This window comes from Herpailurus yagouaroundi, unplaced genomic scaffold (genome assembly GCF_014898765.1).
Source record: "Herpailurus yagouaroundi ecotype Mexico unplaced genomic scaffold, PumYag 142, whole genome shotgun sequence".
NCBI lineage: Eukaryota > Metazoa > Chordata > Mammalia > Carnivora > Felidae > Herpailurus > Herpailurus yagouaroundi.
Window position 1 is genome coordinate 4847943 of NW_024412397.1, and position 143420 is coordinate 4991362.

At 45.7% G+C, this 143420-nt stretch overlaps 2 protein-coding genes and 1 long non-coding RNA gene across 5 annotated transcripts; 1 reads left to right on the forward strand and 2 right to left on the reverse strand.

The window, feature by feature from the left end:
* Nucleotides 1-58665: 58665 nt before the first annotated feature.
* On the reverse strand, nt 58666-68496 carry TIMM21 (translocase of inner mitochondrial membrane 21). Its single transcript, XM_040478570.1, has 7 exons — nt 68382-68496; nt 67357-67845; nt 61427-61489; nt 61234-61331; nt 59388-59461; nt 59197-59302; nt 58666-59091 (listed from the first exon to the last, which is right to left on the reverse strand). Exons 2-7 carry the CDS (start codon nt 67652-67654, stop codon nt 58996-58998), a joined length of 735 nt encoding a protein of 244 aa, XP_040334504.1. The 5' UTR covers nt 67655-67845; nt 68382-68496; the 3' UTR covers nt 58666-58995.
* LOC121032801 (uncharacterized) lies at nt 64846-67350 on the reverse strand. Its single transcript, XR_005791485.1, has 2 exons — nt 66016-67350; nt 64846-65341 (listed from the first exon to the last, which is right to left on the reverse strand). It is a non-coding gene; the product is annotated as an uncharacterized LOC121032801 (long non-coding RNA).
* An 8-nt stretch (nt 68497-68504) lies between the features above and the next one.
* Nucleotides 68505-117834, forward strand: FBXO15 (F-box protein 15). 3 transcript variants are annotated; one of them, XM_040478567.1, is made up of 10 exons: nt 68505-68688; nt 76189-76260; nt 79010-79114; nt 82401-82643; nt 83198-83407; nt 87734-87860; nt 89260-89342; nt 90281-90423; nt 114779-114903; nt 117451-117834. In XM_040478567.1, exons 1-10 carry the CDS (start codon nt 68582-68584, stop codon nt 117715-117717), a joined length of 1482 nt encoding a protein of 493 aa, XP_040334501.1. In that variant the 5' UTR covers nt 68505-68581; the 3' UTR covers nt 117718-117834. The 3 variants fall into 3 exon arrangements, with proteins under 3 accessions (XP_040334501.1, XP_040334503.1, XP_040334502.1); XM_040478569.1 differs by having other exon boundaries at nt 117513-117672; XM_040478568.1 differs by lacking the exons at nt 68505-68688; nt 76189-76260 and adding exons at nt 77843-78343; nt 78708-78733.
* The last annotated feature ends 25586 nt before the right edge of the window (nt 117835-143420 follow it).

A 143420-nucleotide genomic window follows, 5' to 3' on the forward strand; every position in this document is an offset into this window, starting at 1 on the left:
ACAGATTCTGAAACGGGCTCCAGGCTCTGAGCTGTCAGCACAGAGCCCCATGCGGGGCTCGAACCCATGGACCGCAAGATCGTAACCTGAGCTGAAGTCGGCCGCTTAACCGACTGAGCCACCCAGGCGCCCCGATTCGTGATCTTTTAAAGCAGAAAAATACTGCACCAGCAATTGGTGATACTATCTTGGGGGTGGGGGGAGGGTAGGAATGCGACAATGAAACGACCACTGGATCCAGAATGACATGAAAAAACGGCATTGTGACAACAATCTGGTGGCCGCCCATGCAGGGAGAGCTGCCTGAAGCTTGGCTGGCCTGGACGTCATCTGTGGAGCTCCTTGGGCTCTGTCTGTCCTCACAAACCTCGGTGAGCGAGAGCAAGACTGGCAGAAAGGAGAAGCAAGTAAAACAGACCTTGCTGTGGTGAAGAACACAGCTGCCGTGCGTGCCCTACAAATCGGAGAGCTGCTGGACTGGACGGAGCGGAACACAGAACAGAGTTCCACATGCCTGTGTTGACAAAGCTGATCATCACAGGCGGCTTGGGCAACAGGTGGTTTTACCAGGCTCTGCTGTCCCTTCTAAGTTGAAAACATGACCTGACTGGCAGTACCCATGCCAATGACTCAGCACCTTGCCAGGAGCAGAGTTTGGCCAAAAGTTGACGCGAGGCTAGTGCGCAGAATCAAGCTGGGCTTACCGGGGTGCTTTTTCCCCGGTGCACGTGTAGTGGGGTGCCAAGGGGCTCCATCCCTAAGGTCACTAGTGGTTGACTAAGATTTTCAGTCCTTAACTGGGGAGGAAGGGGCATTTGCCATGATGCGGTGTTCTCTGTTTTTGCCTAAAGCTCTTTATTGAGTTCGTGAGTGAGGAAACACTAAAAATTACACCTCCTCACCACCTAGTTCTCACCTTCCCGTTAACATCACTTCTTATGCCAGCAAAGGAGTAGACTTCTTTAGCTTAACAAAAATACACCTCATCCAAACTTCCTTTTCACCGCAGTATTAGGACTGTGTTGATTTTCAGGCACGGAAGTTGAGTTAGGACATCTTAGAGGAAAGGTAGGACGGCATAAGGTTCTCAGGGATGAGACTGAACCTGGAAACCAGCAGGGTCTGAGCCACTTCCAGAGACGAGTGTCTCCCTGTTTCTCTGTCATGTTCTCTTTCTTGTAGCGGTACTTTCCCAGTGAGTTCGCTCTTTCCCCCTTCCTCTTCTTCTAGCTGGCCAGTGTTCTCTGCATCTTGTGGTGCAAGTGCTGGGAGGAGCTAGCTTTCTGAGTCGGCTAAGTTTTGCCAAAGCCTTCTGCACCCCATGGATGCGTCCCCTTGGGTCTGGGGATCTCTGTGGTCCAGTCCATGGCCCCAGTGCTTCTCCGTGGGGGTGGTACTTTCGGGGTAGTTGTAAATGTGTGGGGACCTTTGTCTTCTGTCATAACTGTACCCAAGCATTTACATGTTGAAATAAATATTATTCATTACGAAGGGCTTTCATTTTATTTTTTTCTTTATGTTAGACTTAGGTCATTATGATCATTCTTTCTGAAAATATGTGTAAGTTGTATCACCTAGGAGTCGTCAGATAAAGATAGCATTACAAAATACTGGTTTTAAGTGGGTTGGTGGGGGCTCTGATAGGTCAAGAACCTGTAAATGCCATGTCTCATAATATGAATATGAGTTACTTTCTTCCAAAGAATGATTGCATCTTTTCTCATATTTCTGATGTGACCCCTAACTTTTTACAGACCTACAGAATTTGGGGGAGGGCGTCAATAACTACCACTCTCTGAGCAGCACCCCATCATCGAACCTTACCCTCTCCACTGCCCTGGCAGCTGAGCTCCGTCACCCACAGAGGAGGCAGAAACCCGGCCACACTCAAGAAGACCGCTCAGCAGTGCAGGTCTGCGCAGTGGGTCCACAAGTCTGAGTCTCTGAGTCCACGAGTCTGTGCTCTGGGGTCTTGGCCCTGCTCTCTGAACTGTTTCCGCCATCTGGTGCCAGCATCTTATGCTTCCTCACAACTGCCAATCCAGCCCAGCTGAGAGGAGCTCATACGTTTATCCTGTACAGACAATTGAAGGTCCATGTGCTACTTTCTAGACTAGTGGCATCGGATATGACCTCAAGATAATGGTGGCCTGTAGAATTTCCTGGATCAGTCTGGATAAAGCAGACATTTTATTTATTTATTTATTTATTTATTTATTTATTTATTTAGAGCGAGTGGGGGAGGGGCAGAGAGAGGGAGAGAGAGAGAGAGAGAGAGACAGAGAGAGAGAGAGAGAGAGAGAGTCCTAAACAGGTTCTGCGCTGTCAGCACAGGGCTGGACGTGGCTCTCGAACTCAGGAACCGAAATGTGAGATCATGACCTGAGCCATGATCAAGAGTCGGATGCTTAACCGACTGACCCACCCAAGCTCCCCCAGGCAGACATGTTACCTTAAGTTGAGGGGAGGTTGATAGTCTGTACTTTATTTGGAGCTACATATGTATGCTTCAGTTATACTGAATTCATACGTGGAAGACGATGTCGAGGGTTGAATTACGTCTCCCCCCAAGAGACATGAAGGAATACAAACCCCTGGCACCTGAGGATGGGATTATTTGGAAATAGGGCGGCTGCATATGTAATGAGTTACGATGAGGTCAAGTGGAGAAGGGTGGATTCAGCATGTCGTCATGAGCAGATGGCTGTGTGAAGACAGGGACACACGTGGAGAATGCCTCGTGCTGATGAGGGATGAGGTACAAGTGACCCAGCCAGAAGCCAAGGACGGCAAGGACTGCCAGCAGCCACCACAAGCTGGAAGAGGCAGGAGGGATCCACCCCTGCACGTCTCACACCTTGAGTTTGGACCTTTGGCCTCCAGAACTATGCGAGAATACGTTTCTGTCGTTTTAAGCCGCCTGGTCTATGGTGTTGCTCTGACAGCCCCAGGAAATAATCCGGGAAGAAACCGGGAAGTGTCCTATTCAAGGCAGCGGGTCAGGGAGCTCCAAGCAGCCCGCATATTCCTGTATGATAACCAGTCAGGGGTCTCTCTGTACCCCTGGATCTTGGCCTCATAGCATAGCCAGATATTGATGCAAACAAAAGATTAAGGTAAAGGTGTCAGTGAAATAAAAATAAAAGGACAGCGATTTTGAGGAGTGTTTTGTTTTGTTTGGAAAGCTGTAAGATGAACTGAGACGTGTTTAAAATTTTCGAGGCTAACATGATGCTTTCTGGGGATCTGAACCACCGTGGAGAGAGTGGTTTGTCAGAAATCAGTGCTGGCTACACACAGTGGATGCCTTGGAGAGACTTGATGGCTTCCTTCCACAGCTTTGAAAAAGAGGACTTTGCTTGTCCTGTGATCAGTGTGTCCCAGCCTGTTGTTATAGGAGCACCAACTACCTCCGAGGGCCAAGCTCTTTTGGCCAAACTGTGTCATAATTCCTGAGGGGTGCGCTTAGTCAGAAATGTCTCTCTGGATTTTTGTCACTCACTAGATGGCACCCGGGCCTGTACCCTTTCTCTCTCATTCTCATCACCACATCATCCACCAGGTTTCTGTCTCCCTGGGTCTGGAATTTTTCTCCTCGTATATTAAGGGCTGATTTGACCACCAGCCACATGCAGGATGAGAAATCCCATCAGGACTCAGGGTCTTCAACAAGTAAGTGGCATTAAAAATGGAGGAGGAATTATTGGTTAAACTACTCTTAAGAACTAGACGCATCAAGGGGCGCCTGGGTGGCTCAGTTGGTTGAGTGTCCGACTTCGGCTCAGGTCGTGATCTCGCGGTCTGTGAGTTTGAGCCCCGCGTCGGGCTCTGTGCTCACAGCTTGGAGCCTGGAGCCCGCTTCCGATTCTGTGTCTCCCTCTCTGCCCCTCCTCTGCTCACACTCTATCTCTCTCTTAAACATTAAAAAAAGATGGGGCTTGTCAGGAAACTGAAGCCAACCTGGCTGGGCTCCCGTGGGCCAAATCTAGCCCACCCTGAGCAGGCAGACAACTAAGTACAGTAAGTAATGACCTAGAAACCATTAGAAAAAATAGGAATCCTTGCATCCGTAATGCTAAGTAAAGGATAAATAAATGGTAGAGAGAGGTAGAGAAAGATCCATTTCTTGAGTGCTGGGGACGAAAGATCTGCAGTCCTCATAAGCGAACACTGGCTCTGACAAGAATCACTATGGATGCCGAGCGTAAGCGGGGTATTTCACGAGGATCGACGTATGTGTTGGTCATCGTGTTTGTCTGCTTAGACTGCTTTCTCATTGCAAGGGAAGCGACGGTAACTTTGCAGTGGGGAAAGCGGGCAATGCCTTGATGGGGTGCTCAAAATTAGCATTAGCAGTGAGGGGCTGACAAACTGCCTGCGTCCACGCAGGGTGCCCTGAGAGGGACGCGGCCTCGCTCACGTGGTTCACTGGCCAGGCCCGCGTCAAACCCTCACTGGGGATTGTTCCATGGAAGGGGAGAGGAGATTACTCTTCAGAAATGTGATGTCACAGGAGATGAAGAAAACCTGTGGGAGTATTCTGCACTGAAGGTGACTACAGAGATGAGACAAATGGACGGAGGGTCAGACCCTGTACTGGAGGAACACGTGCTACAAGGACTATCAGGGGCAGCTGGCAGGACTGGAATACAGACGGTCCCCTCGCTGGGGACGATGACGGGAAGCGGCTGGGATGCTCCCCCGATGGCTATGGCGTGTCCTGGGAGCCCCGGCCAGTGCAGTGTGGGCTGGACCCAGTTCACCACGTCTGCTGCACACGGTTCTGGGAGCTGCCCCTCGGGAACCAGGGCGCTCCTGCCCTGCTGCTTCCGACCCCTCCTCCTGTCACCCAAGTACAGGCCAGGCCTTCTCTCCTCCTCCTAGGTTTCCCGAAAGTGCCAGAAGGTGCAAACAGCTCATTCTAACTTTGTAGGTGGGCTACCAATTCATAATCTAAAACCTATTTATTTTGCGGTATGTTTGACATTATTTTAGCAAATAGTTAAGGAATAGCTTCTTCTTTTTTTTTTTTTTTAAGAGTGAGCCTCTTCTTTTGGTGTCTTGGGTTCTCCGTATATTTATTTCTGCAATGACATTTCTGATAAAGAAGGATACATAATTGGAACACACTAGTAAACACATGGTATTTTGAAATCATTGTCCCATAATGGGACTATGGTCACACACCACACCTCACCTTGATGAGCCGTCCCTGGGAGGTTATCTTCTTCAGGTTCTAGAGAAGAACCCAGCGCTGCAGGGGGCATTCACCTGTTGGGAGGGCTCAGTGGTACCTAAGTTCATGTAGGTCACTCAGGCAGAGCGGACCCTGTCACGGCCCCACCCGTGTCCTTCCAGCCTGCCCAGGAAGTAGCTGTGGGGCAGCTCTCATGGGAGCCAGTGCCTTCCTGTGTCTGTCTGCCTGGGGCACTCTCTGGCTCTGCCTGGGACTGTGGCTGGCCTGCTCGTGGGCAGGCGTGATGTGTCAGGGAGGTAATGTCCCAGGGTCAACTTTCAGGGGACACCCCATCTGAGACACACAGACTTTTCTGATAACAACTCAACCTCACTAGCCTAGGTCCCATCAAATCTGTATTGCACACAGTTTATATTTCCCTTTCTTACTTAGAAATCATTTTCTGTAGGGGTGCCTGGGTGGCTCAGTCACCTGACTCTTGACATCAACTCTGGGCACGATCTCACGGTTTGTGAGTTCGAGCCCTGCGTGGGGCTCTGCGCTGACATCGCGGAGCCTGCTTGGGAATCTCTCTCTCCCTCTCTCTCTGCCCCCCGCCCCCAATAAATAAACATTAAAAAAAAAAAGAAACCATTTTTGTATAAATCTTTCAATAAAATCTTAAATTAAAAAAGATATCAAAAGGGCATGTTAACATACAAAAAATTTCTCAGAAGCAAGAACGTTCATATCAGCACTTTGTATAATACTAATATATAATACTAATGGTACACAATATTATTACATGATAATAAACTACCCGTAAATATTCTTCCAACAGGCATTTTAGGAATTACTCGTCAGCTCTTGGTTTGCTAGGTGTCTTTGTTGAGGACTGTTGATCTAATGTGTTACTGCTTCACGTAGATTGCCTGGTTGATGGAACACGTCCGCAGAATACGTACATCATCTTTATAGCTACAGGAACTCCTGTTTCCAGACAGTGTGATGATTGGTCATTGCATCTTACTCATTCACGCGTTCATTTTTTGAGCAAATATTTATCGAGTGCTACCAGGTGCTGGAACAGTGAGTAGAGATACAGGGCTGCAAGCACGTAGCACATGGACGGCAGTCGTCAGGAGGAAACAATGGGGTGGGGCATGCGCTGTGACCTTCTCAGAGAGCCTGGAGTGACAGGCAGACAAAACATAAAGAAAGTGTACTTGAGGGGTAGTATTAGCAATAGAACATGCTTTCTTTCCAAATGAGCATCAGAGCTGTGCAGTCTGGCTTTCCCTCAAACAAAATTTTCGTTTGCAGTACGTCCTGTTGCAATTTCGATCGTTATTTCAGGCTGTGTTGCAACCCAGGCTGGATTGGCACAGTGGGAGCAGACCCTCAGGGGCCGTTTGGGAAGGCAGTGCCCTATTGCTGCCTCCAGTTCCCCGGGCCACCACTGAGAGCGCATCCCTTGTTCTTGGCCGCCGCCACCGGTTGAAACGGAAGGAGCCCTGAGTTAGGGCGTGGCAGAAGCGGGTCTTAAGTTTGGGTGTTGCCTTTGGCTGACTGTGACCTTGAGCAACAAGTCATGCCGCTTCTTTGAGCCCAGATTTCTTCAAGTGTGAAAGAATGGGCCAGTGGTGAGCAGCATTTTGTCACGCAGAAGCCAGCTCAAGAAGAGCATGGTTGACAATTCTATTTTAAACAAGGAGAGCAGTGGTAACTTCCAAAATCAGGAGTTGCAGTCTTGGGTCTGCCTGGTATCTGTGATTTCTTTCTCCTGAAATTAGATCGTGTGTTTCACGCGGGTGGCCTCGAAGACCTCTCGCGGCTTTACGGGCTTAGCGATCACTATCATGGAGTGGCTAGGGTTCAGTTTGACATCTTTTGAGGTGCTTGGTATGTCTGGAAAATGATACGTACAGGGTTGCCAAAGAGGTGTTTTAAATCTGTGACCCGCGTTTACCTTCGTATAGTTCTGAATACGCCTGTGAACTTGGAGATGTCTCGGGTGTGAGGGTGGGTGGGCCATTGTCCTGGCCCCCATTCCGACAACACAGAGTAAGTGATCGGTGTCTCCATTCTGTAGTAAAGGGACCCACTGTGCCCACAACATTGCGTTGGCAATGACGAACTCCTTATCGGACAGAAGTGTGTGCCTGTTTGATTTTTCCAAGTCTGCGATGCAGGTCGCTGCTGGTCCTTGGCAGGTTTTACACTTGGATCGATTCCTCACCTGTCCCCTGCCCTGCCCATGACCTGTTTCACAAGAGCACCCGTATCGCGTGCGCTTTCCTGGTTCTGGACGCACCAGCTCTGGTTGAGCTCGGTTGGCTCGGCACCAGGCAAGAGAGCAGGGGAGGGGCAGGGGCACCGGGCAGGAGAGCAGGGCAGGGGCAGGACCTGTGGTCTTTGCTCTGCCTTGGGGCGGCATTGGAGTGGCTCTGACTCTTCTGGCAAGGCCGATAGTGATTCCGGTTCCGGTTAGGCCTGAAACTCCCCCGCCTTTCCCTGTGTCCTTCCGTTCTTCCCTCTGTCAGCTTGTGTGCTCTGTCTTGCCTCCCTCACCCCTGCATGGCGTTTTGGTTCTTTAATCAACAGCTTAGCAAATTCACCAGCACTGATTTTGTTCTCAGATATTTTGCCTGGTTTCTGCTCTCCTGACTGGAACTTGACTGATGCTGGAGAGAGGAGGGAGATGGTGGGGGTCGGGGGGGGGGGTGGGGGCGGGCCGGGGGTGGGTGGGATTACAGCCTTATTCTACAGCTGAAGAAACAAAGGCAGGGATCGCATAGTTGATTAAGGTGCAAGGAAAGTCAAATCCAGGCTTCAGACCCCAATGTCAGAGATATCCTGTAGACCAGACCACCTCAAGCCCAATAGAATTGCAAGTTGGACGGGAACCATTCAATGTTCACATTGTCCCATAATATTAGAACTACCGGTGTATTGGTGTAGACACATAGAGTGATTTTTTTTTTAAGTCAAGTTGAAAGGAATGCAGAAAGTAAATTGTTTTAGATATATATATATATATATTTTTTTTCAACGTTTATTTATTTTTGGGACAGAGAGAGACATAGCATGAATGGGGGAGGGGCAGAGAGAGAGGGAGACACAGAATCGGAAACAGGCTCCAGGCTCTGAGCCATCAGCCCAGAGCCCGACGCGGGGCTCGAACTCACGGACCGCGAGATCGTGACCTGGCTGAAGTCGGATGCTTAACCGACTGTGCCACCCAGGCGCCCCTTAGATATATTTTTGACACATATCCCTCATTATCAATGAAAGCTAGCTTTGAAAGCATATTTCTGAAAAGGTCGCAGGGGATGATGAAATGCACACAAGCTGTGAGATATTATCACTTCCTGACGTAGAAGTGTAACTTTTGAACATTTCATCTCGTCCCATCCTTCATTCTGGGGCAAGGTCATGGTTGCCCCCACCCCTACCCTGGCAGCTTCCTGTTCAGGGCTGGGCTGTCCCACAGTGGGTGGCCAGTGGTTTCTAAAATGATCATTTCTTCACTGACCAGGACTTTCAGTAATACCACTAGTGAGAACCATGATGCTCCTTTTAAGTTTTTCAATCCTTTCTGCTCACTGTTTGGTTAAGATACTAGAGATCAATGTAATGGCCAAAAGTATTTGTAGGTTAAGTATTAACAATCATATCACTTTATACAAGAGAAAAGAGCTTTGCTAAATTAAAGTTCCAGAGCGAGAGATGGAGAGTAGATCCAGAAGAAAGGAAGATGTTTCCTTGTTGATGTGTGTGTATGTGTTGTGTGCAGGATGTGTGTGTCTATGTGCGTGGGTGCCTGTATGCATGTATTTTAAATACAGTCTGTGGATGTAGCTAAAAGGCCTGTGTCTTGTTAAATTCTACTGGCAAGAAAGTTGACTTTGTGCTCTGTCTTTGTGGTATTTGCGGCCTTCTTTATTGGCAATGAAATAGTTTCTGTGTGGGTGGATAAGATTACAGAAGCATCCCATGTGTTCCAGAATTCAGGTCTTAGAAGTTCATTTCACTGTTACCTTTACAAACCTTTTATTTTATATGGCAGCATTTTAGATTTTGTTTTTGGCGACCTAGAAGCTTTGAAGTTGGGGTAATGCTACATTTTGACCACTTATGGGGAAATGTTGAAATTGGGTAAACTGTTAATAAATCTTAGTGTGAAAAGATTTGAATGTAAAGGAGAAAATGAGAATTCAGTGCAGCAGCAGGACTTGAGCAGAAGTGAGGAAGGAGGAGTTTTGTTTTGTTTTAACTGATTTTTGTTGTTTTTAAAAAAAAAATTTTTTTCTTAATGTTTTTATTTATTTTTGAGACAGAGAGACAGAGCATGAGCAGGGAAGGGGCAGAGAGAGAGGGAGACACAGAATCGGAGGCAGGCTCCAGGCTCTGAGCCATCAGCACAGAGCCCGATGCGGGGCTCGAACTCACAGACTGGGAGATCATGACCTGAGCCCAAGTGGGATGCTTAACCGACTGAGCCACCCAGGTGCCCCGATTTTTGTTGTTTTACCTTATGATTTTGAAAGAGGTTCAGGGCTAGATAGGGCTCTCTCTACCCGGCAAACATCTGTGGATCTTTTGGGGCCCAGCCCAGTAACCTCTCTAGAAAAAGTTTTCACCCATCACAGAGACACATGACAGGACCCTGTGAATTACCCAACATAGTAGGAGTGCCAACAGAGAAGAATGCAGAGAGTTAACCTCTTGAATCACTCTCTGGGGGCCAGAAAAGGGGGGGGAACAGGCCCCGGGGGAGTGTTGACAGCGACAAATGGAGGACCCTCTGATCCAGGCAGCCTGTGGTGGGGCCAGTCTGGCACCTGCCATCAGTCTGTCCTGCCTTGTTTCCATGTTGCCTTCAGAATCCCTGGTCTGAATTCACCCCTTCAGATGGCTCTGACCCACATCGACCCTGGAAGGAGGGAAGTTCTTGGAGTCCCCAGGGCTATAGATGTTGTGATGCTCATGCGGGGCGGTATCCTCGCGGTCCTGTGGGACGACCCCAGCATTTCACAGCTGCTCCATTCCAGGGCCTCTTATTCTGACTTCCATCCAGTTCAATGTCTTTCCATGGCATTTTCATGGAGGTTTGAGAGGGAGAATGGCGATAGAGAGATGTGGCCAGAGGCCAGAGGGGCCTCCACGTGGGCTCTGATTGGTGACAGAGCCCACTCAGGCACTGGCATCTGGTTCTGTCCTAGCCAACTGTCCTAACTGCTACTGTCCTAACCTACACCACTGTTGGGTGTCTGCTCTTGGCAACCATACTGCTTGCGCTCGGATGCTGGCTCTGTCCCCCACCACCTGGGCGAACTTCCGCAATTTGCACAAATTGTGTCTTACCTTCCTCCTTCATGTAATAAAGTAATGGCACCCACATTTTAAGATCACTGTGAGAAATCAGTGAGTTTATGAAAAGTGTTTGGGGCATTTCATGGTACTTAGTAAATGTTCGATAAATGCTAGCTATTCTCGGGGATTTGGTAGTAAGGTAATTTTTGTCTAGGCACATGTTCCGTGCTGGAATTTTAACATATTTATACTGGCAAAGCCTAAATAGTGAGCCATAGTTTCAGGAACATTCTTTGAAGGTATCCATGCTGTATCTGCAATTGGTCACGCCTCATGTTGTTGTTCAACAGCTTTATTGAGATATAGTTCACATACCAGCACATGCTCTATTTCGAGAGTGGAAAGTATTCTAAATTTGGAATTTTGACCAAATCTGAAATGATATGACCATTATTGGACACATAAACCTAAAAATAAGATTTCTTTTATAGATTATTTCCCACAGTTAGAGATATGTCTAGAATTAGAGATATGTCTAGAATTGCATTTTCAAAAGTAATGTGAATTGCACAGCAAGCATTAGCTCAAATTAAACATTATGTAATAATTCTATTATTTCGACTCAAGTCTCTTCTATGCAGATGTTTCATTCTGAGCCTAATACAATTCTATCACCTTACTGATGAGTGTTTACAAGGAACTAAGTAAAAATTATTGTGAAGTATCCAGCATTTTTATTATCAGATATGGGTGTTTGTTTTCTAAGCACTGACTTGAATTGAGCAGAGGCAGGAACAATTCCAGAGCAATTCCAGTGTCCCCTGGTCACTGAATCAAACAAATGGGCATCGTCTCTTTCAGGGTTTTAAATTCCTCCTGTTGGAAGGACGTGGTCTTCTCTTTTGATGACGTGTCGTGGGCTTGGAAATAATATTTCCGTATTACGCAAATAGTATAGTTTTTCTAGTAGAATGTTACTTTTCCTTCTTCGTACTGATTTGTTTTTGGGTGACAACACTCAAGATCTCCTAACATCTACTCTTTGGAAAAGAGAAGGTGAATGTCTCAACCTGACCCCTGCTGATATGCCTTGGGGGAAAATCTGCACGAAACACGACTGTCTACTACATTCTCTCCCACCACCCCCCATCACTGCTGCCCTATATGCAGTCGAATTTTCTAGAAGGGATTCCTGGGTTGCTAAGGCATAGTCAATGAAAGACAAAATTCCTACCAATTTCATGGCTCTGAGACAAAGTGAGTTGCTCATTCCAGGTCACACAAGTGTGTCGGCTTTTCATCTCACAGAAGTTCAAAAATGCTCTTAAAACCTGACGACCGTGACCAATGACTTCTCAAGTTTTGACTAAAAAAAATAATATATCAGCTTGTCAAAGTCTACCTCTTTGCACCTCATGTGGAGTTTCTTATGCTTGAATGATATTATTCACATTAAAAAAAAACTGGAAAAGATTTTAAATCTCATTTAAAACCCTCTTTTCTTAGACTTCGTTTTCAAAGACTACTTTTCCTTGTCCTGCTATTTTTACTGGAAGTCTCTAATTATTCAAAATGATTGAGGCATGGTATTTTTTTTTAATGTTTATTTACTTTTGAGAGAGAGAGAGAGAGAGAGAGAAAACATGAGTGGGGGAGGGGCAGAGAGAGGGAGAGGAGACACAGAATCTGAAGCAGGGTCCAGGCTCTGAGCTGTCAGCACAGAGCCCAACATGGGGCTTGAACCCTTGAACTGCAAGATCATGACCTGAGTCGAAGTCGGATGCTCAACCGACTGAGCCACCCAGGTGCCCCGAGGCATGGTATTTTTGATAAACTATTGGCTAATTTAATTAGAACTGAGACTTTCCCAAATGGTCAAACACATTTCCAATGTTATTTGAAATTGAAACAACTATTATTATAAACTCAATTATTGTGGAAAACTGGAAGTAAACAGTACTTCCCATAATTGGATTTCTGAAATGACAATAAATCAGAGTAACCCCTGCTTAACATCAGGGAGTTAATAGAACTATCCAGAGCTATCTTGGATGTCCTAGAGGGTGGTGAGTGCTATACTATGTCTCCTTATTGCTGTGGGGAAACTAGGTGTTTATTATCTCAATTATTCTAAACTGGGGTTCTGACAGGCTAAGTCATTCGCTCAGGGACAGTGTAAGAAGTCTCCCGAGGAAAGCCCAGGTTTTTCTGATCACCCGGTCCTTGGCACTTGTCACAACACCTGAAATACACTAGGCATGTTTTCAGTAGCTGTTGAGGGAAGGGTGTTTCTGCGGACCTGCTCTCAAGGTAGAGTAGTCTTGATTATGTCGTATAGAAGACTGAGTTATGTATTTTGTGGTCCCAGGATGTTGTTTAAAAAAAACCCCAAACCTCCCCAATCAGCTTACTTGTCATTTGGGTGCTGAATAAACACTGAGTTTCTCATACTTTTAGTGCTGAAGTGAAATTGGGAGAATATGATCCTATTCTGGTTGTAATGTGTTGGGCAAGATTCCAAGCTGTTTTAGGCAGCCTTGGTGATAAGATTCCCGCTCCCAGCTCCCCGTGTGATGGATGTTTGTGCATTGCTTAGTAAGAACGACTTCGCCTCCTCTTTGCACCCCCCACCCCCCACCCACTAACTTGCCACTTGCCTAGGGGAGGGCTCCCCCTGCCGCCTTCAATTCTGACTCCAACCACATGGCTCTGGTGGGACCACTGCCCTTCTACTAAGACCACTGTTGGTGGTCTGGGGGTGGCTGTCTCCTAGGACTTTCTGCAGTCCAGCTGAGGAGGAACCATTGCCTGAGCACAGAGGCCGTGGGCCGAGAGGCCAGAGCATTGCAGCTGTTTCTGGGAAAGGGAGGGAGGCAGTTGCATTGAGAGCAAACAAAACCAAGTTGCAGAGAGATTCCCGGAGGTGTCAAGGCCGGGCTCTGGATATCCTTGAGGCTGACCTGCATCTGTGGTCTTCCTAACATTTGGCTCTTTCGACCTTATTTTGGATTCCAGGGGCTGTTAAGTTTATTTTATGACAAAACTTGCCTGCGCTGGTTTCTGACGTCAGACACTTGATAAAAGGCCTGACCCACGTGAGATTAATTTCTCAGGCACAATGTCGGTTTATTCCTGATTAGCATCCAGACACTGGAGAAAATGAGTTAGAAGGTGAGTAGGTATCCATGAGAACGAATCTGGCTGCTTGGCGGCTGGGGGCGGGGTGGGGTACAGCGGGGCTTCTGGTGACCTCGTTCTCACGCCTGCACTCCGAGGGTGACACAGCCTCGCCTTCCTGTTCTCTGTCCTCTAGAATCTGTGCAGCTCACCAGCCCCCCCCCCCCCACCCGACACATTTCTTAGTGTAACAACAGCCTTCTTCGTTTAGATGTATTTAAAAAACAACTTTGTTAAATTTCAGCTTTCTTGAGGCAAAATTGACATATAAAATTATAAGATATTTGGAGTGTCCATCATGGGGATTTGATATGCATACACATTGTGAAAGGGGTCCCCATCTAGCCAACATCACCTCACATGTTTATAGTTTGTTTTTTTGGTGAGAACACTAAAGTGTTCTTAGCAAATTTCAATTATGCATTACAGTGTTATTCGCCATAGTCACCTTGTTTTACGTCAGACCCTCAGACCTTATTCATCTTATAGCTGAAAGTTTGTGCCTTTTTACCAAGCCCTCTCTCCCTATTTCTCCAGCCCTCAGCCCCTGGCAACCACTCTTCTGCTGTCTGTTCCTTTCAATTTTTAAAGATTCCGCGTCTAAGTGATATTATGCAGTATTTGTCTTTCTCTGTCTGGCATAATGCCCTCAATGTCCATCCATGTTATTGCCAATGCAATGCATGAAAAGATGCTCGACATCACTTATCAGGGAAATGCAAATCAAAACCACAAGGAGATATCACCTCATACCTGTCAGGATGGCTAAAATCAAAAACACAAGAAACAACAAGTGTTAGCAAAGATGTGGAGAAAAAGGAACCCTTGTGCACTATTGGTGGGAATGTAAATTGGTGGGAAATCAATATGGAGTTTCCTCAAAAAAATAAACATAGGAAAACCATGTGATCCAGCAACCCCATTTCTGGAGCATTCCCAAAGGAAATGAAAACAGAATATGGAAGGGATACCTGTACCCCGTGTTCATTGCCGCACTACTCACAGTAACCAAGATACGGAAACAACCTAACATCCGTTAACGGATGAATGGATGAGAAAGATGTGCAGCCGTGAGAAAGAAGGAAATTCTGCCATTTGGAAAAACACTTATTTTTATACTCATCAACTATGCAAGATGCGTTGATTATTTTCTTAAGACAGCAGTTTAAACTTCTCTTTCTTGAAGAGTTCACTTTTAGAAATATTCTCAGAATGCACTTGATATTTTCCCTGATATGTAGATTCATGCTAACGTTCTTCTCAGACTGATAGTTGATTAAACCAAAGCTTAGAGGGACCTGGGGCATATAGCCGGCTTAGTCAGTTGAGCATGTGACTCCTTATCCCAGGGTTGTGAGTTCAAGCCCCACATTGGGCATAGAGCCTACTTAAAAACAAACAAGTGTAAATATATATATATATGTATATATATATATATATATAATATATATATATATAATTATATAATATATTATATATATTTATTATATATTATATATGTATATATATAATTGTAAATAAATATTTTTATATTTTATATCATATCTCATATCTCAGTGTCTCAAAGCTTCGAGGGACCTAAAACCCCAACTTATTTGGGTATACTCTATTTTTTAATAAAAACTCAATGTAAGGACTCTTTCCCCTCAGCAGTGCATGGACTCCATAAAGCGAAGGCGCTCCAATAAGGAATACGTCTGTTGTCTGAATTTTGGTGACTGAATCATGCATTACTCTCATGACTCTTGTTACGAGAGAAACTCTTTTTGGGAGCCTCCCACCGTTATAGGTGATTTATCTGTTCAATTATAAAAAACTGTAATTTTCCCCTGACACATTAATTTGCTTTCACTAGTGCCTTCTATATTGGGGTATGTTTGCGTTTTAAAACAATTTGGGTACTTTTCTCTCAGAACTTGGGGGACAATGCAGATGACTCTTGAGCATCCTGTGATAGAGTGACAGAAGTTTGTGCACTAATATTGAGTTAAAGTAAATGCTATAAACCGAGTTCTTGAAGCAAAACTTTCACTGGGGTGCTCTCCCTGTTTTGTGGGTATAGCGTACCCCATATTTGTCCAGCCACACCAGCAGTGGTGATCAGCTTTTCTCTGGGCTCTGCCTCCTGCAGCCTCCAGCCCCTCTTTTTGAGCAAGGTGTCCCCATTGCTGCCACTCAGATCCTGCCACACAGTTTATATAGCCCACGTGGGGCTCTCCTGTGCCTTAGGCTTTCCCCAGCATTGACAGGTTAGAAAAGCATCTGTTGTGACTTTGCTCAACGTGTGGGGCATGGTGTTAGATGCTTTCTGTACAACACCACTCGCAACAACCCCATTTGAGAGTGTTGGCAGGAATGCACAGAGGCCAGGTGTAGAGCTCCCTGTGTGGCAGGGCCTGGGTTGGAACCTAGCCGGTGGTCACACCAGGGCCCCCTGGTTTTGCTTCCTGGGCCATGACTAACCTACGGATTCCTTCTACCACTGCAAAAGCCCCCGACCTCTGTTTTGCTGCTGGGACCACAACGGTGTGGCTCTTGCTGGGACTTGGCCAGAGAAGTTGAGACGTCCTCCAGTCCCACGGCTTTGAGTGTGCATGGAGCCTGTGGGTCACCAGCCACAGTGTCCCCAGATGTCACATACTCTGGGCCCAGGTCCTGCTCTTGTGCCATCATGATTGGGGTGACGTTGTATCCGCTCCCTGGGGCTGCTGGAACAAAGAATCTCAGACTGGGCGCCTCAGACAACAAGAATCTCTTCTCTCGTGGTCCTGGAGGCCAGAAACTTGAGAGAAAGATGTCGGCAGGACTGGTTCCTTCCAAGCACCGTGAGGGAGAATGTGTCCGGCCTCTCCCCAGCCTCCGGAGTTTGCTGACGGTCTCTGGAGTTCCTTGGTTCCAGCATCACCCCAATCTCTGCCTTCAGGTTCTCGTGGCTTTCTCCGTGTGTGTGTGTGTCCACACGGGCCCACCCCACTTCAACAACCCTATTTCCAAATACGGTCGCATCCTGGGTGCCCCCCACATGAATTTGGGGGACATACAATTCAACCCCTAACACGTTCCCTGGCCCTGGAACTCTGCCCAAGGTCAGATGCATGCTCAGAATCACTGCTTCTGTCCACGGTGACCTGTCGCCTTTGAACGGATTTCCTGCCTTTGCTCTTCCCTCTCTTAGGATGGACTTCTGTGTTCTGGAGTCTTCTTATCTCCCCCAGCAGCCAGACCCCCATCCCTGTTCAGGGCTTTGTTCCAGCTGGGCTGTCAGCTGGACTGATATGGACAGGGGCCCACGGGAAGGGATGGGGAAGCTCTGGAAAGGCCTTCTCTCTCCGTCTGTTCAAACCTTGACTTCATTTCTGATAGACTGGAGCCGCAGGGTCAGTGGATCTTCCACGAACAGAGTAAATGATTTTCAGCAAATGAGGAAGTCTCATGACCACAGAAGATTTCATAGAATCGAGTGTCAAATATAAATATGGTTTTGAAGTGTTTTTGTCGGAACAGCACGACATTTAAGGTGCCACCACCTTGGGGCTGGTCTTTTGGGGTCGCTGACCCGACGTCATGGAGTTTTGGAAGCCAGAGCTGGGAGGGCACTTGGAGACTGTCTGGCCTGTGTCAGTCACTGGAGGACTAGAAGGGGGCTGGCAGATCTCTCTGTCACCCCAGGTCAGGACGCCAGCTTCGCTCCTGCCTTCTGCTCGTCACGAGACTTCGGGGCAAGCTGGCCGGCATGTACCCCAGTAGAGGCATCCAGCCCCAGCTCAGACCTGGAATCTTCCCTGTGAGGCAAGATGTAGGGGAGAAACAGGCTGTGGCCACGTGGAGTTGGGCCGTGCATTTAAAATCAGACTGACCAATGCCCAGTAGCACCCACCTTTGGGTTCTCAGATGACAGCACGGCTATCAAACCCTTTGCTGAATTCACTTCTATGCCCAGTCCCCGGGGAAGAGGAAGGAAAGGATGGTACCTAACACTTAATAATTAATAAGCAGTTACTTACGTAATCGCATCGAATTCCCACAACCAGCCCGTGAACCAGGTTTTATGACTGTGTGAATTTCTCAGGGCCACCATTACAAAATGTCCCAGATAAGCCGTTAAAACAGCAGAGATTCATTCTGTCACAGCTCCTGAGGCCACGATCCCCCAACCAAGGTGTCAGCAGGGCCCAGCTCCCTCTGAAGGCTCTGCGGGGAGGATCCTTCCTTGCTTCTTCCAACTCCTGGGGTTGCCAGAGCCCCTGTGCGCTTCTCGGCTTGCAGACACATGCCTCCAACCTGCGTCCCTTCTTCTCCGTGCCTCCTTTCCTCACAGGGACACGAGTCAGACATGACGCAGTCTGCCTATGTTAATTTACATATGAATTACGTCCGCAAAGACCCTGTGTCCAAATAAGACCATAGTTGCATATCTTTGGGGGGACAGAACTAACCCTCAACAATTAGCATCGTTTCACAAGCGAGTAAGCCGAAGTTTCGAGCGGCAAAGTCCGTGTTCAGGTTCTAGTTTGTAAGACGGCAGAGCCGGGACTCGAAACCCACGTTGGCCTAGGTAGAGCAAGTAGCCTCCGGTGTGGCACGGCAGGTGGCTGGCACCAGCCCACCTGCACACCACTGCCGTCTACCTCTGTCCACGCAGCACCCTCGGGATAGCATCCACGGCGCCCTGTTGCCCGCACACCCTCCCTGGGAGAGCCAAGCCCAAGTGCGTCCTATGAATCCTGGTTGGTGAGAGCAGCTGGCCCCGTGGGGCCCCGGCCAAGATAGGGAAAGCGAGTTCACAGAGGGGAGAGGGAGCCTCAGGACCCGGAGCTCGTAGAGCAGAGAATAAACCCTTGTCCGGAGCATCGCTGTTCTGTCACTCACCCAGGTCTCCAGGGAACGCTCGGGCTGGTTTTAAGTTCTCGGAACAGAAGGAGAAATTGTGTGAGGGATACAAGAACAAAAGGAGACTGGAAGTGAAGAGCCTTTTGCGTTCGCGCCATTTAGCAAATCGGGGGCAGGAGCGCGAAGAAGTGCGACCCCGGCGGCTCATTTAGCAAGTGTCTCAGCAAATGTCTGAGTGGTTGTCCTGACCTGCGCAGAAAGGAGGGGTGGCCCGTATGACGGGATGGGTTCCCTTCGTTCTAAGTGACAAGCAGTGGAGATGATCTGATGAGCTTCCCATTGCCCTTCTCTGTTCCTCGTGCCAGTAATCTGAGCAATGCACAGACCCCCAAATTTCAACTTTTCTTTCCCCACAGATTTTATAAACAGTACTTTTGATTTTCTCCCCATGGATTTCGGCTAACTCAAGCCGTCTTTAACACCGGGCACTTGAGAAAATGAGATCTGTGCATTTGAATTTTGTGGACGAAGATAGAAGTGATACTTTGTTCTCCTGCCCCCTCCCCAGACCCCAGGGGAGACAACGCAAGCATCATGCTTCCCGTGGGGAGACTGTGGCTGGTGGCCGACACGCTTGCAGCCTGGCACCCTCTTAGCCAAATGGGCACCGTGTCTGTGGGCCCCCACCTTGCTCCTGTCCTACAGGGCAGCACCTGCTTCTCTCGTATCTTCTTCCCAACACTGGGGGCTTGTGCCCTTAGCCTAAGTACCAATGGCGCAGAATGTGACCGTGTGAAGTAAGATTGTTATACCAAAGCATGTTTTTCTCGTCTAGTTACGCTGACTGTTGCGAAGTCTTTTATTATTTGCACGCGGCACGTAACTGGTTTGACTTTCACTTCTCTTACCTGGGAGCAGATAATAATCACAATTGTTAGTGTCTGTTGGGTTATTCTCACGTGCCAGGCACTGAATACTGTGTCTGCTGCATCATCATTGTCCTTCCATTAAGATTCTGAGGAAGGGACTGCAAATACCCCTAGTTTACAGACAGGCAACAGAGCCAGCCAGAGGTTGAGGAACTTCTTCCAAGTGTTACAGTTGAGAACTCCAGGCTTCATGCTTCCAACTGCCATGAAACTGCTTAGGTAGAAAACTTCTCTGTGTCTGAGGCGACACCTGTTTCCTCCTCCTCGCCGTCCAAGCCAAAATAATCACCACTGAACTTTGAGAAAGTTTCTCTAACTCCCTGGGTCATCTCATGGTCTCCAGGCCGGCAGGACACCCTCGGTCTTCCTTCTCTTTTGTGCCTTCTGATCAACCCCCTGTCCAGGCAGTAAAACCCTTCGCTCACGGACTCTGGAAGGAGCAGTGTAGAGAAAGGATGGCCCTCCGCCCTCCCTCGCTCATCATTCGGATCGTAGAGAGGCCCGGCGTCTGTTCGTCACTGGCTCTGAAATCAGTGGTGTGTGTGACTTTGTGTTTGATTTGCAGAATGTGCCGACAGACACTTGGAAAGTGAGAGCTCAGGGTCATTTTGTGAGTTCTGTGCACCCTTCGCCCCAAGGACAGACCAGAAATCCCCCTCCCTGACCTAAGGCTCTTCTGCTTCTCCTCTGTGCATCCCAATTGAAATATCTGGAGGCTGTGAGCCTCTGCTTGGGGCCTGACTGCACCAAAATGTAGATGGAATAGATGCTATTCAACATTAGAGAGACAAATACCCCAGGAGCAGAGCTCCCACCCTCCAAAGAAGAAGGATGCTGTTTTTAACCTCGGGATGTCAACTCCAAACATCTCCATCTTTACCTCTACTTCCGTGAACTCGGTTTCATTCTCCGGCAGCTTTTTGCGTCTCCTGTTGAGTTATCAGTAAAGTCTGAGCCTCCGTGGACCGGTTCAGAGGTGGGGAAACTACACCAGGCTTTCTTCAGCCAAATTTCTCTCCGTCGACAGAACAGGGTAGAGGCGTAAACACGCTTCCAAAGACGGTTTTTCCCAACACGGAGGCGACAGATGGCGTGTTTTATGTGCCCCGAGTGTGTCCGAAGCGTGACTCCCGATTGGCGTGCCGCTCACTGGTCATCGTGTGTGGCCGGCAGCCCCAGCCCCGGTCTCCAGCGTTTGCATACACAGCTGACGGTAGCCCCATTCGATGCTGGACGCGAAGTATTTTCAGGCCTTTGACCGCGTCCTGTCGGCTTATTTCCCGGCCCCCTGCCTTCGGGGGTTTCCAGACCGAGCGCCTCTGTGACAGCTTGCCCCTTGTCATCCAAGGCGGCAAGCCTGCTGACATTTTCGAATCTGCTTCCCGCTCATTTGAAGCCACCTCTGTTGGTTTTACTCCCCAAACGTGTCTCCTCTCAGCGGCGGATCTTTGCTCTGTGGCCCTCGCTCAGCCCCCCGCTGCCCCTGCAGTCTCCTTGACCACCGTGTCCCAACCAGACTCCTGCCCCAGGCCCGCCTGAAGAAGAGCATCCCTTGCCCCTCGGCGCCAGGCCCTGTGCCAACTGGGGTGCGTCACGGGGACACGCGGAAGACACGTGGGCACCGCTTTTAAGGGACTTGGAGTGTCAGCTCCTCCTGTGCACGGTGGCCAGAGAGCTCGCCCTGTGACAGGCCCTCACTGGCCCCCTGCCTGTCCCCTGCCCCCCATGAGTCTGGGGACTCAGGTCCCCTCAGAACACCTGTAATTCCGTCTGCAGGCCCCAGTGGGCCTGTGCGGTCTGGGTCTGGGGCACCTCCCGGGGGCCCGCTGTCGACCTCTTTCCCACGCCTTCCCCGCCTGACGGGGTCTGTCGGCAGACATCCATCTGCCTCTCGGGCACCCGCCCAGGTGTGGCGTCCCACCAGGGGGGGTGACTCCGCTGTGGCTCTGTGGCCTCCGCCCCCGGGACCGCAGCCTGCTCTCTGAGGCCTCTGAGCACGCGGTGGGGCTGCGCTCCGAGGGGGCGGGGAGGCATCCCTCTGGGCCCGTGTCCCTGCCGTCGTCATCGAGCACTGAAGCCGCACCGCTGATCTGTGTGAACGTGCCACCCCGGCCCTGGCCCTGAGACCCTGGGGCCTCACACGCAGGACCGGAGCTGGCTCACCCAGCCGAAGTGTTCCCCAAGCCGGCCTTCCTTCTGGGGCGTCCTCACCCGCGGTCCCCTCCCCTCCCCGACACTCTCTTCTGCATACAGTCCACAGGTGCCTCCTGCTCTGGCCCTGGGCCCTTCCTGCCCACGTGCGGAGCCACGACCTGCTACCTCCGGAGTGCCCGCTCGTTCAGGGAACGGACCTCGAGGTGCCCCCGGGCGCCGTCTGGCCCCGCTTGGCTCAGTCAGCCTTTGCCGCTCACACCGCCCGCTTTCACCCTGCCGGGCCTGGCTTCTCTCCGCTCCCTCTGCTGCGAATCCACGCTGCCCCTGCTCGGGAGTCAGAGCTTCAGGGCACCCCCATCAGGCACGCCTCCTCGGCCTCCCACCCTGATGGGTGACCGCGAGAGTCAGCTGGGTGTCCGATACTTACTTTCAGGTTGATGCCTACATCCTCTTGACTTAGGCCTCTGATTTCAGATCCTGGGAGCTCCTGGGGATCGAGCAGCTGAGCCAAGGCCTCGGGGCTCAGAAGTCCCTTGAGTGCTTGCTCTCTGATCTGAGCTGGCTCAGAGCCCAGGGCCCAGGTAAGAGGACAAAGGGCAGTGTTCAGACCTTTGGGTTGGCGGGAGCTGCCAGGCTCCTGCTCTGCCCTTGTTTAGTGACCCCTGCGGCTCCCTGTTGTGCAAAACAGAGGAGAAGACACACTTGCTTCACGGAGCAGGAGCCCCGGTGCCGAGACCAGGCTTGCACTGGCTCCTCAAAGCCAGAGGATGGGGAGTGTCCCCGGATCAGGCTACACAGCGTGGCGTAGGGAGAAAACAGATTTTCACCCTTTAAAAAAAATTTTTTTTTAACGTTTATTTATTTTTGAGACAGAAGGAGACAGAGCATGAACGGGGGGAGGGTCAGAGAGAGGGAGACACAGAATCTGAAACAGGCTCCAGGCCCTGAGCGGTCCGCACAGAGCCCGACGTGGGGCTCGAACTCACGAACCGCGAGATCATGACCTGAGCCGAAGTCGGCTGCTTAACCGACGGAGCCACCCAGGCGCCCCGTCTTCACCCTTTTTTAAAACTAAAAAATATCTTTTAAAGGGTTTAAAACAGTTAACTTCCTTATGGGGATACAACGTCACGGTGGTGTTTGGTAGGTAAACTTTAGATTTCTAATGGAGTCAGATTTGGGGGGTTTCCCCTGTTTCTTTGTTTTCTCTAATGAATCCAACGGTAAAGAAAATCTTCTCTTTAGGAGGCTGTGGGAATGATTTTTAGGAGAGTGTAGGAATGGCTTCCTAAATCTCAAGCAATAAACACTTGTAGGGTATAAAGATTGCCTCAATTTCCCTATTAAATGCCGTAAATCCTGCTCACTATCCTTCATGCTCCAGGCTTCAGCCGAAGCCCCTCCCTCGCTGAAATGCTGACTAGGGTCTTGCCAGCACTACCTTGTCCCGTGCATAGATCTGCTCGGACACTCACCGTCCAGGATTGTAATACATTATTTATGCTTCTAATTTGTCTATTCTTGAAGACAAGGATTGAGCCTTTCTCAATTTGGTGGCCTCACTCTCCAGCACAGAATCATAGAGAATAGAATGCAGATTGCAACATTTAAATATTGTTCGGTACATGGAAGCTGTGTAAATCACTTTTTCCATCACATTTCCTTGGACTTGCTAGGTGGTCTTGAAATTTAAATAAATACTATACAAATGAATATGAAAGAAGTGAATATCTTATATATGCGTATGCATATGCATATATATATGAGTGGGAGCAGGGTAGAGGGGCAGAGACAATCTCAAGCAGGCTCCCCACTCAGTGCAGAGCCCAATGAGGGGCTCAATCTCATGACCCTGGGACCATGACCCAAGCCAAAATCAAGAGTCAGATGCTCAACTGACTGAGCCACCCAGACGCACCAACGAATGAATGTCTTTAAAAGCCTATTCTAAAGAAACTGTCTTAAAACATGCCTTTATAAAGTAAATAATGACCAATTTATTAAATTTCGGGAGTCTGAAGTTCATTGTGGTGAGTGTCCATGGCCCTCTAGTGGTCCCAGAGGGTTAAAGCATTAGTTCTAAGACTCGGGGAACACTGAACCTTTCTCAAGATGGCCATCTGCTTATCAGAGACACAAGTCCTCTGTTGAGCAGAGCAAAACCACTTGGGGACAGAACAGAACAAAGGCAAAAGACAAATACTTCAAGTAGCAATGGTGTAATCAGCTCAAACTGTAACTTGGCCTTTTATATAGAATCCTTAATCTTCTTACTCTTCCTCTATTTACAAAAGAAACCAGGACCCTGAAGCATTGGGTACTGGGGAAACAAAACTAAAAACATGAGCTCCCCCTTCTGATCAAATGAGGTTCTGAACATGTTTGGTGACATTTCCTGAACAGTCAGACACACTGTAGTAAGGAATAGAATGAGTCCTGTCTCCTTTACCATCATTACTCTCCTTGGGACCAATGGGGAATATAAACATAAGATTTATTGTCCTGTATGTCTCAGAATATTGTCAACAGTTTTGGCTCTCTTCTCCCATTTTCTTTCATACAGAATCATGTTATTATTTTAAGCAGCTTGGACACTTGGATCTGGGAAAGGTGTTTGTGTACATAGGTTCCCATATAGGGCAACCAGCAATGTGCTCTTTTCTCTCTGGGCCCTGCGAGGAGAGTGAGGCCCTCACCTCAGCCATATGCTCTATGTGGGGTGGGGTGGGGAGGACTGAAAATATGATAATCAAGATAACATTTTATGCAATATTTTTTAAAAATCGAAATTAATTAAAAATATCCATAATAAAATATCAACACTTTGAGGAAAGGCAATATCGGTAGACTGATTTTTCTTTTTGCTTCACTTTCCAATTGGCTCAACATGGCACTGCTTTCTCTTTGCCCCAAATGAGTTTTGTTAGAGAAGCATGATCTTGGAGTGGTTAAGGGCCCAGCCTCAGTAGCTGAAATGCCTGGGTTTCAAACCAGATGATCCTACTTACTAGGAGCCTGACACTGGACAAAGTTCAGCACATGAGACCTTGAAAGTGGAAGAATTTACTGGCGGGGTCAGAGGAGTTGGAAGAAGAAATAGAGATTCAAAGGGGGAGAGGGTCTTGACCCAACCTTGGGCAGAGATAGACACTGGGATCTAAGGAATGGGAACGGCCCCCATATGATAACCAGCAAAGAAACAGTGACCTTGGTCCTATAACTACAAGAATTGAATTTGCCTACATTCCAAATGAGCAGGGCCTCAGCAATTAGACAACAAAAATAAATAAAGGGCACCCAAATCGACAAGGAAGAAATCAAACTTTCACTACTTGCAGACAACATGATACTCTGTGTAGAAACCTGAAAGACTCCACCCAAGAATCGCTAGAACTGATACATGAATTTGTCGCAGACTTTGAGTCTGGAGTTCTCTCTTACTCAGCAAGAGAGCGGACACAGAATTGAATATGAGAGAGGCTAATGTCCGGGAGGAGACAAGTGTCCCAAGAAAGGGTCCTTGCTCTGTATTTATTAGGATCAGAAGGCTTATAAACATGATGGATATGCAGTAAGAGACAATAAAACAGCGATCATTAACTCATGTGTGTGAGAGAAAGGGGGTTTTGAAGGTATGCAGTGTTAGGGGTTAGGGTCAAGACAAATCTAAGTCACGGCACCAAGCAGACGGCTGTTTACTGCAGGCACCAGGTACCGTGTCTGTTTACCCTAACTTTTCTAGTGGCTAAGACAGATAGAGCATGCTACTTCAGGGTTAACAAGGCATTTTTCTTGCAGAATAGCTCTGGATGCTTTCGCCCTGCTGCAGGGGCTTTCCATTTCTACCTGTTCTCAGACGCTTTCCTCCTGTGGAAGTGGCTTTCCGCTCTGTGCTTTGTTCTGTGCTGGGAACGCTTTCGCCCCATGGCGGCTTTCTGCCCTAAGCCTTGTTAACCCACTGGTGCAAGCTGAGGGAATTCTTAAACTTATTCCCCACACCGATTCAGTAAAGTCACAGCATACAAAATCAACATACAGAAATCTGTTGAATTTCTCCACACCAATAATGAAGCAGCAGAAAGAGAAATCAAGGAATTGATCCCATTTACAACTGCACCCCAAACCATAAGATACTTGGGAATAAACCTAACCAGAGAGGTAAAAGATCTGTACTCTGAAAACTGTAGAAGACTTATGAAAGAAATTGAAGACAGTACCAAAAAATGGAAAAACATTCCATGTTCATGGATTGGAAAGAATAAATATTGTTAAAATGTCTGTCAAAAGCAATCTACACATTTAATGCAATCCCTAGCAAATGATCAGGGAAACACATTGCCCCTTAGAGTCTATAGACAAGATTGCAGCGTGGCTGACACCTTCGTTTTAACCTGGTGAGACCCATGTTGGGCTAATAATGTACACAGAGCTGTGTACTATCTAAGATAATAGTACTGCGTATTATCTAAGGTAATAGATTCGTGTTATTTTAAGCCACTAAACTTGTGGTGATTTGTTACGACAGCCATAGAAAACAAATGTGGTTACCACATGGCAGAAACTAGGGCAGTGCTCAGAAACTGTCACCTGTGGTTTGCCAACATCTGCAAGTGCTGGCAGTTAATACCAGGTAATGGCACTAATTGGGTGGGAGTGAGGGGATATGGGTGGGCACCACTCTCGTCTGCCAGTGTTGTCAATGAAAATGGGTACACACACTCACAAATGCACATACAAAACCAGGAGGGACATGTCAGCAGCAATTAGACATCATCTTCATTTTGGAATCCAAGTAGGTTTGATTTCAAAACTCACTAGAGAATAACAGTAAATGGACTTATTGTCCAGACTCCAGGACGTGTTATGGGGGCTGTTTCAGTAGCAGATGGAAAATGGGTCGTCATCTCATAGAGTCTTACATTTTGAATCAAATTTCCAATAGTCACTGATAAAGGACATGTGTAGTGATGCTAAACAATTTCATACTGATTTCTTCCTTTCTGTCTGGAGTTGGGGAGTTGTATCTATTGTAAAGAGTTAAATGAAACTGATAAAATAGAAATGAGAGCAAAAGTTCCAGCAGACGTGAGACAGGTGGTGCCAGACTGTCAACTTGGAACCACGGGCAGCCCAAGCAGGTGTTTCTTGAATCCAGAAAGGCGCTTTGAGTAGATAAGTATCTCGTTCTCTTTCTTTGCAGGACCTCCTCCTCCTTTTCTTTTTGATTGTTTTTCTCTTTTCATTCTACCATTTCCCTTGGTAGCCTCAGCTACTCCCATGAATTTAATATTTATTTGCCATTTTCAAATCTTTACCCAATCTACATATTATTCTCTTTTAAATATTTGTTTATTGAGAGAGAGAGAGAGAGAGAGAGAGAGAGGATGAGTGAGCATGGGCGAGGAAAGGACAGAGAGAGAGAGACAGAGAGAGAGACAGAGAGAGGGAATCCCAAGCAGGCTCTGTTCTGTCAGCAAAGAGCCCTACAAGGGGCTCCATCTCATGAATCGTGAGATCATGACCCAAGCTGAAACCAAGAGTTGGACTCTTAACCGACTGAGCCACCCAGGTGCCCCTATATATTATTCGTTATTCAATATCTCATGGTTATCTCAAAACCTGAACATCCAAAATAGAACTCATTATCCCCCTCTCAGAAATCCTGTTAGACTTATCTCTCATTCTCTCTGTCTCTCTCGGACAATCTCTGTCTCTTTTCTTTCTGTCCTGTGATGAAGGACTTCAGCTTATAAAAATACATGACTAGGGGCGCCTGGGTGGCGCAGTCGGTTAAGCGACCGACTTCAGCCAGGTCACGATCTCGCGGTCCGTGAGTTCGAGCCCCGCGTCGGGCTCTGGGCTGATGGCTCAGAGCCTGGAGCCTGTTTCCGATTCTGTGTCTCCCTCTCTCTCTGCCCCTCCCCCGTTCATGCTCTGTCTCTCTCTGTCCCAAAAATAAATAAACGTTGAAGAAAAAAAAAAAATACATGACTATATCAAAGGTCAAAATAAACACTTGAATGTGGTCTGGCCAAAGGAGAAATATTAAAAGCCAGTAGGTGAGATTGGCCCGGAAACAAATGTTAATTGGTCCTTTAAAATGGTAAGTGGGTCTCAGATTTAGTTCTAAGCTTCCTAGTGGCCAAAGAGAACCTGGAACCACATTCAGCTGTAAGATCCATTGGATGCAACAAACTCCATTTCCAACACGGTTTCCTGCTGCAACCTGAGTGAAATTTTACCCCACCGAGGGAAGCCTTCTAATAATGTGGCTAATGCTGTTCTTGACTTTCATTCACTAAACCACTCGATTTCCTAGACCCTTTTGTATCCAGAGTGACTGTCTGACAGTGGTTAATGTGTTATAGGCAGATGTAGGTTAATGACATATAGGCAGAAGGCCTGTTGAAGGCGTCGCTTTACAAGTAAGACCATGTTTTTTTTTGTTTTTAATTTTTTTTCAACGTTTATTTATTTTTGGGACAGAGAGAGACAGAGCATGAACGGGCGAGGGGCAGAGAGAGAGGGAGACACAGAATCGGAAACAGGCTCCAGGCTCTGAGCCATCAGCCCAGAGCCCGACGCGGGGCTCGAACTCACGGACCGCGAGATCGTGACCTGGCTGAAGTCGGACGCTTAACCGACTGCGCCACCCAGGCGCCCCAAGACCATGTTTTTTAAGGAGAAGGCACCGGCTGCATTCCCCCTGCTCGGGCTCATGTGGTGCCTCATGGTCAAGATGGCAGAGCAGGAAGATAGAAGCATCCTAGGTCCACAAAGGCACCTAGAAACACTGTGACTGTCCCTGATTGTTGACTTTAAACCTCCTTATTACACGTGAGAATAACCTTGCTTAAGCCACATTAAAAAAATTTTTTTTGCTGTTTATTATGTTTTGAGAGAGAGAGAGAGAAAGACAGAGCATGAGCAGGGGAGGGGCAGAGAGAGAGGGAGGCACAGAATCCAAAGCAGGCTCCAGGCTCCGAGCTGTCAGCACAGAGCCCGACGCGGGGCTCGAACCCACGGACCGTGAGATCATGGCCTGAGGTGAAGTCAGACGCCCGCCCAGGCGCCCCTTAAGCCACATTTTTAAGCGTTTCTGGTACTTGAAGCTGAATACAGTTTTAATTTATAAAATATCCCTGCGATAAATATTGTATAGTTTCAGGGCTACCATAACAAACTGCCACAAACTTGGTGGCTTTAAACAGCAGATAATTGCTCTCTCACCGCGCTGGAGGCACGAAGTCTGAGGCCGAGGTGCTGGCACAGCCATGCTTCCTCTAGGGGAGAATCCTTCCTCGCCCCATCCAGCTTCTGGTCATTCCCTGGCTCCTAGCTCCTTAACTCTGCTCCCTGTGTTCATCTTCACGTGGCTGTTTCTCTGTGTGTCACCGAGTCCTCTCCCCTTCTTACAAGGACACCAGTCATATTTCATTCAGGACCCGCCGTAATCCAGCATGACCTCATCTTAACTTAATCAATTATATGTGCAGAAACCTAATTTCCGACTAAGATCACATGCTGAGGCTCTGGGAGGACATGAATTTTTGGAGGACATTTTGGAGGATACCGCATCAAACTTTGTGTGGTTCTCACACTTTTTAAAAAAAATTTTTTAATGTTTGTTTTTAACAGAGAGAGAGCAGAGCATGAGCGGGGGAGGGGCAGAGAGAGAGAGGGAGACACAGAATCCGAAGCAGGCCCCAGGCTCTGAGCCGTCAGCACAGCGCCCGATGTGGGGCTCGAACTCACGCTGTGAGATCATGACCTGAGCCAAGGTCGGACGCTCAACCGACTGAGCCACCCAGGCGCCCCACCTCTCACTTTTTGATCGTTGCCTTCATGAGCAGGAGAAAAGACTGTTGATTCTGCATACTGCTCGATTGCCAATATTCAGTCCAAAAATAACTAGGGGAGGAAATTGGCGAAGTGTGGTTGCCTCAGTGACATCCACTGCCCCCTCGCCATGACTTAGTAACCATGCTGTTTGAATTCATACAGACCCAAACCCAGTTGTGAGCACTAATCACACAGGGTCTTGGTTCAGGAAGCAATAGAGTCTCCTCCCAGACCATTCAGTGCCTGCCTCACCTGAGCCACAGGGATTCAGGGGAGTGAGTGATCGGAACGGGGCTGTGGGAATGAAGCTTTGGTGGCCAGGGAAAGAGATGCTCTTTATCCCTCTGTATGTCAGTGGGGAGTCAGGTGTCCGTGGCACTGTTGACAGACGTCTTTCAGGCTGGAGAAGATCAGACGTGGGAGCGGACGTGGGATCCCCTTTGGGAGGCCAAGGGGAGAGACTGGAAAACACTGGGTCACTGTCGAAGTTGGACTCTTGGATTCCACCCCACCTACAGCCTGATCTACCCCTGGCTTTTCTGTTGTATGAGCCAAGAATTTCCCTTTATTAAGCCAGTTTGATTTGGACTTTAAGTTACTCACAGGATACTAAAAGTATCCTGGCAGACATACGGCCCAAACAAATTTGGGGGGTCCTTTAAGGTCCCAAAGCTGGGACCCTGTGGTCCATGACAGACTAGATTTCCCACTTTGAGGACCAGTGACCTCCCTAAACTAAATTTAATCATCATGCATTTCCTCTGCTAACAAGTCATCGATTTCCCAGAAGACAAAGTGTAACCCTTACCCTGGTGGGTAAGGACATTCACCGAGTGTCTTCCGTGCATGCCCTGCCCCGCTCGGCTTTACCCCTCCTTTCTAGAATCTGCCTCATGGAATGTCTCCCTGCCCTCAGAGCCTCTGGGGACTGTCAAGCGGGATGGCTGTGTCCCTGGAATAGAGCTTTCATTCTAGCTGCACGGGACTCTGTCTCTGCCTGTTCTGTTCCGAATCCGCTACCATGTGGATCCCTGCCTTACTGGACTGGGAGGTATTTCTCAGAAAAACAATATTCTTGAGAACGGTCTCCCTCTTTTTCTCTTATTTCCCATTCTTTGTATGTGCGTGTGTGTGTGTGTGTGTGTGTGTGTGTGTGTGTGTGTGTGTCTGCTCTCTGTGTCTCTGTGTCTGGTTTGGGTCCCACTTTAGTCTGACTTGAGGGAAGGGTCACGGCCTTCACTCCATTTTGTCCCCTAGAAAATAGCTTCCAGGTCACACACCAGCCAACAATCCCTCACTCCTGGGCAGGAGCTTCCCAGCTGAGACAGATATCTCTTCCCCCTGCAGGAAATGCAGATACTCCCAAGAGCCACCAAAAGGTCTCCTTAAGGAATTATTCCTTTATATTTGGAAGAACATTATTATTTCTTCTTGTTTTCTTAAATCTAAAAATACTTGATTTTAGATTGGAGGCTTTCAACTGTGGGAGGAGACAGAGAGTGTAGATCGTCTACCCAGAGATTCTCAGTCATCAGATGGCAAAAGAGAGGACAGTCGTGTCTCCTCTTGACAAATTCCTTGTTTGGTATTAAGGGGGTGCGCTGGGTGGTCAGCGGTGCTGAAGGGCCAGGACTTGGAGGAAGTAGCTACTTCTGGGTAGGGTCAAGAAGAGAGGCTGGCACAATGAACAGCCTCACCTTTTGGAGAGAAATCAAAGCTAAGGCGACCATTGAAGCTTTGCTGGGACAGCAAAAGGCCGGCGAGTACCTCTGATGGGACCAGCATACGCACACATTGAACTCTGCAGACAGAGGCCTCTCGTGCAGCTGGTGAGTCGCAGGAAAGAGCCTCGTGTACTCACGGGCGACCATCACCAGGAGCAGTCAAGAGGAACGAGTAAGGGCAAAACGGTGGGCACGGTGAAGACAGAAAGTATACAAGTGTGCTTGCATTTGCAGAGAAGGCTTCGCGGAAGATAGAAAACGCGGGATGGGGGTTGGGGGTGGAGAGCTGAAGCTGTTCCCGATAGCGAGTGTCCTGTGACCTTGGGCTTTTGTGCCATCTGCCTTGCTCTGTTCCCACCCCCATCCCCAAGCCCAGTTTGGGGGTCCTTGCCCACCACCTTCATATAACCTTTTACATTCTACCAAGGCAGCAGGAGATCCAAAGTTGCTGAAAATTTAAAAGCTTTTTAAACGCCATTCTCTGCTTTCTTCATTTTTATTGCATACACATTGGCATAAAATGCCATGCCTGACGCGGATATGTAATATTCACTTAATGAACAGCTGTTGCTTTTTCTTTTGCTATCCCATGTGTGGCTTTTTTTTTCTTTTTGTGAAGAGCTAAAGAGAATAAAGCCTTCAGTTGATTTCATTTGCCTGTTAAAAGCTAAATTAAGAGTTGTTTGCACACTTAAGAAATCTGTGATGGTCTCAGCTTGCTCAGTTCCATGGCCCCCAGTGCCCTGTGTTTCAGCCCCAGGCCGCCCCCAGTCCACAAAGCACGTTCGTGAGAGTTAGGAAAAAAGACCATTCTCCAATTAAAAAGGTGTAATTTGGAATACTACATTTTCTCATCAGGAATGATTAAAAACATGAAATCATTCCACACTAGTGATGTAAATCAAATTGTTGAACCTAATTAAAAGTTTAAAAAAATAATCAAAATAATTAGGAACTCAAAGTCACTAGGATATAATAATTAACCTGATGCATTTTCATCTGGTTTTTCTTTTCCAACATTTCATACAATTTGTACATTACAGCGGACGAGGAAGTAGCCGATGGTAAATTCCACCTCATGCCTGCTGGGATAACATGATGTGCGCTTTCCCCAACATTTCATTTGTTATCCCCAAATGCTTATTCAATCGCATTGCTTCATTTTCTTCTCTAATGGCTTTCAGTTTTCCATTTTCTGATCCTGAGTTCTGTTTCCTGACACCTGACAAGTATTTTATCTTAGTAATCGCGACAGTGTAAAAGTATGCAACATGCTTCTAAATTTTAACAGCACTTACTTATCACTTTGATGAAGTTTCCATAACAATAAATAGTTTCCATATTTAGTCCATCATTATCATAATATAGCTAACTTGTATGTGATCCTTGCATCTGGGTAATCATGGCAAACAGGGCTGCTATTGCAGAAGAACGTGGGTCACAAGGAAAGTGATAGAAGACTTCATTTGGCATTTCAGTGATGCCATTCCGAGAAATACTCATAGGAAGTGCAATGTGCAACGTGATATCTATCCATCCATCTCATACCAGTAGGACGTGCTTTTTAATCTTAAAATGTTCACCAGTGTATCAGCTAGAATGCAGTTCTCGTTTAGCAGTAACATTTTTTGATCATCAGATGTAGTTCTCTTTTGTAAATTGAAGCAAACATATATGTATTGTATATATTATAATATATTATTATATATATATAATATATAATATAGTGTTAGGATATATAACACTTTGTATAGCATATATAATATAATACAATATATTATATATATATAGTATTAGAATAATATACTTTATTTCCATCCTCAGAGAGCTGTCATAATGCATTAATTTTTGTTAGAACAAGACATTTTGCTGCTATCTGCCAGAAAATAGTTAGAAACATAAGACATATCCAATTTGGATTGACAAAATTATACTAAAGATGTAAGAAATTTCAGATAATGAAGAGGTCCAGGATGGTAGTGGCTGATGGCCCCTGGTGTGGCAGGTTGCAGAGTGCATGGCGGGACTCCTGTGCCCTGCAGCCCCGGCAGCCGCCCTGGGCTGTTCGCACCAAGTTCTCCTCCTCTGGGACCTTTGCACAGGCTGCACCTGTACCTCCCATCTCCAATGCTGTCTTCCCACTCACCCTGCATGGCCCCATTATTCTTTTGTCCTTGGCTTACCTAACAGTGCCCTTAAGGCTGACACTTCCCTGCCCTGACGGAAGCAATTTTTATAGTCCGGTGATGGCCACTTTCTGGAATGTCTTCCCCATCGGAATGTGCAGTTTCCTCCTGGACAGACATGGATTCCTTCTCATGTCTCTGTTGCCTGGGCTCTGCCTAAAATGCGGCACGAAGTCGGTACTCAATGTGGAATAAATGAAAGGTGGAGATTTTAGTCTGCCTCTTCACTAGGAAAGTCTTCACTTCCTTATCGATAATGGCTCTTATTATCAGTTATTTTCACCGTTTGTTTTGGACATTGGGGTTTAGCCTCTTAGGCTTCTCGGATTTTTGAGGTGTTTTCCATAGTTTTGATCGTTCCAATAGAAACTGTAGTTTTTTTAAAAAAGCCACATGAGCAAGATGAATTGAACAATGAGGTATTTTTACTATCCACTCTGTGGATATACTTTTTTTTTTTTTTAATTTAAAACCATACGCAGTGTATGAGACAGAGCACGGGATGTGGGGAGCCAGTACCTGGGGTGCCAGCTGAGACCTGGAGCCTCCCCTGTAAAATGGAGACATTGCTAACACCGTGTCGTGGGGTCACCGTGGTGACAACGACGCTCTAAATTACTGTGGAAATGCTAGTTTCTAGTCCCTTTGTCGCTCCTCCCACTACCATGGTGATAAGTTAAATAACATTGAAGGATTGCTTACTAATTGTTGCCATGTTACAAATCTGGTGATCTTGGAAGTAGAAGTGTGTGTTTCCCTCAGTTTCGTGTGATTTATGATTCACTCTTCATGGTAGTGTTTGTTTCAGATCTTAGAGATTTGTGTGAGTGTGTGTGTGTGTGTGTGTGTGTGTGTGTGTCTGTGTGAGAGAGAGAGAGAGGGAGAGAGAGAAAGAGGAAATTCTCGCAAGCGTGTGTGCTAAAAGTCTTCCTACCAGGAGGGATCAAGCAGGGAAGGCACTTTTTAAAACAAAGACTTGAAAATTGGAGAATGGCCTCTATTTTTATTTATTTATTTATTTATTTATTTATTTATTTATTTATTTTATCTATTTTGAAAGAGAGAGAGCAAGCAGGGGAGGGACAGAGGGAGAGAGAGAGAGAGAGAGAGAGAGAGAGAGAGAGAATCCCAAGCAGACAGCTGTCAGCACAGAGACTGATGCGGGGCTCGATCTCACAGAGTGGGAGACCATGACCTGAACCAACTGAGCCACCCAGCAACCCGAGAGTGACTTTTATTTTTAAAATGCAGAGAAGGCGGTCAGCGTGCTGGAGTTGTGGTACGGAGCGTGAGAAGACGGCATTCTGTGAAGGGAGAGAGACAGGCGTGGATGTAGCAGTTTGAGTGTGGCTGACTTGGGGACAGTGGACATTCTGAAAGTGGACATTCAGTGGGAAGAAGTTAGAGACTCTTACAAGCATGAGCTAAATGTTTGATATTGGACTTTGAGGGGCAATTTGGAACGATAGCATATTTCTGAGCAGAGTAATGACAGACTCAGAAGGAAAATAAGCACATTTTTATATATTTTGGAAACTACTGGAAAATGCTTAAACAATTTCCTAGATTCAAGTCCAACCATACGGAAAATTTTCAACTCCTTAGGCTCAATAAAAAAATGACTGTGGCTTAGTTGGTTAAACATGGATTTCGACTCAGGTCATGATCTCATGGTTTGTGAGTTTGAGTCCTGCATCGGGCTTTGTGCTGACAGCCAGGCACCTGCCTGGGATTCTCTCTCTCTCCCTCTCTCTGCTCCTCCCCCACTGGTACTCATTCTCTCTCGAAATAAATAATTAAACTTAAAAAAAAATGACTGTTTGAACCCAAGAATATATTTTTCAAGGAAATCTCTATGTACAGGAAAGACTCTGTTTTGTCAGATAGACATGAACTCAGGAAGGGGTCTAACCCTGGGAAATCATATATTACAGAGAAGTTACAGGATCCACCGGTGAATGTTTGACTTGCCAGTGGCTGAACTGGGAATGAGGGCTGTGCCAACTTAATTTTTACTCAATAAAAACCCATTAGGGACTCCTCATAAAGATAAGGGGACAAAGTGTAAATTTGGAAGAAGACCCTTGGACGGATAGCTGGAGTGGCAGTTAGGACATGTGGCTGTTACCCCGAGTCATCACCCAAGGGTTCTGTCCAAGGATTTAAAATTCTCACCAGAGGGGCATACAGACTGTGACAGCTGTAGTTTCTTCTGTCCTATTCCAGGATTTTAAGTGGGGTGGGTGGCAATGACCTGACGTGCACTTTAAAATTTCCCTCCTTGGGGCACCTGGGTGGCTCAGTGTGTTAAGCGTCCGACTTCAGCTCAGGTCACGATCTCGCAGTCTGTGAGTTCGAGCCCCGCGTCGAGCTCTGTGCTGACAGCTCAGACCTGGAACCTGCCTCAGATTCTGTGTCTCCCTCTCTCTCTGCCCCTCCCCCCACTCATGCTCTGTGTCTCTGTCTCTCAAAAAATGAATAAATGTTACAAAGAAAACTTTTAAAGAATAATAAGAAAATAAAGGCTCCCTTCTCCGTGTTGGGTAGAGACCAGATGCAGGGTGTGGATCAGAGAGGATGCATGGGAGGTGGGGGGAAGGAAAGTTACATGGGGTATTTGGAAGGGGACACCGGGTAACGTTTATTGAAAAGTTAGGAGGAGGTGCAAGCAAGAGAGGTCGTGATGCTTTTTACCAAGATGGAGAAGGCTGGAGAAGATGTTTTGAGCCGTGGCAGTTCGGTGCTTTGTTTGGACGTGTTCAGTTCAAGATGCCAATTAGCTATCTGGGGGAAGATGTCACAGAATCGGTTGCCAATTGCATCCCCAGTGCAGAAGACAAACAAGATTCGTGTACCAATGCTATTTTGTTTTATTTTATTTTTTGAGAGAGCGAGAGTGAGCATGCACAAGTGGGAAGGGGTGGGCGGGGGGGGGGGGCGGGAAAGGGAGGCGGAGAATCTCAAGCAGGCTCCATGCCATCACCCTGGGATCACGACCCGAAATCAAAAGTTGGACGCTTGAACAACTGAGCCACCCAAGCGCCCCAACATATATCAGTATTATGAAAAGCCGCGGGACCAGAGGCAAACAACTGAGGAGAGAGTGTGCAGAAGAGACGAGGTGGGGGTGTGGAGCAAAGCATGGGATTTTTCACCCTGAAGGTCGAAGAGAAGAGAATAAACCAGTAGGAGGGATGCAAAGCGATAGCAGAGGGGTTGAAGGGAAGCCCACGAGAACAGCGCTGTGGAGGACAAGAGAAATTGTCCCTGGCCACCGTCACTGCAGGCAGATCACATATAATGAAGGCAGATGGGGAATGACTGGATTAGCCACAGGGAGGGTGTTGGTGACCTTAACAAGAGCAGTTTGGGGACTGAGGAGGAAAAAAACTGAATGGAGTAGCTCAAGGGGAGAAGTTGCTGAGGAATCATTTTATTTCTGGTCCCAGATGATGGGCACACAACTGTCTTTATAACATTCTCTCGTGGGCCTGAAGAATTTCACAATGAAATCGTTTGAAGGTAACGTGTCGCTTTTTCAAAAGCTTTTTTCCCCCTTAATTTGCACACCATTCTAAGAGTTAAAAGTAATTTAAAAGTTACAGCAATTTGTGCTGTAAGCTTTTGCCAATGGGATGTCAAGGCGATTTGCAAAGGGCAAGAGGCGGGAGGGGTAGGTGGGCGGGGGGAGCACAGAGCAGGTGAAGATCCTCCAAGGTTATCATGAGAAATTAAGTGATGATGTTCCCTAATAGCCTTACTACAATAACAGCAGTTATTGTCAACTCTGGGGGCAGAAAAATAAGTCTGGGGTCTAGCCTTGAACCTATACATTACTTTTTTGAAACATAAATGTGCAGAGGTAGAACGGCTGGACTGAGGACAGCTATCTTATTAAGGATTTTGACATGTATAACCAGGTTTTCTTTCTTGAAGCTGTGTCAGTTGTGATTCTCATCTGCAGAAATCCTTAAAAAAAGAAAAATCAAAATAATCCCAGAGAAGTGGAAAAGGAGAAGCATGGGAATGGAAAGCAGACACGACAAAGAAGGTTGGCGTGGTCGTATTAATATGATAAAGTAAATGTCAAAGCAAAATGTACTCCTAGGGGTAAGGAAGGACGCCGCACAAGGTCAAAGGGGTCAACTCAACAGGAAGACGTTCCACTCATAAACGTGCACATTCTCAATAACAGAGCTTCAAAATCCGTGAGGGGAAAGAGAGTTGACGGGGTTTAAAGGAGGGGACGGTCCCGTAATATAATCTGAGGCGTCAAGACTTCTCTGTCAGGCAGTTGTTGGAACAGCTAGACAGCAGTCCTGCGAACATGTATGTAGAAAACCTGAACAACGCTGCCGTGGACTTGTTATTTATTTCACTGTTAGAGCTACAAGGACGCGTCCCAGCCTCCGTGCCTCCGCCTTTCGGAGATCCCGGGCACAAACCTATAGTTGCCGTCCCTGTGACTTCCTGCAGGTACTTTATGGCTCTGTGCCTCAGTTTCTTTTGTGCAAAGTGAGGATGGCACCCGCGTCCCTTGTGTTTTAGGTATTCTATGAGATCATGAATAAAAGGCAAGTTAGCATCATGCCTGGCATACGGGAAGTGTTCGTTGTATGCCAGTGATTAACTGTCAGCTCACGCCGTGGTCAGACAGAATCGTAGGGGATTTGTTTTGTTCTGTTCTGTCTCAGTACCATTATCTGGAAATCTGCCTGCGGCAGGAGCTGTCCTGGTTGAGGCGTCACCAGAGTCGTTCCGAAACTGTTCCTGTGCCCTCCTCTCAGCTCCCCTCCCCGAGCCCTGGTGAGCCTGCCAGCATTTAAATATTTCAAAGAGTTGGGGACACCTGGGCGGCTCAGTCGCTTAAGTGTCCGACTCTTGGTCTCAGCTCAGGTCACGATCTCACGGTTCATGGGTTCAAGCCCTGCGTTGGACTCTGGGCTGAGAGCATGGAACCTGCTTGGGATTCTCTCTCTCTCCCTCTCTCTCTCTCTCTCTCTCTCTCTCTCTGGCCCTGCTCCACCCTTCTCTGTCTCTCAAAATAAATAAATATTAAAAAAAAATATTACAGGGGCGCCTGGGTGGCGCAGTCGGTTAAGCGTCCGACTTCAGCCAGGTCACAATCTCGCGGTCCGTGAGTTCGAGCCCCGCGTCGGGCTCTGGGTGATAGCTCAGAGCCTGGAGCCTGTTTCCGATTCTGTGTCTCCCTCTCTCTCTGCCCCTCGCCCGTTCATGCTCTGTCTCTCTCTGTCCCAAAAATAAATAAACGTTGAAAAAAAAATTAAAAAAAAAATATTACAAAGAATCCCTAGATGCCCCACGCAAACCTCGAAACTTCCAAATTGCCTCCATTTAACGTGCCACATAGGAAGGCACTCATTTTATTTTTCCCACGTCACCCTGTTCTCATGGGCCTGAAAGTCACCCTAAGCAACCATGAAAGACCCTTTTAGAATGTTCTGATGCACGTGGTAGGAGGTGGAGCACCAGCCCCACGTGGGATGACATCGGCTAGCGGAAGGGTCACACCTGCATTCTCCCCTTTTTGTGCTATTAGGCCTTTAATGTTGCACTCCTGCCTAGTTATTAGTCACATCCGTGGTATAGAAACCATCTCTAAATTTAGTCCAGAGTCTTGGTTTTTAAAAGGAACTAAGTTGAAATGTTTGGTAAACAGAGGAGTCCTTCCGTGTTGCACACCATCCTTCTCTAATTGGCAACTTGTATTTCTTCAAAGAAGAACAGGCAATAAAGGAAGTAAATAAAATAAAGCAAATTGTCCCTTTCAAGTCTGCCAGCTGTCACACCTCGAGAAGAGCGTTTTCCTCTTGTTCTTCTAAGAATCAAGGCTCATTTATTTATAGGTATGTGTTAAAGAGTAATGAGGCAAGCTGAAAAAGATCTTCCAAAATACTCTTAGTGAAATAGAAGGCGTTATCGTTACCGAGGACTTGTAAAAATTTAAAGCCATTTCCATCTTCATTAAAACATATGAGCAGTGACACCCCCTAAACTGACTTTGCGGAAACCAAAGGGAAGAGCGTGGTTCTGCTACGTTTCGGTGAGACAGAAAATACCCTGTGGAGTGGCCTCATGGAGTTGGGGTGGCCCAAGGCATTCTCAAAATGGCAGCTTTAGAGGGATCGTCCTTGAGCCTTCTGGGGTAGAGGGACTTAGGAAACTGGGAAGGGCCATTTCTCCCACCAAAACTCCCTCCACGCTGGCTTCTGCTGTAGGTTCTAGTTTGTCTCCTGTACTTGGTTTTAGATGTTAGTTCCACAAACGCCAAGAGCAACGGGCTTCTTGAATGAACTGTCGATATAGTATGCTGACTGCAGAATGGCGTTAAGGATCAGCACAGAGCTCTGGAAAGGGAAGGAGGTTTACATAGCTCCAGAGAGACGTTTTGAAATGAAAATGGATAGCGTTTAGAAGAAATAAAGTAGAAACAGAAATTTCTTTAAGTGTAAAATATTTAATTAAGTTATTTAAACTCCCTTAACTTTGGGCACCTGGGTGGCTCAGTCGGTTAAACATCCGACTTGGGCTCAGGTCACGATCTCACCGTGCATGAGTTCGAGCCCGTCATCGGGCTCTGTGCTGACAGCTCGGAGCCTGGAGCCTGCTTGGGATTCTGTGTCTCCCTCTCTCTGCCCCTCCCTGGCTCATGCTCTGTCTCTCTCTCTCTCAAAAATAAATAAACATAAAAAATTAAATTATAAAGATGATAATATTGTTATTGGGCCAGAGGGACCTGAAGAAAGTAAGGGGGTAGGTTTTAGTGTGAGGGCTGCTGGCAATCTCTAGAAGAACAAAGGTGAGTGACGTAGGTGGTGATATTTTAGATGGACCCCTCTTCATTTATGTCCTGTCTTGTGGAGGCGAGAGATTCTTGATGGCTTGACAGAGCGTTCCTGCTTGGTGGCCCTGCGGAATGATAACATTAGGGTGCAGTCAGGCATTGCCGTGTGTGATAACACATCTTCCGGGCACACGGGGGAGATTTATGTAAAATTAAGAGGACTAACTGGTGGAATCGGACGGACTGAAACAGCAAGGCTAGTTCAAGTTCTTTATCTCAAGAACATAGAGACACTTGCTCCCCACGGGGACCGGTCTCTCTCTGCTGGGCTTCGTGCTCCAATTCCTGCCTTCTAATGTTTCCTTCTTTATTGCCCTCCACCATCTGCTCCCAGAGCAAAAGAGCATTTGTGTACAGACGAGAATGTTCCTCAAGTGAGGAGAGCAGACAGCAGGCTGTAAATATTTTATACTTTCCAGGATCATTTTCTTTCAGACTATCAAGAATTCATGCCAACGTTCGATGATGGGTTACCTGAAGAATGTTCTGCTTTAGTCAAACATTTGTCTCGATAATGGATAGGAAGAAAGCCTGAATAAACGCAGAGCTGAGAGTTCAAGATGCTGTGACATCCCTACCCAGTAACGGAACTTTAAATGCCCCTCGTGAGTGACTGTTTTTAATACTGTTTTGAGACAATCTCCAACTTACAGGGAAGTTGCAAGTAAGTGCCGCACAAAGAAGTCTTTTTTTTTTTTTTTTTTTTTTTTTTTTTTTTTTTTTTTTTACATTCTCTGAGAAAAAACTGCTGTCCAGATGTCACCTTATTTCCAGATTCTTCAGTGTCTATTTCCTACTACCAAGGACATTCTCCTACCTTTATGGGCTGAGTTGTGTCCTCTCACAATTCATGTATTGAAGTCCCAACCCCCAGAACCTCACAAGGTGACTTTCTTTGAAGAGAGCGTCCTCGGAGAGGTAATTTAGTTAAAATGAGGTCATGTGCGTGGGGCTTGATCCAACGTGACCGGTGTCCCTAAAAGAAAAGGCGAGCAGGACGCAGACACACACGGAAGGCCGCACACGTGAAGGCAGAGGGGACGAGGGCCATCAGCGTGTTAGGAGGGAGGCCTCAGAAGGAACCATCCCCACTGACACCTTGATCTTGGACTTCCAGCCTCAAGGACCGTGACAAAAATCAACGTCTGTTGTGTAAGCCACTCAGGGGTACTTGGTTCCGGCAGACCTGGCAGCGGCTCGCACCCGCAAGCCCAGTGGGGCCGCCAGGAGCAGAGGGCCAGCGTGGATTCCCAGCCACCGTGTGGCTCTCTGTTGTGATGGGGCACCAGTTTGGGTGTGCAGGCTGCACGCGGCCCTCTCCTCTCTTCTTGGTCTTTCTGGTGGGAACAGTTTCCCAGAGTTTGGGTTTCCCTGGCTCTCATGACCTTGATCCTCTTGAACATCACAGGCCGGGTAAGTAGTGGGATGTCCCTCAGTCTGGGCATGTCTGATGCCTCGCATCGGTGGCAGGAGCATCACAGGAGAGGCGCTATGTTCTCACGCCTCTTTCTGGGGCCTCAGGATTTGCTGTCCCCTGCGGCTGTGGTGAAGGTGGCATCGGCCTAGCTTCTCCCCCCCGAAAGTTACTCCTTCCCGCTGCACAGTTAATAATACTGAATTGTGTGTGTGTGTGTGTGGGGGGGGGGGGGGGTGCTTTGGATCATGTAAATGTTCCATTTCTCAGGAAACTGTCAAGTTCTTCATTTAGTTGTTTGTTATCAGTGTGGACCCAGAGCGCCCTGTTTACTCCGTGGATCAGACTCCACTGCTGTTCACTTCGATGCGCAATTCTTCCCGGATTTGGCCAGGGGGACGCCCTTCAAGCTGGCTCCTGTGTTCTTTTGACTTGTCCCCATCAGCCTGTGAGCACTTTCTCATGTTTTGGCATAAGACGTCTTAGCTTTGGGGCGCCCGGGTAGCTCAGTCGGTTAAGTGTCCAACACTTGATTTCAGCCCGGATCACGATCTCACAGTTTGTGAGACTGAGCCCCGAGTTGGGCTCTGAGTTGACAATGCGGAGCCTGCCTGGGATTCTCTCTCCCCCTCTCTCTGCCCTCCCCAACTCGTGTGAGCTCTCTCTCTCTCTCTCTCAAAATAAATAAACATTAATATATATATAAAAGATGTTTTAGGTTTATTGCAGGCCTTACCTGGCCCAGTCCTGGAATCACCCATGTCTCCAGAGAATATTATAGTGGGACCTGGGCACCTGCGGTGTGAGTTAGGGAATACATGTCTGTGCTTATATTTGTATTTATTTCTATATCCTTCCATGTGAATTACCAGCCATGGTTTGTGACCAGTCGCCCGCAGCCTCCTCCAGCAACCCCTCCGGACCCACCTGAGCCCCGACACCTCTCCCGACAGGCCGGTCCACATGGTGGCTTCCTTCCTCCCTGTCCGGGCTCTGACACCCACAGACACTCTTCTCACTGTACTTGGGGCCTGGCCGCCCGCACCGGGCCACAGCTCCACTTGCAGGCATCGTGTTTGCCCGTCACCCTGCCCTGGGCCCCCCATTGCCGTCCCTCACCTCCACTTAGGGGGACGCCTCCTGTGTTTGCTCGCAAGCAATGGCAGTTCTTCTCTACCTTAACCTCTGTTTCCTGGCCCCACGACACTTCTGTGTTCTGTTCGTTGGTGTTCCTCCTTTCCGTTGCCTTACGTGTCGGGCCTGTGGTCGTCCATCAGTGCATTTGAGCTTCCTGCCCCCTGTCCCCTTTCATTGCTCTCTCTGCTCTTTCAAGTGCTTCCTTGAAGGTCTCCAGTAACGTTCCCCTGCGTTCTTCTCTTCTTGACCCCCTAAAGCTCCTGCCACTGCTCCCCATTCACTTCCTGAAGAGCAGGCTGCCCCCCGTTTGGCTTCCAGCTTAGTTTCCTGGGGCTGCCAGCAAATGACCACAAACTGGGGGGCTGAGCACGTCGAGAGTATTCTCTCAACAGAAGTCCAAATCCAAGATGTTGGCAAGGCCGCACTCCCCCCAGACGTCCCAGGGATGGTCCTTCCTTGCCCCTTGCAGTTTCTGGTGGCCCCAGGCATGCCTTGGTTTGCCTCTTCATCCCTCCAGTCTCTGCCTTTGTCCTCACATGGCCTTCCTTCTTCCGTGTGCCGCGTTCTGTCTCTTATAAGGACGCTCTCCTTGGATTCAGGGCCCACCCGCCCTAATCCAGTATGAGAGCATCTCAATCCTTACCTTAATTATATCTGCACAGACCCTATTTCCAACAGAAGTCACATTCTGATGCTCCATTCCTGCGAACAGGAATTTTGGAGGACACTCTCTAACTCACTACGGGGTCGGTAGCGAGGCTTGTCTGTGCTTCCCAATATCCATCCCGGTCACGGTGTCTATCAGACCATTGTCCTCCACCGCAGTCCCACCCTCAGAAGGATGGCTGTGTTCATTCTATTCTCGTGGCTCGTCAGACACTTGGAGTGTGCATATGGCTGGCCTACAGTTCTAGTCTCCAGTCCTGAGTGGTGCAAAAGACCGGCAGGTTGGGCTGCCTGACCTAGATCCCAGCACGACTGACTCTTAAGTGCAGCATGTCTGGTGTGAACTCATTCTTACTCTGTCCCTCTGCCCACTCCTGCCATGTATGTGCACTTTCCAGTGTGTCAGAGGCATCTCACTCTTGTATTGTCCGGGCTAAAATTCTTAGGGTCGTCTGTGGTATAGCAACTCTGAGAATTTATGGCAATGAAAGAGAAGCCACGTGCCTATTATAGGCTGATTGAGGACAGAAACTACGGGGGAGAGTTTCCTTTGAAGGTATATTCCTTTTGGGTAAATTATGAAGTTAGCTCAGAGTAGGTAAATAGATTATTGTCAATTATTATATTGCACAAGGCTTCAGTTAGACAAGATTATAATTTTTCTACTTTCCAAGTCTTTAAAACCCAGGACTAATGGCTACCACTAACAGGGGGAAGGTCATCTATAGAGGGTAAATCATAAGAAAAGAAGATAGCTTTTAAATTTTTAATTTAATCTAATTTTATTATTTTATTTTTTATTTTAGAGAGAGATAGAGAAAGAGAGAGCGAGAGAGAGAGAGCACATGAGCTGGGGAGAGGGGCAGAGGGAGAAAGAGAGAGAATCCCAAGTAGATGCCACACTCAGCATGGGCCCCATGCGGGACTTGATCCCATGACCCTGGGATCATGACCTGAGCTGAAATCAAAAGTCGGGTGCATAACCAACTGAGCCACCCGGGCGCCCCAAGACAGCTTTTTAAAAAATGCTATTTGATCAAGTAGGAGGGGGGTGAGGGGCCCACTTTTTCTTTAAGAACAGTCACACAGCGTTGTGGTAGTGTTGACATTGCTCCCGTTTTCTCATTTCCACCGTATTCTTTTTATTCTGTTGCATTTTCACATTGCATACGTGGGTTACATGCATTACACTGTCCTTGGAAAACAAAGTGGAATTCCTATTCTCACACATCTCCACTGTATCGAAAAATGTGACGTTGGTTTTAAAACATCTAGTCGTCGTCAGTGTGAATCGTTATTTTTGAGGAAAGGCAAGCCCCTGGCTGTGGAAACTGCAGGTCGCGTTTGAGTTATGAGCTTCCCGTATTCCAGACCCCATGCTCAGCTGCACACGTGTGTGCGCCTCTGACCCTCTGTGTCCCTCATGCTTCTTGATCTCCGTGCCACCTGGAGGTACAGTGAGACTCAGAGAGATTAAGTGACATTACCCGTGGCACTCAGCCAAGTGAGGGGCAGGGCAATGGTGTCATCGCTGGTCTGGCTCGCTGTAATGCCATAGCCCTACCGACTGCACCATGATTCACCGAATGATGTCCCGATCACAGTTTCACTCTATCTTGATTTTTCCAGTACTGTCAAGATTTCTCTGAAGACTGCTTTCCCTGAAGAGGGGGAGTGGACGTTGATTGGTAATTGATTGCTACCGTGTCCCTGCAGCTATTTGTAGAAGGAAAGCCGCACGCGGGAGCTTCTTTCTCCTATCGGCTGGATGGCCCCGTGCTCCTGGCCTCGTCTTGCACCGAGTGGGGCGTGAGATCCGGACGCTGTGACCCCCGCTCCTTGTGCTCCTGGGTGGAGCTCTTGTCTTCTCACACGTGCAATCACAGGGCAGGAAAACCAGGTTTGCCAGGACTTCAATCATAATCATGCACAAGAGTCGTGGGAGAAGAGAATAATGACGAGAGAAAATGTTATATTCAGAGTGCGGTGGGTGAGGAAAGATTTCATAGCAGAAAGGAACCATTCCTCTGTTTCAGGCCGTAAGTTTTGGAACGTGGTTGAACCCTATGACAAGGCTTTAAAACAGACATACAAAACAGCTTTAGTACTTCTCCAAAGGTCTGCTCAATATAATCTCAAACAAGGACTTTGAATGGCGTATTAGAAATGCTGCAGAGCTAAGGACTTATTTCCTTTCTGCTATGTAAATTATTTTGGCCGAAAAACAGAATCTATTAAGCTAAAGCCTTTACGTACAGTAATTATTTAGTCTTCCTCCTCGTTCTGCAAATACACTCACAGCCGAAGGCTGGTCCCCCGTGAACTGTGACATACTGTTGGTTTCTATGGCTATCACTTCATAATGCCGCAATTTCCATAAAGAGCCACGGGTGTTTCTGAAATCCATTACAGGTAAGCAGACAACTCGCATGTGGGATTTCCCTCTGGCAATCATGTCACGAAGACTTCATGGTAAAATCTGTGAAAGACATTAAGGGGCACGAAGGCCTGAATTGTGCTTCTGGACTCAAGAATTGCGCTGCGGCGTTAACCTTGAGCAGATGGGTGACCGTGGCCCCGATCTGCTGCTGGATCCCTGTGGTTCCTTCTGACTCTGGGTCCCTACGTGGGATCAGCCAAGGTACCGGCACCGGGATTGTGGAGTGATACCATCTGTGGTTTGATGGTTTTCAGGGGAGAAAAGACGCCGCTCTATTAAAGTCGAGGTTTCTGGCGGCGACTTGTGAGTTACATGGTTCATTACTCGCCATCACTTTCTGACGCTTGGCTCCGAGTGGCTCCTCCAGCGCCTGGGGCACAGGAAGGCTCGGCTGGAGGAAAAGTGGTTCTGGAAATTCTCCTGGCCCGCAGCAGGCTGCTTCCCTTGGGCTGCCCCAGGAGCCCAAGGGAAGCCGCGTTCACGGTCGACCTCTTTGGCTCGCACCAGGGAGAGCGAAATAGTTGACCTCTGCGGCAGGTTACGTGTCCTTGAGAAACTGAGATACCTTCTGGTGCGGTGCTTCTGAAATCACTGCAGACGTCGTGTGAGCAGATGGGGGCGGCCCTCTGAGCAGCGTGGCCGCGGGGAGGGAGCCCCGCGCGTTTGCGTTCCGGAGAGGGAGCTGCCTCGGTGCGGCCTGTGCTGCACGTCTCACACATGGGCTACGTCCGGACGGTGTGTTGGCGCGGCCCCTGCCCAGGCCCCTGGCCCCAGGAGGAAGACACCAGTAGATGCTAGAAGAGGTGCCAGTCCACAACCTGCAGGGAAACTGAAAGATCCGTGAGCTTGCAAAGCACTGAGGGCCAATGGTGGGCGTTCCCTTGGCCAGTTGTTTCTGATTCATCCATATTAGGAAATCCATTCAAAGTTAGGACTCTTGGGGAGCCTGGGTGGCTTAGTTGGTTGAGCGTCTGACTTCGGCCCAGGTCGTGATCTCACAGTTTGTGAGTTTGAGCCCCACGTGGGGCTCTGTGCTGACAGCTCACAGCCTGGAGCCTGCTTCAGATTCCGTATCCATTCTCTCTCTGCCCCTCCCCTGCTTGTGCTCTGTCCCTGTCTCTCAAAAATAAATACATATTTAAAAAATTAAAAAAAAATTACAGATTCTTAGCCCTGTGGCAGATGAAATGGTGGCCCCTCAAAAAAGATGTCCGTGTTCTAATATCTGGACCTCATGATGGTGACTTTATTTGGGAAGACTCTTTTACAGATGTAATTAAGTATCTTGAGGTGGGCCCATCCTAGGTGATGAGAGAGGAGCTCTAAATCCACAGAAGGGAAGGGGACAGACACACGGAGCGAGGCCATGTGACAAGGGAGGCAGAGACCCGAGAGAGGCAGCTAGAAGCCAAGGACACCAGCCACCACGAGCGGCGGAAAGAGGCAAGGTACGGTTTTCCCTGTAGAGCCTGCCAGGCGTGTCACGGCCTTGGCCTTGGTCTCAGATTTCTGGCCTCCATTTCTGTTTTGGCAAGCCACGTTGTGGTCATTCGATTCAGCAGCTGTGGGAGACTCGTGCGGGCCCCACCCAGGACCAACGGGGGGAGACACCCTGTTGTGCTGAGATCCATCTATTCTGATGATGAGATAATTTTGAGAGGTACCATCGGGGTCCTTGGTCAGACTCAGAGATTCTCGTCACCTGTTATACACTGAATCACCTGGAGGGTTTAAAAGCAGGGATGCCCTAGGGGCGCCTGGGTGGCGCAGTCGGTTAAGCGGCCGACTTCAGCCAGGTCACGATCTCGCGGTCCGTGAGTTCGAGCCCCGCGTCGGGCTCTGGGCTGATGGCTCGGAGCCTGGAGCCTGTTTCTGATTCTGTGTCTCCCTCTCTCTCTCTGCCCCTCCCCCGTTCACGCTCTGTCTCTCTCTGTCCCCAAAATAAATAAAAACGTTGAAAAAAAATTTTTTAAAAGCAGGGATGCCCAGGCCACACCTCGGATGCTGATTCGGGGGGCCTGACGTGGACCTGAGCCCTGCCACCCCCCCCCCCCCCCCCCCCGCCATGACACAATGTGCAGGAAGGTGTGAGCCTCTCGCTGCGGGGACGCTAAAGGTATACAGATGTCATGAAGAGCTGTGGGTTCCTGTTGGGGCTCTCGCCCGATCCCTGCAGCCTGGGTCTTCCCCGCTCTGGCCAGGTTGCGTACCCACTTTTTGCTGCCCTCTCTCCCTCTGCCTGCCCCTCTCTGCTTAAATGGAAGTGTTATTTGTATACTTAACCCATAGAGGTAAGGATTCTTCACTTGCATGTGTCTGTGCAACCCCTCCATCCCAGAATGTTCTGAACCCCCGTTCCAGTCGTTTCTCCCAGCCCACAGAAGTAAAGACTGCCATGACTTCTGTCAACACACATCAGCTTTGTTCCCCTCGCGTAACTTGTCTTCTTTTCTCTGCCTCTTTTAAACGGTTCCCTTTACTTGGTTTCCATTGATTCGAACCCGACATACCCCACGTGGTTTTCTCGGTCTTTCTCTCTCCCTGAGCCTCTTGGATTTGTGGGCTCATGCTTTTCACTACATTCAGAATTGTTTTTGGACATTGTGTCTTCAGGTACTTTTATTCCTTCCCCTTTTCGTTCTCTCCTTTCCCTCTGGGTCTTTACTTTCCCCTCTTTTTTTTTTTTTAAAGTTTCTTTGTTTTTTGACAGACAGAGAGAGAGTGCAAGCAGGGGAGGGGCAGACAGAGGAGGGACAGAAGATCTGAAGGGGGCTCTGTGCTGACAGCAGAGAGCCTGATGCAGGGCTCGAACTCACGAACCGGGAGATCTTGACCTGAGCCGAAGCCAGTTGCTTAACTGAGCCACACGGGCGCCCCTTAATTTCCCATCTTTAAAGAACCTTCTCTATGCTGATGAGTACCAATGCTGTGTTTCTATCCCCAACCTTCCTTCCGAGGTCTGAATTTGCAGCTGAGTGTTGGACATCTGTGTATTGGTGGCATTTCAATTTCCCAAACTGAACTTACAATTTTACTCCCCAAACCTCTTATCGCTTCTGTGTCACAACTTTCGTATCCACCTTGAATTCTCCTCCTCGTCAAATATAAGATTAGACACTTTAAGGTTACACCTTCCAGGCTGTGTTCTATGACTGTCGCTTGAAGTGTAAACATGTATATATTATGGATGTGTGTCTGTCGGGGGAGGTTCCATCATCAAATAAATTTGTCAGTCTTCATTCTAACTTTCCCTTAGATGCTGACCAGTATAAGTTTCCACATAAATGCCCTTAGAAGTCCTGCAGTCAAGAAGTCATTGTAACCTTATGTTTAAAAATTAAAATATATTCAGCATTTTTCAAAATTACTTGACCATAAAACTCTTTTTAAAAATAAAGTAGAAAATCTAATGAAAATCCACAGAGCTAATTTTGAGAAATATTACCACAGGACCATCTTTGGCTAATCTCTGTGTATGTTTCCAATCCTTATAAATGCTACTTCCTAATATCTCCCCGGTCTCTTTCTGCCTTGGTTTCCCCATTTCTATCGCCTCTCATGACTCTTGTATTGTGTCTGAGCAAGGGCCTCCCTTCTTTTCATGTCTTCCCTCTTTATTCCAGTCTTTACTTTGCTGTCAGAATAATCTTCTTCAACACAAGTCTCTTTCTTAAAAACTTTCAATGGCTACCCTTTACTTGGAGAAGGACATCCAGTCTCCATAGCCAAGGAGCAGATACTTTGCCTCATCGGCAGCCTTCCTTCCTGCCTTTTTTCCGTGCTCCACCCCCAGGCCTTTACGGGCTGAGCGGGAGGCTTCTGAGGGAATGCAAGTAGGGCTGCAGGTTTCCAGGTAGGGGTGAGGTGGGCGGGACAATGGGGGTAGGGGTTGCACCTGGGAGAGCAGACTGGGGAGCACAAGGCTGAGGGGAGAAAGGACAGGACAGCCCGAGGCCAGAAGGAGGGTCAGGTGCAGAGAGAACAGGAAGATTAAGGCCGTGGAAGGAAAGGGTAGGAAGGAGGGAGGAGGTGGGCAGAGAGGTGGCCTTGGAAGGGATGAGACAAGGCAGTGACTGAAGATGAGCTGGGTGCTGCTGGACATTCCTTTGTGCAGACTGTGACCCTCTCTCGAGACCAGGAAAACATCCCTGCGCCCACCTTCAGCTGCTTCCCTCCATGGGCCTTGTGGTCCAGCCCACGGATGGTGCAAAGCCCTTGTCTGTTCTTTCCATCCCCTGGTCCCGCCTATGGGCACATGAAGCCTTCCTCAAGGCCACCCTCCCCTGAAATACTTGATGGCAAAGCTGTATTGCTTCTCTTTAAGAGAAGTAGACGAGTCCCTGGATCTCCTCACTGCAAACAAAATAAACATGTGAGGAGCTGGTCTGCAAGTGGGATGGGGTCATGGTGCTGGCCTTCAAGGATCGATGGGATGCTCTGGACCCCTCAGTTGACTTCACGAAGTGGCTCCGTTCTAGTTCTGTGCTTCTTCCAACCGGCCAGATGCGTCCTCACCTCTCCCGATCCGGTGAGACCCACTAGATTGATCTTGCCTGGTTTAAGTCAACAAGAAGGAACATAAACGTGTGTCAAGAGGGCATGTGGGTAGACACAAGTCTTTATCATAGTCTGTTTGGGAGAGACTAGGGAAAAGACGAGGAGGCAGAGGAAGGAGAGGAGGAGGTAGGAGATGAGAGAGAAGAGATGGAGAGTCAGGTAGTGATGGAGAGAAGGGGACACACGGGGGGAAAATGGGCGAACTGGGGCTTGATGGGCTTTAAACGGGAGCGATCACATCCTGCTATTTCCCTGGGGCGGGAGATCCGTTTGGAGTCAACCTGGATACCGAGGTATTTGGCTCCTGTTTAACTACTGTTCAGAGCTCCCCACACGCTGGGATCCCGAATCCCTCGTCGAGCCTCAAGAAGTCTGCAGGTGCCCTTTGCACAGGAGGCATGCCCGCGGCCACTGGAGAGGGGGCCTCAGGCTTGCGGCCACAGGAACCACATCAAGAACACTTCAAAGACGGATGCAATCAAGCCACACTCTGCACTGGCTCCCTAGGCCACATTCTCTAACCCTCCACACGGCCTCCAGGTGGGACAATTAATGAGAAGCTTCTGCACAAGTCCTTGGCCAACGCACTGGCATTCCTGGATTAAGTAAATCAGAAATAGAGTCAATATTAATACACAAATAATGATGCAATTGCATTTGATAAGGACAGAAATGAACATTTTTATAATGCTTCGAAATGAACAATGAGCCTATTACTGTCTGTATATTATTTGAAATGGAAATGACATACATTGTTTTTAGGTATCCAGTGCATTTCATGTGTCTATAGGCTAAATCTCAATTTATATCAATGACTGTGACCTGTAGCTTAATAAGCTTATCATTGTTATCTGCACTGTGGCTAACGGACTGGCGGTCCGTTACAACAGAAGCCGGCAGCTTCCAGGAAAAACAGTTGATTTTCATCATCTGTGCCAAAGACAAGAGTCCTGCTTGGTTCATGGAGAAATCAATATATTCTTTGAGAGTCTCCTCTATAGACAGAAAGCCCTGCGCCTCGCTCAGCATTTACTTGGTAGCATTTCCTCCTCTCCAAGACGAGACTGACAATTTCGCCTAAATACATGAACATTCCACGGCCACAGTCTCATGTCGCGGGAACAGTAAGTGAACACAAACAATGAGTTCTCATCCATGAGACCCCTCTTGGGACTAGAGCATCCTTATTGACAAAAATGATTTTGATCCTTCTCTTCACTCATCGTGCGGCCCCTCCCGCAACTCGATGCCACAACACACGCCAAATAACTGTGCAGTCGAGGCAGGGAGGGATGCCCAGGGCGAGGAAGGAAGTCTGGGTTCTCTAGTTGATGAATGTGGCCTTTTTGGCTTTTTTATTTTTTAATCCCTCAGATCTCAAAGTGTTAAATAAAATCAATACATGTTAAACACTGTATGAGTTATTTGCATTTCTTTTACCTGGTTTTTTTTTTTTTTTTTTTTTTTTAAATAAAAGCTCACCACAGATTCTGGGAATAAGGGGAGAGGAAAGTTTATCAAAGATCTTGGTATTATGATTACCAACCAGAGAAGTGCTGACTAATATTTTTCTAGGTTGGGTGGGGAATCCGGACACAGGATATTGATGGAAAAGGGGACACGGGGCCTCAGCAAAGACAGAACCTTCCCTAGCAGCTACACATAAATGAGAGCTGGTAGCATAAATGGTACATGGGGAAACCCCAGGTGGGGTCAGGAAGCCGCCCTGGACGGTCAGTGGACACCCACACACTATCCACCGCAACTGATGAAGGCAAGTGTTTGTTCGGAGCCGCACACGCGGGAGTTTCCAAGTAAATGGTCACAGCGTTTGCAGCCAAAGAAATGTTTTATCGTGAAAATACTCTTGCCTAAAAGAACGGCAAGATTCTGTCTCCAGTCAAATCAATAGATATGCATGCGGCCACCTACTGTGATTCTAGTAACTATTTAACCAGAATGCTACTTGCTTTTCTTTGCAGTTTTGTTCTGTCATGTTACGACGTGGTCTTGCCAGTTGGTTGCTCCATAAACCATTTTTTGCTGCCACATATGTGTGTGTGTGTGTGCACAACCCTGAAGAGCGGTGTGTTTTCCTTCCGCCGACCCTGCTCCTGGAGGTATGTCAACCTTCCAGAGGCATCTAGGTGAATGTTATTTCAGTTGTTATTTTGTTTCACTGATGCAGGGCTGCTTTGGGACACGAGGGGGCTACACCCGCAAATTCTGTTTCTTATCGTTGGCGTACCAGAAATTCCGCAGCTTTTTCAGTCACCTTCTAAGTGATGTGCTGCCTATGCATTAGAACTACATGTTTCTGAGGCTCGGATTTAAACATTTTTCGAGAACCTACTCTTTCCAAACAGTCCAAGAACTGGATATCCAAAAATGGAAACGGTGCCTTCTGTAACTGCAGTCTGAAGGGAAGACCAGAGGCACACCGGTGTTATGCCCAGAATTCGTGATCCCCAAAGACCACCAGGGAGCCGAGTCTGATGCAAAAGCAAAAGAGCCTTTTTTTTTTTAATTTTTTTTTTCAACGTTTATTTATTTTTGGGACAGAGAGAGACAGAGCATGAACGGGGGAGGGGCAGAGAGAGACGGAGACACAGAATCGGAAACAGGCTCCAGGCTCTGAGCCATCAGCCCAGAGCCCGACGCGGGGCTCGAACTCACGGACCGCGAGATCGTGACCTGGCTGAAGTCGGACCCTTAACCGACTGCGCCACCCAGGCGCCCCAAAAGAGCCTTTATTCAAGCTAGCTCGAGCTCAATCCCTTACCTGCACCGACGCAGCAGTGAAATGCCGGGGAGAGCGAGCGAGTTTCAAAAGCACAAAGGTTTTATAGGGATCATGGCCTTAGCCGATTGGCTGGAGAAGGGTCATGGCCTCAGCTGATTGGCTGGGGAAGGGTCGTAGCCTGAGCCGATTGGCTGGGGAAGGGTCGTGGCCTCAGCCGATTGGCTGGGGAAGGATAGAACAATGGCTGCCAAGGTGTGGTCCCAGATCAGCAATTATCAGCATCACCTGGATCTTGTTAAAGATGCAAATGTTGGGCCTGGTGGTCACAGACCCACTGTATCAGAAACTCTGGGGGTGGGGCTCAGCAATCTGTGTTTGAACAAGTCTTCCAGGAGATTCTGATGCACCTGAAGTTTCAAAACCACTGTGTCTGAGGATCTCTAACATGTTTGGCCTCAGTGTATACAGAACGTTTCTCACTGAACATTTCTCACCTATTAACCATTGGCTGTGAGCCTTGCTGTGCTATATGAATACCTAGCACCAAACACCATCCCCAGAGACTCTGATTAATTGGTTTGGGGAGGAGTAAAATGCTCCCAGGTCATTCTAAGCCTGGACAGGGTTGAGGGCTCCTGCCTCTGGCCCCTACCTGACAGAAGCCCTCCCTCTTCTACTCACACTTTCCACGCCTCTCACACTCCCCTTCCTCCCACCTCAGACTTCGGAAGAATGCATCAATCGGTAAGTTACTTAAGGGGAGGAGGCGTGTTCTGAGGTTTGAGCAGCAACTTCTTTCTGCGGCCATGTCGGGGACATCGTCACTAGTCAGCCGGCCTAGGTCTGCTCTTTCACCGGTAGCTGCAATATTGTTGAAACACCTTCCACACCGCCTCACAGAATCCCCACAAAAACCGTAGGTAGTAGCATTGCCCTAATTTGAGAGAGGAGCAAACAAAGCTGTAGCGAGGTGAAGACGCACGAAAGGCAACGTGAAGTAATAAACACCCAGGGTTCACTTCCCTGGCTGTGAGGTCACACAAAGCAGATGGCTTTAGCCGACACTTTTGGTTGCCCCCAGAATGGTGGGTCCCAAAAGCTATGTCCGCGTTCAGATCTCCAGTGCATATCATCTTATAAGGCAAAAGATGTGATTAAGTTAAGGATCTTGGGTTGCTCGGTTCAGCCTTGAACGTGTGGTGTTGAGGACTCAGCCGCCCTGGGTGTCTGTGGGAGGGAGCACGGCGGCCCGGGCTTCAGGCCCCTGCCGCCGAGGCTTTGTCATGATGTCTCACACTCGAGGGGCCCAGGGTTGACCGGTTTCATGGTGATCACCTCGAGCGGGAAGGAAAGCGTTATTTCCTTAGTGGTTCTCCCTCAGTCGGCCACCGCCTCCTGTTTTTTGACGTCTAGTCTCTGTCGCATCTGTGCTATGGCGAGCGCTGGGAGGTGAACCCAGTGGGAATCACAGGACGTGGCTTCCATACCCCTCGTGGGGAACAGCCCCTCACCCTTGCGCCACACAGGTGCACCCAGGAGGCGCTAAAAGATTGAATGCCTGAGTGAGAATTCCTGTTTCTGGTTCCTGGGACTAATGAGGCCCCATACCGCCCATCAGTTAAATGGGAGCCCCTGGTCAGCCCACGTGGCTGTGCGGCCCCAGTGAGATCATGCAGGTAAGGGGTACTTTCGGCCACACAAACATACGGCCTGCGAATGTGGGGGGTTTGGCTTTTTTGGCACTGCTAAGGAGCGGACATAAACTATGCATTGTGTCCCCAAGGTTTGTGTGGAACTTTATGGAATTCTGTAGATGGTGTCTGAAAACGCTACTGAGGAAAGGAGACATCTTACCCAGTTAAAGTGTAGCCTCCGTAACTGCTTTGGTAAGAGAGGAATGTGCACGTGGCCCAGTGTTAAGAAAATTCCAAGTAGCCGACAATGTTTACCAGCAAAATACACACAAGTCTTAACCCATCAGTGATGCGTTTGAACATGAGGATATAAAGAAGTGAGCCCGTGGAGGGGGGCCTGAACAGGGTGGCTGGACCCACGCTGGGGGCGGGGGAACCCGTGTAGGGAGCTGGGGAGACTCGGGCACAGCACGGGGGCCAGATTTCATCATGAGGGCTTTGCAAAGGAGACTCAGCCTGATCCACAGCTGAGGGTCCCTGAAGGGTGTGGGCAGGGTCAGAGCGCAATCAGATCTGGTTTTAGAAAGCCTCACTGCTTGAGCAGCGAGGAGGGGAGATGGGCAGAGACGGTGACTTAGGAGAAGATGCTGACAGCCCCTCGGAGCACCTACCATGGGCAGGGGGTAGGGATGGATTAAACACTAAGGAGGAAAAACAGACGTGTAGCCAAAATTGTAAATTAGATACAGCTTAGGATACGGAGAGAGTAAGTGAAGGAAACAAATACAAAGGTATTACGGGCTTGGGTGTATCTGTTAGCACAGGGAGTCTGGAGAGACCCCAGCATTCGGTGTAACAAGGGAAGTCAAATCTGAGACAAGGCTGAAGGACCCACTTCGGCCTGGAACACGAGCCTGGTGGGGGAAGTGCTCTCACGTTTCCATCCTGAAACGCCGGACACATCATTTCAGGTAGGGGTGAGTCCGAACCCTGAGGGCCCCAAGTCCTTGGCAGTTTTCGGAGTTGTCTGTAAGAAAGGGGATAATACCCAGTGCAGCACTGGGCTTTGGGGTCTGTGGCAGTGAGGGACCCTGCACTTAATTAAGCTTTGCTGACTTCCGCATACATTTGCCCATGTGTGGTGGCAGGTGGCCAGCCCTGTCCCCGTCCCCGGCCTGAGATCGTGTCTGCGACCAAGCCCACGCAGCTCCCCTCTTGCCCGAGGTACCATTTCCCCAGAAGTGGGCTGGTCTTCCCCTGCACTCCCTCACGGAGTCTGCCGCAGGGGTACGCATCTCCAAGCAGTATTTTATTCACTTTTGTGTGTTTCTGGGCTTCCTAAACATGGTGTCACAAGCACGTATTGCTTTGCAACTCACCTTCTTTGCACAAAGTATTTGTGAGATTTCAGCGTGCTGACGTATGTGGCTGGCATTGGTTCCTTTTCCTCATCGTCTCCGCTTTGCACGGCACCGCGACCCGTGCTCACGTGGGCACCGTGTCCTCCGCTCACACGGTGCCGAGTTGTCAGTCCGTCTGGGCTGCTCTAACAAAAGGCCACAGACGAACAGGTTTACTGCTCACCTTCCTGCAGGCTGGAGGTGCGAGATCAGGGGGCCTGTGGGGCCCAGGGAGGGGCAGACTTCTCTCTGTCCTCACGTGGTGGACGGTGGACAGGTCTAGGAAGCTGTCTGGGGTCTCTTATAAGAGGGATCTAATCCCATTCCTGGGGACCACACCCTCACGGCCTAATTGCCTCCAAAGGCCCACAGGCTGCCCAGCAAATGCTGTTGGATCCCGTCCCAGCAGCGAAGAGCTCCCTGGCTCCATTCACCTTCTTTCACCAATCTGGCAGATGGAAACCAGTAATCCACACTGCACGTTCTTCAGTGAGGCCGGAATATTCTCAGAATTTCATTAGCTTGATGTGTTCTCCTGTGTGCTGAGAACCTTCCTGGGCTTCTGCCCACTTTGGCACTCGCTTGCTGCTTTTCGCTTGCTCACTGGCTGGCTGGGAGATCTTAGTATGTTCTGAAAAGTAATGCTTTCTTTGCTATGTGTGCCGGAACGTTTTCTCATTAGTGGCTTACTTTTTTTCTGATTAAGTTCATCTTAAAATCACCCTTTTCCATCATGGTTTCTAATTTTGTGTCTTGCAAAATCCTGTCCAAAAATGTCACAAGGACCATCTAAGTTGCAAGGTGTTAACCTACCCAATCGGATGCCTGTGTGGTGTGAGGCAGAGATCCCACTCCGTCTTCCCACCTGGGTACCAGGCGCCCCAGAGCTGTTGGATGGATAAACACGGATCCTTCCTGGTGGAGAACCAGCTTCCACATGTGTGGTCCATCTGGGTCCGTGGCTGCACGGAAGCCACACGAAGTCACTCACTGCAGCTTTCCGGTGAGAGCTGCCATCTGGGCAGACAAGGCCTCCCTGATGGCCTGTGAGGCTCACACTCGTCAGGTGGCCCAGCGGCCTCATACTAGTGCATCCAGCTCTCGGCCTTGTCCGTCCCCGAGCTGGCGGATCGCATGTGTGTGCAGGGGACCATCTTACACACTTTCTGGGTCTGGTCTCACCTTGGCCACCACCCCCTGCTCAGTCCCCTCTCCTGTCCTCCGGTTGCTATTCTAGACCTTCACCCCCTACCCCACTCTGAGCATTTTGACAACTGCTGGCAGACTTGGGCTGACCAGCTGGGGACACTCCGCCTTTTCCCCCCACACAGACTTCCCTGCCTGGGCTGCCGTCCTGCCTCCCTCCTTTTCTGCTCTGAATCCAGCCCCAGGGACCTTGCTCTATCCTTGTCCCTTTTCTTCCCTGCACTTCACAGTTTCCTCGCTGGCTTCCTTTTCTAGGTCCCCAGATTTCTTTCATCTTTAACAGTGAAAGAAAAATAGGATGAAACAAGTTCAAAATTCCAAGCAGAAACAGAAATCCTTTTGGTAGTGTCTGTCAAGAATTCTAGGGAACCAGTGGTGTGGGGTGACGCACCCTCCCCTCTGCCCCCACATGCCCCCCTACACGGCCCCCTCACCCCATTGGCCTCAGCTGCTTCCTCCCTGCGGGGCTTTCGAGTTCCTTCTGTAGGCGGGACAGTGTCCTGAGCATCAGACCTAATGTTCCGTTGCTTCCAGACCTGCCACCTGGCTGCCTCAGGTGCTCATCAAGCTCGATGTGGAACTTCCTATCGTGCACCCCCTCCCCGAATTCTTCCCGTGCTCACTCCAGGCAGACCTGAGGGCTACTCTGGACAACGCCCTCTTCACCCACTTGCTGGCAAAGTCCTGTCCTCCTACCCCCTAAATATGTCTCCAGATCACCCGTATATATACTGCAGAAAAAACAGAACCGTCATCACCCAGAAAGGCATTCCACACACGCTTGCTCATTGGTCTCCATGATCCTCAGGCATTTAAGAGGTGTGCATGTTCTGAAGGGCGTGGGGACACTCCACGATGCCATCTGTGGTTGGGTGCCTGCACCTGCCTCTCCTTCGGTCGTCCTACCAGCCAGGACGGTGGGATCTGACGTGGCTGTGCCATCTGTACAGGCCCACGCACCTGGTGAGGGCCAGTCCCCCAGGTCTGCGGGCATGGGCTCCTCCCACTGCATACACCGTGTTCCAGCTCGCTGAGGAAGCACAGCATGTACTAGGTTACTACAAGCCATGCCGCGTGTGCAGCCTTTCCACAGCAATCCTGGAGAGGGTACCTTGTGCATCTGTGAGCTGAACTTCCTTCAGTCCTCAAATGCTTTCACGTGTTCAAGATTCCAAAGTATATGGAAGGAAGCTACTTCTGACATCTTTTTGTTACTTTTCACAGATTTTATATAGTTACTCAACATAAAAGCATAAAATACTGAACTCGTTTTCCTCATTTACATGGTACAAAGCATTTAATAACAAAAATCTCTTATCGTGAAAGATGATTTTCACTAGAGCAGAAACACTGTCCACGATCGATTCAGAGAGAACGTAAAATACGTTCCATTTCATGATTTTGCCGTCTACAGGAAAATCGCCACTTCAGTGTGTCTAAATGCAATTACTACCCTTACACTCACTTTTATGAGCCGTGTGTTCTTTCCTGTCTTACTCTGCAGACTCGGGAGGAGAGCGGGGAGACCAGCCTGCGGGTGTGCGGGGTTCCACATCCCCCCCCCCCAGAAGCCGCGCGTGCCTGAGTCCCGCGATCCCCTCAGGATCGATTGTCTTCGATGACAATAGTTCTTCCAGGGAAGGACTCAAGTTCAACAAATATGTATCGAAATTCATATTCGCCACTTTCTGGGTTCTGAAAAGCAAACATATTTCCAAGTGTTAGTTCTCTCCCCAGCGCCTACGTCCCGCTGCATCCGAGCCCTGAGTCCCCACACAGTCCCCGCCATGGTCCCCACACCTCTTTCACTTCGAGATGCACTGTTCCTTGCTTCCCAGGCTCGGAGCCCTGGATGTAGAACTTCACACGCATGTGTTTCAGCCCATCCTTGACGTACTCAATGAAACTGCCGGGAAAATGAAAGAGCATGGCCTGAATGGCCTGCATCTAGAACTCACCCGAGCTCTGCCCATACGAGCGACCCGCGGTACCTGACGTGCTGCCTTCGCCCGCGGCGGGTCGCCTCCCCGTAGCCCTTCACCGGCTCACCAAAGACACTGATCACCTGTGGGACACACCGGCTCTGTAAGGGCGCCTTCTTGTAAGCTTCCCAGGGAAACAGTTTTTGACAAATCAAGTCAGTTTTGAGAAAAAAAAAAATCATTAAACCTGCGACCCTTTCAAAATGACAACTCCAACGAGAACACGGGAAAAAATGAAATTATGCAAAACCCTCCCACAAAGAGAGGGAAACGGGACTTCACCGTGTGACCTGTAGTTGCAGAGCAGTGGAGGCCGAAGCCACATTGTTCTTTCTTCCCGCAGAAAATCCAAACACCACGAAGTGTTCAAATGGTTGGACGTTTTTAGTGAAATTTATCTAACGGGGTCTAATACTAAAAGCTACAAGGACAAAACATTTCTTGAGTCACTAAACACAGTGAAATAAAACAAGTACAGGTTTCGGCAGCTACATGGACGTTCGCTTCACCACTTTGCTTTTGACAAAGACCTACGTGAACAGCTGTTCTGAGAAAAATCCAAAGGATTCTGGTGTTTACGAAATGGTAGCTGCCTCCTCACTTGAGGAGAGCAGGGGAAACCCTAACAACGATCTGTTTACAACAAACCAGACCCAGAGGCATGAAAGTGATTCCGAAGGGAAAACTCACAATCACATGGAAACGTAGTTTTTACTGAATTTAAGGTGCAAATACTTTGGAGCCTTTCCAAAAAAAGAACTAGAACTGGAATGTTCTGTACTCCCTGCTGCTTTTCCACTTACTCAGCGCTGGGTCTCCCTGCCTCCTCCTCCACCGTTCTCACAGGCCCAGAGTCCAACTAGAAGAAATCCACAGGTTTAAGAGAAAGATGCCAGAGACCGTTAGCCTGAGGTCTTCTCCCTGACAGGACTGGAAAACCGGTGGAGTAAGCGGAGTGGGGGCCCCAGGGAAACCGGTCAGGGTGGCTTCACATGTGTCCCCTCACTGGGCAGTGCGTGGTCTATCTCGGGCATCACTCCCGGGTCTGTGCACAAAACCGCCCCGGTGGTTATGGTGCCATCTGCCATCTTCCTTCCCAGGACGAGGACTAAGATTTCAGTGAGCAGTATTTTTCAATGCTGAAGCTTTCCATCCAGGGGGGTAGGAAATCGGGCACTTCACAGGCTTTCTATCTGTGACTGGAAAGCACCACAGAAAGCCCTCTTTCTGGACAGGACCCGTAACAGAATCGAGGCAACTTTTCCACATGTCGGCCGCCTCCAGGAATGCTTTACAGGCTGTGCTTAAGTGCACAGGCTTTGGAGTCAGATAAACTTGGGCTCAGGCCCTGACCGGCCCACTTCCTGCTCAGCGATCTCAGTGGGGCTACCTGATCTCTGAAGTGTGGGTCTCCCCTTCTGCAAACAGCAGAATACTATCTAACACACATGGTTTTTGTGAGATCCAAGAAAGATGCGCTGAGCTTAGTGCCTGGTGTCTAATGTGCCCAAGGGTCAATAATTCTTAGGATCAGGAGGTCGTGAATCAGGCTTTTTAAAAGACTAGAAACGTCACGTGAGTTTAAAGGTCTAGGCACTTAATGTCTACGGCAACTAGTAAAGTGCCTCTCTTGCATAATTAGGATGAAATCCCCCTACAGGCCTTTGGGCGACGGAGGTCTTGAAGCATGTCAAGTATGGAACAGAGAGCTAAAAACAATCACCATCCAACCATTATGCCTTTGTTATCATACAACCACCACTAGCCTCAGAACCAAAGTGGGTTCCGCCCACTTCCACCCATCGAAGTTTTCTCAGCATCCTCAGAGCATGTGTAACTCGATCCGAGGACTCACCTCTGGATGTGATCTGCATTTTTCTAAGGCTTTCCCATAGATCTTATTAGGACTGGACGAAGAAAACAGTTCTCTGAAAATCGTGTAAAACAGGCCACCTGAAAATTGTAGAGAAAGGAGATCAGGCAAAGCAAGAGCAAGACAAAGGAGGAGTCATAACGATTTTGGGGGTGTTCTACTTGCTGTGTCTGACCTGTGATGCCGATTCCAATAAGAACCACCACCAGGTAGGTAAAATCTCTCCCAGCTTCCTTCACTGTAACGAGAAAGCACCGCCCAGTTACGCATGTGCCCTGTGAGCTCCTGCTCCAGCGCTTTCGGGGGGTGAGCCCACACGCGGGACCCCTGCCTGTGTTCTGGGGCGCAGGATCCTGGTTCTGGGGAGCCGAACCACCTGAGCAAAGTTTTCAAAAGAACCTCGGCAGAATTCTGGGCCCAGGAATCCGTACTTTTATTGCATTTGTTGCATTATAAAATTTGCCTCCTTACTTTCCCAAGTGATCCAGGCCCTCGGCTGGAACAGGTTAGGCAACCCTGGACACGTTGTGCTGTTCGCAGACCAAGGCAAGTGTCCGCTTTGTGGGCCTCGGTCCAAGGCCTCAAACTTGGTCCTGGCTCTTCACGGCCACGTTCCCGCCCGGTGGGCGGGCCACCTCCTCTCCTGGCCGCGCACGATAAACACAGAACGGGATTTGCCAACAGGAACTCGCCCGGCCACACAGATTTGTGAATCAAATGACTTAGAAAATGGGGAATCTGCATAGATACTGCACTTTGTGTTTTCAACGCTGATAAAGATGAGTGTGTGGACTAACCGGAAGCTCTGAGAGCGAAACGAATCCAAGGTGTCACCATGGGACGCACACACGTGCACGTATCTGCATGCGCTGATGGAAGGATCTACACGTTTGAGCTGTTTTACCATTACAGTCACAAATGCACCTTCTTCACTGGTGCTGAAAACGTGACTCACGGCCCGATGTTCTGTCTATAGGTTAATTTATTGGCTGCAGTAAGAACACAGATTTCTGGAATATAAATTTACAGACTTTTCAGAAAAACAAAATGTTAACAGTGGTTGTTGCTATTGTTTTCTCCAAGTTCCCCTTCTGTACACTGAGCTTCTATTACTTCCACAAAATAAAACTTATTTAAAAGCACTCTAGCAAAGAGTAATCCTCAACTCCTCCAGTACAGGTTCCTAACCACAAAGAGGGGATTCAAAAAATAAAAAGACTGCATCGGCCCAAACCTAAGTCATGGCTTGATCCCCACAATCGCTGTCAGCCCACAGTCCACGTCCTCGGGTGTAGAGAGGCCAACAGTGAGAACTTCTCATTTTATTAAGGTCACAAAAGATACTTAACAAATATTAACTGCCAGGTGTGTGCCAGCCCCAAGGTGAGGACACACTAATGGCCATACTGTAAGTTGTCGTATTAGTCCCTGTTCCCAGATCAGGCCTCTGGCCCCAACACCTGAATCCTGACTGCCCATCCAACACTCACACCAGTCTTGCTCAGGGCACCTGGAAGGCCATCTTCTCTATTTATGCAGCCACAAACATCTGTTGTGGATCTACCGTGTGCAAAGCTATTATCCACAGTCTACACATTTTCCAAGTCTGTTTCAGCATCATTTCACAGTTGTCTTCAACACAAGCTGCTCCTTGCCCACATTCCTGCGATTCTCTACCCCTCCTACCACAGGGTGCTGTGCTGAGCCACCCTGATCCTCCCCTCAGGACTGAGCCTCCTGATTCCCTCAGCCAAGCTCCCCACTAGGCAATTCCTTCATCTGGAGGGTGCCCTCTCACCAGGGTCAGGGCCGTTCTCACACCCGATGCTTGGCTGGTGCTGAAGTAAAAGGTGCAGCCCCCACGCCTGAAGAGGGAAGGACTGTGATGTGCCAGTCCAGTCCCAGGGCTCCCCGGGGAATAGGCAAATATGTGACCCAACTTGTCCCTCTGGGTCATCCTGCTTCTCATACTTTCACAGATGTGTTCTCAGAGCACTCCCAACAAGCCTCCTGTATGCAAATCCCACCTACAGCACCTGCTACCAGGAGCGGTCCCAGAAAGTAGCTCTGAACTGGGACTTCGGAGCTGGACCAGTGGCCGCAGGCCGCATCGAGGCCCGTCCCTGGTGGCAGAGCACAGCCGACAGGACCGCATGCGCTGCTGGTGCGCTTGCAGCTGTCCCCAACGGTGACCTGGGATGTGGTACTGGTAAAAGAGAATGCGGATTGGTACCACATTTTGGGAACAAGCCATCTTATGAACTCAGACTGGATGGCTGTCGTCGGGGGACCACCAATGCACTGGATGAAGAGAGAAGATGAGAATAATTACCGAGGAAGATGAAGTGCCAAAAAGGCAGAGGCCTCCTGGGGAGCAAAACGATGCCCCTCTGTTGTACCCAGAGGGCAGAGAAGCTGTGAGGCCCAGGGCATAAAGGGAAGCAGAGAGGCTGGACTCTCAACCCCAACAGGTCTTCATGCCGAGTCCCGGGTCCTGATGTGGGAGGAAAGAGGAGCTGAGGCTTGGTGTGGGGACATCTAGGCTGATGCACTCAAAAATCCTGAGTCCTCAGGATCTCCTGAACCCTTTGGCCTTGAAGCGTCAGCTCTTTCTCCTCCTTTAAGAGTAGGTGGGGGCTTCCATTTAGCAAGACATGTGCTCTGGCCAGGTTACAGCATAACTGGGAGGAAGGAGGAAAGGACCATGACCAGAGGGAGCTGGAGGCCCCACCGGCAGGTGCTAAGAGAGCACACAGGTGACGGGGTCCTGAGGCCAGTATGAAGGGACACAGAACAGACTAGTGAGAGTTGGTCAACACGGGAACACTCTTCCGTGGTCACGAACTGAAGTCTGGCAAGCACCCCGGAAGCTGATGCAGTTAGGTTCTATGCTCTTGGAAACATGGAGAGAGGATGGTCCACATTAAGTGAGGTGAAATGGCAAATTGTGGAGGAAAGGATGAAAAGGCTCAGAGAACGGGCATGCTAGGATGGGTATAGTAAAGGCTGAAACCCACTAGCCGACTGTCCTGTCAGAGGACCCGGGGACACAGAACAGGGTATCCTGATGGTGGGCCGTGACACTTGAACCATCAGAAGCCAGGTGGGTGCCACCACCACAATGAATGGCAAGGGTGGGGTGGCAGCCAGGGGTGTCCGGCCTGGTGATGCCACTGCAACGTGGTGTTCCCAAGGGCAAGACTGACGGGTAGCTGACAAGGACATCAATCAATCTGCACAATCCTCAGGAATTAATTATGGGTGACCAGGAAGCTGAAGGCAGATGCCCCAACGCAAAGTCATGAGGACTGGCTCAGTTTCTGGACCTGAGCACCTGAAACTTACCCAGACTCCCACTAGGAGGGACCTGACCACATACATAGGATTCCCTGGGCCTTCACCAAAGAGCCCTATAGTCGTCAACTTGGTAAGCATACACTGGAAGAAGAGGAACACCCAAACATTTCAGGGTCTGTTGGACAGAGTCTGAGATGACAGTGACACCCCTGGACCCAAAGTCACATGGCGCCTCTTTTAGGTTTACATAGTGGCCATGTAATATGGAGTGTGACTTGTAATAGGCTCACAGCTGGGTCCACAGATTTATTTGGTTATCATTTATTTCCAGTGTGTAAACTGAATGGATATACTCGTAATTGACAACAACAATTCCTACTTTGGTTCCTCTGGGGGTGGATTGAAAGCTACCATAATGGGAAAAGCTGAATGGGAGCCTCTGAAACTGCACTCCCCCTGCCCCTCCCCAGACGGAGACAGTAAATCCAAAACAGTATTACATCCATGGGGGAGCGTCAGCCATAGTGCTACCTTAAGAAGACCCAAAGATACAAAGGCGGTGGTCACCAACATATTCCCATGTAACTTACCAGTCTGCCCCTTATAAAAATCAGGCAGAACCTGGAGTAGGACAGTGACCCACTAGAAATTCAACCACGTAGTCATCCCAATACAGATGCAATGCCAGATATGGTAACCTTACAGGAGCACGTTAACAGACTCATGGCTTTGGCCACTGACCTGGAGAAGGCCTTCGTTTCCAACTCTACTGAGAGGAAGCAGCGGTAGCAGTCTGCAATAACACGAAACAGGTAATAACATGTATATGTACGGTCTTGCCTAGGATTTGTTAGGTCTCTTACTCTGTTACAGTGTAGTTTTAAGGGACCTGGACCTTCTGGATTTTGGCTGTCCTGTACAGTAACCACACACCACACATGGCTATTTGAGTTTAATTTTAAAATCAAGTTAACTTAAAATTAAATAAACATTCAGTTCTTCAATCACACTAACGACATTTTAAGAGCTGAATAGCCACGTGTGGCTGTTGGCCACCATACTGAGACAGCATACATCTGGAATATTTCCATCACTGCATAAAGTTTTATTTGGACAATGCTGTTTGGACATTCTGCATAACATCACATTTATCCATTCTATCTATGCCATTATATTAGAGACAAAAGTAGTAAGGGGGACATGTGTTGCGAAGCTTGAAAACACATGTACTATGTGTGGGGGGGGATTAGCCTCAAAAATAGATCCAGGGCTCACCAACCACACAAACAAAAGTCTTAGGGGTTCACTCTATGGGGCATGTTGAGACCCCCTATCCCAAATAAACCACTGCATCCCGTATGTCCTACCACAATGTGTGACAGGTCCCTTTGGACTCTAGGTGCAGCACATTCTGCGTTTGGGAACGCTGCTCCCACTCATTCACTGAGTCATCAGGAAGACTGTCACCTTTGAATGGGGTCCAGATCAGGACCGGACTCTGCAGCAGGACCCAACTGCAGTGTAAGCAGTACGGTCGCTGGAGCCAGACGACCTGACACATGCTGTTGGAACAGGTCTATGCCTTTGTCCTCTGCATGCGGGCTGTTCCTTCATGCTCAACTTTTAATCACCCCTCACAACCCTGTTCAGGCTATTATGAAGGAATGATTACCTGTTTTACATATTCAGCAGACTGCAAAACAACGGGTAGGATCCAGTTAAGTTTTTCTGTTAATGTTGTTAAAAAGTATATGCATCGAAATGACATAAATATTAACAGTAGTCATGTTTGCATGGTATGATCATGGGCGTCTGAAGGACATCGATCAATCTTCCTTCCTACTTCCTCTTTGCTTCCTACTTATTTTTTCTACAAATTACTTGTAAAATGAAAAAATAAAAATTAAATTCATTACCTCATCTGTGAAAACTTCTCTGACTTTCCCTGACAGAATTACATTTCGCCTTTCCTATTAAATACGTCCTATTACTTCCCATGTCACCTGCTGGGAAATGATGTTTTGAACATGTTTAACTCTGTAGCAGAAAGAGTCTAACTCAGTATCTGGGCACAGCAGGCATTCAAGAGCAGTGTGGAGTTGACCTACGTGAGCTAAGCCCTAGGATTATGACTCGGTAGTAGCTCCTTTATTTATTCTACCCAATTACTCTGTATCATATACTTCCAGGTACTCTCTTTGTGGCACAATTACTGTTTTCACTGTTTTTATCCATTCTCTTCCTCATTAAGTGCTAACCTATTTGTGTATAGGAGTTCCTGGCACACCCGTGAGCATCCACTCAAGTGTTAAGCATGGAAAACGGAAGCTCAGGAAGTACTTGTGAATGGCTTTTCTAAAGAGCACGGACCTGGGTATCACACAATTAAGATGAGGAAACTTCGGTTTTAACTTTCCGTCGTGGAAACTGAGGAAGTGTGCCTCATACATGAAGAGCTAATGTTTGTCTGAAGGAGCGAATAGGACACTCAAGTGAGATGAAACGACATCTGTGAAATCTACTTACTTACACCCAACAATGGTTAACTTTTACAGCTCCACACTAAAACTAATAAAAGCTGAACATTTTTAGCCATAATTCAACAAAGTTATGTCAAAATCAACTTGCAAATCTGAGTTCAAGTCTGTGAAGAAAACTGTAGACCTATATTCTCAAAATTCTCAACTGTGTTGAAGGCTCTAGCCTTTAATTCGTGTAAACTGTTCTTCTAGCTTTGGCTCCGAATTCGTGCAAAAAGACACTCCTGGCTCTCGGCTCGTTAGTTGAAAGACCGACCATTGCTGTTACCTTTCTGTGACGTTGAGACGATGGTCTCCCCGGTCTCTCTGTGCACAGACACCTGCTTGCTGCTGTCCTCTTTTGCTCTCGGGGGGCTCTGCCCCTGCGTCCAGATGGTTTTCTGGGTGACGTCAGGGGCACATTTAGGGCGCACCGTTTTCTTTGGCTCTCGCAGACCCCAGCTCAAAGTGGGCGCAGTCTTCAAGCAAGCTTTGTTAAGCACTAAGTGTGGCAGAAACAGCCGCTTCCCGGAGGACCTGCGCAGCTTCTCCGCACACTGTACAGCTCGTAAAAAGGTACAAATCATGTTCACAGAAAACCGCTCCGCTCTGGAAACGTGACAACTACGAACAGCAAAGTTTCACCGCACAATACACACCCCGCCGGAGTGTACTCAGGTCTACACATTCACACCGCTAATTCTGCATGGCGTGTTCGGCGAAAACGTTAGCTCCCAAAAGAAGTTGCGTCCACCTCTTCTCGTCGGTGCTCTTTTTGCTGGAATTAAAACACTTTAATTACCTTCCATACTGACAGTCACACTCTACCCGCCATGCCTTTGCAAAGGAAGCTGGGAAACCTCGGGGAGTCCTGGGAATAGTAGTCCGAAGACCTCACTCCTCACCGAGTTACCGCAAGGGGGAAAGGCGCCAGGACTACAACTCCCACAGTGCAAGGCGGCCAGAGCCAGTGCCGGCCTTTTCACCACCTCCCAGAGTTCCCTGCGCATGCGCTGCTCGTATTTGGGACGGTAGGGGCGGGCGGGGCGGTTCGTACAAGTGCCAAGAAAGAAATTAGCGATTACAAACTGGGTGTTCTTGCAACTCTCTAGAGAGAACCGTGTAAACTGGTAAATTCTCAGTCTGACCGTGGCCTTGCCGTTCCTTAGCCTTTGCGTTTGAGTTTCTAACCAAGGAAACCAGACAGGAAGCACAAATTTCCCCAGACCCAGCAGGTGGGGAGGGACCCGGCCGCCGCAGTGCCCAACGCCAGTGCCCGAAACTCAAAGGCCGCTTGCCGCGCAGCGTCCTCACCATCAGGCCATCGGGTGTGGGAAGAAGCAGGGCCCCAGAAATTTCTAGAACGGCTCCGGGAGCCGGCGTAAAGGCCGTACCGCCAACCGTCCTTGCGCACGCGCGGCGGAGAACGTGCCGGCGTCGAGTGGGCGTGGCGCGGGGCGGTGCGTTCCTCCCTCCAGCTGCCGCTCCGCCTCTGGCGTGTCTGTGGAGTCTCCATGGCGACGGGACGCGGCCGGCTACTGCAACAGCACTGGCGCGGGCTCCAGGCGCTGCGTTTGCCGCCTGGCGGCGTCGGCGCGGCCCCCGGGCCCGCCGGGTTCAGGTGACTCTCGCGGGGCCGTGGGTCGGGTCTCTGCTCTGCCACCCTACCCCCCTGTTTTCATTCGTTCGGCTGCGGCGCGTCGCGCGGCTCTTTTTAGTGCGGGAAAGGTCTGAAAAACCGCGGGAGGAAATCTCTTCAACTTGGAAACGTGGGGTTACCCTAAGTCCTGATACAAGTAGACCAGTTTCCCCCGGAGACGTTATTCCTCCTTCACTGAATTCTAGGCAGTGCGAGGAACAGGGAGCCCTTGAGCGGCGCTTGGCGCGGATGCGTTCCGCCTGGGAGGGCAGGTGCACTTCGCTGGTCCGCACCTGCAAGCCGCCGAGAGGGCAGCGTTCCCTCTGCACCTGCGGGCTGCCTAGACTGCAGCCTTCCAGAACGCTCCCACAAAGTCGCTCGCATCTTCCGTGGCCGGAAATCACCTAGAGTCCTTTTTAGGAATCTGTAAGTTAGAGAGGTAGAGTCTACTGAGCAAAACGCTACCCATTTTCTGTCCCGTCCCCAATTCGTGAGTGGAGGGCACAACCCCTAAGCAGATAGTTCTGGCGGGCGGGTTGGTCCAGACGCATCTTTTCCTGGGGCAGAAGTTTCTGCACTGCAGACTTCAAGGCCAAATCTGCGTTTCTAAGCCAACCCTGAAGGGATGCCTATAGATAGCCACCCCTGGGTGCTCAGCTCCTAATCCCGTTTTCCCTAAGTGCTGGGCTTGTGCTATTCTTGTTCCAGTGTCTAGGGACCTGTCTCTCCTCCATGCCTCTTGGGTACCCTGGATCTGAAGGGTGGTCTTCTTCCACCACGGCAGGTGGCAGGAGAGGGGGCAGGAAGCAGGGGGTGGAGCTACCTTGCATGAGGAGCTTTAGCTTAATTCCAAGGGCAATGCTTCATCACAGTGAATGCTCCAGTATGTCAGAGGTACCAACATGCTATCATGGTACCTTATTAGATCCTTTGTATTTTATGGTGAGTGGTTCCTTCCTAGCTTTGTGCCCATCATCCCAGTTAGTTTGCCAGGTGGAGGGACAATACAAAGAACAATTTGCATTCTTGAGAATTCTCTTTGCTTGCAAGTCTTCATGATTTGTAAAATATAAAAATTCATCCATATTATGCTTCTAATAAACCAAATGTCTATGTTTAAGCATAAAAAATGATTCTTTTCCTTCACACTTCAACAAGTTAAGTTACTTTTTTGTTTCCCTAAATCTCCGAGACTATGTTCCATTTTCCTCCTAGGGTCCATTACCCACTCACCCTGGTTTCTGAAGTGGTGCTCTGAATCTTAGTATTATGGTGATGGTTGGTTCTTGAGAATAGCTGCGATGCTAGGCGTACCCCAAGCCTGGTGACAATTAAAGTGGTGACAGTGCCTTCAAAACTTCTGTTATGCAGGAGAGGAAAACTGACGTTTAAGTAGGAAGCTTGAACTTTAAATCAATTTGCCACTATTACAAAAATTAGTCTTTATATATAGAGCTCTGCTGGTGGGCCGCTGAATGATTTTTATGTGATGAATCTTCTGTTACTTTGTAAGTTGAATGAACTTCCTGGTGAAATGATGTAATTAGAGTGCCTGGCATGGGAGCCTGCATGTCAGCCTGTGATTTGGTGAGGTACACATTCTTTATGGAAAAGAAAAAATCAGAATGACTGTGGATGGTCTAAGTAGGTGGTTATTTTTATTGTATCAATGCAGAAAAGTTGGATTTTATAAGAAATCTGTGGTTCCCTTTTAAAGAGTTTTTTTTTTTAAATGTTTATTTATTTTGGGGGCAGGGAGGGGCAGAGAAGGAAAGAGAGAAGCCCAAGCAGGCTCTGTGCTGTCAGTGTGGAGCCTGATGCAGGGCTCGATCTAATGAACCACAAGATCATGACCTGAGCCGAAATCAAGAGTCCGACACTTAATTGACTGAGCCACCCAGGTGCCCCTCAGTGGTTCCCTTTTTAACACAAAATGTGAACATTTGTAAATGTCATAGACTGTAAGAAATGTAGCAGAAAGCATATCAGGTTGGCTTAATTTCTATCTGATCTAATTTTTTTTGGTTTATCAAATATCACAGTGAGGCTCAGAGGTTAATTTTCTTCCTTTTTTTTTTTAGAGGGTAAAATTTTCAAATGTATTACTTGAAAACTTTTTAAACTAAATGTCATCTTACTAATTATATCAGCTAAGTGTGCACTTAATTTTGTAGACCTATAGGTCTACCTGAGGACATGCATGGAACTTACAGATTTGTTAATTGTGCGAGCCTTAAAAATGTGCAGTTGGTTTATTTTATGGAGAAATGGAGATGTACTTTCAGTAATGCCAAAAGCCATACCGATAAGATGTAGAATGTAATATGGTAGGATGAGCTCTGGAAGGACAGCCAGGGGATGAGGGCCTCTAGCTTGGGACCTTAAATGAGTCACTGTGATTGCCTTGTTAGAACCATAGTCTTCTGATTTGTGAAATAGGGACTCTTGAGATCTCTTTTAATTATGGAAAAGCAAAACAGCAACAGACAGACTGTACTTCTCAGACAGGTGCCAGTGGGCAGGAGATGCATGGGGCATCCTTCTGACATGTAAAATGAATGCAGTGGCTTTGGGGAAAAATGTTAAGTAATGTAACTGGTAAGTACTATAATGCATTTGTATAATTAGATGACAACAGATAAGTTATCCAATGGAATGCAACATTTGCATTAATTTTTTGAGATCAAATAAGAGACTTCAAAGCATTTGTGAGCTTTCTGTAGGCTGTGCCCCCCAGATTTCAGGGCAGCTGGTACTCCAGAATGGTATGAATGCCTGTGAGAACCACTGCTTCTGCCTAAAAGGTTGTGCTGTGATTCCAAACCTCCTTCTTATGGGATTCTCAGTTTTGAAATTAAACAAAAATCCCATAATTCATTGCATATTCAATACATTAAGAAATATTGATACACAGAGTTCTAGTCTTTCAATTCTCTAGCCCCCATTTAGAAACAACCACCACCAGAGGCACCTGGGTGGCTCAGTCTGTTAAGCTTCTGACTGATGTTGGATCAGGTCATGATCCTAGGGTCCCGGGATCGAGCCCTTCGTTGAGCTCCACATCCAGCTCTGCATTGACAGCCAGGAGCCTGCTTGGGATTCTCTCTCTCCTCTGTCTGCCCCCCGCCCCACTCATGATCTCTCTTTCTCTCAGAATAAATAAACTTAAGAAAAAATCGACCACCACCTCAAAACCTTGTAATCCTTGAGTCATACTTATTACTGGTTAATGCCATTTTGTCTTTCCTTCCAGACCTTTTTTCTTTGTGTGTGTTTACTTTTAAGAGAGAAATATGAAAAATATGATTATGTAGTGTATCTTGATATAACCTGATTTTTTAAAATTGATATGTTGTTAATTTAGCAGCTTCTGTATGCCAGGCATGTTGTGGGAGCTGAAGCATCGGTAGTGAACAAAACTTATACAAAAGACCTGCCAATATGGAGCTTACAATTCCAGTGATAATGAGCAGAGTGGATAAGTAAAATGCGTAGTGCTGGGTGGTGTTATGTGCCAAGGGAAAAAAAATCAGGAGGGGGCCTGAAGTGTACGTGTGTGTGTAGTATGGATTGGAGTTTTTTATTTTGTTTTTTTGAGAGGGAGAGACACAGTGGGGGAGAGACACGGGCAGAGAGGGGCAGAGGGAGACCGAGAATATCTCAAGCAGACTCGCAGGCTCCAGGATGTGGGGCTCGATCCCATGACCTTGGGATCCTGACCTGAGCCGAAATCAAGAGTCCAGACACTCAACCAACCGAGCCACCCAGGCACCCCTGGATTGGGATTTTAGACAGCACGGCCAAAGGAGTTCTCAGGGAAATGGTGACGTGTGTGTGAATACTGGAAGGGGCTGAGGGGACAGGCCGTGCAGACGTCTGGAAGGCACTGTGAGCCTATTTCTATCTCAGACACTTTCACCTATGTTGAAACTGTCCATTTTAATTGTCTGGACATTGTTAACTGTATGGAGGCCATGCTATTTAACCAATCTCTGTACAGTTTCTGGAAGTATTTCAGTGCAGACAACTCTGAGATGGGCTTTGTTGAGTAGCATTTTTGGGCTCATTTACTTGCTTTGGGATGTATTCGTACAAGTGAAATTCCTGGCTTAAAAAAAATACATGTGCCTTTTAAAGATCTTAATGAACACTACCAGATTTGGCTTTTCATACTGTTTGTGCCAATTTATGCTTCCAGCAGTGAATGAGATGTTCTCATTTATTTGGTCCTTGCCAATTTGCTAGATTGAAATGGATAGATACAGCATATTAATTTACTTTTCTTCAATTCCCTTGGAAAGGACCTAGGGTAATAGATTTTATTTTATTTTTTGACATTTTTTGATTGAAGACATATGTATGGTAAAAAGCTGTTATCAATTTACTAATGCTTTTAAACAAATTTGTATTTGAGTGGCCCCAGCAGTATTCATTGAAGGTAAAGAAGCATTTCTCAGTCTTCACACAGTGTGTGTAAATAGGCCTTCAGACTTCTTGGTGTGACTTTTCATACTGGCAGAGGTCTGAGGGTCACCGGCTGGTAAATCCAGGCAGATAGTACTATTTGATGGCGGGGTAATAGAAATTCCTTTTACTTAAAGCTGTTGTGTTAGAAACTTCTGTCCACTAAAGATATTCGATCTTTGAGTATGTAATACAGGTTAGTATAGAATCATAAGAAGTTAACCACTTAAAATAAGGAGTGCTTTTAAATCATTTTGAAATATGTATGTTTAAAAATTGTGTATTATGTTGAGTGGTGCCCTCCAAATTCATGTCCGCCCAGAACTCAGGATCTGATTTTATTTGGAAATAGGGTCTTTACAGATGTAATTAGATGAGGACATAGTAGGTTAGGGTGAATCTTAAGTCAAATGCGACTGACGTCCTTATGAGATACACACACACTGGGGAGGTGGCTGGGTAAAGACGGAAGAAAGGTTAGAGTTAGTCATCTTAGTTGCCACAAGCTAAGGGACACTGAGGATTGTCAGCAGCCACCAGAAGCTGGAAGACGCAAGGAAGTGTTCTTCCCTAGAGACTTTGGACGGAGCATGGCCCTCCCAACACCTTGATTTTGGACTCTCGGCCTCTAGGACTTTAAGACAACAAGTCTGTTGTTTTAAGACACCTATTTGGAGGTAGTTTGTTAAGACAGCCCTAGGAAACTAATACAATTAGGAGATCGTGTTTCACCTCTTATTACTACGTGAGAGCTGGGTCAGTGGAGGTGAAGCTTTTCTGTCGTGGAGATCTTTGCTTAAATAGTACTTTCAACAGAAGTACCAAAATGTATTGCACAGGCAGAATTCTCTGATTAAAAGGGGAGGGTGTTGCAGAGTTTTCCAAATTAGGACCTCTTCTGCCCCTCCCTCTCCCTCTTGTGCAGAGCACAGAGTGGATACCACCGGTCTGCCTAACTTGTTGCGCTCCCAAGAACTCACGGGCTAGAAGTCAGATAAGACAGAAGGCACATTGAATGTGCTTTGCTGAAGCTGGAGTGGGGAGGCTGGAGTGGGGAGGCTGGGTAGCCAGCATTTTTTCACCTCGGGGAATTTGTCACCGTCCGGGATCTGAAAAGGTTCACAGCATCCACCTCTCCTAGGTTGAGGTGCAGGCATGCGGATGCCAGCTCATGTTTGCTGAGGGCTTATCATGTGCCAGCCGTTATGCTGTTTCTGAGGAGAAAAACCTATAAAGGGAAGACAGATGGATTCTTCGGCTGCTCAGAAACGTACGGGGAGCCATCGGGCAGTTTGATGTGCAGGTGTTGGCGCGCCAGCTCCACGGTGGTTCCATCCGAGCGGGCGAGCAATCCGCCCCCTGTGCCTCCTGGAGCAGGCTGTGCTTGTGGTCTAGAACCCTCCTTTGTTCGGGTCCTTCCATGGGGCTTTCATTCTTCCACTTCCAGAGAGATTATTGGCTTCCCTTCCAAGTTCTGGTGACCCTCATTTTGCCCCCAGTTGTTGCCCATATCCTTTTTGATCTTTAATCCACATGTATCCAGGGAACCAGTTGTTAGAAAAATGGGGGTGTTCAACTCTTGGTGAACAAAGTATGTACTGAGAGCAATGGCATTAGTGAACTGAGCATATGGAACGTACACTCTAGACTTGAGTCACATGCTGGGTGGGAGGTGGGCCAATAATTTGTGTGTGTGTGTGTGTGTGTGTGTGTGTGTGTGTGTGTGTGTGTGTGTGGTAAAGAAGCAGCTTCCAGACCTTTCCAAGAGAAATAGCAGATCCACCAGTAACTCTGTCTGTGGGCTGCTGCCTGGAAGCTGAAGGCTCTGGGCTCCATACCTGGGTGTTTCAGATCCCTACCAGGCTGCTGTTGAGTAGTGCTCATTTTGAGGGCTGATTTTTTTTAATGTTTTTTTTATTTTTTTGTTTAAATTTTTTTTTTCAACATTTATTTATTTTTGGGACAGAGAGAGACAGAGCATGAACGGGGGAGGGGCAGAGAGAGAGGGAGACACAGAATCGGAAACAGGCTCCAGGCTCTGAGCCATCAGCCCAGAGCCCGACGCGGGGCTCAAACTCACGGACCATGAGATCGTGACCTGGCTGAAGTCGGACGCTTAACCGACTGCGCCACCCAGGCGCCCCTTTAATGTTTTTTTTTAAATTTTATTTTTTGAGGTACAGAGACAGAGTGCTAGTTGGGGAGGGGGAGAGAGGGAGGGGGTTACAGAATCCGAAGCAGGCTCCAGGCTCTGAGCTGTCAGCACAGAGCCCGACATGGGGCTCAAACCCACAAACCACGAGATCATGACCTGAGCCGAAGTCGGACGCTCAACTGACTGAGCCACCCAGGAGCCCCTGGAGGGCTGACTTTAATAAAAATTTACATTAGTAACTTCTGAAAAGAACTGTGTGAAATATACCTTATTTCATTGAGTCTTAAAAGCTATTGATTATATTATTTACTATTTTTCATACCACTAAGACAGAAAGATGGCCAGTTAAAATATATTTCACTGGATGTGGGATATTTAAAATGTGGAAAAAATTATGTGCATGAGTATTTGGTGTTTCTGTGGCCGTGGTCGCCAGAGCGAGGGTTGCGGCCAGTCATTGTCCCTCCAAGACCAGCCAAGTTGTAGATGTCTGGGTAACTTGTGGTTCACAGACCTAAAGTATTTCTTAACCTGTTGGTGCTATTGTATGGTTGAAACTGGCCTGTTGATACGTTTTATTTTTATCCTTTTATTACATTCAATAAGTCTTACAGCCCCTCTTTGATAGGCTGGCAGCCTATAAGAGCAAGTATTGAGTCTTATGTTTAAAACACATTGGAGTAAGTCCGGTTTCCAGGTTCACCCAGGACACTGAATGTTTCACTGCCCTCTCTCCATCCGTGTTGTTGTACAGTGAGTTTGTGTACGAAGTTTATGAATCCCTTACAGTTTTGTAGAGAGCACTGCGCTGTTTACCTCTCATTAGAATTTGACTTTTCCATGCTCTCTCTCGCACATGCTAGCCTGCCGCAGTGCGCCGGGCGGGGAAGGCTCCGAGCCGAGTCCACGGCTGAGCGGTCTGTGTCCCTGGACAGGTGAGTCGCGGCACGTGGCCGCTTCCCCGGGGCAGGCTCTCGGGGCGGGGCCGTCAGAGACAGTTTCGGTGCGTGTGTACCAAGCGGCTGTTCTGAGCTGAGAATAGAATTGCGGAGGACGGAAGCATAACGTGGAGCGTTTGCTGTGAGTCATCAGCCTGTCACCACTGTCATCATTAGGCTGGTTTTATGAAGTGAACTTCTAACAAGTGACAAGGAAATGTTCCTTTTTAAAAAATGTTCTTCAAAATTACTCACTGCCTATCGGTAAAGACCCTTGGAAAGGGGGAAAGAGGATTAAAGCGTGTTCTTCTAAAAGCTCCAGGGGCCTGGGCTCTGGGGTTCTTCGCCCTCAGTGCTCTGGGAACCCAGCCTGGCAAGGTTCTGCCCGCCCACTTCCGCAAGGAGATCCGTACAGTCTCTGTTTGGAGCTAATTGTTTGAAATTGCTGCTGAGGTGCCCGTGGATTTGTACTACTGACATAGGCCACCAACTCTGTGCTAAGCATTGCGGGGGGACCGAGGGCGTCACTGTAGATGTTGACAGTGGAGGAGGTAGGGCTGGCATAGTGTACATATTGCCAAATTCACGTTCAAAGCTAAGTTACGTGATTGCAAATTTTGGGCTTTTAAGTTTATTTATTTTCAGAGAGAGAAAGCTAGAGAGAGTGAGAGAGTGAGCACGGGGGAGGGCCCGAGAGAAAGAGAATCCCAAGAAGGCTCTCCACTGTCAGCTCGGAGCCTGATGCGAGGCCTGAACTCATGAACTGGGAGGTCATGACCTGAGCGGAAACCAAGAGTTGGACGCTCACCGGACTGAGCCACCCAGGTGCCCCCCAAGTTTTGGGCTTTCAGTAGTATATTACAATTCAGCTAACAGGGAACATACTTTTAGTGTGTTTTAAAAAAGAAGTGAAAACCAAAAAGGATAGTTAATTATGGGCGGCAATTTAAGCTTTAAAGCCTGTACTCTGAGAACACAGTCTGTCATACAATAATCTGATACGGAAACAGAACAAATATTTATTGGGTTCATGCATCCATCAAATATTTGAGGACCTTCTCAGTACCAGATACTGTCCTCTGACACTTTGAGCTTCTTTTCCGCTCACCTTCCTCGTCTCCTTCCCCATCCCCCCGCACCTCTGCCCCTGCAGTGTGAAATGATTAGAATCCAGCAGAAAGTGAACCCAGTATGGGCATGGACAGTGACTGTACCAGCTTTGAGGAAACCTTATGAACAATAATTGAGAATGGCTTTGATCCCAACTGTGCTAGCTGTAAAGTGGAGGTTTTCTGCTTTCTGGAAGGTACGGGGAGAGCACCCCTTCATTAAGTTTGTCTGCCGGGTAGGAGAGTGAGGTAGGGTTTTAGTTCAGTTAAATAATTTTTCCTGGATAAGATTTGCTGGGTGCCTCTCTGAGATGTTTTCTTTAAGCCCAAATCTACATTCTTTGAATTATAATTATTTAAAAAATAATAACCATGAATTTTTGTGAAATCACTGAGTCAAAATGTGAAAACTCTGTGCAGTGGGTAACCCAGATGGTCACAAAACGTGTTTTCCTGCAGCTTTGCCCTCTCTAGCGTTAGCGACTTTTGGTCGCTAAAAGTGTCTAATTTATTGACTCTGAATAGAAGGAGTTTCATTTGGGGGGAGGGATTTAATGAACCCCTGAGCAAAACTGCTTGCTTAAACTCTCAGGGAGTCTCTGAAGCTTCTGAGTAGGGATAGCTCTGGTTAGTGACACGGGCCAGTTATGTCTCGTGCCTGTCCTCTTGCCTCTGAGGAACCCCCCCCCCCCCATCCATTCTCAGTATTATCAGGATTTTAGGACTGATTATTTCCCTATGAAACATTTGATAACGATTTTCATCACAATCTAAAAATTTAAAATAGTTAAGATGACAAGTGCAGAGTATGGGCAGCCATTCTAAATTGGCCAAAGGGTTTACTGCCTCAGTTCTTTATCCTGAGGTCCCCACCCCTCACCCCAACAGTGTTCGCTAGCTTTCTTTTTGTTTTTGTTGTTGTTTTTTCTGCCTGAGGTCCATACGTGCCCATTCCTGACTTCGTAATATCGGTAAGGCTTTCTAGATAATTTCTGGTTCTCTCAGTGTTTTGTAACAGTGTAAGATCATAGAAATATTGAGAATGGGATATTGAGAATGCACCTCAATGTAATTTATTTAGGCAATAAATGAGAAAAAAAGGAAGAGAGAATTCAGAAAATCTTATGGGGCTTGAACTCTCTGGAAAGCCCCGGAGGAAGGTCTGGAGCATGAGGATATGAAGGAAGAGGGTGGGTGAGGGTGGTATGGGCTAGGTAGAAAAGAAGCTGGTATTTCCTATTCCAGTCTCTTCTTTGAGGGGGAGGATTCTGTGTTATTTCTTCTTAATAGCTAAGAATGCATTCTTTTTCTCTTGTTTCCTTCTATCTCACCAAGGGATGATGCTTACTTTCACGAGGGAGGTAGGGAAACCTGCGTGTTGATTCACAGCGTGTGAATATGGTTAACATGCCAAGGAAGTTAGGTTCCTGTACCCTTGGGTCTCTGGATTCGTTTATGTCACGAGGACTGTGGTAGCCAGAACATTTCAGTTGAGAAAACGGGAAGGTAGGGGTGCAGTTAGCCTCTTGTACGGGACAGGTGCCAGTCACCTTCTGTCTGGAGATGAACAGCCAGTTTTGTGGGTAACTTCTAGCTTATGTGTTTGCCCACCTCTCCGATCTCCTTCCCTCTCTCAGCATGCCTTCAGAAGTGTTGCTGAAGATCTTTTGCAACTTGGATGCTGTGACCCTGCTGTGTACGGGATGTGTGAATAGGCGCTTTTATCATCTGGCCAATGACAAGTAAGGAGAAAACCAAATCTCTCTATCATCTTTTGATGGTGTGTTGATGGAAGTCATGAAAACTAGTAAGACCTTTTTAACCATTTTTTGAAATTTAAAGTAATTTCAAAAGTGTGTTTAGACATAGATGGAACATGTCTAATACTGTAAGTGGTCAAATGATATTTGATAAATGATAAATGAGATTTGCATTTATTTGCTTAAAAAAAAGAGTGTCTTTGCATGAACTGAAAGTGATCAAACTTGCTATTGGGGTAGCTGTTGTCTCCTCTGTGGAAGAATCTCTCTGTCTGTGTCCATACTCACACAAGTGGGTTCAAGGCAAATAAGCATGTTTTTGACAGTAGTTCTAGAATGGACATAGAGTGATTTTTGTGTCTCTTTCTTAATGCCTCTTTATAAGAGGTGAAGACATTTCACCAAAGCAGAGTGCAGTAAGGCATTTTTCATGAGAGAGATCAAGTATCCCAAACTGTAGCTTTTTGGAGGGTTCTTACTTTATTTAAGGATAGAACTTCAATCGCTTGGATAAGGTGATCAATTACAAATTGCTTAGTATCTCTAAATATCCCCTTTTCCCACTGAACTTCATAGGCCCAGAAGGTACAGGCTCTGGGCGTTCCAGTGGATTTGGGCCACACCTCTAGTAATATTCCTTGCATACTTTTGTTATTAATTACATGCCTGCCCCACTTTCTTGGGGGTTGTCCTTTAAAAATCTGGGCTTCTGAAGGAATTATCCTCATGTTTGTTTTCTTTTTAAAGGAAGTACCTTAATTGTGTACATTGAATTTTATTTTTAAGAGTCATAGTCTGATTTTATAGTGAGACTTCAAAAAGGGCATGTTGACGATTGAACTGGTAAACAAGCGTTTGTCAACAGTGAATGGTATTTTCTAAGCGTTACTTCTGGAGAGGGCAGGAGTGCCTACAGTAGCCAGTTACACTGATGACTTATGGCGAGACCTGTTTGGAGGCTTGGGGTCTCCCTGATGCCCCCCTTACATGGGGGGAGGTTGCCCCCTCCCTGTGGGTATTGCCTCCCTCAACCTGAGCTCCAGGCTCTGCCTGCGTGGGGGTAAGGGGGAAACTTGTCCAGGCTGGATTGGGATCATCACGTGGGGCTTTTATTTTCCAGCACTCTGCAAAACACTTTATCAGAACGTTAAATTGGCCCCATTTTGTCAACAACTTGTCTGATTGAAGTTGTTCTGTGCCTGACTGGTAGTCAGAATAGCTAAATATGCTCTTGTCCTCAAATCCACCTTAGTTTCTTTCTTTCTTTCTTTTTTTTTTTTTTTTAACAGGACGGGGCATTGGGTGATCAAGAAATGAATGTGTCTGGATTTTGAGTACTTGTTAAAAGCGTCTTAGGCCTGACATTTCTGCTTTTATAGATGAATAAGCAGAACAGTCTCCACAGTATTTTAATTCTATGGGATGTTCTTTTTGGACTTCGCTACGGTAACTGCAGTAAGATAATGGTGTGTAAGTGGCTCTTCGCACAGATGTCAGGTGTAGCTGTACCTGAAGGTGTGTGGGTTTCCCGCTCTGTGTCCTCTCCAGGCACCGTGTTTTGTAGTTGGCGAGTGCGGGCCCACAGACAAGAATAGAGTCAGCTGCAGTTCATGTGGTGCTGATGTGAGAGATTTGGGAACACTTATGTGGAGTAAAATGATGAGTAAAATAAATTTTGAAGAAAATATGAACAAGTTTTTATGTAAAGGGAGTTTTAAAAATTGCCTACGCAAGGGATTTTGGCAAAATGGTTTCAGATTTACCTAAGATGTACTCAAAGGATCGTCATTTTGCAACTCTTAGCTCACGTACGAAAACTCAGAAATTTCCGAACTGAGAAATACCTTAAGGCAGAAAGCTTGGTGTGAAATGATTTTGTGGGGTGAGAAATGATTTGAAAATGCATACTAGAGAGTGATGTCAGTAGGGATCTGATTATGCATTTGATAGAAAATGAGTTTGATGGAAAGTCCACGTCCGACCTGGATCAAGGGGACACGTCTGTGCCCCTTGCCGCTGTGGTTACTGGTGGGTAACCCGAGCACTTAGGAACCTCCAGAGTGCCCTGGCATCTCGTCTGGACCTCCTCTGCAGGGGCATTGCCTTCTCCCAGCTGCCTCTTGGCCATTGGCCATTCCCTCCCACTGCACTAAATAGAAATGTGGAGACATGAATTAGCAAGTAATTACACTTACTTATGTACAGCTCACCTTTTATAGTAGGAAATTGATTTGAGCCCCTGTCTCAGTTTCCCCTAAGAGAAGTTTGTTTCTTCCCCTGAAGGAGAGCACCGAGAGAGGTGCCTTAGGCTCACTTTGGCCCCTGCTAACCGCCACTGCTCCTGTGACGTCTCGTCTGGGTGTGATGAGCGGGAGGGACACAGGCTGTGGGTCAGGGCTGAATTTGAATTCAGCCTTGTGGCTGATTGGCTCTCGAATTTGGATAAATTACTTGGTTTCCTCGAGTTCATTTCTCTATGACTGAGGCCGGGAAGCACAGGGCGTGAGTGCGTGAGCTCTGGTCGAGGCTGTGTTGGTGCAACCCTGGGTCTCCGTCTCCTCGGCACATACAGGCTGGCCCGGGCCAGATCACTTCCCACTGGGCCTCATGACATTATCTGCCGAGGGGGGGGACCATAATGGTAGCTACTTCATGGCTTTGTTGACGATTAAAGTAGTTAATGTTTACGAAGTGCTCCAGTGATGCTTAACACTGCACAAACAATATTAACTGGTTTTCTTCATTTTTTGCATTATGCAGGGAATTTTTTCATTTTATTCTCTTTGTGCAAACGTTGCATGTTCATTGTAGAAAAATTAAAATGTGGAAAAGGAACATACAGTTCCGTTGCTGTTGGCATTTCTCTGTGTGTGTATGTACATATACTTCCTTTCCAGCCTTTTAAGAAGTGTACGTATTTAAAATAACACAATAGGAGTCACTTTTTATTTTTCTGTAATCCCTTATTCAGTGATTACTGTAGGAAGACAGTGGTTTGGATGATGTCAAATGACAGGAGGTCACTCATTTTAACTTGACCGGGGGCAACAAGCTTTTCCTTTTCGTACAGATTTCTGGGGTCAGTGGATCTGGGACACTCCCCTCAAACCACGGTTCACTCTAACACGTGAATGACTGTCAGTGTTCAGTTTGCTTTGTTCATGGAATCGGACTAGTTACAAACGATTGTGCATCTCTGATTTAACGTGTCACTTCTGCAGGCACATGACTGTGTCTTTTAGTTAACAATGTTCCTCTTCTCCCCCAGTTTTCTTTGGATCAGGATCTATTCAGCGGCCTTTTCACCTAAAAGATCTAATTGGAAAGTTAATTCAGTGGAGAAGACCACTGGATCTGTGAATGTGCTGTCGGTTAAGGATAAAGAAGCTGGGTACTGGAAGAAAGAGTATATTGCAAAGCAGAGAGCACGTGTGAGAGCGGCGCTCGCCCAGGTGCTCAAGCCTGTGAACCCTTACACGGGCCTGCCGGTGAAGACCAAGGAGGCTGTCAGGTACACAGCTTCCTCCCGAGCTATGGGCACGCTGGGTGCTCGAGGGTGCTGTTAACATCTGCACGCGTGTTGCTTTAGAAACAGTGATGGTGTGAGCTCAGAGTATTGCACATTTAAGGACATACGTGCAGTTTATACCGTGAGGGGACTGTCTCTTGGTATTTTCCTGTGTTTCTGTGCATCCATAAGTTATATAGTGTTTTCCTATTTCACATAAACGGTCTGATGTGTTCATGAAAAGCAGAAATCACCTAGTCATCTGCTGCAGTAAAGCAAGAGCATCCAATGCGTCCTTCCTTCGGGGAAGAACTTTGTCTCATGTATGTATTGCCAGTTCCGAGAACACAGTAAATGTTCAATGAGTGTTTGTTAGGTGAGGAGAAAAAGTCTAAAGAGAGGACCATTGACGGAATGAAAATTTATGTCAGGCACTTTCTGAGGACTTTGGCTTTGGCTTTTCAGGAACTAGATACTTTAGAGATGATACATGAAATTGACTTTAGCATTTTTTATTTCTGCAATGAGGCCAACATTGTTAGCTTTTCTTTCTCCAGAATATCTGGTTTAGGTTGGGTAATTATATTGAGAGAAAAAAATGGAAAAGAATACATCATGGAGCACATTGACCTTTCCATAAATGACTCATCAGTGACGATTATGTGGTATGGCAAAACTTGGCCCCGGCTGGCCACATTGTCAACCCTAGATTTGTGTGGTGTGACGCCAGTTTTTATGGACCAGTCTAAAACTCCCTCCAAAAATGGGTAAGTATTAATTCTACAGAAGCTTTGGGTGAGAACATCTTATATGTAAATACTAGTTGTTATTATTCTTTTAAAAAAAAATGTTTATTCATTAGAGCACGTGTGCATGTGTAGGAGGGGCAGACTGGGGCCGAGAGGGAGGGACAATCCCAAGCAGGCTCTGTGCTGTCACCACAGAGCTCACTGCTAGTCTCCGACTCATGAATTGTGACATTATGACCTGAGCTGAAATCAAGAGTCAGATGCCCAACCATCTGAGGCACCCGGCTGTCTCAGTTGTTACTATTCTTGCAGTTTAAAGATACCACCAGTGTATTTTAATTTGATTGCATCTTCAAGACTTCTCTTGCATTCTGGATCACTATAGAAGAGAAAAAGAATGGATTCATCACATTTATGATTCGATCTAAATTTAAGTGCCTCATATCTTGGTTGTCTGTAACAGAGAATAATATTCTAGTTAACAAAGAGAATAATGTTCTAGTTAACAGAATTCCTAGGTGATTGATAGCTAACCTTTTGAGCTTTTTAGTTTTAACCATTTTGAATCAAAGGTATATAAAACTATTATATCTGGGGCGCCTGGGTGGCTCAGTCGGATGAGCGTCCAACTTCGGCTCAGGTCATGATCTCGTGGTCTGTGAGTTCGAGCCCCGCGTCGGGCTCTGTGCTGACAGCTCAGAGCCTGGAACCTGCTTCGGATTCTGTGTCTCCCTCTCTCTCTGCTCCTCTCCCACTCATGCTCTGTCTCTCTCTCTCTCTCTCTCTTTCAAATATAAATCAACATTAAAAAAATAAAAAAACTATTATATCTTTCTTTTAGTAAATGGTACAGTAACCATAGTTTAAACATTAGGACATACAGTACTGCTTAGTTATTTTTATGTGCCTCTCTGTTGAACTGACCGGATGTGTGACCTTGTGCAAGTGGCTCAGCCTTTCTGTGCCTCAGTTTTCTCATGTGTGAAATGGGGTGATGATGACGATGGCGACGAGTATTTAGCACGTGTGGCTGCTGTGAAGACCAGAAGGGGCATCAGATTTGTGTGTCCTTATGTTCTGTCCTGAGGGGCTCTGTGCTGCGTCCACGTGTATTTGAAGTCCGTCCTGCTCACTCTTCTTGCCATTAGTCACTTTCTCCTAAGAGCTAGATGCTGCCAGCTGCGGTGTCTTCACTTCCCGAGCGAGCAGGCGCAGCTTTACATCGAACGCATGGAAAACATGGGTTGTAGCTGCCTTCTCCAGGCTTGGTTTCCTGCCCTCAGCAGCCCTCTCCACGGCCCTCCATCCTCGGACATTGCAGTGCATTTACCACGTCACTGTTCCTGCCAGCCCCTGCGCTGTGGCTCTACCTGTGGCTTCTCTTACCCGTGTCCTTGTGATGGCAGGTGTCGTCCATGGCAGGACAGCTTTCCTTAATGGCTTCCCTGGACTCTGGACTCATTTTTGCAGCTTGGTAACCAGGACCTTGTTTTTCTTCTGCAATCTGGGGCTGGTCCTTTGAGGATCGTGTCAGTGATCGTGCTTCTGCTTGTCATGCTGGGAGTGTGAGGGCGTTTCACTTCTTAGTGTTGGTGAAGCCAGGTTTTATCGTATTCTGAAAATAGCCTTAATGCTACGAAGGATAACATGTGAATTATCTTCCCTGATTATATTACTGAAGGTATTTTAGAAGCATGTTTACTTAAAAAAAATTTTTTTATGTTTATTTATTTTTAAGAGAGAGAGAAAGAGACAGAGTGTGAGTGGGGGAGGGGCTGAGAAGGAGACACAGAATCAGAAGCAGGCTCCAGGCTCCGAGCCATCAGCACAGAGACTGACGCGGGGCTCGAACACACAAACTGCGAGATCATGCCCTGAGCTGAAGTTGGACGCTTAAATGACTGAGCCACCCCGGCGCCCTGGAAGCTTGTTTACTTTTTAAAATGGGACCTCTATTTGGATAAATCTCTGAAATTTCATATGGTATCATGATGGACACTAGATTTTTCTAATGCAGTATTTAGGTTTTATGCACTATGAAGTTATGTTTGGAGAATCAGTCTATAATCTCTGTACTAATTTGACTGAACAACGTGTTACTTGGCATATCATGAAGTATTGTTTATATGCATTAGGACAACATTGTTAACGTCAATTAAGATGGTCACGGAAGACGCAGTGGGTAGTGTTGAACAGTGAGGCTCGGTTACAGATGCTGTGCTCCTGACAACTGCCATCCAGGTCGGGAATACTGGATTCTGTGCGGTGACAGATGCTAGAATTCATTGGGAAAATTGATTTCATGTAATTTATTTCCATTAAAACTCAGTGGACTTCAGCCAGCATTTGATAAACTGTGGAGAAGAGACACTAGAAGTGTTTTTTAGGAATTTGTTTTGATGGGCTCTTTTATTGCAAGTTTGAAAGCAAATGCGTTTATCATGCAGAAGTACAAATCATCGTGTGCATCTGTGTGACAGCAAAGGAAAAACTTGGTTATTTGGGTCTGTTTTGTTTCCTCCATGAGGATTTTTTTCAAGAACAGTGAAAGCCTTATTTGTGTAATTTGCAGTTTGAATTTCCCTGTAATTTATACCTTTCTAGTCAGCTCATTAAATTTTCTGTTCTGGAAATGTTCTCCGTTCTGTGGTTTATGCTATACCTCCCCAAATTTGGGAGGAATGTTGAGTAGGTTTCAGCCTTAGTTTCTCTCTCTTTAGCCTGTGAGGCCAAGGCATGTGGGGACTTAGCCTGCTCTCTGTGGAGTCTGCTTGAACGGCTCTTGAGCCATGGCGACGACTGTCCCTACTTAGGACACATTGAAGAGTGTAAGAGGAGGGTTTTCACACCTCCGCCCGACCTCGTCTGTCTGCACTGAGAATCATGGTGGCAAGGACTACCGTTTCTGAGCACCTTAGGGTTGGCTTTAAGGTTTCAACTCCAGTTTCCCCGAGGCCATACTCATGTTCCTAACCGTGTGGCTTCCTCCCAGTGTATTCTGTCTATGTGGAGTATACTTTGAGATCGTATGTCACACGCATGTTCACTGACCACATCCCCCAGGCGATGTAGTTTTCTGTGCCAAAAGTCCTTTGAAAATTGAGGGAGGAACCAAGGTAGTCTGGAAGCTTCAGGTCTTCCTCCCACCCCCATGCCTCCACTTTGAAACAGCTGAAGTCCTTCGTTTTCTGATTCTTTTACTTAATGAACATTTGAATACCTGTCTCCTGCCAGCCTGTGTCTTAGGTGCTGGAGGAGAACGCTTGGATGCCATGTGGCCACAGCTCCTTAGGGACTTTCCTCAATGCTGAGCTATGCTAATTGACCACTAAGATCTCATCTCCTTTATAATTTCCTGAACTATCTCTAGGTCCTTGGAAAGGACATCTATGTTTACCATTATAGTGCTTCTAGAATGTTTCATTCGTTTTTTTTTTTTTTAAATCTCATGATGAATAGCAGAGTTGTGTTTCCTTACACATCTGAGTTATTACTTACTCTCAGATAGTAATTCTAATATAGAGTTCACAGTGGATCTCCTCCGTGAAAATCCTCAGGGTTTTGGACTAAATTCGTTTTCCAATATTAAAATTTTCACTCTCTCTGAGTTATCCTTGATAATAGCTTTAAAAGGTATATATATCTGCTTCCAAGAGCCTACTGAGACCACCTGCTCTTTTTTGTCACTTAAAAAATATTTCATCTTTGCTTATGCCTTAGTTTCCTTAACTAGGGATACATACAGTTACAATACATATGAGAATCTACTTTTTAAAAAATTTTTTTTTTAACGTTTATTTATTTTTGAGACAGAGAGAGACAGCGCATGAACGGGGGAGGGTCAGAGAGAGAGGGAGACACAGAATCTGAAACAGGCTGCAGGCTCTGAGCGGTCGGCACAGAGCCCGACGCAGGGCTCAAACTCATGGACCGCGAGATCATGACCTGAGCAGAAGTCGGACGCTTAACCAACTGAGCCACCCAGGTGCCCCGAGAATCTACTTTTGACTGTAGCATTGTGCTGGGCTCTGAGGGGAGGAGAGCAGAAGATGATTGTTCCTCACCCTCATGGTTCTTCCACTTCTGACTGGGCCATTGAGTTGACACTAAGAGTCAGGAGGAGGGGAAAGAAACATAGTTGGGCGAGAAATTTGGGTGTATCCATTTTCCTTTTATTTACATGAATGGTTTGCATCCCCTGACCCTCAACACACCATTCATTAGCAAGGTGCATGTTATTAGCATGCTCTTCAAAAGTACTTTTAAATACACTCAAGAGAATTGATAACCGCAGGTGTGAAAGCTCATTTCTCTCCTTCCTTTCTTTGGCATGGATGTTCAAAGACCTCGGTGGCATTCTTTAATTGCAAAGTACAATCTGAGTAACTTAACCGAATCCACCATGATTGGCGGGGACAGACTCCTTCGGATCTTCTGCCTCTGCCCAGGCCTGCTGGTGGGGCTGTGGAAGGTAAGACTTGGGTCCCTGCCTGTGTGATGCCACCTCCCTGCCCATTCCACATTTACTCACTGCTGTGCGTGACACCAGATGTGAGGTCCTGAAGACTCTTCACTAACGGCATTAATTCTCTGTTGCCAGTTTTGCTTTTCTAACTAAATGGCCCCTTGTTGTGTGGAGGCGACTCTGTTCTCCTGTTGTAGATGACAAGCTCCCTGTTCCTGCCTGGATGCTTTTGTTCACATTAGACCGTTCATATCCTGAAAAATCTCACCCCTTCTCCTTCCAGTCAATCCGTGCTCCTTCCTTCCTCTTTCCCAGCCTGCGTCTGCCCAAGTCTCTCATCCTGCGTGTTTAACCCAGTCTCCCCTGTGTTTCTGATCCTGTAGATGTGGCCTTGAGTGTAACCTGCCTATCCTTTCCCAATTCCTCTGGAGTTATTTTCTGGGCAGTCACTCCAGTGAAAAGCAAACCAGTGTGATGTTTCTCTGTATACCACACGTGTGTTGAAATCTGTGGCTTTGGCCTGTGGGTGTTGTAAGACAGAAGTTCACAAATGTGATTTTGAGGATAACAGCACGCGTGTATAAACAATGACTAGATGGAACCACGATCAACGGCATCATTCTCTTGACGTAGCTTTGTCTTTCTCAACCTGCTGAGGCAGTCACTGTCCCTGTGCTCGCCGCACGAGGGTGACTTGTGGCCTAGGTGCCAGTTTGCTTGCTGGCTGTTTCCTTGACTGGGATTCACCAGTCTGTGCTGGCCTGCATTGTTACAAGGACCCTGGTCCGTCCGATTGTCCTGGCTGCCTACTGCTGGGTGGTGCCTCAGGTCGACCTTTCTGGGGCAACTACACCAGTCAGCGTCGGCTGTGAGCTTGGAGAGAAATGGATGTCTGTTCCTCTATAGTCACGTTTTCTGCTGCTCAGCCTGGTGGGTGAATGTTTTCATTCCCACTGGCTTTGTCAAGTCAACAGGTTCTCAAGAGAGGAATGTATCCTCATGGAATGCCACTCATGTTACGTATCTGTGGCATTACCCTTGTATGTTTGAGGGTCTTACCAGTATCATCCCTCTGTAGTTCCAGAACCTGGAACTAACAATGTATATTGTCACAATCATCCTGGCAGAGTGTTTTGATATTTCACAAGTGCTAGGTTGTTAATCCTTTTGGTACCGCACGCACTGCACGTTTGGGTGAATTGTGGCCCTGCTGTCAGTTGACAAAGAAGTCTTATTGGATAGTAATAACATATTAGCAGCAAGAATGCGTTGGTACTGGGGTAATCTTAACAGTTACAAGAAACTGTCTATCTGTAAGATGAATGTGCTGCGATCTTCACAACGACCTGGTGAAAAATTAAAATATTTCTGTTGAAAAATGTCTTCTTTCTAATTAACTTTTCAGAGGGAGGAAGAACTGGCTTTTGTTACGGCAAATCTTCATTTCCATCAGCTTGTGGAGAAGAGCACGTTAGGCTCCGCCACCGTGTATGTATTTCCACGTGGGTCTATTCACGTTTTGTACAATGTGAAGGATTAGAAGTTGATATCATCTGAACATCCTGAGAATAGCTACAAAGATACTCTGTTTTTAATCAGTAGACACAAGCCAACGGGCATAATTACTTAGCTGTGGCTAAAATAACTGGATTATTCGTGAGTACATATTTGCTTTCTTTGTTCCGGGTTAAGGATTTTGTGCCGAGTGGGGGCAGGATGGGTCCATCACTGCAAGGTTCCGGTGCATCAAGGTGCTCGCTGTGCTTGGCACTCTTGTGCCTTTTCGTATCTTGCAAGGCCTGCAGTTGTGGTTTGCTTAGCCCGGCACTGTGTGTGTCTCTCCATGAATTTGCAGCTCTTCAGGTGGGGAATATGCTTTTCATTTCACTACAGCTCTCAGACTCTTTTTTTTTTTTTTTTTTATTACCTGAAAAGGTAAAGCTCTGAATGCTTTTGAGTTTGTTACCTTATGTAGTAAGGTTTTTCTTATTGAATAAAACTTGGTTCGTCATAGCATTGGGTCTTCTGCCCGACTTCCTGACCTGTAGGTCTGTTCTTTGGTGCATTTTCCTGCTGAGCAGCTCTGTCCTCTGGTGACCTCTGTCCTCCAGTGACTGAGACCGCCGAGGAGCAGGGGCACCTCCTAGAGCCGCTGCGCTGGGCAGATCCCAGAAACACTTCCGCCCATGGGTACCTATGGAACTCATGCCTTTGCCCATTTTTAGAGACGTTTTAGAGAAGTTGGTGAAAGGAGCACAAAGTGTTTCTTTTGAGTTCCTGGTGTAGAGGATGACTGGGAGGAACCTTTTTGAGGATTGACAGGAACTGGTGTTTAAATGGATGCCGAATTTTTAGAGTATTTTCAGTTCAAGCATTTTGTCTCTGGTGTTGACAAACCTGTGTGTATGTTTTGTTTTGCTTTTTAGCCCCTACGAGCTACCTCCTCATACCCCCCTTTTGGATGACAACCCAGAGTATGGACTGCATGGCTACCAACTCCATATTGATATGCACAGCGGTGGAATTTTCTACCTGTGTGGTACATTTCGCAATCTCTTTACCAAGAAAGGTGAAATAATTGAGTTTTTGCTTCAGTATTAAGTTAAAAGATTAGAGACAGTAGGGGACCAATTTTTATATCTGAGTTAAGAATAGTTTCTTAACTGATTATCTGTTGGCTCTCTGTCTTCCTAGACCCATACCTCATTCTAGGACTCGTGAAATACCGTGCCTGGATCTAGTCTCTTTAGCTTCTGGCTCCTCATCACCATCTCTCTACCTTCTGGAATATTCTCTACTCATCTTTTCTGCTGATACTTCCCTTACTGTTTTGCCCTGCCTTGCCTCTTCCCCTGCCCGAAACTTCTTCCCTTCTTTCTCCGAGGAACTTGGTAAACTTGCCCACAGAGCCAGTGTATCTCCTGCCCAGGATAAGAATAAAGAGAAACCACCCTTCTGCATGTACTGCATCCATGATTATCATGCTTACCAACGCTGAGACAGAGGCTAGAGTAGGCAGTGAAGGGAGGGGACCTCAGCCAAGTTAAAGGGAAGAAGGAAGTTTGGTGTAAAGAACTGTATGGATTCACGTTTCACATTTTTGGTGATAAATTTCATAGGGGAAATTTTATACTCCTTTTCTGAATACCCTGTTCCCCCAAATTGTTTCATCTAATAGATTTGGCATCCATTACTAATCCCCTGCCTACGTCAATTTCTTTTAGAGTTTAGAAAATGGTGATTTTCTAATTATGTCAGTATTTCCACGTTTATTAGCTGAGGTTTTGTAAAATACTTCCCCACATCAACTAGTGAACTCCTGGAGTGGCAGGGTAAATGCTTTAATCCTGTCTCTTTTGGCCACCAATGTTCACATTAAGAAATTGATGTGATCTTTACCTCCTGTGGGTGGAAATTATTTTGGGTGTGCTCCCTCTCTTTCTGTCTTTGTTGTTTAGTGCCATTGTGGATTTTTTTTTGTATGAAATAACTTTTTAAAATGTTTGTTTATTTTTGAGAGAGACAGACAGGCAGACAGACAGAGTGGGAGCCAGAGAGGACCAGAGAGAGAGGCAGACAGAACCCGAAGCAGGCTCCAGGCTCTGAGCTGTCAGCACAGAGCCCAGTGTGGCGCTCGAACCCGCAAACCACGGGATCATGACCTGAGCTAAAGTCGGATACTTAACCAACCAAGCCACCCAGGTGCCCCTTTATTTAATAATTTATAGATAATTATAGACATTATTCTTTTTGAGGCTAAAATTGTCCTTCGTTTGATCAGTGGGATCTAATCCAAGCTGGCTGCTGTGTGCTTTTGATACAGCTCCATTAGTCTGAGTCTTTGCTTTTTGACCCAGGGTATCTAGGTTTTTCTATGCTTATTAGCATTTCTATTAGAAATACGTCACATCTATATATTGACCTGAGGTGAATTGACAACCTTTAATGTTGAATTGTTGTATCCAAGAATGTGGTATGTTTTTCGTTTTGTTCAGAGATACTTTTATGTCTTTTAGGGTGTTTCAGAATTTTCTTCATACTAGTTTTGCTTATTTTTTATTTAGGTCTTTAGTACTTCATTTTGTTACTTCTTTCCCATTGTATCTTCCAGTTGGTGTGTAACATTTGGTGTGGGTTTGGTCTCAGTCACTCCTGATCTCATAGAATAAGTTGAGAAGTACTCCTGCCTCTTGAATTTTTTGGAGGATTTTGCATAGAATTGGTAGCATTTCCTCCTTAAATGGTTGGTGGAATTTACTCGGGAAGCCATTAAGGCTTGGAGTTTTCTTTGTGGGAATGTTTTTAACTACAGTTTCAGTTTCTCTTATAGACATAGGGGTTACTTAGGTTATCTGTTTCTTCTTGTGTGAGCTTCGGTATTTTGTGTCTTTTAAGAAATTTGTCTAAATGTTAACTATGTTAAGATGGCCCAGTGGGTTAAGCAGTTTTTTTTTGGCCTGCTCCTTCTATTACAAATTTCTCCGTGAATGTTGACCAAATGGTGGATACCTATATCCATGATCTTATTAGAGATTGCAAAAATAATGTTTCCCTAGTCCTATTCTTCCTTCTATGTCTGTTATCTGGAGTTCTTCTATAAAGAAGAGTTTTCCCTTATCAACTATTTACTTAGCTGAAGTACAATTAGTACGGATAAGGCAGGGTCCATGTTTGAGCCTTTCTCTTTATTTATAGAATAGTGATTAATGCTCTAACAGTCTTCAAAGATGACTTAGAGGTTTTTGTGGGAGGGGGTAGTGTTACTGTGAACTCATGGGTGGAAAAATGTAGTCTATTTTCAGTCATTATTCCTTTTATAGTTATTGTGCTGTGCAAATTGTCCTGTCATGAGTCATCCTCTTCTGTGTTCTTTTAACATGACTCTGGTCATCTCTGGTAGCTTGCTTGCGTTCTAACACGAGAAGAGACCTCAAGCTCATTTTACCCATTTGTTGCACAGATCTGGAATTATCCATTTTTCCTAGGAGCTCTGGCTCCTTTTAGTTCCCACCACACTATGGTATTTAGAAGCCAAAATCTGGATCCTGGAGATGCACCTTGCTCTCGGGTTTTTATTCCTTTTAGGGTTTTCAGCAGGCAGGGCTAAGAAGTTTGCAGATTTTTGTAATGTGAAGAAGCATATCATGGATATGTTTAAATGAAATATTTTAAGGTTTTTAATTAGCTTCTTTGATTATACTTGTATCTCTTTTCTCACACCAAAAGTCTTTGTTGCAAACAACATCAAAATATATAATAATTTAAAAATAACGATATTGTTACTAGTAGTGAACCCATTGAATGTTCTTTTATTTTTTTTATTTTTTATTTTTTTTATTAAAAAAAAAATTTTTTTTTTCAACGTTTATTTATTTTTGGGACAGAGAGAGACAGAGCATGAACGGGGGAGGGGCAGAGAGAGAGGGAGACACAGAATCGGAAACAGGCTCCAGGCTCCGAGCCATCAGCCCAGAGCCTGACGCGGGGGTCGAACTCACGGAGCGCGAGATCGTGACCTGGCTGAAGTCGGACGCTTAACCGACTGCGCCACCCAGGCGCCCCTGAATGTTCTTTTAATTAAGATTTTTTTTATGGTTCTTTATGGATTTAAGTTACATCATGCCAGAGGGTTCAATCTCCTAAAATAATTATTCTCTGTGTGGCTGTAATGCCACTATGACATAAAATCAAAATGATTTTTTTCAGGTGATTCTTTATTTTTCAGGATTGCTATGCTTCTATTTTTACATTAAAAAATTTACATCCCACATTTACATGGTTTATAGTTGAAACTATAAAACAAGGAAGTTCAGAGGTTTACTTCTATCCTTATCTTTCATCCCTGCTCTCTCCCTTCCCCCAAAGGTCATGTCAGCCTATGGCATATCCTTTAAGTGCTCTTTTCTGAATATATAATGCTATACACCAATGCATTTATATTTCCTCCAGTTTTTTTTAAGGAGGCGCATCATATAAGTTCCTTGCTTTTTTCCCATTAGTAATATATTCTGGAGATTACTCATTAGAATGACAGAGAGATTTTTCTCATTGTCTTTTTAAACCAGCTATAGGTAGGTAGTTTGGTAGTTTGTTAACAGTTTCTTGCTGTGGTTTCTAGTCTCTGCTCTTACAGACAGTGGTATAGTAAATTGCCTTGTTCACACATCCTTTTATATTTTGCCAGCTTGTCTCTGGAGTATTTTCTTAGGAATAGGACTGCTAGATCAACGGGCGAATGTACATATAATTTTGAAAGACACCATCACATTCCCCTCTATGAGGGCTTATTTCTAACTTAATAGGGATAGGCAGTTAATAAAATGTTTTGTTACCAGGGATGTTTGTTCTAGGTTTGATTATGTGTTCATTCAAGGCATTTGGTTAAGGAACTTTCTATTCCTAAATTAGTTGGATTTTTTTTTTTTTTTTAATTGGGAATGGTGGTTAAAAGTTGTCAAATCCATCTGTGGGCAGCGATCGATGATCATATGGTTCTTCCTCCTTTATGCTGTTAATGTAGCAAATTCCGTCAGTGTATCTTCTAATGGTAAACGCCCTGGAGCCCCTGTGATAAGCTGCTCATGTTGTATGTATACTTCTTTTTAAGCTACTGGCTTCACTTCTTTGGTATTTAGTGTTTTTCCATTTACGCTCACAGATTAGAGTACTTATAGTTTCCTTTTTTTTAAACGTGCTTCTGATGTGGTTATAATGAGGTTTTCTCCTTTTCATTGAATCATTTTTTAGTATTTATATGATTTCCTAGAAAATCACCTGTTTTCTTTAGGTTTGTTGTGATCTTTTTCAAGCTTTTTGAGTTGGCTGCTTGGGTGGTTTAATTTTCAGAGTTTCTTTTTTTTCTTTGGTGCCCTTTCTGCCATGCCCAGAATCTTGGAGTCTCTGAATCAGGGAGGAACTGAAAGGTAATCACGAGCTTGACTTTGCCCTGCAACCTCGGATCTGGGCCCTGCCCCAGGAACAGCCCTCCCAATTTTATGAAGGTGTGAGAGTTCTGCCTCTCTTCTCTCTACTTCAGCCCTTTTAACTGTATTCTGTTATCTGAAATAGAGAATAAAATCTCCTCCCTCTTTCTGGTATGTTCTTTTGAGGGTGCTACTAACGGGCCGCAGTCTGTACCCAGGGGACAGCATATGCCCTCTGGGTGGTGTTAGTGGGGAACTTGGTCTCTCTCCCTCCCATGGCTCCACCCTTATGGCCTCAAGCGCCCTCTCACTTCCAGCCTTTCTTATCTAATACAATGTACACTCTCCTTGAGCGCCTATTGTAACCCCCAGGGATTAGGTCTGTTAGGTCCCATCCGTCTTAGGGGAGAACTTCAGAGAGAGGACTCGCCCTCTCCTAGTTCTAAACAGCATAACCTTGATTAAGCTTTGTATGCATTCTTTATACCTAAACTGTGCCCTCAGTAAGGATGATGGTGTGCAGAGAACACTTGTGAGTGCTCGTTATGGGTTCTTTCTGCGTGTTTTATATTTATATTCTTCAACTTGATCTTCATAGCGAGCTTGGGAATTGGGTACTGGTTCTGCTCCCGTGTTATTGGTGAGGTGGCTGGAGCTGGTCGTGTAGGTCCATCCTCTAAGTCTGTGTAGCTCACGCACAGGCCGGTCTCCACAGCATGGGTCTCAAGCACAGGGCTGTGCCGGCTTCTGTGTATTTGTACTTTTCAGTGACATGCTTCTAGAATCCGCGTTCCTATGTGTGTGACTCGTGTGTCTTTTCGAAGTGTTGGCATCACAGGGGTGGTCAGGAAGGGCCCTCTGTGCAGGCTTGCGGGAGCAGCCTTGAACCACTTCCCGTTCATGACACTAACTCGCTGGGGAGGCCGGACAATTAGTACAAGACGCAAGAGACTGAGTAAAACGAAGGAGGGTGGGGAGCTGAGCTTTCATCTGTTTTCACAGTAAGAAGACAAATTTCCTCCTGAAGGAGACCACTCAACGGAGATGCCTTTCCTCTGTGTGTGGTTCCGTGACTAGGAACCAGCAGAGGGCGCTGTTGCCATCGGCGTCAGCTTGCAGTTTAGCAACGTGCAAGCTGGAATGTCCTCTAAGGTTTTTGAGAAACTCTCTTGTGGTACCATGTGGTATATTTAGTAAATTCTGGCTGTGTCATTGCAGTTAGGGATGACAGCACTTTGCCCCTGTTTTTTAAGAACACTGTCTCTCCCTATCGAGGATAAAATGTTTGATCATCGCGTCCCTACCCTCGAGATGCCTCTGTCCACTGTTTGTCGTTGGTGAGATAGGAGACCTGGCCTGATTCTTTAAAAAATTTTTTTTTTTTCAACGTTTATTTATTTTTGGGACAGAGAGAGACAGAGCATGAACGGGGGAGGGGCAGAGAGGGAGGGAGACACAGAATCGGAAACAGGCTCCAGGCTCTGAGCCATCAGCCCAGAGCCTGACGCGGGGCTCGAACTCACGGACCGTGAGATCGTGACCTGGCTGAAGCCGGACGCTTAACCGACTGCGCCACCCAGGCGCCCCGACCTGGCCTGATTCTAATGAGGCCATCTGTAGGGGGTGGCGGGAAGTAAAGGGGACAAGGCCAATTTGTTTATGCGATTCATTCGTTGACAAAAAGTTGTTGAAGCAGGAGACGTGCCGGGGCGCAGGGCGTAGGCACGTCGGACACGGTGCCTGCCCTTCCCCCAGTTCGGTACAGAGAAGTCTGCTGGGCCGGGTGACAGGCACGTGCGGGGGACTAGGGAGTCCTGGAGGTTTCTGAGGAAGGGCAGACCGCGGGGAGCTGGGGTTGGAGTACAGGGACCAGTGCAGCGTGGAGACAGGTTAGTGGGGAGCCATCAGCCCAGAGCCCGACGCGGGGCTCGAACTCACGGACCACGAGATCGTGACCTGGCTGAAGTCGGACGCCTAACCGACTGCGCCACCCAGGCGCCCCCAGAATTCCATCTTTAAATAAGATTTCTGAGGATGTGCCACTTTAGTCCACAAATTCACCGCAGTTTTATTAGAAAATCCCAGTGGGAATTTATTCAGCTTACAAGCTTAAGTCTAAAATCCATCTAAATACACATATGTGCATAGGGGATGGGTGACAGAATTTTTGTGTTAAAATCTTAATTGTGAGATAATCTGTTCTTCTCTACACATGCTGCATTGTACAGGCTGTGGAAAAACCGTAAAACCCTTGCAGCCACCCCACAGTTTTTTTGTTTTTTTTTAAATTTTTTTTTCAACGTTTATTTATTTTTGCGACAGAGAGAGACAGAGCATGAACGGGGGAGGGGCAGAGAGAGGGAGACACAGAATCAGAAACAGGCTCCAGGCTCTGAGCCATCAGCCCAGAGCCTGACGCGGGGCTCGAACTCACGGAGCGCGAGATCGTGACCTGGCTGAAGTCCGACGCTTAACCGACTGCGCCACCCAGGCGCCCCGACCACCCCACAGTTTAAGAAATCGACCATTCCCAGCGACTTTGGAGCCACCTGCGTGTCCCTTCCTGCTGGTTCTGTGTGTTGTGTTAACCACCGTTCTGCATATTAACTCTTTCTTTCCTTCCTTCCTTCCTTCCTTCCTTCCTTCCTTCCTTCCTTCCTTTCTGCAATTGAACTTCTTCGTATTGTGAACTGACACAGAGAAATGCATAAAACAGATTCTCATAAAGCAAACACCTGTGTGATTGCCATCCAGGTCTTGATTAGGTTTTGAAAATGGATAGTTAAAGGGACCGGCCTTTCCTGATGTTAAACACTCTAACCAAGAATGTACAGCGTCCCTGGAATGGATCTTCTTTTGTGGTTCCACAGTCTTTTGTCAGAGGATTCTCATACATGTGGGACTTAGAGCAAAGCAATTACTAGCTTTCCATGATACCCCTATGTATCTGAGTATATCTTCATCCTTCAGAGGATGTGTTGTATCACTTTGCAATATTAGTATAGAATGTGTTGTATGGAATCATTTGCCTAAGAGGCTTTCTGGAATTGACTCTTTAGGGACTACGGACAATCAAAGGTTTCACGCTATGTTTATATTCAGATGGCACAAGCCCAGCGAAGTATCAGACTGGGTAGTGGCCAGTTGAGACGTTCTTCATCTCTGTCAACTGTATTTTCTCTGAGCAAGATACCCCTGTGTTCTGTTTTCTTAACTTTGTCTCATGGACTTTGCTACAGGGTCCTTTGGATTTTTTAAAAATTTTTATTTATTGTCATTATTTTTACAATACATGGTGCTAACCACAGAGCGGAAGACCCCGGTTAGTTCTTGGCGCCTGAAGTGACACCCCTGACACACACAGGTGGGAAGACCAGGCCGGAGCTGGCTCAGCGGAGACGCGGGGGGGGTGGGTGGGGGGGGTGGGGGTGGGGGGAACGAGCACTGCCTCTGTGGCCCACCAGCAAGGCCCCTGTGCTGGGCGCGATGTCCTCATCCACCCGAGGCCGCAGCTGATGCCTCTTGACTTTGAATCCCAAACGTTTGTCCGGGTGGGGCGTGGGGGCTGACTTCTCAGGCTGGTGATGTACAAGCCCTGCTGTATCCTTCACCCTTCTTTGCCCCTTCAGGTCAGAGCAGGCTCTACTCCCGTGTGCTCAGGGGGAGCCAGGGACGCCATTTTATAAGGCATTGCTCAAGCTTCTAGACGTTATTTTCTCTCAGACACTGTATGGAGAGGGAGGAGTTTCTGCCTCTCTGCACCACCTCGTAGTGAGTAAAAGGATCTGTGTCCTTTCTTGTCTCCCTAAAGGTTTGACCCCTTCCCCTTGGCACTTTGTCCTATTCCTCCCCCACGGAACTGAGACATTTTCTCTTTGTATTTTTATGTGTTCAGCCACTTTGACAAGTCATGGCTGCGACAAGAGTGTTCTTGAAAGGATCCGTATCATCTCTGTTCAAAGAAAAGTTTATGATTCCTGAGCCTGCACACATTTGCTACCTGCTTCTTTGTGTGTTGTCAGTGAAATCCAGCTAATAGGCAGTTTAGGAGAAGAAACATTTTGTCACCTGAATTGGATATATGAGAGGCAGGGGTGGGAGGGATAAACAGTGAAGGAAATACTGGAGGAGGAGTTCGTGAATGAAAATGTGAGTCAAGCGTATAGAAGTGCCTCACGTGTTTTTCTGTCTTTCTGTGCTCCGTTCTGGATACGTGGGTACACTGTTGGCACTGGGTCCCCAGGACCAACCCCGGGTTGAGCAGTTTGCTAGGAGGACTCACAGGACTCAGGATGTGTATTATTAATGACCCACATTTGGTGGAGTGGAAGGGTACAGAGCAAAATCATCAAAGGGCAAAGGCGGGGGTCGGGGGTGGGGAAGCGCCAAGGACAGCGGGGAGTCACTGGGATGGGCTTGTTTTCTCCTGCAATGAGTTGTGAAAACACAAGTTGTGAAATGTTGTCTACCCAAGGAGAAGCTCATTTAAAGACTAGTACCTGGGGTTGTGCTTGGGGGCTGGTGAGGCAGACACCCTCTGCCTGGAGCTACCCTGATTCCACACCCCCAGAGGGAGGGATGTTCCGCACAAACCACGTTGCTGATAAAAACTGTTCGGACGCAGCGAGCCGCTTGTATGGGTTAGGAAAGACGAGGTGGGGATGCTTCCAGAATCGGAGTGCCCAGCAGCCGTGGGCGGGCCGGCCAGCAGGCCTTCTCAAGGGTAGACATCCCCAGCTGCTGTGTTAACTCTGCCCTGCACCACTGTCAGTGAGCCCTGTGATGGGAGTGTGGGCAGCCCAGGGAAGGAGCCGGCGGCAAAGAGTCCCACTGCACTTTTGCAGTGTAACTAGAGCTTGAAAAAGGGCATGTCAGCAATGCAAAGCAGCAAGGAGAGTGTATTTTTTTATCTTTGCATCAAGCTAATTGTTGCCAATTTGCAGAAGCTGAAGTAAAAGCGTTTTGCCCAGGACAGTGCGTTGTAACCTTTTTATTGGGATTGAGAGGGAAAGCAAGACAGGAGAAGCAAAGGGGCAGGATTCTTCAAGCAGGCTGCTCCTGGCGTCTGCCTTGTTGAATTGTTCTGAAGATGCATTTAAAAACTAGTGTCTTTTTATTATAGGATTTGAAAGTTCTGAATAGTAAAAGTTTGTAAAGAAGCAAATAGAAATCACCCAGGACAACTGTTGTTTCTGTTTTGGTCCATTTCCAAATATACAGCTATATTTATATCTGTGGACCACATTACGTGAGCAATGCCACAGTCTGCTCTTTCTCCTTACCGTCACATTGTGGGCATTTTCCCATGGCACTAAACTGTTTTAGCAGGTTCATTCTTGAACAGTTGTATGACCTCCCACTGTTTGGTTTTATCATGATTTATTGACCCAGTCTCCTAACGTTGGGCATTTAGGTCTCTGGTGTTCATGATTGTAGCACTATCGTGACGAGCGTTATTTCGAAGAATATTTGATGATTTGAGAACTGAAAGTGACATCCGATTGTTTTAAATTAACCTGTGCCTTTGAATGTTAGCTTGACTGTTTAAACAAGCTGTTGAATACAGCAGAGGGTGGTGGCTATTGTAGTGGCCGCTGGGTGGGCTGTGTGAAGGGAGCTACTTTGGCGCTGCGTGTGGCCATGGACGGTTATCACTGTCCTCTCTTGTAGGGGCGGCCACGTCAGAACCTGCCTTCCAAGGCTCCTCGAGGCTCAGGGAGGTAATAACGGTCGCCTCCAGGATGCCCGGCCATATGCTGCTGTTTGTATATTTCTCTTCTGATTGAATTTCCGTGGGTCTGTTCAGTTTGATTGGTTCCATAGTTTCGGTGACTTACAGGAGTTCCATTCATTGAAAATATTTTCTCCATTTTGTCTTTTGCCTTTTCATTGAGTGTATGTTGCTTTTGGATCTCTCAAAGGTTTTTGATTGTATGTAAACCCATGCTTCCTTTTGATTAACATGAAATGTATAAAATCTATAGATTCCCAAGCCCTTCCCTCTAAGGACTCTCTCTCTCTCTGTTGAGAATCACCATACCCCTTCTTCTTGTATCCCCAGCAGGCAAGAAGATGTTTCAAGCTTTACTTGTGTATTTTCCTTTTAAGTTTTTTTATTTATCTAAGTAATCTCTACCTCCAACATGGGGCTCAAACTCAGGACCCCGAGGTGAAGAGTCGCATGCTCTTCAGATGGAGCCAGCCAGGGGCCCCTCTTGTGTAGTTTGTTATGAAAGTATGTGTCCCTCCCCCCCATACAAAATTTCTTACTGATGATTTTTTATCTAGGTTTTCTTCATTACTTTAATCCATTTATTCTATTAGGTGTATTTAATAATCACTTGGCCAGATTTTTAAAATATCTCATTTGGATTTTGATGAGATTTTCAATAAATGTGTGTGTTAATTTGGAAGGCATCGATCTCTTCTAGTTAGGGTTTCAGACTCTCTTTCTCCTTAAGTCTCTGTCACTGCCCTTGGGAGGAGTGTTCGCTGTGTGGACCCTGCACATTTCTCCACTCACTGATGCTTCCTTTTTGTGTTGCCCTAGTAAATTCTTTTAGGTTATGTTTCCATGATCTGTTAGATTCAGGCTCTTTCCTACAGAGTTTCTTCAATATGGTCTTCGTTAAAATACTGATTAAATAATACATGTTCAGTCCTTACTCTGTAAGACACAGTAGAAAACGTTGAGGGGGTAAAAAGAAGGTATGGGTTTCAGAAACTTCTTTTTTTCCTCCAGAAGAGTGGGTTTCAGCTCTTCAGCAGCAGAACCTGGTAAAGCCCAGATAACCTGTCTTTAAAAGAGCTCTACTTTTAAAGTTTTAATAGTTTGTTTCAGATATTTTTCATATGTAGCATGTTAATCTCATTTTTATTGTTGTGATTCCAAAAATAAATGACTTGTTTTGTTCTCTGTTCCTTGATGCTAATTACTTTCTATGTTTCTAGGCCAGATTATTCTCTCTCAGCATTTATCATAACTGGAAGGCATTAGAAATAGTACAGTCCTGTCTGGATGGCGATTACCTATGAAAATTAGAACAGATAATTCTTTACAGCATCTTCCTCATTGGTTGTTAGTACATTTTTCCTATTTTGTCCATCCGGTGATCCCTTATGAAAAATCAGCATTACAGATTATTGTTCACAAAACAGGAGAACCCGGATCTTTATATCTATTATGTCAGAGCTCATCAAGAGTAGGTGCCACTCTACCCGGAAGCGAGACAGGCCACATGGTTTGTGGGACCCAGTGCAAAATGAAGCCACCGGGCTCTTCCTTGGAAATGTAAAGATGTCACAATGGTGGCAGCAGAGCCCAGGGAGGGCCCTTCGCATCTTTTCTTGCTGTTCTGGACTGTGACTTCTGTTTGAGATTTGACCTCCGATTTTGATTTGTTCTTTCTCTCTGGCGATTTGAATTTTTAAAATCATTTAAAGGGAAGGTAATGAGGTCTTTGTTTATATTTTCATCTTCAAGGATATTGTTTAGATAATACATTGTGCTTTTTCCCCTAGATATTTATTAAGGCAATTGTGAAAAGTAGAATCTCTTACTTAAAACAAGCCGTTTGAGGAAGGGAAGTCTAATAAGAAACATAAGTAATGGGTTTTGTAGTTTTTCCGCTGGTATGAATTTAGTCATTGGTAAAACTTAGATCTTCAGGATGTTGAGCTTAGAGTCACTTCTCAGATCACAAACATGTTCCCATCCATGATTCCTGGGTTTTTTACAGACCTCTTGGGGTTTCTCCTGATTTCTTCTGGCTCTCTGTTCCCTTTCTGACGTCATTTTTCGGGGCCCACAGCCTGGGTTTTACAGATGCAGTCAGACTACTTGGGGCCCTTTTCCTTGTTGCCCTGTGGCCTCCCTGCCTCAATAGCTAAAGTACTTCTCACCTTGACGTTGCTTTCCTCACTTGAAGGCTCCCCGGTTCCTTGGGGGAAAATCCCAAGTGCACGTCCGTTGGCGCTCTCAGACTCGACTTACCCCTTTTTGCTACTCAGACATCTTCTAATCAGCTCATAAGTCCCCTTTATATTTCATGTCAGACTCTTTAAGTATGATCACCGTCACCGTCCTGCTCTGTTCCTGGTTCTTGGGCTCACTACCTGCTGTGCTAAGAAAAATCGTCACCTTTGTGCTTCCTCCTGATCTTCCTCTCTCTTCTGCCGCCACATTGTCACTGTATTACGGTCTTTTTGTATTCTTGGTTTTTTTTTTTCCTGTTTCAGAGAAAAAGATGTCCCACTTCTTTCCAAAAAGTACATCCCAATTTCTCTTCCTAAATATATCTGCTCTTACCTGCTCTGGGCCCTGTGTTTAGCCTTTTGTCTCTTAGCATTGTCTCAAATCTGTTTTCCCATCATCTTCTTCTTTTTCACTCATTAATATATTCATATTTTCTGACTCAAAAATTATTTTAAAAGAACCAAAGCACTTCTGTACAAATAAAGCAAATTTTGGTTTCAAGCTATGGAAAACCTAACCTAAAACTGGCTTAGCAGAAAGGATTCATGTTGCTGAAAAACTCAAGGAGATGTTATATTTCAGACAGTTTGATGCAAGGGCTTATTGCCTGTCAGGGGGACAGGATGTGTCTCGACAGCTTGTCTGTCCATCTTGGTCTGTCCATTCTCCATCTTCTCACTTCCCTACATTCTGAGTTCTGCTCCCTCCTTTCCAGGCAGCTCTGGCTAGCTCGGGAGCTCACGTCCAAGTCTGAGGTTCTCCTCCGGAGCGCTCCTCCCTGAGAGTCTCATCGCATCTGCTTGACTCTGGTCGGCTTCTGAACTCAGCCCTGACTCAGCCAGGTGCCAGGTGGATGGGCTGCTCCATGTCTGGGTCTGGCTGCTACTGCCGGACATACTGGGACTGAGCTGGGAGCGCGTCTCAGAGGAATATTAGAACATGCTTAGTGAGAGAAGCAGAACAGTTGCTGGAGAGCCCAAAACAAATATCTATGTACCTTCCCCTTAAACGTGTGGAAGGACTACCCTAGAAAAAATAGTGTATTTTCAGATCAACTGGACTGATAGAAAATTGGTCCGATGGTACGGAAAGTAGAACCAGGTCTTGTGAAAACAGCGGTCTGAATCTTTATGCACGTCGATGGGAAAAGCTATTTTCAAACGTTATTGAATTAACGAGCAGGGAGCTTTTAAAGAGTCTGAGTGCACACTTTATCCTGTTTTTTTTAAATTTTTTTTTTTTAACGTTTTATTTATTTTTGAGACAGAGAGAGACAGAGCATGAATGGGGGAGGGGCAGAGAGAGAGGGAGACACAGAATCGGAAGCAGGCTCCAGAATCGGTAGCAGCCCCGACGCGGGGCTCGAACCCACGGACCGCGAGATCGTGACCTGAGCTGAAGTCAGACGCTTAACCGACTGAGCCACCCAGGCGCCCCTATCCTGTTTTTAATCAAGTTTCTTGTCACCAGTACCGGGGACAATACTCGCAGCAAATGTAGACTGTGAGGGTTCTTGTGGACGTGAAAGAAATAGAGACTCTGTGGCTCAAAAGACTTAGGAAAGCTTTTACTAAACTCATCACACTCACCAACTCTGGACTCGGGAGGGAAATGGTCCTACAGATTTGAAAGTTTTCCTCCTCTGTCACCTTCCAGCACAGCTCTTCTTCCTGTCACTCGTGCGGCCACTACAGCCAGTGAAACGGAGGGGAAACTTCTGATCCTCAGCACGTTCGGAGACCTCTCCTTTCATAGTCCACTGATCTATGTCTACGTTCAACTACGTGAAATTACTTTAATTTCATGTGCATCAGGGGTTTGGAAAACAGAGGTATCTGGAAACAGCCGAGAAAAGAGAGAAGCTGGGTGTTTGCCATGAGATTTGTGTTCCATACCTAACAAGAAAAAGGGGGAAATACTAAAGATTCTCTCACCCCAAGAGCATGGTGCCTATTCTATTTGATAGAGTCTAATGACATATTTTTGTCGTTATTAATTATTCCTTTGTAGCGTTGCTGTCTGTGCAGCTTTCCATTGTTACTACTCGGTGGCGAATGTTTTTGAGATTGTAGGGTCTTCCTTCCTCTTTACCCGAGATTTATCTCTGCGCCCCGAGAGTTGCTCCCCAATGTCCAGATGTCTGGTCCATTTATTCATGTTACCACGTCGGCCTCTCAGATGGCGCTCTAGGGCCTATCTTACTCGATTTCCGCTCATCCAGTTATGTGTTTAGCGAGCCTGTGTTGCTGTTCTAGCTGTAGGCAGTTTTAATCCAATTTAACCCCCTTACCTCTTTTTCCTGTTTGCCATAGGAAGACCATGCAGTCAGACCAATTGGTCAGTCAATCTCTCTTCCCAACATTCTTTACTCTCCCTGCCTTTTCTGTGTTCTATTTATGGGCCAAAAAATGAATTCTAATCATAGCTGAAAAATGAGAAATGTTATTAGTAGTGCCATTAATCATGCCATAGGAGACATGACCTTTATTCCCAAAGACTGCAGGTTATTTTAGGAAATATCTAACATGCAAAAACAATCCACTATAATTAAATCTTCAGGTATATGTGCAGCAGGGTTAGAAAAGGAAGAGATTAGTGTAGGCTGAAAGGTGCTATAACCCATAGGGGTGAATGGTGAAGTTTTGAGGGACTAAATCCCTCAAAGGAAGAAGATCTGAGGACACAGATTTGGTTGGCATCCCCAGAGTTACCGGTTGGGTAGGCAAAGCATAGCTAGTTGCAATAAGCAGAGGAAGGTTGATACAGCTGCTGATTGTTGACCTTTGTTGAGTGTGGTTTTTTGGTAACTTTTTATTTTGATGTAATTTCCAAGCTAGAAAAAATTACAAGACTACTACAGGTACTTACTTAGGGCTGATTTTGTTTCCCAATATATGGTCTTTTCAGAGGATGAGATGTTCTGAATATATCTGTGAAGTCCATCCGGTCCAGTGTGTCATTCAAAGCCGTTGTTTCCTTGTTGATATTTTGAGTAGATGATCTGTCCATTGCTGTGAGTGGGGTGTTGAAGTCTCCTACTATTATGGTATTACTATCGATGAGTTTCTTTATGTTTGTGATTAATTGATTTATATATTTGGGTGCTGTCACATTTGGCGCATAAATGTTTACTATTGTTAGGTCTTCTTGGTGGATAGACCCCTTAATTACGATATAGCATCCCTCTTCATCTCTTGATACAGTGTTTATTTTAAAGTCTAGATTGTCTGATATAAGTATGGCCATTCTGGCTTTCTTTTGTTGACCATTAGCATGATAGATGGTTCTCCATCCCCTTACTTTCAATCTGAAGGTGTCTTTAGGTCTAAAGTGGGTCTCGTAAACACCATATAGATGGATCTTGTTTTCTTATCCATTCTGTTACCCTATGTCTTTTGATTGCAGCATTGAGTCCATTGATGTTTACAGTGAGTACTGCAAGATAGGAATTTATTGCCGTTATGATGCTTGTAGAGTTGGAGTTTCTGGTGGTGTTCTCTGGTCCTTTCTAATCTTTGTTGCTTTATTAATTAATTAATTAATTAATTTATGTTTTCATCTTTTCTCCCCTCAGAGAGTCCCCCTTAAAATTTCTTGCAGGGCTGGTTTAGTGGTCACAAACTCCTTTAATTTTTGTTTGCCTGGGAAACTTTTTATCTCTCCTTCTATTTTGAATGACAGCCTTCCTGGATAAAGAATTCTTGGCTGCATTTTTTTCTGATTCAGCACACTGAATATATCCTGCCACTCCTTTCTGGTCTGCCAAGTTTCTGTGGATAGGTCTGCTGCAAACTTGATCTGTCTTCCCTTGTAGGTTAAGGACTTTTTTCCCTTGATGCTTTCATGATTCTCTCCTTGCCTGAATATTTTGTGATTTTGACTATGATATGCCTTGTTGATGCTTGGTTTTTGTTGAATCTAATGGGGGTCCTGTGTGCTTCCTGGATTTTGATATCTGTGTCTTTCCCCAGGTTAGGGAAGTTTTCCACTATGATTTGCTCACCTAACCCTTCTACCCCTATTTCTCTCTCTTCCTCTTCTGGGACCCCTATGATTCTGATGTTATTCTTTTTTAATGGGTCACTGATTTCTCTAATTCTTAAATTGTGCTCTTTGCCTTAATCTCCCTCTTTTTTTCTGCTTCATCATTCTCTATAAGTTTGTCCTCTACATCGCTGATTCTCTGTTCTGCCTCCTCCATCCTTGCCACTGCGGCATCCATCCATGATTGCAGCTCATTTATAGCATTTTTAATTTAATTCTGGCTATTTTTTGCTTCTTTTATCTCTGCAGAAAGGGATTCTAATCTATTTTTGACTCCAGCTAGTATTCTTGTTATCGTGACTCTAAATTCTGGTTCAGACATCTTGCTTATATCTGTGTTGGTTAAATCCATGGCTGTCGTTTCTTCGTGCTCTTTCTTTTGGGTTGAATTCCTTCGTTTTGTCATTTTGAAGGGAGAAAAGGAATTAATGAGGTAGAAAAATTAAAATTAAAAAATTAAAATTAAAAAAATATTAGAATTAAAGAATTAAACACACACACACACACAAATTGAATAAATGATGCTAGATCCTAGGTGTGTTTTGGTCTGGGTGTTGAAAGTGGTTTGACAGATTAGAGAAAAAGGGGGGGGGAGAAGAAAAAAAAGGGAAATTGAGAATTTGAAAAAATGAATACACTGAAGTAGACTAAAATGAGATGATAGAGGTAAAATAGAATTTGAAAAAATATACACAGAAGTAAATAGAAAAAATTTAAAGAAAAATATTTTTATTAAAAATTAAAAATAAAAATGAATCTTTTCTATGTTCAAGAAATAGAAAAGAAATGAAAAAGAGAAAAAAGAATAAAAAAGGAAAGAAGGAAATAGTTTGAAAATTTGAAGAAGTGAATACACTGTAGTAGACTGAAATAAAATGATGAAAGTAAAATAGAATTTGAGAAAATTTACACAAAAACAAAAAATATAGTAAAAAAGTTAATGAAAAATATTCTTAATAGAAATTGAAGGTAAAAATGAAGTTTTTCTCTTTCTGCATTAAAGAAAAAGAAAGGAAATGGAAAAGAAAAAAAGAAAAAGAAAAAAGGAGATCGTTTGAAAATTTGAAAAGGTGAATACATGGAAGTAGACTAAAATAAAATGATGGAAGTAAAATAGAATTTGAAAAAGTTTACACAAAAGTAAAAAATATAGTAATTAAAGAAAATATTTTTAATAAAAATTGAAAATAAAAATGAATTTTTTCTTTTTCTGTTTTCAAGAAGAAGTGTAAAAGAGAAAAAAAAAGGAAAGTAAGAAAATTGAAAAGATGAACCTACTAACAGATTGAAGTAGGACTGAAATTGCTTCGTTTTCCCCTAGAGGTCGGTCCATGTAGCTCTTTATAGTCCATAGATGAAGCCGTTGGTGAGGTTTGTGTTCTTGAAGAGCGAAGTTGGCCCAGTTGGGCGGGGCTCGGTGTAACGGCTCCGCTCTCCCCTAGATGGCACTGCCAGCCTCCTGGGGTGGATTCTTGCCGTGCTCGTAGGTGCGCGTGCGTGGGCATGCGAGGGAGCGGTGAAAAATGGCGCCGGCCAGCCACCCAGTCCGTTCTCCCGGATCAGCAGTCGCGCACCAGTCCTCCGTCTTCAGCTCTCATCCACTCCCCGCTTTTCCACTCTCCGTGACCAGGCCCCAGGCAGTACCTCTCTCCTGAGGTTTGTCTCAGATGCAGCTGTTTTCCCCGGCCCCTTGCTTCCAAAGGACCGAGGCTTTGACCCGTACCGCCCCTCTGCGGGAGGGTCTCTCCGAGCAGTGGCCGGATGAGCAATGGCCGAATGTCGGCTGCACCCAGGAACGCCCACTGGACCCTGCTGCTGCTGCCGGTGCCCCGAGACTGTGGTCAGGTGCCAGCCCGCCCCAGAAAAAAGTTCATGAGATGGTGTAGCAGCAGCGTTTCAGGGATTATGGAAAATCACAACACACGCCTGGCACCAGGCTTCACCCTCCACGACCTTGTTCCAGCACCAGAGAATGTGGCCATCTTCTGGGGTCTGCCGGGTCCAGGTGGCTTCAGCAGTCTCTATCAAATGCCCTTTCAGCCCTGGAACCGCTTTTCCCCATGTGGCCCGAAAACCTCCCGGACCCCACTCTGTTCCTGGGGATTCGCCCTTCCCACCAGAGCACCGCCAGGTAGGGAGCTGCAGAGTTGCAGCCTTTGCGCTCCCCTTGTTTACAGTCTTAATGGAATTGAAACCCTCTCCTTTCTCCATTTTTAGTTTAGTCCCTGCAGCTGTTTCCAATTTTCTACTTTATCTCCAGCTGCTTTTGGGGAGGGGTGCTTTGCCTGTATTCTCCCCTTCCCCCCTCCCATCTCCTGTCTCCGCTTGCAAAAGCACCTCCCTTCCTGCGCCTTCTTGCTCCCCAAGTTCACTTCTCTGCACCGCGTACCTGCTGAATTCTGTGGTTCAGGTTGTGCAGATTGTTGTGTTAGTCCTCCAGTCAGTTTTCTAAGTGTGTAGGATGGTTTAGTGTTGGTCTGGCTGTGTTCCATGGACGCGAGACACACAGAAAATTTCCATGTTCTGCCATCTTGGCTCCTCCTCTCCAGGGAGAGTTTATGTTTTAAAAATTGCCAGACATTTTTCTATGTATAAGAAAATTTTATGTATGAGAAATTACCAAATATTTTTTACAGTGTTTGTACCATTTTATACCCCCTCCCCCCCAGCAGCGTACAGTATGGTTATATGGTTGTTCCATATCCCACCAACATTTGATGTTATTAGTCTTTTAAATTTTTGTCATTCCAGCCTGTGGGAGTAGGATCAGGACTTTGTGGCTTTGATTTGCGTCTCCCTGATGGCCAGTAGTGGTGAGCACCTTTTCGTGTGCCTCTTGGCCATTTTCATATCTTTTTGAAGTGTGTGTTAGTCCTTTTGCCTTTTTAAAAACAGTTAACCCTTCATTTGTGAATTACATGACTTTTTTGTGTTTTCTGAATGCCAGTCCCTTGGCGGATAAATGTTCTGCAAGTATCTTTTCACAGTCTGTGGCTGGCTTACTCATTGCCTTCAAGGTATCTTAACAATTTTGTTCATTAAGGTATAATTGACATATTACATGACTTTCTGGTGTACAATATAATGATTGGATATTCACACAGTCTGAAATGATCACTATCATAAGTCTAGTTACCATCTGTCACCATATAGAAAATTGTAGGATTTGGGGCGCCTGGGTGGCGCAGTCGGTTAAGCGTCCGACTTCAGCCAGGTCACGATCTCGCGGTCCGTGAGTTCGAGCCCCGCGTCGGGCTCTGGGCTGATGGCTCAGAGCCTGGAGCCTGTTTCCGATTCTGTGTCTCCCTCTCTCTCTGCCCCTGCCCCGTTCATGCTCTGTCTCTCTCTGTCCCAAAAAATAAATAAACGTTAAAAAAAAAAAAAAGAAAATTGTAGGACTTACTCTTCTGGCAACTTTCAAGTATGCTCTACCAATACTTGACTATAGTCCCCGTGCTGTACTCACTTATTTTATAACCATTAAGTTTGTGTCTCTTCACCTGCTTCACTCATTTCATCCACTCCTCCCCTCTGGCAGCAATCATTCTGTTCTCTGTATTTATTTCTTTTGTTTTTCAGATTACACATATAAGTGAAATCCACATATTTGTCTTTATGTGTCTGGCTTGTGTCACTTAGCATAATGTTCTTTGGGTCCATCCATGTCATTGCAAATAAAGGATTTCCTTCTTTTTTATGGCCGAATATTCCATTTCGTGTGTGTGTGTGTGTGTGTGTGTGTGTGTGTGTGTGTGTATTACAGATTTTTATCCATTCATCTGTTGATGGACACTTAGGTTGTTTTCATGCCTAGGCTGTTATAAATCATGCTTTAGTGAATAATGCAATGCTAAGATTTGTTTTTTGAGCTAGTGATTATATTTCCTTTGGACAAATATCCAGAAGTGGAATTTCTAGATTACATAGTAATTTTTTAAAAACAATTTTGAGGAACATCTATACTGTTTTCCATGGTGGAGAGGATAAATTAATGTAGCTAATTACCACCAACAGTGCACGAGCGTTCTCCTTTCTCCACCTCCTCACCAGTACTTGTTATTTCCTGTTTTTTTTTTTTTTTTTTTTTTAAATAATTATCATTCTGACAGGTGTGAGGAGATACCTCATAGTGGTTTTGATTTGATTCTCTGGTGATGAGTGATGTTGAGCATCTTTCCATGTGTCTGTTGGACATCTGGATGTCTTCTTTGGGAAAATGCCTACCCAGATTCTCTGCCCATTTTTAAATTGGATTTTCTTTTGACATTGAGTTTTATGAGTTCTTTATATATTTTGCATGTTAACCCCTTGTTGCCCATATTATTTGCAGATATTTTCTTCCATTCGGTAGGTTGTCTTTTCACTTTGTTGATGGTTTCCTATGCTGTGCGGAAGCTTTTTAGTTCTATGGAGTCCCATTTGTTTATGTTTGCTTTATTGCCTTTGCTTTTGGAGTCAGATCCCAAAATGTATCACCAAGACCTATGTCAAGGAGCTTATTATTTTTTTTCTAGGAGTTTTATGGTTTCTGGTATGGTTTCTTACATTCAAGTCTGAATCCATTTTGAGTTAATTTTGTATATGGTGTAAGATAAGGGATCCAGTTTTATTTTATTTTATTTTTTTGCGTGTGGCTATCCAGTTTTCCCAACTCCATTCATTGAAGAGACCATCCTTTCCCCATTGTATGTTCTTAACTCTTAATGATATGGTTTAATGACCAGAAGTTTCACATTTGGATGAAATCTAATTTATCAGGTTTTTAAAATTTTGTCTTTTTTTTTTTTTTTTTTTTTTTTGGTCTTAAAACCTTTTTCTACCCCAGGTTATAGAGGTATGCTTTCTTTCTTCAAGTTGTATTATGGTTTTAACTTTTATATTTAGGTCTGTTATCCAACCCTAATTAATTTTTGTGTAAAGTATAAGGTAAGGGATGAGGTTCATTCTGTTTTTCCATATTGATAAGAACTTATTTGCACCATTTGTGAAAAGATTTTCTCATTAAATTATCTTGATGTCTTTGTCAGAGGTCAACTTCCAGTAAGAGTATTGGTCTATTTTTGGACCCATCTGTTCTGTTCTGTGTCTTCATTGCTGTACATCTATAGTAAGTCTAGAAGTCAACTTTTTTTTTCTTCTTAAGATTGTGTGGCTATTTTAGGTCCTTAGTATTTCCATGTGAATTTTAGAAGCAGCTTGTTAATTTTTATTTTTTATTTTTCTATGTTTAATATTTATAAATAATTAATTAAAATGTCTCCTGGGTTTATGATTAGGATTGCATTGAACCTGTAGATCATTTGGGTGAATGGATGTCTCAATAATTATTGAGTCTTGCAATCCACGTGCATGGTACACATCTTTTGTCTCCTCTGCTGTAGGCTTGACTCTTTAGATAGAGTATTATTGTTGATATAGTGCATCTAAGGTGCTTAGCACATTTAGCCTGGGATATATAATAATCTACCCTTTAATGTTAATATATATTATTAGTTATATTAGTGTTCACAAAGCCTTATAAAGTACCTTCTGTGTGTGTTCTTATTTTACTCAGCTTAGAGCTTGACCATGGTTACACAGCTAATAAATGGCTGGGCAGGGTTTGGAATGAGGCCTTTATGACTCTAAAAGCCATGCCTGTAACTGAATGTCACTGGAAGCCAAGGGCAGTGAGCCTCGAATTTAATTTGTCTGCATTTTGGGGATGGTCTTATGTTTTGGTAGGTTAAAGTTGGAATTTCCAACAACAGAATTTATTCTGAATGATTTAAGCAACACAGGAACTCGTTAAGGGTACATTATCTCACAGAGAAGGAACCCCGGCCACTTATGGCCTTGTTATAGGACGGTTGGGGAGGGGAGGAGATACGTGAGCATTGGACTCCCAGCTGGAGGGATTACCACAAATTTGGAGGAGGAGCCATAAGTGATTCCCCAGCATATGTTGTCTGCTAATTTATAGGTTTTCCTCTACTGGCAGTGATACGAAAGCAAGATTTCGTGAGAATTTAAATCTATATTGTAAATTCTCAGCTAGTGTTTAAGCAAATAGGTGATTATGTTTCCCCCTTTTGTATATGTGTTAATCTGTTATAAGAAAGACTCTAGACACATAACAGCGTTTGAGTCGTGTCTCTGCACTTATGACTGGCATGACCTTGCCCGAGGTACTGTTAACCTGTGTGTAGTTCTCTCACCTGTGAATTCAGAACATACAATGCCTCGTTCATAGTAGTATCTTAAGGTGTCTTGAGCTACCGTGCATAAAGCGCTTAACATAATGCTTGATGTACAGTAAGAACTCAAAAATATTACCTATTTTATAGATACACGTTTTCGCATACATTCTGTGTGCGGATTGTTTAACTGTGGGGAGGGCCTAACCTTTTTCTCCTATAGATACAGGCACTTACAGAGTGCGTAGAAAGAGCCCCGACCTTTCAAGATACGGCAAATGTTAAAGTTGTTCTAAAGTGGGAGAATATTTGGTAATAAAATGCCAGCAGCCCTTGCTTCCACAGAGGTTTCATGTTTATTAGCTTAGACAATTGCCACTGAGCTGTTATGGGCTGCTGGACTTCGGAGTCCATTTTCTGCAGTGTCCTGAGGACAAGCCACATGGAAAATGAACTCGCGGTTTTCTGTATGGCGTCGTCTGGCTGCCAGGACACATGCCAGCTGGTCGGAGGTCTCTCTCGATTTTGCACGTGGCTGTGCAGTAATACAGAGCAGAGCAGAGCCGCATCTGGTCCATTCCGAATGTCATTACTGCGTCTCCTCTGAGGCCCCGCTTCTCGCAGCTCTCCCCCCTGCTTGCATGGAGCCCTGCCCAGGTGACAGCAGAGCGTTGCCCGGGAAGGGTCAGTGTCCTGTGGCATGCACTCCTGCACCTGGGGAGAAGGGGGGGGGAGCAACGCACGGTTCTTGCTAGTCGCTCAGTGGAGGAGGGGACTGGGGGGGGCTGTGGGCTGCCTCTAGACGTCCTTGCTGCAGAAGGGCTCCTGGCGCCCTGCTGCAGGACTGGGAGCTCTGCTCCGAGGGGATGTGTTGCCTGGAACGCATCACCGTGTCGCCCAGGGGGCCGCTGGCGAAGCAGCGCTCAAGCTCCACTCGGTGACCACATGGTCCAGGATGTCTAGGGCAGCGCTTGGGCTCCGCAGACAGCTTCCGTGGGCTTCCTTCTGTCTCCCGCAGTCACCCACCTTGGGCCAAAGAGCGTCCGCTCCCCTCTGTTCTTCCGTCTGCTCTGCCCCAGGACTCACCTCTTACCCCATGCAGGTGTCTCAGAAAGCTCGTGGCCTGCCACGGAGCGGCACGTTCGGCAGTCACTTTCCGGGTGCGGGCAGTGACATGCCAAGCTGCTTGTCACGGGACACCCAGTGGTACAGGGAGTCCCGAGCACAGAGCACAGGGCCTGGGAGAGTGGGACATGGCAGCGAGGTCGTGCGGGGGGGCTCTTGACTGTGACCAGGCTGCTCTTAGCACCTCGCTGGTCACAGGGGCTGGGGGTCTGCCCTCCGGCTGCTGTGTGTGCAAGGATGCTCACCCACCAGGAAGCGTGTGCGCGCGGCTCTGAATCTCGTCCGTGCGCCCCAGCTCTCAAAACTCCTCAGTCCGGCCCATTGCTCTCCTTGACCCCCCACGTTCAGTGTCCTTTCTGGACCACGTTGGCATCTGCTATCCTAAGCTGCACAGTTCTCCTTTACCGTTTTTAGCACCGTAGGTATAATCAAATCAGAAGGACCCCTGCCTCCTTAGCAATCTCCCTCTTGGTGACAGGTGGACATCCAGGTGCACCCCAGGTGTCTCCCTGACTCACCTTTCAGCTCATGTCTCCAGCGTACGGGCCACTGGCCTCAGGCCACATGTCCGGACCTGGGCCTCAGCCCCATGAGGCCTTCTTTATGAAGCAGCCCTCCTGAAGAGTCCTGACTTGTCCTGCATGGGCATGTCATAATTGTCAAACTCTTAAATCTTTTCAGGGTACATTGAAGATGGATATGTGAAGATTGTTGTTATAAGTTTTAAAAACAACACAGAACACCTACCTCTTATTGGAAAAGTTGGCCTCTCTTGGAGAACTGATATTTTTGATGGCTGTATAAAGGTAATTTGTTGTTTAATTTTTTTAATGTAACCTGGTTTCTGTGTGATAAAAGAAGTCTGTTGATGTATATCTGTGATCCTGCTTTTAAAGTCCTAGTTTGACTGTTCTAATGTCTGAAGATATGTGCACTTTCTCTTGGGCACAGTCGATGCATTCAACAGGTGCCTGTTGCGTGCCTTCTGTTTTTCGTTGAGTGTGGGGAGGGGGGCAAGCTTGCAGCACATTCTTGTACCCTTGCCCCCCTGAAGCCCCTCTGTCTGTCTGTCTTGTGGAAAAAGAGTGGTGCTCTCGGTCGGACCAGGCAAGTAGCATTTATTCAACATCTTAAATGCTCATACACCACGTTAAAAGTCAGGATACAGATACTTCCGTGAATACCCTTCCTTGAACAGTGACATTAATTGGTGTCTCATCAGAAGTTAGCCACATGGACGGGAGAGTTTATTTAGTGGTTGGGGGTTGGCAGGGATGGAGGGAGTTGGCAGGAGGAGGAGGAGGCGGAGGAGGGTGAGAGCCCTTGTAACTTAGTTTTGTTCTCTTCTGTGATCTTGTGCCCATGGCCGCCCCTGGTTCTCCCTGTTCGCCATCGTTATTTTGTGGGTTGAATAGCATTCTCATATTCCAGGTGAGCCAGTGGGATCTGTCTCCAGTAACATGGCTTTTTTCTGCCGTACAAGTTAGAACAATTACTGATGATGACTGAGACCAAGCATTCAAAGCAGTTAATTATCAGGTGTGCCTGGTGGCTCAGTGGGTTAAGCTTCTGACTTCAGCTCAGGTCATGGTCTCCCGGTGGTGAGTTTGAGCCCCGCGTCGGGCTCTGTGCTGACCGCTCAGAGCCTGGAACCTGCTTCGGATACTGTGTCTCCCTCTCTCTCTGCCCCTCCCCCGTTCACACTCTGTCTCTTTCTTTGTCTCTCTCTCTCTCACTCTGTCTCTATGTATATTTATTTATTTTGAGAGAGAAAGAGAGCATGAGCATGGGAGAGGCAGAGAGAGAGAGGGAGAAAGAGAATCCCAACAGGCTCCGGCTGACAGCCCCATGTGGGGCTTGATTCCATGAACCCTGGGATCGTGACCTGAGCTGAAATCAAGAGTCAGACGCTCAACCCACTGAGCCACCCAGGCGCCCCTCTTTTTCTTTATTAGAGTCAGATTATGATCTCAAATACATTTTAGAGACGCCTGCAGTGGCTGATGTCAGTCGTGAGTCCCCACACGACAGCTGCTCGGTAACTGGCCGCCATACTGCTTTACAGACCGTTCTGACAGCCAGGGTGGGAGCCCTGCTTCAGTCTTCGGTCTGATTCAGTGACGCTCGGAACGGAACCTGTCCCGCTCTGCCTTCTGTCCGTTCCTCTCAGACGTGCCGGCTGATGGGGTGTCCTTTGCTAAGGCTTTTCTTCTGTCTGTTCCTTTACTTTAGCCTTTCATTGCCTTGGTGTTTTTAATGTTTATCTGAACCTCGCTTCTAAATCCATTTTAATTCAAGCTAGAGATTTGAGTATAACCGTGGTTGACGGGTGAGTCACAGGCTCATGTGTGGTGATGGCTGTGCCCCCCGCCCTGTCCCCCACAAGATGCGTTGGCCAGTTTGCAGACCGTGCTGCAGCGGCCTGGGTGATTGAGGGGGTCGGGCACCTTGGGAGAACCCGACACCCCGCATCTGACCTCAGCCTTTGACGCTGCAGAGTTTTTCGGCAAAGGGGGTGCAGGTGGGGAGAACGGACTTGCCCTGCAGGGAAGGTGGGTTCTGTCTACTGCTCGGATGTGTACATTCTAGAAGTTCATGTTGAGAGAGACAGATTTGGGAAAGGGTAATTGGAAACAGTTCTCTTGAGGAGAAAGGCAGAAGGTAGGTAGAGGAAGATTTGAGGGAGGTTATAAAACACTTCCCCCCTTCTCTCCCCCTCCCCCCCCCCCCCCCCCCCCAGGACAGAAGTGATTTGTTATGGAGAAGGAACCAAATGGGAAAGGAGCCCCGCTTCCTGGGACTGGATGGGGAGTCAAGTGCAGAGGAGAGGAGGAGGGGGCCTCTGTGTCTGTGAAGCAGGGTCTGGGTCTCATCCGCTGAGTCTGGGAAGGGGAGGACCGGCGGAGGCTGTCTGTCCATCTCGAGCTTCCCCCGTGTGACCCAGCTGTCTGCAGGGAGTGAACTGGTGCCAGACGAGGGAAGGAGTAGCGGGGGGGGGGGGGGCGTGTAAGGACCACCAACATCCCCGTGCTGCGTCACCACTCCCACCCCCATTTATTGCTCTGTTGTGCAGCGGCCTCGCGTGGTGGAGCTGATGAGGGCGAGCTGGCCCGCCGCCCTCGTGACCCCGTCCCCTGGTGCCCCTCGCCCCACCCGCTGCTCGTCCTTCACGCTCTCGTGTGCACTCTGCCTCCGCCTGCCGATCTCTCTTTTCTCGTCTCCCTCCCCTCCCGCTCCATCCTTCACGACATGGCTTCGTTTGTCCCTCCAGGCACATATCAATCAGACCTGGAAAGCAGGTCTAATTGGCCGTTTTTCCCTTACACTTATGAATGTTTGTGTTTATTTTGTAGAGTTGTTCTATAATGGACATAACTCTTTTGGATGAATATGGGAAACCGTTTTGGTGTTTCAGTTCTCCGGTTTGCATGAGGGCTTTGGGGCCCTCTGACGGTCCCAGCTTCTTGGGACAGGCTTCCTGTGTTGACTATGTGGACTCGGAAGGAAAAGTGCACGTGGAGCTGGTGTGGATCAAGGAGACCGAAGAGTACTTCATCGTCAGCCTGGTCCTGTACCTGAGGATAGCGAAAATAAACCGCTGGTTTGGGACGGCATACTGAGTGCTGGCAGCGGGTGGCAGATCAGGGTCGCTGTTTGTTTACCTTGGACTCATCGTTCTGTTCTTGGCGTTGGGAGTTAAAATAAAGTAGTAGCCTGTTTGATGCCTTTTTCTTTCACGTTAGAAGTTGTGATTCCTGGGTCATTTTCAAGCTAATGTGTAGAGGACTAAGTTAAAGTTTAAAAACGTCCCAATGAAAATTCATACAAAATAAGAAACAAGGTATCTGCTTCTCTTCTGCCATGCAACTTAAAAAGCAGGGAATTCTTCTGATGCATATGATTGTGTGGTCACTGTGTGTGATCACTGTATGTGTAGATCTGTGTGACACTGTGCATGTATATGTGTGTGTGTGATCACTCCGTGTGTGTGTATGTGCATGTGTGATCACTGTGCATATGTGTGATTACTGTGTATGCATGTGTGTGATCACTGCACGTGTGTATGTGTATGTATGATCACTCTGTGCATGTGTATATGTGCAAGTGTGTGATCACTCTGTGTGCATGTCTATGTGTGCATGTGTGATCACTGTGTGTGCGTGCTTATGTTGTATAGATAGGTTTTTTTTCCCCTTATTGGGTAGAACCTCAAATAAGAAAATGTATATAAATATGAACCTCATTAAACTTAGAAAGTGCTGTGTTCCTGGCATTCAGCAACCACGTTAGTATTTGATGAAACAAAGTAAAATACCTACTGCACAGGGGAAGATGTATCTGAAATCATCAGTACAAACTGTTGCTGCTTAAGAGCAAAGTGTGATACAAAACGCAGTAACGCCCCCCCCCTCCCACCCCCCACGTTAGTGGAGGGTCTAAGTTAGTAGTGAGCACATCCTATGCAGAGATGTCTTCAGAGAACTGACAGGTACTTGGGCTTTAAATAGAGGTAACACGTATCTAAGCATATGTAGCTTCTTTAGGGATTTGGCTCTAAATTAGTTTAAGATTGTATAGATTATTTTTGATCATGTTTTTATCACCCACTTAAGGTTCCTCCCAGCAGTGACTTTTGAAATGCTTTGTTAGTCCTGCTGGGGGGAGCTCCCCCTCCTGTCTGTTTTCTGTTTTTCTCCTCCTGAGCAATCTGATCAGCTCTTTTGAAGTACGCGCCTGTGTGCGTGTGCAATAAAAGATCCGGGACAGATATCAGGTTCTTGGGCAAAGAAATGCGACAGTACAAAAGACTCCCGTCCTGACTCCGTCCCTGCCTTCCCGACCTCGGGGGCCCTGGGAAGGGAGAAACCTGAAATCTGTGTCAGAGCTGAGAGCGAGGGATGGTGTCATTTCCTGGCACCACCAGCAGGGTGTGGAGCACCTGCCTCACCTGGGTGAGCGTTGGGGGGTTGGTGGAGGGGCAGTGGCTTGGACAGTGCGGAGGACCAGATGTCACGAGAGGCAGGTGGCAGAAGTCACGTGTCACCTGCAGGATGGAACTGGGAAACGGGCACAGAACGGTGTGTGGTGACTCGCGGAACTCACTGGGTTAAATGGTAGAGGGTCCGGGTGTCCTGGAAACCCAGGAAGCGAGGTGGAGCCAGAGGAAGGGCACTGTTCCCTTTACCCACAGTGGAACAGTATTGGGATGGGAAGGGAAGCCGGGTACTTCTGGGATGGCAGTGCTGCGGGGAAACTCCTAGGCTGGAGCATCTCGTTATAACTCTTGGCCATGTTGAATCGAATGTGTGCGCAGTGTCTGTCTTGCCGCCAGGCTGCTCGCCTCGTGAGCAGGACTGTGCTGTCTGGTTTGCAACTCTTATCTCTAGCACCTAACAGGATGCCAGGCTCATAATACTATTTGTTGAATCAACAGAAATTATTATAGGAAACATAGCAGCAGCTATGGGAGCATGAAGGAGGCAGGGATGAATTCTGACTGGATGAGCCTGGGCGCCCTTCACTCTGAGCTAACTTTGGGCAGTGCCGGGCAAGGAGAAGCGAGGCGGAGGAGGGACGTTCACAGGGCGACTGTGAGTGTCTCATCAGAGCAACGTGTGTGTGCCACGGGTCACCAGATGTTGCTAGAAGACTCCTCCCTGACCCCACCTGCCCTTTCATGGGTCTGAGATAATGTTCAGCAAATTTTTAAAGCCGTTTCTTCTGAGATTTGTCTACATTTTTCTAAATAATATTCTTCTCTGGCGGTTTCTGGATTTGTCTGTTGTAGACACCTATTGACCTAAGGTAGATAAAATGAGCCCTTTTACTCCAGCCACGTCCCCTCTTGCATCATACCAAATACAGCAGGTTTATAAGAGTTGTTATGGTTTGTTGATTATGGCTGTGTTACCATTCTCTGCAGAGTCACATAGAGCCACACGCTTCTTTCTTTTACAACTTTGTATTTTTCTTGGAAGAATAACTGCCCTCCCATTTTGCTTACATGGTTTTAGCGAACCTAAAATTTTCTTAAAAGTTCTGTTCAGTCTTTCCTATGTTGGTCAGTTTTTTTCAGTGGTTTTTCTTTTCTCTAAATCAATCGTGTCAAATAATCTATGAATTCTGTTTTTTTTTTCCCCCAGGCTGTTTCATTTTCAGAGTTCTGCCTCTATTTGTTTTAAACTTCTTTCTAGCCTTGCTAGATGGCTCTCATCCTGGGAAGTTTCCTGTGAGAATCTTGTTTTATGGAGTCTTATCTTCCTCTTTCTTGATTTCTGCCCCTTTTTCAGTGGTACACATTCTCGTGCAGCTAAGAAAAGAGACATGGGGGACACATTTTAAATCTACAAATTCCTGAAAACGTCTACTGGATAGCTTAATGGGGTACAAATGGTAGGATAACAAATATTTTCTCTTAGAATGCGAAGACATTTTTTTCACGGCTTTTTATCTTAACGTTGTTATTGTTGGAGACGATGCCATTTTGATTGTCCTTCTTTCGTGTGTGACCCTTTTTTCTTCCGTCTCTGGAAGTTTTTAGAATTCACTTTTCTTCATTGGTATTTGAAAATTTCAAGAGAATGTGCCTTGGAGTAAATCTTTTTCATTCATTATGGGTCATTTTAAGAATTTTTGTACTTTAATTCTGGATTAAAACATTTTGTTATTTTCTCTCTCATCTTTTTCTGTAACTTTTATCAGTCATCATCCTTTTTGGATCCTCTCGTCTTTCCAACCTTCTGTCTTAGTCTTGTGTTCTGCTTCTGTAATATTGTCTCCATTTGGCTTTTTAATGTTTCTGTTGAATTTTCTTTTTTATTTTGATGATCTGCTCAGGTTTTTATAAGAATCATTTTTCTAGTTGTCAAACCTTCTTTATCTGTCTCACAAACGCAGTATTTTCCTAAAAACAAGGGTTGGCAAACCTTTTTCCGCAAAGGGCCCAATAATAATCTAGCCTTTGTGAGACATACGGCGACCGTTGCCTCCACTCGGCTGAGTCACTGCACCGTGAAATCAGCTACAGACGGTGCACACGTGAGTGGCCCTGGTATGTTCCAGAAACCTTTATTTACTAGAACAGGCAGCGGGCTGAACTTGGCCCTGCGGCTTTAGTTTTCAAGTCCTGCACAAAAGTCTCTGAGGTTATTTTTAGTTTTCAAAAAGCTTTTCATCCTCACCATTTGGCAAAACTGTGGTAGATTCTTTGAGGCACAGAATCTTCAATGGATGCTAAAATGTGTGGGTGAAGGTAGGAGGAGGAACAGGTTAGGGACGTGGTCTCAGAGCGTCTTGCCACAAGGGACTTGCTGTTGCAGAGGACAGAACAGTGCATTCACAATGGAGGAACCTGGAAAGACAGCACTTTATTTTTTTTAAATGTTCATTTATTTTTGAGAGAGAGCGAGGGAGAGAGCACAGAGCCCTGACGCAGGGCTCGAACTCATGAACTGTGAGATCATGTCCTGAGCTGAAATCAAGAGTCACACACTTAGCTGACTGAGCCCCCCACCCCGCCCCCGGGCGCCCCTGGAATGACAGCACTTGAGCCCATTCTCCGTTGCTGCCCTCTGGCCAGATGCCTCCTTCTCACACTGACTGCATGCTCTGCCAGGCCCTGACACGCCGTGCCTCGGCGGCCCCCTCTCCCCACGTGGGTCCAGAGGCAGCATGGTATGGCCACCAGTTGATACGATTTCAGGGTCTCTTGATTCTGGGACACAGCATAGTGATGCTCAGATAGGTAAAAGGCCACTCGGCCTGAGGGAGGGCTGCCGGGCAGGGCCCTGCGGGGAGCTGTACCTGGGGACGGGGTGACACCAAGCTGGAGCCGGAAAGGCATCTTTTGAATGAAAAGCAGGGTAGGGATAGCTAGGTTTGGAAGGCTCCTCGTGGACTGGCACATTCGAATAATCATCTACACAGGGGCAGTCCCTGTTTATCTGGTTCCTGGACCGGGGCCACTCGGGCAGGTGCATTGTGGCACCGGAGGGTGAGAGCCCTTCTGGTAAAGGAAGTGGGTGGGATGTGGACTTAACCAGTCGCTCAGGAAGGGGACTGATCTGCCTCCAGGCTCAAGACCAGCTCACCGCAGCATTAAGAAAAGCCCCAGACCACGGCAAAACCAACCGCTTACAGCCTCTCCTCGGCGTGGATGTCCTCACCACCCTCCGTACATGCTTCCTCCCTCACCAGGAGCCCTCCCACCTGCCCTGCTGCAGGTGCCCACTTTGTTCGATCTGACTTCATGGCTGTAGGAATCAACAATGGGCGAAGTGGAGACATTTCTCAAGAGTTAAGACATACTAGTATGTGTCATAAATCTCCCACATCATGCCCAACATAAGTAATAAACCTTTTCAGGGACTGGCCATCTTAGTATTATATGTAGTGACATTAAATTGTCAGACACATAAGATAAAAGCATTTAGTGATCATACGCCTTTGTCTGAGAGGAAGCCTTTTGTCTGAAAAGCAAGAGGAATTAGGCTGGATGTCTTAAATACCACGAGAGGATCGAGGCTCACGGAGCTAAATCAATTCAAGAAAAGTAACAGGTGCAAACTTAATTATGCCTACCACTAGTGTAGAATAAGGGGGGATGTATTTTTATTTCAAATGTACTCCAGATGTAAAATCGTGCCTGATTTAAAATCAGACCAGAGATCTGACTGGCCAGGTGGTTTTTATGTGTGGCTTGACTGCCGTGTCCTTGTCATTCAGCTCTCACAAGTCCAATGGCAGAAACCCCTGCAGAAAGAAAATGTTCACGTGAGAAAATCATCCAAAGCTGGATGTTGAAGTGTGGGTCCCGCACACCAGGGTACATGGTACGTGGGATGTTCCATCATCCAGCTTCAACGTGGTTGAATTGTTTTGTAGCGTCCAGTGGCTTCGAGGAATAACAAACATCGGATTTTCTCTGCACTTCCATTACACAAGACCTGGGCTGCAGAAGCCACGGGGGCTGAAAGCCACCTGCCCTGAGCACAGCTCAGGAGGATTACGCACGGGGAGAGGAAGGGGACAGTAGGATGCCTCTCGCAGGCTCACCCCTGCAAAGTCCGCCAGTCCCCCCGGGAAGGTCCTGGAGGAAAGCGCTAGTGTGGGCACAGCTATAAACAGCGATGGGCCCTGCAAAACAGGAGAAACAAAGGTACTCGGGCCAGCACTCGGGCTCACACACCTGTCACTTCAGGTGCACGCGAAATTGTGTTTTCTTCCTGAACACGACGCACAGGGGTGAATGTGTGCTGTGAGAAATGTGCGGCGGTCGGGTTTACCTGTGCGTGTGTCTTACCGAACTGCTTCAGCCCTAGCTTGGACAGCTGGCCTTGGGTACCCCTCTCACTTTACCTTCTGGCCTCTGGGGGGTTATGAAATGAACTCTGGGAATTTCCCCAAAGGCAAATGTTTGTTCCCTGGTTGACCTATAGTCATATGATTGAGTCACAGTGAAATGGGTATAAAAAATATATTCCTTTCTATGTGTCTAACTCAGAAAAGTGCCCATCCACTTGAGATGAAACACCTTGCTGTTGTGTTTCATCTGGTGTGTGTACTGGCTTGCTGTTGGCTGGAGAGAAAGTGAGAAATTCACCATGAAGCAATAACTTTCATTTTTAAAAACTGAGAGCTGATTGTGTGCTGGGCACTGTGTAACAGGCTTTACCTGTATCTTTAAAATCTTTAAAAACCCCATGGGGTAGGTGGTGTGCTAACAACATTTTACAATGAGGAGCTGAGGTTCAGAGAGGTTAAATGCCCTGAGATTCACATCTGGTAACAGAGCTAGGGTTCCCTGGTCTTTAAAGCCCATGCCTCACTGTGCTGCATATGGTCACATGTTCTGTGGTCCCCCAGGTGGGAGGACCTTCATGAACATTTAACACTTGAGAAAAAGAATGTTAAGTGAGTATTTAGCATAACATAAATAAACATGTGTACAAAGCCAATTCTGCCTAATAGGGAAGAAAACTTTAAAAGAATTCTGCTTTAAATCACAGAAACTGATATGTATTAATGTAAACAACTGGGAGTAACCACTTTAAAGAAGCACCAGGAGGCAGGGCCTGCTCTACTGCGTAAGAAGACTTGGTAGGAGCCACAGAAGGCATGTGAGTGCTCCTTGGTGCAAGACAAGAAGAGACTTTGGAGCAGAATGCGGAGCTCAGAAACAGACACAGACACGTGTTGTATGATATCAGGGCAGCGACATGGGGGCAGTGGGGAGAAGGGTGGGTTTTAACGGATGATGTTGCACAACTAGATCGCTGTCTGGAAGAAAGACACCACTCCCAGAAGACACATTCCAGGAAGATGATAGACCTCAGTGTCTAAAGCAACGTAAGAAGGCTTCCAGGAGACAATAGGCCATCCTACAACTCAATAGCAAAAATAACATGATTTGAGAAATGGGCAAAAGACTTGATAGACGTATGGCCAGCAGGTGTATGAAAAGGGAGTCGATAGCACCAATCACTAGGGAAATGCAAATCAAAGCCACAGGGAGGTCTTATCTCACACCTGCAAGGATGGCTAAAATGAAAAAAACAGAAGATAGCAAGTGTTGGCGAAGATGTGGAGAAAGCGGGAGTCTTGGGCACTGTTGGTAGGAATATAAAATGGTGCAGCCACTGTGGAAAACAGTATAGAGGGCCCTCAAAAAATTAAAAATAGAACCTCCATATGATATGCTCCAGAGCTATCATAATCCCACTTCGGGTAGACATGCAAAGGAATTGACATCAGGATCTCGAAGAGGTCTGGACCCCCTCCATGTTCGTTACTCATAACACCCAAGGTATGGACATAACCTAAATATCCACAGACAGATGAATGGAAAGAGAAAATGTGGTGTATACATAAAACGGAATATTTTTCAGTCTTAAAACAGGAGGAAATCCTGCTGTACATGGAGGAACGTTGGAGACACTATGCTAAGTGAAGTAAGCCGGTCATAAAAGGACAAATCCTGATGATTCCACTTATAGGAAGTGTCTAAAACAGTCAAGCTCATGGGACTAGAGATGGAACAGTGGCCTCCAGGGGCTGGGGCGATGGCAGAGGGGAGTTGTTCAGTGGGTATAAAACTCCAGTTATACAAGATGAATAAACTGGAGAGATCTGTACAACACAGTGTCTGTAGTTAACGGTATCATACACTTAAACATTTGTTAAGAGGGTAGATCTAAGTGTTCTCACCACAATTAAAAGACAAGACAACATGGGTAGTACTTCCACTTGGTAGCACTTCCAGTGGGGACTCAATTCAAGTTCCTTTCTTTTATTCTTTTAGAAATAGGACCTTCACTTGTTAGGAAGCACACTCCTTCCTTTGATAACTCTAGTCGAGTATTCCTCTCCATGTTGTGCCAATACGTGCCTCTAAATACTGTCAAAAAAAAAAAAAAAAAAGAGGTGACTTTGGGCCATAGTGCTTCAGACTGGAGGCACACAGTGTGGGTCTGATCCTAGTTGGCTCCACCTCTGTTCTTTTTTTTTTTTTTTTGAAGTTTATTTATTTATTTTGAGACAGACACCTGGGAGGTGTAGAGAGAGAGGGACAGACAGAATCTAAAGCAGGATCTGCACTATCAATGCAGAGCCCAAGGCAGGGCTCAAACTCATGAACTGTGAAATCATGTCCTGAGATGAAACCGAGAGTCAGATGCTTAACCGACTGAGCCCCCTGGGTGGCCCTCACCTCTGTTGTTTTCAGAGCGAAGCTGAGGCAGGTCCTAAAACATCCACTGAGGAACCTGGTGTAGGAATCTCTGTTAACATCCATTTGGGGGATTTTAGTCCATCCTGGATGATTATAGCTGTGAAAAACGAAAGTCTTATTATGTAATGTACGTATAAATAACGTAGATGTTTGGACCCTATCATCTTAGCTTCAGTGATGTTTTGGTTGCATACATTCTTAGGAAAATTTAGACTTGGTGAGAATAGTAAGCACAAAATAAGACCGATGGTAGCTGAAACTTCACGTAAAAGCATTAGACCTGGAAGAAATAATGAGCAGTTAAGAAAATGCTTAGTGGCAAAAATGTTAATTTGTAAAATTTGATAGGGACCAAAAAATCAATGAATCAGATTTGTGTTGTGAAATTTACATGGAAACGGATTGGTGCTGTGAAAAAGGAAACACTGTGCACAGTTCACTTAGGTATCCAGAGAGCCCATCAGAGGTTTGCGTTGCTTTAATGGCATTTAATGTTGCTGTAATTCTGAGGAAAATGTTTTTATTGATAAATAGAGACTACACATCCTCAGGGTCAAAATGGTGGGGTTAAAAACATTCTGAATCGATTTTAAAAGCACACTGCAGTATGCTTTAAGCTAAGCAAAAATTATCTATTTTTTTTTGTAACAGGGACTAGATGGAAAAATGGACGAATGTATGCAATTTGATTTGTTGAAGTCACGAAATTATGAGTACATTTTATGTGCGATCCTATTAATGTCGCTATAATGTAATAAAATATTTAAAAATCTGAAATTTAGTTTGGGGCTGCATGAGCTCTGTAAAATTCTGATGTAACTAGACTCTGGAGCCTGCAATAAAAATTATTTGATCTTTTATTCACATCCGGCCCACACCCCAGTAGTCTTCTGTTGCCCCTGGTTCCTGTGCTTTTCCAACATGTACTGATTTCTTGCCTTTGATTAGGGCACGAGAAATCGCAGATGTCATGGAATGAGATACTAAGTGGTATCCCTTACAGATTTATAAACCCTGGGTACCCATCTTCCCAGAACACGATACTTTCTTTCTGTAATAAGATTCTGTTGGCTACTGTTCCACAACTAAATTGCTAATTTGCCCTATTATTTGTTCTGCTCAAGTGGAATGAGTGGTCATGCAAGAGAAATTTGTTTCTGAAGCAGCCCTCTAAAACGGCTATGCTGATGTTTCTATTTACTACGCGCTGTGTGTGCAGCTAAAATAGGGCCGCGTGATGCCCGACCATAAATTGTAGGCTCTTCTCTCTTTTCACAAGGAGATAATTATGGTACATTTATAACTTTTTTTTTTTTTTTTTACAGAGATCCTCAAAACTCTCCATAGAAAAAGTCCCCAGATGGCAGAACTTTGTTTCATTGGGGGAGTTGGGGCAGGGGAGCAAAATTGGAAACCTTCCACATGGTAATAGGAAAAGGTTACAAGTTTCATTCTGGAGGCAGAGCGCGTAATGTAATCTCATGGATTTATGTTACCATTTACATTTATTCCTCAAGGGTATTATTAAATTAGGAAGTATAGCCATGCATTTTAATCACTATGATTTATGTTAAAAACCTAACAGCAACAGAGAGCTTTACTTCTGTGTACAGCATCATCCCCGCCAATCTGTAGATGCTGGGCTAGGTGAGGAAGTTGTTCCCTTCATATTCTGTGTGGGCTTGAAACCTGGACAGAAAACTGAGGATTGCCTTCAAGGGCTTGAAATATGTTGGATTCTGTGAAAGGGGTGAGATAACTGTGTAGCCGATGAAAGTAAACTCTGTGTTTCAGACTTCAGTGTGAGCTCGGGGGTGTTTAGCCATGTCCTTTCTCCTTGAGCTCCAGCAAATACTTTACATTCAAGTTCAAGTTCTTGCTCATACCTTATGGCACTCATTCTCAACCACAGCGAGGAAACCTTTTTTCTCCTTAACAACGACCAGTGATCCTAAGAATGAAATTCAGCAAACACTGATTGTGCACCTGTTCAGCCCAGAGCCCTGAATTGGGTACTGCGGTTTCTGAGATGACAAGATATGCTCACTACCTGAGAAAGCCGATCGCCCAGCTCACCCAGGCCTGGCTCTGTGCCATGAAAGGGTGGGCGATGAGGTCTGGCTACTGATGGAAAAGGTGCCTAATTTTGTGTCTTTAGTAGCTGTTCAATAACTATTTGTTGACCTCAATTACACGTGTGGGCAGCAAAATCGATCTATCTGACATTACCCTCTAGCTGTGTGATCTCTGGGCTGAGCTCTCAACGCTGAAACTGCGGGTTTTCTGCGTCGGCTGGGACTTTGGTCCCCTGGGAGTTGCAGTCTTAGATTGCACTGTCTTATCCGATCCCAGTCCTCAGAAAATCTCACTGCGAGTGAGGTCTGTCTCTGGTGTCTGTGATGGGTAGTCTTACATGTCATGTGGGCCAGGCTGCGTACTAACTGAGGTGCTGCTATGAAGGTCTTTCGTAGAGGTGGGTAACACCTACAGTCTGTTGAGATTAACCTCTGTTATCTTTGTGGGCTCATCTATCACTGAAAAGTAAAAACTAAGGTTTCCCGCAGGAGAAGGAATTCTCAAGACTGCACATCACCCCCTACCTGACTTTCTGGTCTGCGGGCCTGCCCTGTGGATTTTGGACTTACTAGCCCTCACAATGGAGTGAGCCATTTCCTAAAGTTAATCATAAGGATGCCTCCTGTTGGTTCTGTTTCTCTGGGGAATCCTGACTGACCCAGTGTCCCCACTGTCTGCTGATTGGACCCTTTCCTTTCTCTGTCATCACTCTTGCTGTTCAGTGACCTTTTCATGTCCCCCACCACAGCCCCCCACTGGGAGACACAGCCTCCCGAGGGCTTGTCCTGTGCTCCGGGGCTGTCCTTCTTGTCCAGAGCCACGTAGCTCACCTGGGAGGGTCTCAGGAGGGTGTTGGGGGATTAGATGAGAGTGGGGGTTCACACAGTGTTGGCTAATGTCTGAATCAGGGGCCTTGCTCCCAGAGTTTCTGACTCACAACACCTGGAGTGGGGCCATGAATCTGCATTTCTGATTGGCTCCTGGATGAGGACCCCACTTGGAGAAGTCCTGGCCAGTCTCCAGGCAGCCATGCATAGCTGACCATGTCACTAGAGCCTCAGGAACCAAAGGAGAGGACAGGAAAGAACCCTTTCTTTTTCTTTTTTTAAAGTTTATTTTTATTTATTTATTAACAAAAATTTTTTTAGTCTTTATTTTTAAGAGAGAGAGAGATGGAGCATGAGTGGGGGAGGAACAGAGAGAGAGGGAGACACAGAATCTGAAGCAGGCTTAAGGCTCTGAGCTGTCAGCACAGAGCCCGACACAGGGCATGAACTCACAGACCGTGAGATCATGACCTGAGCTGAAGTTGGATGCTCAACCAACTGAGCCACCTAGGCTCCCCAAGTTTGTTTATATTTATTTTGAGAGAGAGACAGAGAGGGAGAGCGTGAGCGCACAGGTGGGAAAGGGGCAGAGAGAGAGCGAGAGAGAGAATCCCAATCAGGCTCCTTGCTCTGAATGAAGAGCCCAAAGTGGAGCTTGAACTCACAAACCGTGAGATCATGACCTGAGCTGAAATCAAGAGTTGGATGCTTAACCAACTGAGCTACCTGGGCGTCCCAGGAAATAACTTTCTTAATTCAAGGATAGGGTGAGGGCAGGTAGAGAGGGTAATGGTCAAGAAGATTAGGGGTGAGGGAGCACTGGGGAGACCCAGCATGGGACAGTCCTAAGAAGGCCCAAGAAAAGAGAAGTAGAGGCTTGGAACAGATGATTTGCACTCGGAGACCTGGCCAGTGCATCTTTTTGTTCATTGTTCTGACTCATGAGACTCAGCAAGTGCTCACTGAATAGACATACAAAGTCCCTCTTGAAAGTCATAACCAGATGTCAGAGTTCTATGTACTAATATTTGGTTAGGACAGGAAGACTTTTCCTTCTCATATCTGCCTCGAATCCATCAGGTAACATTTGTACATTTCCCCCTGAGAAACTGCTGTTAGCAGAAGGACTCTAAGACGTATTCATTCATTAATCCATTCACTCATTCGCTCACTCACAAAACCTTCACTCACTCAGCTAATAGTACATGGGAGACATTGTTCTGTATACACAGGGGATATTCCTGTCCTTCCTTGTCTTCCAAACATGCACAGCCTAGCCAGGGGATCTCTTAGGATCTGTCTGAGCCAAGGAGTCTACTGACCTGTTTGCAGCCTGATGGAGGGGCACTGGCTGCCCCGGTAGGCCACCCTGGGCTGGGGCATACGCTGCCTCGTTGGGTGGAGAAGGCTGGAAGGAAACATTCCAGGGGCCTGATGCCAAAACATAAATGCTCACTCAGTCATGAATGAATGAATATACGTCGCTCTCTCAGTGCGCAGTCGGGCACTTTCTGGATGGTGGGAATCTGCATGCTGTGTGTAACCCAGAATGGAGTTCCCCCAAGAAATAAATGAGTGATGCGAGTAAAAGCCTGTGGTGTAGTACAAGCACAGTGCAACATGGCAGAGGTCATCTCTGTGTAGATTTGATGGGAGGTAGAGGAAACTGCAGACTGAGTAACTTGGAATGACAAACACATAACGCAGCTCTCACTGCACAAACATATATTGTGTCTGCACACTCCCTCTCCCCTCTCCTACCACCAGACACATTAACAGGGTTCATTTTCCGGGAAAATATTCCCTGAGAGTCCTGAATCATAAATCAAGGCCACCAGGAATTCAGCCTCAGGTAGCTAACTGTGTTCTTACTGTCCCATTGGTGCAATATGACAAATCGCATGGTAACGAGAGTAGAAATTCCTTGTGGAGCTAATGGATGCCCTTAGAAAGTCTGGTAGAGGACGGGGTCCGATTCTGAGAAATACAGGAGAAGCCACAGCTGTGATGGAGTGAAGAGAGCTGCCTTTATTCAGGTTCCTTCTCAGGTTATTAAATCCAGGACGACAAATATTTACTGAGTACATAGCAGGTACAAATTATTACCTGTCTCTACAACATTTACTCTACTGCAGTCTGTAATAAAATTTGCCTATGATTCAACAGTAATTGCCCTGTTTTCAACCTTCAATGTCTATTTAACTTAAAGATATGCCTAAATTTTCAGAGCTCAAATTAAAGTTCCGGACAAGTGTCAGTGAGGAAATTGAAACTCCCTGTGAATTAAAAATGGGTTCATAACTCTGTTTTCCACTTGCCGTATTGGAATCTTAGAGAATTTGTTCCATATGAAAGGAAGTCAGTTGTGCCCATCCTGGGATCGGAAATCCGGTGTGTATATATAGCAACCAGCTGCAGATGGTGTGGAAAGCTGTGGCGTTATTCTCTCCCTCCTCCTCAGCAGCGACACCGTGAACGCATCTAGAGGAAGACATTAATGTGTGGATGAGGAAGGCAGGGTGCAGCTGAAAACGTTCAATTTTAGAAAGTTAAGAGCATTGTGATCACACTGAGGTTACCGTGTTTACTCTAACCATCTGGGCATTGAGGGAGTGGAGGACGTCGTGTCCTGGTCCTAACTCTGCTGTTCACTTTCACAATGACCTCCAGGATGTCATTCAGAAGGGGATCTTGCTGACCGAGATCACATGCTAAAGAACGCCCACAGAGCGGACATGTTGAACTGAGAAAGCTTCATTCTTCATTAACGTTTGCCAAAGGAAGAGATTACAGTAATAAACCGATGTCATCCTTTACATGTAGGCAGTCTCGACAAATGTCCAACCCCAGTGAATTTGTGGAAGTGAATGCAATTACGCGTCTCTTCCTGGCTCGAATCAAACAATTAAACCACTAATATCCATCAGAGAAATGGTGCTTTGTTTATGTGATCAGGCAAGTTATTTTCAGAGGCAAATGAATACTGGAAATTGTGCCCAAGTCTCGCTCAAAGCACATTTTACGGCTGTGTGTCCGAAGAAGTTAATAGCTTCAGTTTGGGGAATGAGCTGTCTCGAAATCCTCGGCCAGAGTCAACCTCTGGGAGATGTATGTGACTGGGATGGAATTCACCTCAGAAACATTGGGATAAGTCCTCTTTGAGCAGTCTGTGAACCTTACAAATGATACATCACTGCTCCTGTCATTTGCAGAATCACCTTGCAGTCTAGCAGCTCTGCAGACTGTGTGGCATAGGGGGGATGGGATTATGAGTTGGAGAGCCTGTCTGCCTTTGAGAAGTGGAAAAGAAACAGGTAGTTAAACACTGACCTATGAGGATGACGTTTTCACTTATTACACTCTATAGCTTAAAATACAAGGTAAAGCTAAATCGAGATGATGTGGTACTTCTATCTAAAATAAAAGCTTAAGATGCAGCTAAAGGGGCATGGCACATGTGAAGTCATAGTTGAGCCACAGATGACTCCTGCTTGAACAAATAGAGGGTTGATGGAGGGAGGAGGGTGGGGGATGGGCTAGATGGTGATGGGGATTAAGGAGGGCATTTGTTGGGATGCATACTGTGGTCCTATGTAAATGATGAATCACTGAGTTCTAATCCTGAAATCAATACCACACTGTATGTTAACTAATGAGAATTTAAATAAAAAATTGAAAATAAAAAAAAAAAAGAAAATGAAATACTTTTCCTATATGTTGCATTCCAACAATCCCTCAGAACATTAGGGTTTGGTGGAAATAGCTTAGTCTACTTTCTTCCATTGATGGAAGTGACCTTTCTAAGGCTGTTGCCAAAAATTTAATTCTAGTAGACAGTGGTCCCAGAGACAATGAAATACTCATTTGGGGGAGACCAAGAGAGTGAACACTTGAGGTAAACACACTTCTCGTCCTGGAGACAACACAAGGTTGGGGCTTCTCTAGGGCAAGATGCAAATGTGAAGGGGAATCCATTTGCTTTGATAATCATTCCTAGACATGCATTGTTTGTATTTCCAAAAGTGCCATGTGACATCCATTTTCCTGTACCACGGGACACTTTCACAGACCCGACTTGTGATGTGCTGGATATTTCATTAGGACACTAGGGTGAAGTGGGTGCCTCATGAGATGCTGCTTCACGGTGTGAAAGAATGCCAGATGCCTGACTTTCCCCTCCCAAAGCTGAAGTAGGCTTCTTAGGCTGTTATGGATTATAAAAGCAATATGTGATTTTTTGGTAAGAAACTTAAACAGTACAAAATGAAGTACAAAGAGGAAAATAAAAATCACCTTCAAAGGGTGTAGAATAAATAATATTAGCAATGAAAAAAATGGACAAAAGTATGGATATGACAGATTGAAAATATGAGAAGATTATGAACTAATTTATTCAATGGAAAACAAAGCAAACGAATTTTTGTGAAAATATAACCAAGTGATTTAATAAGAAATGGAACATGTGAGTGAATTATAATCATTAAAGAAACTCAGAAATCAAAACCCCATGTATTGAAAAAAATCCACCAGGTTCGAAGAATTTACAACTGTTTTTTCACTCTGTTCTCCATAAGGACCAGATCATACCAACATTTGGCCAACTGTTCTGGAGTATGTGAAAACAAAATGGTATCCCATTCATTCTTAAACAATTTAAAAATATTAAAAAAATTTTAAAGTATAACACATATAGAAAAACTGCATGAAGGAAAGTGTAAGATTGATGAATTACTGTAATTCAAAACCTTGCATAACCCCCCACCCAGTATTCTTCTACCCCTACAAGTCCCCAGCTGCCTTTCCAATGAAAACTCTCTCTTTTCCCTAAAGATAACCACCATTCCAACTTTTTGGTTAACACATCCTAACTTTTTGCCATAATTTAATAATCTAAGTGTGCATGCTTGCCTAAATGCTTTAATTTTTTTCCATTTGTGAACTTTGTGTAACTGTTTCGGATGGAAGTCTAAGGTATTGCAGTAAGGCTGAAAAAAGGGAAAAAAATGAGTAACAATTAGAAAGAAGTTCTCAAAATGTTGTTTTCAGATGATATGATTTTTTTTACATCAAAATCCCAAACCCATTGGAAGAGTATTAAAATTAGAGACTTCAGCAAAGCTTCTGAATAAAATATCTATGTGTGAACATCAGTTTCTTTTAAAAACCAACAAAGTTTAATTAATGTATTATTTGTAGCTGCCAAAAATTCCACACAAAACAAAACAACTCTATGGTCCTTGGAAATAAACTCAACAAAGTATACATAAGATCTTCATGGAAAAATGTACATCTTTCTCAAAAGACATTAAAGAAAATGTAAATAAATAGAGTTACCATTTGTATAAATGGAAAGACTCACTCTAACAATGTCAGTTTCCAAGAAGTTAATCTACAAATGCAGTCTAACTGCAACCCAATTGCAAAAATGTTTTACACTTAAGATAATTAAGCCATTTGGAAAACTATATATCTAATTTTGAAGAAGGTAGCAGACATACTTTCAAGACTAATTTTGTAGCCATAGTAATTAAAGCAGTGTGAAATTAGCTCAAGGGCAAAACATTGATTTATAAACACACAAAGTTGGTAACCCAGAAACAAAATCATGCATAATGGAAACAATTTATGGCAAGGCTGCATTGTCTGTCAAATGGGAAATGATGGACTCTTCAATAAATGGTGTGGGACAATTGGAGACTCATATGCAAGAAATTAAAATTAGCCTCCCTACTTCACACCATACATAAAAATGCATTCCAGGTAGACTAGTGGCATAAATTTTCAAATCTGAAATAAGAACATTGGAGAATATCTAACCTCAGTGCGGGTTGGGATTTTAAATAATAAGACATAAACAACACAAACCATGGAAGAAAATGCACATCAAAATGACTACATGTGAAAGGAACTTCCATTCGTAAACAAATGAAAAGACAAACCATGGACTGAGAGGTTTTTGGAAAACATATAACCTGTGGATGATTAGTATCCAGAATACATTCAAACTCCTTGAAAGCAATAAGCTGAAGACCAGAAACTTGCTAGGAAAATGACACAGGATATGAGCAGACAAGTTGCAGGGTAGGAAGGATGGGTGGGCACTGAACATATGAAGAACAATCCATCTCACTAGTCATCAGAGAAGTTCAAAGTAAAACCTGAGGTATCATTTCATACTCTTCAATTGGCAAAAATGTAAAGATCTGACAAGTTTGGGTCAGAATGTGGAGCCTCGAACTCATTTGCCTTACTGGTGGGGGTAAAATCGGTACAGCCACTTTGGAAAATAATTTTGTATCCTCCAATAAGTCAAAATTTTGCATGCTCTAGGGTATAGTAATTTTACTTCTAACTATGTGTGTATCAGTAGAAGATTTGTGCTCATATGTACAAGGAGAGATACTACTATATAATACTACTAAAATACTATAGTATTATAATACCACTTATATAAGTATAATATAATACTTATAATACTACTTATAACACTGTTGTTTATACTACTATAATACTACTTATAACACTGTTGTTTGTAATAGCAAGAAATTGGAAAAATCCTGTATGTTCAATAAGAAAAGCAATTTTAAAGTCATGGAATATTTATAAAATGTAAATATTATACGGCAGTTTATAAGAATGAACAGAGTTCATGAATGCATGTGAATAAATCTCAAAAATGTATGATACAATTTATATAAGGTTTAACACCTTCAAAGCCAACTCTCATATATTTTATGGAAACAAGAATTTGTGGAAAATATATTTAAGGCATTAAAGATGTGCACGGGAATGACGAACTTCAAGTGAGTGATTATAGAGGGAGGGAAGGAAGGTCAAGAGACTAAGAATACTTAAAAAATTGATATGGGGGCACCTGGGTGACTCAGTGGGTTAAGTGTCTGACTTGATTTCTGCTCAGGTCATGATCTCACAGGCATGAGAGTGAGCCCCATGTTGGGCTCTGTGGAAAGCATGGAGTCTGTTTAAGATTATCTATCTCTCTCCTTCTGCCCCTCTCTCCTGCTCCTATTCTCTCTCTCTCTCTCTGTCTCAAAAATTAAAACTGATATTAAGCCAATATTGGAAAAATATTGACTAAATGATATCTAAGGATATGTTCGAAATATTTTGTATGGAAGTTAAAACTGTAATCAGTATGTATCTTATCTCTATCATTATATACATCCATCTACCCATCCACCCATCAACCCAACATCCATCCATACATCCATCCATGTCTGTCTGTCTGTCTATCTATCATCTATCTATCTATCTATCTATCTATCTATCTATCTATCATCTATCTATCTATCTGTTACATTTTAAGATCTTCAGTGTTCCTTAGTAAGGACATAACATATTCATAGACATATATTAAAAAGTGATTTCCTGATTGTACTTTAATGTATATAAAGTTTGCTTTTACTTAAAATTTTAGAAATCTTTGCAACATCTAAATATACATACACCTGTCATCTCATTTACTGTATCAGTTGGCAAGTCTCAAGAAGACTGTGAAAGAGAAAAAGTGGATGGAGGTCACTACCTCTGACTTTCATACAATCTCCTCCTAACCCAGTCCTTCCACGCCAATCCCTCATACCTGAATGTCTAAACAAAGGATTGTGAGCCTAAATGAACCCTCATATATAAAGGCACACCTTGGAGATGTAGTTCAGTTCCAGACCACCTCGAGAAGTCAAGCATCATGATAAAATAAGCCAAATGAATTTTTTTGCTTTCTGGTGCATAGGAAAGTAATGTTTACACTAGAGTCATTTGTAATAAGTGTGCAATAGCTTTATGTCTAAAAACACAACATACATACCTTAATTTCAAAATACTTTATTGCTAAAAAATGCTAACCATCATCTGAGCTTTCAGCAAGTTGTAATGTTTTTGCTGGTGGAGGGTCTTGCCTCATTGTTGATGGCTGCTGACGGATCAGGGTGGTGGTTAATGAAAATTGGGTGACAGTGGCAGTTTCTTTAAATAAGATAACAATTAAGTCTGCTGTGTTGATAATCTCTTCCTTTCATGAACAGTATCTCTATAGCATGTGATGCTGTTTGCGTTTTATCCACAGAACTTTCAGAATCGGAGTCAATGCTCTCAAACCCTGCTGCTGCTTTATCAACTACGTTTATGGGGAATATTCTAAATCCTTTGTTGTCATTTCTACAATCTTCACAACATCTTCACCAGGAGTAGATTCCTTCTCAAGAAATCACTTTCTTTGCTCATCCACATGAAGCAACTCCTCACCCATTCAGGTTTTATCATGAGCTCATAGCAATTCAGTCTCATCTTCAGGCTTCTCTCCTGATTCTCGTTCTCTTGCTGTTTCCACCACATCTGCAGTTACTTTCTTCACTCAAGTCTTAAACCCCTCAAGGTCATCCATGAGGGCTGGAATCAACTCCTTTCAAACTCCTGTTGATATTGATGTTTTGATGAATCACAAATGTTCTTATTGGCATCTAGACTGGTGAATCCTTTCCAGTAATTTTTCAATTTACTTTGCCCTGAGGAATCACTATACCTCTGGCAGTTATACGTTATGAAATGTTTGATTTTTCAAATTTTTATTTCAACTCTAGTTAGTTAACATACAGTACAATATTGGTTTCAGGAGCAAAATTCAGTGATTCATCACTTACATGCAACACCCAGTGCTCATCATAACAAGTGCCCTCCTTAGCACCCATCACCCATCTAGCCCATATCCCACCCAGCTTTCTCCATTAACCCTCAGTTTGTTCTCTATCTTTTTTTTTTAATTTTTTTTCCAACGTTTATTTATTTTTGGGACAGAGAGAGACAGAGCATGAACGGGGCAGGGGCAGAGAGAGAGGGAGACACAGAATCGGAAACAGGCTCCAGGCTCTGAGCCATCAGCCCAGAGCCCGACGCGGGGCTCGAACTCACGGACCGTGAGATCGTGACCTGGCTGAAGTCGGACGCTTAACCGACTGTGCTACCCAGGCGCCCCTGTTCTCTATCTTTAAGAGTCTTTCACGGTTTGTTTCTCTCTCTCTTTTTTCCTCCCTCCTCCCATATGTTCATGTGCTTTATTTCTTAAATTCCACATATGAATGATGTCATGTGGTGTTTGTCTTTCTCTGACTGACTTATTTTGCTTTGCATAATACTCTGTAGTTTCATCCATGTTGTTGTAAATGGCAAGATTTTATTCTTTTTGATGGCTGAGTAATAATCCATCACACACACACACACACACACACACACACACACACACGCACACACACACACACACACACAGACCACTTCTTATCTATTCATCATTCAGTGGACATTTGGGCTCTCTCCATAGCTTGGGTATTGTTGATAATGCTGCTATAAACATCAGGATGGATGTACCCCTGGGAATCTGTATTTTTGAATCCTGGCTAAATCTCTAGTCGTGCAATTGCTGGATTGTAGGGTAGTTCTACTTTTACTTTTTGAGGAACCTCCATACTCTTCTCCAGAGTGTCTGCACAAGTTTGGATTCCCACAAGCAATGCAAGAGGGCTCTCCTTTCCCTGAATCCTTGCCAATACTGTTGTTTTTTGTTTTGTTAATTTTAGCCATTCAGGCAGACATGAGGTAGTATCTCATCATGGCTCAGATTTGTATTTCTCTGATGATGAGTGATGTTTAGCATCTTTTGATGTGTCTATTAGTTATCTGTATGTCTTCTTTGGAAAAGTGTCTATTCGTGTGATCTGCCCATTTCATTTTTTTAAAAGATATTTAAACATGTTTTAAACATTATTTTGAGAGAGAGAGAAAGAGAGAGAGGGGAAGTATGTTAGTGGGGGAGTGGCAGAGAGAGTGAGAGAGAGAATCCCAAAGAGGCTCCATGCTGTTAGTGCAGAGCCCAATGCATGGCTTGAACTCATAAACCATGAGATCATGACCTGAGCCAAAATCAGGAATCAGATGTTTAACTGACTTGAGGTACCCAGGTGCCCCTCACCTGCCCATTCTTGACTGGGTTATTTATTTATTTTTTTGGTTGTTGACTTTGATAAGTTCTTTAAAGATTTTGGATACAACCCCTTTATCAGATATGTAATTTGCAAATATCTTCTCCCATTCATAGGCTGCATTTTTGTTTTGTTGATTGTTTCCTTTGCTGTGCAGAAGATTTTTATTTTGATGAAGTCCCAATAGTGTATGTTTGCTTTGGTCTCCCTTGCCTCTGGTAATGTGTCTAGTAAGAGGTTGCTGCTTGTGGTCTCCTCTAGGATTTTGGTGGTTTCCTCTCACAGTTAGGTCTTTCATCCACTTTGAATTTACTTTTGTATATGGTGTGAGAAAGTGGTCTAGCTTCATTCTTCTGCATGTTGCTGTCCAGTTTTCCCAACACCATTTGTTGAAGAGACTGTCTTTTTTTCTGTTGGATATTCTCTCCTGCTTTGTAAAAGGTAAGTTGACCATATAGTTGTGGGTCCATTTCTGGGTTTTCTATTCTGTTCCATTGATCTATGTGTTTTTGTGCCAGCACCATACTGTCTTGATGACTACAGGTTTATAATATAGCTTGAAATCTGGAATCGTGATGCCTCCAGTTTTGTTTCTCTTTTTCAGGTTTGCTTTGCCTTTTGGGGGGTCTTTTGTGGTCCCATACAGATTTTAGGATTGTTTGTTCTAGCTCTCGGAAAGATGCTGCTGGCATTTTGATGGGAATTGAACTAAATATGTAGATTGCCTTATGTAGTATAGACATTTTAACAATGTTCTTCCAATCCATGAGAATGGAATGTTTTCCATTTTTTTTGTGTCCTCTTTAATTTCTTTCACAAGTGTTCTATAGCTTTCAGAATACAGATAATTTACCTCTTGGTTAGGTTTATTCTTCAGTATTTTGTTTTTGGTGCAATTGCAAATGAGATCAATTCCTTGACTTCTCTTTTTGCTGTCTCATTATTAGTGTATAGAAATGCAGCCAATTTCTGTACATTGGCTTTATATCCTGCAACTTTACTGAATTCAGGTATTAGTTCTAGCAGTTTTTTGGTGGAGTCTTTCAGGTTTTCTACATTAATATCATGTCTGCAAATAGTGAAAGTTTGACTTCTTCCTTGCTGATTCTGATGCATTTTATTTCTTTTTGTTGTGTGATTGCTGAGGCTAAGACTTCCAGTACTATGTTAAATAGTAACGGTGAGAGTGGACATCCTTGTCTTGTTTTGTAAGGAAAAGCTCTCAGTTTTTCTTGATTGTGGATGATACTAGCTGTGGGTCTTTCGTATATGGCCTTCATGATGTTGAAGTATGTTCCATCTATCCCTACTTTGTTGAGGGTTTTTATCAAGAACGGATGCTATATTTTGTCAAATGTTTTTCTGTACCTGTTGAGAGGATCATATGGTTCTTATCATTTCTTTTATTAATGTAGTGTATTATGATGATTGATTTGCAAATACTGAACCAGCCCTGCAGCCCAAGGATAAATCCCACTTGGGTGAATAATTCTTTTAATATACTATTGAATTCTATTTGCTAGTATCTTATTGAGAATTTTTGCATCCATGTTCGTCAGGGATATTGGCCTTTAATTCTCCTTTATATGAAGTAATGTAGGCCTCGTAGAATGGGTTTGGAAATTTTCCTTCTGTTTCTATTTTTTTGGAACAGTTTGAGAAGACTAGGTATTAACTCCTCTTTAAATGTCTGGTAGAATTCCCCTGGGAAGCCATCTGGCCCTGTACTTCATTTGTTGGGAGATTTTTGATTACCATTTCAATTTCTTTGCTGGTTATGGATCTGTTCAAATTTTATATTTCTTCCTGTTTCAGTTTTGGTAATTGTATGTTTCTAGTAATTCATCCATTTCTTTGAGGTTGCCCCGTTTGTTGGCGTATAATTTTTTTATAATATTCTCATTTGAGTCCTTTATCTTTTCTTTATCCATTTTATTAATTCTTTCAAAGGAAGAGCTCTTAGTTTCATTGATCTATTCTACTATTTTTTCCTTGTTGTTTGTTTGTTTCTATAGCATTTATTTCTGTCGTAATCTTTATTATTTCCCTTCTTCTGCTGGCTTTAGGCTTTATTTGCTGTTCTCTTTCTAGCTCCTTTAGGTGTAAGGTCAGTTTGTGTAGTTGAGACCTTTTTTGCTTCTTGAGATAAGCCTGTATGGCAATATACTTTCCTTTTAGGACTGCCTTTTCTGCATCCCAAGGGTTTTGGACTGTCATGTTTTCATGTTCATTTGCTTCCATGTACTTTTTAATTTCCTTTTTAGTTTCCTGGTTAATACATTCATTCTTTAGTAGGATGTTCTTTAACCTCCAAGTATTTGTGGTCTTTCCAAATTTTTTCTTGTGGTTGACTTCAAGTTTCATAGCATTGTGGTCTGAAAATATGCATGGTATGATCTTGATCGTTTTTTTACTTGTTGAGGGATGATTTATGATTCAATACGTGATCTGTTCTGGAGAATTTTCCATGTGCACTCAAAAAGAATGTATATTCTGTTGCTTTAGGATAGAATGTTATGTATATATTTGTTAAGTCCATCTGGTCCAGTGTGTCCTTCAAAGCCATTGTTTCCTTGTTGATTTTCTTCTTAGATGATCTGTCCATCGCTGTAAGTGGGGCATTAAAGTCCCATACTATTATTATATTATTATCAGTGAGTTTCTTTTATTTATTTATTTATTTATTTATTTATTTATTATTTTTTTATTAAAAAAATTTTTTTTTACATTTATTTATTTTTGAGAGACAGAGAGAGACAGAGCACAAGTGGGGGAGGGGCAGAGATAGAAGGAGACACAGAATCCGAAGCAGGCTCCAGGCTCTGAGCTGTCAGCACAGAGCCCAATGTGGGGCTTGAACCCACGAACTATGAGATCATGACCTGAGCTGAAGTTGGACACTTAACCAACTGAGCCACACAGGCACCCCTATCAATGAGTTTCTTTATGTTTGTTTTGTTATAATTGATTTATATGTTTGGGTGCCTCAAAGTTAGGGGCATAAATACTTATAATTGTTAGATCTTCTTGGTGGATAGACCCCTCAATTTGATATAATACCCTCATCATCTCTCCTTTTATAATCTTTGGTTAAAATCTAGTTTTTCTGCTATAAGTATGGCTACTCCAGCCTTCTTTTGGAGTCCAATAGCCTGATAGATAGTTTTTCTTCTCCTCACTTTCAATCTTCCGATGTCTTTTAGGTCTCTTGTAGGCAGTAGATAGGTGGGTCTTGGTTTTTTATCCATTTTGATACCCTTTTTCTTTTGATTGAAGCATTTCGTCCATTTACATTCAGGGTGATTATTGAAAGATACAAGTTTAGTGCCATTGTGTTACCTGTAGAGTTGGTGTTTCTGGTGATGTTCTCTTTCCCTTTCTAGTCTTTGTTGCTTTTGGTCCCCCCCACCTCAAAGAGTCCCCCTTAATATTTCTTGCAGGGCTGGTTTAGTGGTCACAAACTCTTTTAGGTTATATTTGTCTGGGAAACTCTTTATCTTTCTATTCAGAATTCCTGCCTTGCTGGATAGAATATTCTTGGCTTCATATTCTTCCCACTCAGCACTTTGAATATATCCTGCCACTCTCTTCTGGACTGCCAAGTTTCTGTGGACATATCTGCTGGGAACCTGATCTGTCTTCCTTGGAGGTTAAGGACTTTTTTCCCTTGCTGCTTTCAGAATTCTTTCCTTGTCTGTGTATTTTGTGAATTTGCCTTGGTGGTAGCTGGCTTTTATTGACTTCAATGGAATTCTCTGTGCTTTTTGGATTTTGATGCCTGTGTCCTTCCCCAGATTAGGGAAGTTTTCAGCTATAATTTGTTCAGATAAACCTTCTGCCCTTTTTCCTCTCTCTTAATCTTATAGGACTCCTATGATATGAATGTTATTCCATCTTAATAAGTTGCTGGATTCCCTAAGTCTAGCTTGTCACCCATTACTTTTGTTTCCCTCTTTTTCAGACTCACTATTGTCCATAATTATATCTTCTGTGTCACTAATTTGTTCCTCTGCTTTGTCCATCCTCACCGTTATGGCATCCATTCAGGTTTGCATCTCGGTTATAGCATTTTTAATTTTGGCCTGACTAGATTTTAGCTCTTTTATCTCTGTAGTGAAGGATGCTCTAATGTCTTCCATGCTTTTTTCAAGCCCAGCTAAAATCCTTATAATTGTTTTAAATTCTGTTTCAGACATCTTACTTATATCTGTATTGATTAAATCCTTGGTCGTCATTTCTTCTTCTTTTTTTCTTTTGGGGTGAATTGCTTCATCTTGTCATTTTGGAGGAAGAAAAAAGTAACAGTATACAATAAAAATTTTAAAAATTAAAAAAAAATCAAATATAGGAAGCTAGATCCTTGGTGTGTTTTTCTCTGCTTGTTAAGAGAATCTTGATAGAAAAAGGAAAAAGAGAAAAAGAAAAAAAAAATAAAAATTTAAAAAATGAAATGAAATTAAAAATTTGTACTTCCTGTATCCAAGGGAAAACAACAACAACAACAACAACAGTAGAAGTATAAAAAAATGAACAAACAAACCAAAAACATCCAAATGAAGCTAGATCCTGTTTCCCCCTAGAGCCGAAGCTTTGCAGTACTCTATGATCCATAGGCTAAGTATGTGGAAAGCATCTGTGCTGGTCTTCTGGGGGTGGAGCCTGCTGCTCTGATTCTCAGGTGGACTTGCCCTAGTGGAGAT

Coding starts and splice junctions, on each gene's coding strand:
- TIMM21 (XM_040478570.1), bottom strand. CDS start 67,654: ATGATTTGTACCTTTTTACGAGCTGTACAGTGTGCGGAGAAGCTGCGC. Junction 59,462..61,233: donor AATGCAGATCACATCCAGAG/GTGAGTCCTCGG, acceptor TGTGTCCCACAG/GTGATCAGTGTCTTTGGTGA. Junction 59,092..59,196: donor TGCATCTCGAAGTGAAAGAG/GTGTGGGGACCA, acceptor TTTGCTTTTCAG/AACCCAGAAAGTGGCGAATA.
- FBXO15 (XM_040478567.1), top strand. CDS start 68,582: ATGGCGACGGGACGCGGCCGGCTACTGCAACAGCACTGGCGCGGGCTC. Junction 82,644..83,197: donor AAGACCAAGGAGGCTGTCAG/GTACACAGCTTC, acceptor TTCTTTCTCCAG/AATATCTGGTTTAGGTTGGG. Junction 89,343..90,280: donor ACGTTAGGCTCCGCCACCGT/GTATGTATTTCC, acceptor TTTGCTTTTTAG/CCCCTACGAGCTACCTCCTC.